General features: G+C 35.6%; 5 protein-coding genes, 2 long non-coding RNA genes and 1 other non-coding gene across 16 annotated transcripts; 3 read left to right on the top strand and 5 right to left on the bottom strand.

Annotated features, from left to right (window-relative positions):
* The first annotated feature begins 8,482 nt into the window (after window positions 1-8,482).
* On the top strand, window positions 8,483-9,852 carry LOC115987110 (ethylene-responsive transcription factor CRF5-like). The gene has a single exon (XM_031110576.1). It carries the CDS (start codon window positions 8,691-8,693, stop codon window positions 9,687-9,689), a length of 999 nt encoding a protein of 332 aa, XP_030966436.1. The 5' UTR covers window positions 8,483-8,690; the 3' UTR covers window positions 9,690-9,852.
* A 13,500-nt stretch (window positions 9,853-23,352) lies between these two features.
* LOC115986299 (mitochondrial carrier protein MTM1-like) lies at window positions 23,353-34,739 on the top strand. Of its 3 annotated transcripts, none has more exons than XR_004090630.1 (10): window positions 23,353-23,807; window positions 24,083-24,163; window positions 24,342-24,470; window positions 25,179-25,238; window positions 25,367-25,537; window positions 25,964-26,063; window positions 32,487-32,578; window positions 32,691-32,872; window positions 33,903-33,961; window positions 34,143-34,170. XR_004090630.1 is itself a non-coding variant. In XM_031109153.1 (10 exons), the coding sequence occupies exons 1-10, from the start codon at window positions 23,601-23,603 to the stop codon at window positions 34,273-34,275; spliced, it is 1,182 nt and encodes a 393-aa protein (XP_030965013.1). In that variant the 5' UTR covers window positions 23,354-23,600; the 3' UTR covers window positions 34,276-34,739. The 3 variants fall into 3 exon arrangements, 2 of the variants coding, with proteins under 2 accessions (XP_030965013.1, XP_030965014.1); XM_031109153.1 differs by having other exon boundaries at window positions 23,354-23,807; window positions 32,691-32,840; window positions 34,143-34,739; XM_031109154.1 differs by lacking the exons at window positions 23,353-23,807; window positions 24,083-24,163 and having other exon boundaries at window positions 24,348-24,470; window positions 25,163-25,238; window positions 32,691-32,840; window positions 34,143-34,739.
* A 296-nt stretch (window positions 34,740-35,035) lies between these two features.
* LOC115986821 (arabinogalactan protein 41-like) lies at window positions 35,036-36,022 on the bottom strand. The gene is made up of 2 exons (XM_031110154.1): window positions 35,677-36,022; window positions 35,036-35,296 (listed from the first exon to the last, which is right to left on the bottom strand). The coding sequence occupies exons 1-2, from the start codon at window positions 35,810-35,812 to the stop codon at window positions 35,196-35,198; spliced, it is 237 nt and encodes a 78-aa protein (XP_030966014.1). The 5' UTR covers window positions 35,813-36,022; the 3' UTR covers window positions 35,036-35,195.
* Window positions 36,023-38,396: 2,374 nt separating this feature from the next.
* On the bottom strand, window positions 38,397-45,485 carry LOC115986820 (tubulin gamma-1 chain). 2 transcript variants are annotated; one of them, XM_031110151.1, is made up of 12 exons: window positions 45,122-45,484; window positions 43,704-43,904; window positions 43,043-43,154; window positions 42,237-42,637; window positions 41,897-41,950; window positions 41,712-41,816; window positions 41,081-41,155; window positions 40,935-40,979; window positions 40,580-40,708; window positions 40,117-40,221; window positions 39,962-40,038; window positions 38,397-38,708 (listed from the first exon to the last, which is right to left on the bottom strand). In XM_031110151.1, the coding sequence occupies exons 1-11, from the start codon at window positions 45,248-45,250 to the stop codon at window positions 39,979-39,981; spliced, it is 1,416 nt and encodes a 471-aa protein (XP_030966011.1). In that variant the 5' UTR covers window positions 45,251-45,484; the 3' UTR covers window positions 38,397-38,708; window positions 39,962-39,978. The 2 variants fall into 2 exon arrangements, with proteins under 2 accessions (XP_030966011.1, XP_030966012.1); XM_031110152.1 differs by lacking the exon at window positions 38,397-38,708 and adding an exon at window positions 39,092-39,575 and having other exon boundaries at window positions 45,122-45,485.
* A 7,656-nt stretch (window positions 45,486-53,141) lies between these two features.
* Window positions 53,142-60,097, top strand: LOC115983743. 4 transcript variants are annotated; one of them, XR_004090178.1, is made up of 4 exons: window positions 53,142-53,373; window positions 53,515-53,593; window positions 54,494-54,604; window positions 58,131-60,097. It is a non-coding gene; the product is annotated as an uncharacterized LOC115983743 (long non-coding RNA). The 4 variants fall into 4 exon arrangements; XR_004090180.1 differs by having other exon boundaries at window positions 53,142-53,593; window positions 58,174-60,097; XR_004090177.1 differs by having other exon boundaries at window positions 53,142-53,593.
* An 8,297-nt stretch (window positions 60,098-68,394) lies between these two features.
* Window positions 68,395-75,018, bottom strand: LOC115987154 (CMP-sialic acid transporter 1-like). Of its 3 annotated transcripts, none has more exons than XM_031110633.1 (9): window positions 74,784-75,018; window positions 74,515-74,563; window positions 73,864-74,078; window positions 73,311-73,389; window positions 72,000-72,169; window positions 70,921-71,107; window positions 70,617-70,694; window positions 70,096-70,276; window positions 68,395-68,709 (listed from the first exon to the last, which is right to left on the bottom strand). In XM_031110633.1, the coding sequence occupies exons 3-8, from the start codon at window positions 74,019-74,021 to the stop codon at window positions 70,130-70,132; spliced, it is 819 nt and encodes a 272-aa protein (XP_030966493.1). In that variant the 5' UTR covers window positions 74,022-74,078; window positions 74,515-74,563; window positions 74,784-75,018; the 3' UTR covers window positions 68,395-68,709; window positions 70,096-70,129. The 3 variants fall into 3 exon arrangements, with proteins under 3 accessions (XP_030966493.1, XP_030966492.1, XP_030966494.1); XM_031110632.1 differs by having other exon boundaries at window positions 74,515-74,598; window positions 74,784-75,017; XM_031110634.1 differs by having other exon boundaries at window positions 74,558-74,598; window positions 74,784-74,829.
* A 21,654-nt stretch (window positions 75,019-96,672) lies between these two features.
* Window positions 96,673-96,808, bottom strand: LOC115988224. The gene has a single exon (XR_004091399.1). It is a non-coding gene; the product is annotated as a small nucleolar RNA snoR145 (small nucleolar RNA).
* Window positions 96,809-126,291: 29,483 nt separating this feature from the next.
* On the bottom strand, window positions 126,292-127,054 carry LOC115986333. The gene is made up of 3 exons (XR_004090694.1): window positions 126,803-127,054; window positions 126,544-126,645; window positions 126,292-126,461 (listed from the first exon to the last, which is right to left on the bottom strand). It is a non-coding gene; the product is annotated as an uncharacterized LOC115986333 (long non-coding RNA).
* Window positions 127,055-144,179: the final 17,125 nt, after the last annotated feature.

Here is a 144,179-nt window from a genome sequence, read left to right as displayed (position 1 = left end):
TGTGATTTTTTTTTTTTAATTTGGCTAGTTGGGTTATGTGTAGAAATTTTGGGGCTTCACCCATGCTTGGTGTTATTATGTTCTTGTAGACCAATATGTGTGTGTTTAAACCTTCATTGAAGGTGCTTTGGGTATATAGGTGATTATAAATAGAATGTAATGTGATGGTATTGTGCTATATCAATGTGCAGTTATCAATGTGATGGTATTGTTATAGTGTAAATAGAATGCAATGTGATGGTTTGGATGTTATATGTTTGTGGCTGATTTTATTTATGGTGTAATCAATAGCATACTTGTTTACATACCTCTTAGACTACAATGTTTGTGATTTTGTTAGATGAAGGAAAAAACCAAAGCCGCAATTCTTGCCTCAGTTGCATCTGTCCTCCTTGTGGGGGTTGCATTGTTAAAGAAATTACGACGTAGACGTAGAGAACTGCCTAGGGCGCCTTATGTTAACCATGCCGCTGAGAGAGAGGAATACATAAATAGTGTTTTGCATGGAAGTGAGAGACATTGTGTGAATCAACTTAGGATGAAGCCTATAGCTTTCCACCACTTATGTCACATCCTCATTGAGGGGGAGCACGTACATCCGACTGTTCACATGTCTGTTACGGAGCAAGTGTTCATTTTCTTGCACATTATTGGTCATAATGTGAGGTTTCGTGTAATGGGTAGTCGGATCTATAGATCAACTGAGACTGTTCATAGATACTTCAAGGTTGTCCTTAGGGGGGTCCTGAAATTATATAGAGCTCTAATAAGACTGCGTAGCGAAGATACACCTCCAGAGATAAAGAATAGCAAAAGGTTTTACCCATATTTTAAGGTAAATATTGCGACTTGTGTTTTTTTGTAAATTGTGAAGATTTATGTAATTTTAAACCATTATGTCTGTCGAAAATTAGGATTGTGTTGGAGCAATAGATGGTACACATGTTCATGCATCTGTGCCACCTGAAATACAAGGAAGATTTCGTGGTCGCAAAGATGGAACCACGCAAAATGTGTTAGCTGCCATTAGTTTTGACTTAAAGTTCACTTATGTGTTGGCTGGATGGGAAGGTAGTGCACATGATTCACGTGTATTAAATGATGCATTTGCTAGGACAGGGGGATTTTCAATTCCTGATGGTATTACACGATTACTTCACCCTTTTGGTTTGTTAGTTTAATAAATATTATGTGTTTTCCTAAACATAGTAGTGATTTGGTTTTTTTTTTAATATATGTAGGTAAATTTTATCTTGGTGATGCTGGGTATGGTAATAAAAATGGAATATTGTCACCGTATCGGAGTGTACGATATCACTTGAAAGAGTTTAGCGATCGTCCTCCTGAGAATGCGCAAGAATTGTTCAACCTCCGACACTCTTCATTGAGAACTACCATTGAGCGAGGGTTTGGAGTGGTGAAAAAACGTTTTCGAGTGTTGGATGCAGAACCATATTGGTCTTTCCCAACCCAAGTGAAAGTAGTGTTAGCGTGTTGTGTGGTTCATAATCACATTATGGGGGTTGAACCAAATGATCATATTATGGAAGATGCAATGAACCAAGTAGAGTTTAGTGACCACCAACAAGAAACACAATCCCGTCGGGAGTCCGTCGAAGATAGTAGATTATGGAATGCTAAAAGAGATGAGATATGCCAAGCCATGTGGTCTGATTATATCAGGAGTGGAGAGTAGTACTTTATTTAGATTTCTATGATTGTAATGTGTTTTTTCTTTTTGTTTTTTTGTAAAGACAATGTATGTAATATAGACTTTTGGTGATGTAATGAAAAAGTATTTTTAGCATTACATTGTTATTTGATGGTATTACATTGTCATTTCCATAGTTAGCATGTTCCATTCTGTTGTGCACATTCATAAGCGTGGTTGTATGTGTGTTTGATTTGTTATTCATGTTCCAAGCGTAATTACTAAATGCTACTCTCACTATACTATTTTCATATGTAGTAATGTCAAAGGGCAAAGAAAAATTTAGCGGCAGTAAGCAATTTAGGTGGCTGCCACCTATGCATGAGATGATGCTAAAGATACTTACAGAGGAGGCTGGAAAGGGCAATAAGCCCTCTAATACTTTTAGGGCCGGCTCCTTTGCTCTTGTAGCGAAGGAGATAACGGCCCATTTCGAGGTTGAGTGCCACCCTGTATTTGTGGAGAACCGGATGCGGACTCTAAGGTCCATGTAGGGAACTATTCAAGCTCTTAGAAAGAAGAGTGGATTCGGTTGGGACGAAAATCTGAAAATGATAACTTGTGACGCTAAAACATACCAAGAAGAAGTTATGGTATGGCTTCCAACTATATTTTCTTAATATAGATAATAATATATGTTTTTGCCTTTTATATGAAATTTATAGTGTCATTCTTTTTAGGATTCCATTGCTTTTATAAGGTTTTCCAAACATGACTTTCATGTCACCTTACCTATGTATTATATCTATATATATCTATGCGTTTTCATCTATCTATATGTGTATATGTGTCTGAGCTACAATTTTCTTTGGTTCTCGGTTTGGTTGCTAATAAAATGTTGGGAAAGTAAAGAAAATATTGATACTTTCTTTTTAAGGTGATTTTTTTAATGGGTTTTTTTCAGCTATGACTTGGGAATAATAGGAAATTAAGGACCCACTGTTTTCTTTGATCTTTCTATTTGGTTGCTAGGAAGAAGTGAATGAAAGAAAACAAAGTTTTTAACCAAAAGATTTGTGCTTGCTGTTCTAATTTTTTTTTCTTTTTTTTTTTAATTGGGCTCTCTTAGCAGTGAAGTGTGCATAATAGTAACATAATGTATTGACTTGTTTCATCCTTATTTGAGAGTTTTTTTGCATTACTTGTTTGATTACTGAGAAAATGTAGCAAAAAGTATGGAGTATTTGCTTTAATTGTTATTGCATAGTCTTTTATATTGAATTTATGAGTGAAGTTATTATTGCATTGTCATATACGTTCTTTTCTCCCTTACTGGCACATCGGAAGCATGCCGAGTATCTGAACAAAAAAATTGAGTTTTACGATGAATTAGCGATTGTGGTGGGGAAGGACACAGCCACAGGTGGCTTTTCTAAGTCCTATGTGGATATCGAAAATGAGCCAGATAATGGGGATAATGGGGATAGTGCAAAGTTTGTTGCAGATAATGTGGAGGAATGTGTGGTTGAAAAGGGGAAGAACGCAAATGAATCATCCACCACTGGGTCGGGAATTTCCAAGTCCCGCAAAAGAGGGCGTGCAGCTTCTAATGCTGATGATAGTGTGCTAACTGATCTGTCTGATCAGCTGAAGGAAATAGCTGTCGCTCTGAAAGAAATTAATCGGGGCCCGGTAAATTACACAACTTTGTATAATGAGGTAATGGCTATGATGGCGGATGGATATAGCGAAGATATGCTCGCTACTGCCTTCGACCATCTTTGTGAGAATGAGAAGATAGCACGTGGATTTTTAGCCAAGAATGCTAGGTTGAGGAAGCTGTGGTTAGATGGTTATTTTTTCTCACAAATTTGATTTGCTTATTTCATGTTGACTGTGATGGTAGATTTAGGAATTAACTTTTGTTGTAGTATTAATATTGACCTATCAATGTATTATATATGTACTCTTTTGTATTATTGGGACGATACAATTGCCCAAATTATGTATTTGTACTGTTCAGATACCACAAATATGGTGAACGATTGATGTGGCTGTTTTTATATAAATATTATGGGTATATTCGAATGATTATGTTTGATGTTGAACCAAATGACCATAATTTTTGTATTGTTACAGATATGTATAGGGAATGCAGGTTCTTGAATTTTATCTATAAGAGCAAAATATAGCTTCAAACTAGTTATTTAAGCTCTAGCTCCAACTCGATTAACACCATGGTTTTGGTGAATTGGAGACTTATGATAGTTATGGTGATGTTGGTGCCTATCTTCTTTGCGTTTATTGGGCTTAGGATTATGCTTCGGCTCAGCTACTTTTTCCTTAATAGCATTGATCTTCTCCAATTCCTCCAAAACTTCATTCATGGATGTACGATTTTTTGGGTCAGATTCTAGATCATTTTCCGTAAAATGATCCAAACTATTTTTCGTAAAGTATTTTCCGAACCAAACATGGGAAAATGTTTTCCGTAAAGTATTTTCCGTAAAATATTTGGACGAACCAAACACCGGAATTAATTTTCCGTAAAACGATTTCCGTAAAATATTTGGACGAATCAAACACCGGAATTGATTTTCCGTAAAACGATTTTCGAGACAGCCAAACACCCGAATTCATTTTCCTTTTCCGGAAATTAGCATTTCCGGAAAATATGTATTTTCCGGAAAACGTTTTCCAGCAACCAAACACAGCCTAAGTGTAAGTTTAGTCTTTTATTTCTTTCCTTTCTTTTTCTTTTTTTTTTCCTTTTTTTGGTCTTTTTTGCTCTTCGGCCCTCTTGGTGGGCCATAGGGTGTTGCTTCTTATTGGTCATTCTTCCTTATGAGTTTTTGGGTACGAATTTGTAAAAACAAACATCAACAATATTTAAAATTAAATAAAAATATATTATATTTTTTTGTTGAATTTTCTGTTACATAGCACAGTGCTCTTGCATGAATGAACATTCTCATTAATGCAACCAAAAAAAATCGTCTCTACCCTATTAACTGTAGTGCACATGAGGCAATTATACAACTTTTACGTCACTAATCTATCACTCGCATGTATAAATGTAGTAAGCATAGATAGCTTTATTTAGATGATGACCATCAAATCTACAATTGTAGATATGATCGAATTATTAATTTATTTTAACTCACCGTTTTCATCATTCGATGTGATAATGTTGTACTAGTTTAGATTCAACTTAATTTGATGTTTGCGTTTTGTAATCTGCGTTTTTCTCTTTTTCTTTTTTTTTTTTTTTTGTTCAGCTCACAATTGTTGACAAGTCAATTGTGAACAGTGCACCAGTGCACTTTTTACAGGTCCCATAAATTACACTTTTTAGCAACTTTTTCATTAAAAATGGGTTCCACAGTACTATTTACACATTTAAAAATTATTTCGCTACAGTGTTTTCAGTTTCAGTTTTCAGTTTCAGGAAAAATAAGCTCAATCCAAACGACCCGTTATCTAGATTCATTCCTTCCCTCTCTCCTAAATCCATCCATTGAGATTGAGAGACTCAAACTACTGCGGATCAGGATCATCGGTGATGATGATATTGTACTTCTCAAAAGCTAGATAAAAAATTTCTAAAAAATTTATTGGTACGTAATACGTATACTTGGACTGCAAGTTTATTAATTCTAATTCCGACCAAACTAAAGAATTTCCGATAAATGTTAACTCAGTCACATAATCACTAGCTCACTACATAATTTTTTTTTTTTTTTTTTTTTTTTTTACCGTAAAAGGCATAAGATAGCGTTATTGTATATGGTAACTAGTATTTGGGATATGGAATTGATATTTGCCTATTTGGTACTAGGTATAACTAAAATAGTTGACTTAGAAAAAATTATTAAAAAAAAAAACAAAAATGGTTTATTTATTTTAAAGTGTTTTAATGGTAACTTGTTATTTATATTCATGAATGATAAAACTTAGATACAATATCTTAGTACCTTAGGTGTTGATCATTAGATTCCTCTTCTTAAAATTCAGCCATGTAACTACTTAACTAAAAAATACACTTTCATTCTACATAACAGAATTTTAAAAGATGAATTTAAAAAATAGCATCTAAATAAAGTGCTTTATCTTTTTAACATTGCAATAATATTAATTAACAAAAATATTTTTAATGAAACAAATTCTAGAAGTCAAAAGGAAAAAAAAAATGACAATAATGAAATTTTATTTAGCATTGGATTAGGAAAAATATATTGTTCCCAACTTTCCATGCCATGATATTCCTAGATTAATGACTGATTTGAAATAGAAACAAAAATGAAAGAAGGTCACGTGATGAGAATGAAAAACAGTGACAGAAACAGATGACCAATGAGAGGTCTTTTCGTTGCCTACCTACCTTATCAACGAATGTCTTGCGCTTGCTCTTGCTTCACCCTCAAGCCACTACACTGTGTTGTCCAACTCATTTAAAACCGTAGTCTCCGTTAAATATTCTATCCTTTTTTAGCTTCTAAGGGTCCGTTTGGATACAGCTAAAAACTGAAAACTGAAACTGAAAACTGAAAAACACTGTAGCGAAATAATTTTTAAATGTGTGAATAGTATCGTGGGACCCATTTTTAATGAAAAAGTTGCTGAAAAGTGAAATTTGTGGGTCCGTGAACAGTACACGATGTGCTGTGATTGGTCCAAAAAAATTTGAAAAGTCAAAGTTTGCGGCTACTGTTCATTGAACAGTGCATGAACAGTTTGAAAAAAAAAAAAAAAAAATGAAAAACGCAGACGCAGGATTGGGCGAAAACGTCCAATCCAAACGCACTCTAAATTATCACACTCCACTAATTAAAATTTTTAATTTATTTTTAAAAAATACACATAATTTTTCAATCGTAAATGATTCAAATGGTAAGTTATACTAATTAGTGTAATATCATATAATAATAAAAAAAATTACTTATAAAAAAAAGTAGTTCTCAGAAAACAAAAACAAAATATTCTAAGTACAACTGGTCTAACATAATTTTATTAGTTTTTTTTTGTTTTTTTAATTCTTTTATTTCCTTTTTGTTATCATATTCATTCAAGAGCAGCATTATTACAATAAATTTTATGTGTTTATTTTTTAAATTAAAAAAATAGAAATTAAAACTTTTATTTATTACAATATAGATGCACCAATTACTACATCAGTTTATACTTTTTTTTTATAAATAAAATTTGTATTTTCAGAAAGAGTATATTACTTTTTAGCATTTTTCGACCAATGATTAATACAAATCTAGGGGACATCACATTTTCTACTTAAGCCATTTAGAAGGAATTGTGATCATAATTGTTTTTTTCCTTGATAATGCCATTAGACAATGATTGTTTAAATTTCAAATAAAATATTATATGAAGTGAGGTCAATGTATCTAAGTATATAAAGTTATATACCATCATTAAATTAATTGAAAAGTTTTTACCTTTAACTAAGAAAAAAAACCCTTTTCACTAAAAAAAATATTTTTTTAAAATTAGAATTATATTATTAACACTTAAAAGGATGCGAAAGAGTTTATTTTTCTTATTTGCAAATCCTCATCTTGTGGGTTCCATGAGCTGGATTCCTTATCTTTGAGTACATATCTAAAATTACGAAAACAAGTGAATTATAAAGTTGAAATTTATAGAAAGTGAATCAATTATATTTTTGTCTAAAAATCCACATTAAAGAAATCTGAAATTCAAATAATTTCTTAACATTTAAAAAAAATTTTTTTTTTTAAGAAAGGTCTCAAAAAGGCTGAATGCTTGATTGACAAGAAAAAAAAAAAATTGACGCTTTGATAGAAGCAATTAATTAATAAAAAATTAGAGTGGAGATAATCAATGCTAATTAGTAATTTAGTATAACGCAAATCCAATTTAATTTAAAATAATGGAGTTTTAAACAACAGTCAAAGTTAACCACTGACACGTCTGTCACCATATGCTATCATATCACCATTCACAAACAGAAGTGGTCCCCTCTCACGTGACCCGTATCTCAGAGGCAAAAAATTGTTTGCCTGTGAAATTCAATTTGTCACCATATTAAAAAAAAAAAAAAAAAAAAAAAATCAAATCAAATCAAATTGTCACACAAAGTTGTTTCTTGGGGACCAAGGTCAATCGAAGGGCCACACAGTTTTTCTAGGCTACGTGGCCGAATCACAACGCTATATTCAAAATGCGGCGAGTCGTCACTCGACATTGGAATCTCTGCCTATTTATAATTTATTTTGATTTGAACGACAAAATAAGTGTAAAATTTCAAAATTCTGTACGTTTAAATAATAAATACTAGTCTTTTCTTCAAAAAAATAAAACTGACTACAAATTATTTTCACATTGTTTTATAATAACATTATTTGATAGTCATGACTCATGTTAAGGAGGGGAAGGATCATTTTTAATAAGTTTTTTAGGATATACAATAACCATCAATTTTAAACAATTATTTATGAAAAATTAAAAGATGTGTCAAAAAGAGTTAGTTACTCTCTCATTTTTCTATAAGAAATTTTTTTAAATAGTTTACTAATGTAATGTTAATATACCTTTATTAACAAATTATTTTAAAAAAAAATTGACATCACTTTTATAAAAAATATAAAAAGTACTAAAAAAATTTAAATTTCTTAAACATATATTTCTTAATCAATACCATTAAAATATTTGTTAACAAAGCGTGAAATTAAACATATTCTTAAAGTTACAATATATATATATATATAATGATTTTAATTTTTAAATTAAAATTTAAAAGCAAAACATAAAAATATATATATAAAAAATAAAAACAAAAAAGAAGAGTAATTAGGATTCTGCTATAAAACAGGGATTCTTTAGCCTTTTGAGTTTTGACTCATCTCTTTCTCTGCAACTCCAAACCTCTTCTCTACCTTCTCAAACCTCAGATCCTTTATTTTTGGGTCATCCTCGTCTGAAAAAACAAAAACCTCTTTCTGTTTTCACATCTTAGAATGCAAAAGACTGTCAAAAACACACATCCAATCTCTGCAATTCAACCATGAATGATTCTGTGAAGTACACAGAACACAGGAAAGTCACTAATAAGCTGGTGAAATCTTTGGGTACACAGTTTCCTGTACCCAATGCCGAGAAACCCAAAATCGTTCGGATCTCAGTCACAGACGCTGACGCCACAGACTCTTCAGGCAGTGAAGACGAAAAAGAAGCATCAGTTCATCGACACAGAGTGAAGAGACTGGTTAACGAGATCAGAATCGAAGATTTCTCACATTATGTTTCAAGCAGAGCTGGGCAGCCCCAGCCCCAGCCTCAGCCCAAAACAAAACAAGCCTCCTTGGCTGTGAAGAAGTTTCGAGGCGTTCGTCTAAGGCCATGGGGGAGATGGGCAGCAGAGATCAGAGACCCACATCGAAAAGTTCGAGTTTGGTTGGGTACATATGATACAGCTGAAGAGGCTGCCTTGGTTTATGACAAAGCTGCTATTCGAATCAAAGGTCCAGACGCACTCACCAATTTTCTCAAACCTCCAGAACAGGTGGTTGTTGTGTCTGGTGATTATGATTCTGGGCAAGAGAGCAATCAAATAATGAGTGTCTCTCCGGTAAGTAGTAGTAGTTGTTGTAAAACCCAACAAAAACCAGAAATTGATGTTGGGAATTGTGGTGCTACTTTTTATGATTGTGATAATTCTGGGAAAGACTCACAGTCTCAGTCTCAGTCTCAGTCTCATAGTGTTTATTCTCCCACCTCTGTTCTCAGATTTCAACCTGTTGAACTTGGGACAGAGGCAGAGAGTGATTGGAAACCAGTGACTGAAGAAATGGATTTTCGGTGTTTTGATGATTACTATTTCGATTCTCAAACTCTGCAACCACCACCGCCCCCACCACCACCGATGTTTTTGGAGGATGATATGAGGGTACAGGAGACATATATTAAAGAAGAAGATTTGTGTGATATTTCTGTTGATGTTTTAGATGCTGATTTTGGGTCTTGTAAATGGGATGTGGAAGATTACTTTCGAGATCCTTGCTAAGTTAAAAAAGAGCATTGTGGGTTTGTGTGCTTGTGATTGTGCTTTTGTGTTACTTTACTTATTAGTGGTAAATTAAAGGGTGGAAAACCAAGTTTTGTTTAGTGCTTAAATTTTATAAAACGGTGGTAAATTTTATTAGTGTGGCCTTTTTCTTTTTGCTTCATTTTGTGGCTTTGTGCAAACTCCATAAACCAAAAATTGTGAGTACTATGCAATCAATGGAAATGGGCAATGGCCTTTTGTGTCTTTTTTGTTTTTATTTTCTGTATGACTCACAACTTGTTTGCGTTGATGAGATATTTTTCCGGTGTGGGATACAGTGGCTCGGGGCTCAAAAGGTAAGCCCACTTGTTAAAAAAGTAGTTTCAATCGCATGTTCAATGGTTGGGCAGCTTAGGCACTTGAGAACCATACGCTCTATCTGCGTTTTGTTAGCCACTCTTTTAGAGGTCAGACGTCCTTATCCAAACCATGTTCCTAATACTATGTTGTATGATTTTTTATTATTATTTTGTTTTAATCGTTTCCGCCAATTTGCCAACTACTAAAAGACAAAGATTTATTCATGTACGGTGACCCATAAGCATGGCTCCCTTTCTTTTATATATATATATATATATATATATAGAAACTTGATTCACAAGCATTTCGAAGACAACATGCTCAGTGTGGATAGCATTATCACTACCTCGCAACAATTTCAAGAGCCAATAACATAAACAAAAAAAAAGTACGATTGGGATTGAGTCATTCACTGATTACAATTACATTATAAATTATATAAGTTTTGCTGGTGAAAACCTAACACTTGGGACATTGTGATTTATTATGTTTTTAGCTAACTTATTTGTATTATGCATTTTTTTTTTTTTTTGTCTCACTTTATATAAATAAGTTGGAACCAAATAAATTGGTCAAATACACACTTTAATGGGCTTGGCCTCTCTGAAAAATAAAAAGTTTGCCCATGCTTTGAAATGTTTCAAAAATTTTTGAGAATCGAACTGTTTCAAAGTTGAAAGACAATGTTATTAGAGAAATTATTATTTATTCATTTGGAAATTTGTAGTTTTGGTAGCTTATTTGTTTAGTGTTTATTAAGAGATATAATTTTTGATAGCTTTTATATTTAAATTTGTCACAAAAAGTTAAAAGTTAGCATATTTCCAAAGAAGTTAGTTTTGCTATTTTTTAAAAAAACATAGAGAAAAGGGCAAAAAAACTAAAAGCTAAAAAATTTTGGCCAAATGGACACTATGTATGAGTTGAATAGGATTTATACAAAATGAGACAAATACTCCCTAACAAATATTGAGATATCGTGACATACCAACTTGCTAGCTTTTATTAAGAGATATAATTTTTGATAGCTTTTATATTTAAATTTGTCACAAAAAGTTAGAGGTTAACATATTTTTAAAGAAGTTAGTTTTGCTATTTTTTTTTAAAAAAAAAATAGAGAAAAGGGCAAAAATACTAAAAGCTAAAAAATTTCGGCCAAATGGACACTATGTATGAGTTGAATAGGATTTATAAAGTGAGACAAAGGATCCGTTTGGATTGAGCTTATTGTTGCTGAAACTGAAAACTGAAAACTGAAAACACTGTAGCAAAATAATTTTTAAATGTGTGAAAAGTACCGTGGGACCTATTTTTAATATTTTTTAATGCGTGAACAGTATTACTACAGTACATAAACAGTACTGCTACAGTGCAAAACAGTAATTTTTGTGCACCAAAGTCAACATATGCGGGCAAAAGAAGAAAAAAAAAAAAAAAAAAAAAAAAAAAAAACAAAGAAAACATAGAACGGAAACGTAGACACAGGAAAACACAGTAGCCAAACGCCCTCAAATACTGCTTAACAAATATTGAGATATGTGACATTAAACTTACTAGAATCTTATCAACTTTTCTATTTCTTTTTTTGGGTGGAAATAATTATAAATAAGATAAATTGTAAAATATTATCCTAAAGTTTGTAATTACTTAAATTTTATACTCTAACGTGTGAAAAATTATTATATCTTACAACTGAAATTTGGGACCTATGATGTGAACTATTAGTGTCACCAACGTGGAAGGAGAGAAACATACCCTCAATTGGCGGTGTCATAGTACCACCTACCAAGTTGAAGTCTTGAAAGTTGGAAAAAATGAAATAATAAAAAAAAGCAAGAACCTCAGGATGAAAGCAAACGCCACGTCACAGCAAGGATTTTGTGTACTACAAATGAAACATGGTGAGCCCCCACAGATATCAAGTCAAATTGACCCATTGAGATAGGATAGGTAGTATCTGACGAGGCCCAATTGCAGGCTGTCTGTCTGGTGCTGCAGCTTGCTCTCTTTGTCTCTCTGCTCTTCCCCAGACTCTAGAAAACAATAAATAAAAATATTCTAACAATAAGTCTTTTTCTTTTACATAAAATTAATTAATTATAAATAAAAAAAAATAAAAATAAAAAAAACACACATAAATAAATCTTGGAAAAGGGTGGGTGATATATGCACCGCACTGCAATGCAATTACTAGAGACTAGGACCACGGCTTTTTTTCAAGAAATTCCAAGACAGAGACAATGCTATTTGCCAGCTTTGCTTTCAGGTGAAAATCCCGGCGTGCTTCATGAATCTCCGTCCACTGATATGGATGTCTTTTCCTCTCTGGTCAAATTTTACTACAAAAAGTGTTTTAGCTATATTTATTGGTACATGTATCTGTATCTGTATCTCTCTCTCTATGACTCTATGTCCTCTTGTAAGAGTAAGAACGTGGAAAAAGAGGTTTTCACATCAGACCCACTTGCATGCCTGTCCATTGTTCAGTATCGAATCAAACATCAAACCCCACTTCAATCTTCAAAGTTCAAAGCCAGTTAAAATAAAAAAAAATTAACTTACAACCCCATTCATTAATGACAAGTGCAGCATCAACCACTATCGGAGTTCAATTGAAAAAGACCGTTTAGATCTTTGTCTTTTTTGATGTTGACATTTTTTAAGACAATGACAAAATAATAACTTCTAATATGAGAGGTCATGTTTCTGTTTCGTCTACATCAGCGGTAAATATAAATGGATCACTTAATTTTAACTCAAGTCTATTCTAAAATGCATTTGAATGTGAAATCCAATGTGATTTTGAGTTTTCACACTCTGTGCAGAATGTTTTCTCAAGAGAAAATTTGCTTTACATGATTGTGGTTATAAGTGAAAGTGGAAACTTCTCAACATATGATGTCAACAACCATTTTATCTCTTAAAAGTGAAAACGACTTATTTTTATTGTTTGTGACATGACTGTCATTTCTTCTTCAATGTTATTTGCTGGATTTGAAAATTACAGCTCAAATCCGAACACTATAAGCACATTCAATTTTTAGGAGTCAATTATTTGCAATCAAACTTTATCATATGATTTTAATTATTTTATGTTTTGGAACCAACCATTTGTTCAAAATATCAAAGATAATGCAATTTACAATTGTTGGCTAGCTCATTTCAATTACTTTTGGTAGAAATGTGGATGTTAAAACAGATTTTTAGTTATGATTTTTATCTTTATCTTCATTTAAAAAAAAAAATTTATGAGGTAAAAAAAAGTTGTATTATGAAAGAATTTTAACTTATAGTGCATGTTTCATAATAATTGCTTATTAACAAAAGGTCTAAAATACCAATTAATTTTTGGTATAAATAAAAATTAAATCTAAAATCTCTTTTCAATAACAAACTAACTATTTTTAATTAAACCTTAATAAGAAAATTGTAAATATCGCTATAATAATTTAATCACTCTTGCCGCATACCATAACCATAGGATGTAAGAGTTACTATTTAGCAATTTACCAACTTTAAATATCACTATAATCCTCCATAACCAATTCTATATCCTTAATTTCCTCCAAAAAAAAAAAAAAAAACTCCTCTCTCTCTCTCTCTCTCTCTCTCTCTCTCTCTCTCTCTCTCTCTCTCTCTCTCTCTCTCTCTCTCTCTCTCTATATATATATATATATTAATAGCCAAAGTTTAGAGAAAATCCAATTAAATTTTGATTGGATTTTCAATTCTACGTCACTTGTTTCATTTAATTTTGTGCCAAGTGTATTATTTAATGTAAAAATCAAATAGTTCAAATCCAATTAGATTTTAGTTGGAGTCCAATTTTCTGTCGTGTGTCCATCTTTTTTTTTTTTTTTGACAAGTGAATTATTAGATATAAAAACTGAAGAGTCTAAGTTCAATTAAATTATAAATTATATATATATATAATAAGAAACCGTTACATATTTTAGAAATGTATGATTCAAAAAAAGCGTAAGCTAATACCGTAAATAATTTGAACATCTTCTTAAAAAAATATATAATTTAAATTGTGATTATAATTGTTTCTAATTATACCCATACTACATATTACTGCAGATATTCCCATCTCGAATCAATATAATCAAATTGCTGGAGGCTCATCAATGTTTCTCTAAAATCCTATTGAACCTAATCAAAAGTCTACACCAACAGATCATCATATCAGTTATCAAATTCAAAGTTACTGTAAGAAATCATATCAACGCCACCTTATAAAGCCGCTATCTAGGGTCAAAACTTGAGGCTAAGTATTTAATGGTTCGATTCTCAAAAAAAAAAAAAAAAAAAGTATTTAATGGTTCAAACTTCAAAGTGTACAAGACTACAAGGTCTTCTCTATAGCCAATATCTAAGATTGGCTATGAGCTGTTTACAATATGCAAATCCATCAAACTGATAATGGATGGTGTCAATATAAAATAAAATCGAAAGTCAATATTATAAAAAAAAGTTATTTTTAGAATAACGATATGTAACATCCTGAAGCTTTAAAAACTTATGTTACATAATACTTTAGAATAATGAAATGTAAAATATTGAAACTTTAAAATCTTATGTATATATATATATATATATATATACATAGTCATTAAACTGTCCAATGCACAAAATAATTAGTAATAAAAATTAGTTTATATATACATTCACTTTTATTATTGGTACAATCATTTGAAACTAATCAAATTCTATAATTTGTACAAAGAACTATTGAAATATTATTTAAATAAATCCTGATTTCTTTGTCTTCTTCTATTGGATACATATTTTTTATTTGTAGCTTAAGATTTTGCTAGTCAGAAATTGTTTCAATCACCATATCATTGTATTACAAATTATAGATTATAAATGATATATTTTATACTTCACGCTTAAAAAACAGAAGAGTTTACCATATAATAATTGTATGGGTAGGTAGAGCTTCAGTTTGAAGTTTTTGCTTGACTTTTTTTTTTCTTCAAAATATATAGTATTTTAAAATGCTTAGAGATGAGTTTTTAGTGTTACTTCGACAATCCTCCAACACACTCAATACAAAAGACATTAAAATTTAATAAAAGAAAGAGAATTGTCGGGTCTGTGTTTATAGCGCGCAAATGATGATTTTTGTTTATAGGTGATTTTACAAACGAGTTGAGTTGATATGTAATAAAAATATTGCTCATCCAAATAATAATAAAAAATAATGTTTTTCCAACCGAAACTTCTAACAAACAAAAGATGAGAAAAAAAAAAAAAAAAAAAGTAAGAAATTAAGCAAGTAGGCTACATTCTGTTGATTTATGTGTGAATGAGTGGCCCTACCTATCTTAAAAACTGTTCAACCAAATTAAGTGAGTGAGTGAGGAAATGATGACAACAAGCCAAGATTTCAGAGGAATTTAGGCTCCGTTTGTTTCGACTTCAAACGGAATTCAGAAATTCTTTTCCGGAAAATAGCGTGTTTGGTAGGTTAGGAAAATTCGGTCAAACTGAAAATATTTTCAGTTTGACCGTAAAATAAGGCTTCTGAGGCGGAAAACGATTTCAGTCGTTATTTTCACTTCAAATGAATTCCGTGGCTTGCAAAACGCAGAGAGAGGGAGAGAAAAAACAGAACACAACACGCGAGATTGTCACACCCAGTGCTCCGATCCGGCGAACGATCCGGCGAACGAGCGATCGAACCTCACAACCAGAGCGCCGCGAAGATCGCGCCGTCGCGAGATCGCCTTCGACCGAGATCGCGATCGACGGCGCGATCTCGCGATCTCGCGACGCGTCGATCGCGATCTCGTGCCGTCGCGAGATCGCGATCTCGCGACGCGTCGATCGCGCCGTCGATCGCGAACCCAGATTCGTCGTCCCTGATCGCCGCAGTCGCAGCACCAATTCGTCGTCCCCGATCGCGATTTGACCGGAATATGATTTTTTTTTTTTTCTGGGTTTTATTTGTGTTTTGGTGTTCTGTATGATTTTGATTTTTGGTGTTGTTGGGGAGGTGGTGTTGCCGGAGTGTGCTGCCGTGAGTTTGGCGGAGTTTGTAGGAAAATAACATTTTCAACCATACAATCAAACACCAGAAAATATTTTTCACAACATTTTCCATAATGCAACCAAACACTTACAAATATTTTCCTTTCCGGAAAATAACATTTCCGGAAAATAAATATTTTCCGGAAAATTACTTACATGAAACAAACACAGCCTTAATTGTGGTGATCAATTAATATACAATAATAATGAATTGAATAAATCTGACCTATATTAGTATCTATGGGGCACAGTGCATTGCGGCCGCCAGCTATTCATATGTGTACGTTTTTTTTTTTGGTAGGAATATATGTACAATCGTAGTAGTAGTTGTCTACTAATCATGATGGGACTGGCCTGGCCTCCAGACCCAGTGCAAGCGGCCTTGTGTTGTCCCTATATATAGCCTATAGCCTATACTACATTATCTTTAATCTCTAATCGATCGATTTCATATTTTGCTGTAAAACCTGTAAATGTTGTTAAACACTGTTTCGCATGTGATTTCAAACCACAATTTTCAGTATTTAAATACTAAAAATTGTGGTTATAAAAAAAATCCGGAAATGTTTTCGTTTTCTTCGTTTGTTGTTTTAATATCAACCAAAAGTTTCACTTTTACTATCCTTTCCATAATTTTTTTTTTCTTTTTTACTATATATTACAAGTTCACAGTACTCACAATATTAGCATTGTGAAACCATGATTTTAAAGTGAGAAGGAGAGAGAGAGAGGGAAGTATATCATGCATTTAAGTATTTACTATATAGCAAGTAAACAGCATTGTGAGAGGAAATGCTGGCTCCAATCTATATTCGTATATGTCAAAAAAGAAACTAGGGTCCTGTTTTTTTTTTTGAAACCAAACTAGGGTCCTGTTTGGTATGACAACTCAAACATATATTTTCAGTTTTTAAACAATATTACACGTATTTTCACATATTTTTTCACTCACACGTATTTCAAAACAAGTTTTTAAATAAAAAAACACATGTTTTTAAGTACATGTACCAAACACCCCCTAAAGATTTTGCAGATGCATTGATCTACATCCAATGGGGTTTTCAGTGTCATTTTAAGGGACTAAAAAAAATGAAAGAAAGTTATATTTGTCAAAGTAGTTCAAGACTCATTGAAAGCGTAAAATTCTTTGATAAATTGTCTTGATATCGTGTTAGAGATAAGTACCTTTATATATATAAAAAAAAAATGTTTGAAATAAGGAATCAAATTCAACTTTTATTGAGAACAATATTGAGTGTAAATATACACATACAATATTATAAAACTAATCTTTCATTAACATAATAATGAGTTTCACTAATTAAAATAATTAATAAATCAACCATTCATGTTAAAGGATAAAGTATCATATCAATGAGTACCTAATAATTTTTCTAAATAGCCAAAATCCTTCTATTTTAGTATAAATTTGGATCTAAATGTTCCTCCCCATTTATTGAAAAAAAAAAAAAAAAAAAAACCCATACACACTCATTGCATGGTTTTGTGATGGGTGCTTTGTGGTTTATATAATTCTTCCAATTTTTTAAACATTTGTAATTGGTTAAATGCCGAATCCAATTGTTAGTTAGGTTATGTTTGGTTCAATGGAAGAGAAGAGAAAACGAAAAGGGAAGGGAAAGGAAAAAGAGAGGGGAAAGAAAGTTATTCCTCAACTGTGTTTGGATAGAAAGAGAGAGAAAAGAAAAATGTGAGGTATTTTACACTTTTATTCTTTTAATTCATAAAAACCTTTTTCCTCCCATTCTTCCTAGCTAGTAGCTACTTCCTGTTTTCATTTCTAACCAAACAAAGGAAGGTCATTCCTTTCTTTTCTTTTTCTTCCATCTTCCATCAAACCAAACAAAGCCTTAAGAATTAAGATACTAGTGCATTTAAGAAATGTTTATTCTAGAAATAATGTGGGACAAGCTGATACACAAAGTTTTGGACAGAAAAGACAGGAAGCATGACTCACCAACAAATCAGATAAGATTAAAAATACTGAAAAGTGGAAAGAGTTTGAAGCAATAATAAGAAGAATATGTTTATTCCAACGTACGCACAAGTGCACAACACAAAATAACAAGGCAGGCTACTTTTCTTTATTTACTTTTTTGACTCCCTTTATAATGTGAATGGCATGTGGCTTTGCCCTCAAAGTTATACTTATTGGGTTTGAGCCCACCCAACCATTCCCTTGTTTATTCTATGCTTTTCAGGCTCAAGTGGGCCATGTAAATTTTTTCGGTAATTAAGGATTTTCTAATTATGGCAAATGAGCCCAAGAAAAACCTATTAATTTTCATGGAATTGATAGCTTTACATTATGTTTATGTACTTATCACCTAGTATTATTGTGAACCCAAACAGGTGGGGTCCGTAAGGCCCATTTCACCTACCAACAGATAACAGAAGCAGAGACATCGATCTCATCAATCTAAAGGGGTCTACGTTTAGATATTTTTCTTTTTTATTTAAAAGACTAAATTGCAATTTACACCCTTATAATATGAGATGGTTTTGATTTTTTTTTTTCTTCTAAAGTTTTAAAATTTGGATCTGTAACCCTAAAGTTATGCATTGTTTGGATTTAAGTCATTCTGTCAATGCACAATGATAGGTATTTATTAAGTATGAATTAAGATCAAAACAATGTCGCTCTTTTCAATCAAAATTACATCGTTCTAAACCCAATTAAAGCTATGTAATATATTATCATGAAGTTTGTTGCTTGTCCATGAATGCTCAGGCACTTCCATTATGATAAGTTATCGATCTAATGGGTCTACATTTAGATATGTTTCTTTTATTTAAAATCTATGATTGAGAAAAAAAAAAAAAAAAGAATCTTGAAGCTTGTTGCTCATCCATGAATGCTTAGGCAGATACATGAGATAATCAATAGGATTTTAACACTTATCTTATTAAATCCTAGAGGTGGTTTTAACCTTAAAATTGTGTTTGGTTGGGGTGAAAAGAGGGAAGATAAAAAATAAAAAGAAAAATAAAAAAGAAAAGAAAGAAAAATAGAAGAGAAAATGAGATTTTCTTTGGTTGGAGAGAAAATAGGGAGAAGGGAAGATGGTGAGGTGGAGGAGTTATTACGTGGGCCCACCATTCATTTTCTTTTCAAACTAGAGAAAAAAGTAAGAGAGAAAATGGATCATAAACATAAGAATTATCCTTGTTATCCCATTATTTCAAATTACGATAAGAGCAAAATAGGTTTTTTTTTTTTTTGGGGGGTTCTACTTTTCTATCCTCTTTACCAAACACACCAAATAGAAAATTAAAACATTATTTATCCTCTCAACAATTTCCATTCTCCCACTTCTCCATCCTCTCAACCAAACTATAAGTAATTCTCAAATTTAAGGAAAGCCAACTTGTTTGTTTCACATTTCAAAAACAAAGTTGAAATGGTGCAAAGATCATAAATTGTTATCTATGTATGCCCACTGAAACTAAATTGATAGTGCTTTGATCCTAAAAGTGTCCAATCATATGTATGCACATGTCAAATGATTCAAAATAGTGTCTAAGAGATATAGGAGTTATATGATGTAACTTTTAAAGTGATAGTCTTAATCAAGCCGTTTTGATGTATGATAAAAGTGACTATGTGTTAGTTTTTCTAAATCACCTCTCATATCTGTTTGTAACTTGCACATTAATTTGTATCACTCACTACACACATATTCTTTACTACAATTGGTACACTGCAAGATGGTAGTAGGTTAGGCCTTTCATAGATACATATACGGAAGTATGTTGTAATATTGAGCTAAATTGAAAATTCCTTGAAATTGTGTGTCAAATCATGTTCTTTCATTAGAAGTTATGTCCATGTTTTTTTTGGACAATTATTGAACAAGGCTTAATGTCAACAAATTCTCTAATAGATTGTCTTCTTGTATTTAAACCAACAGGACGTGGTCCTATTGCTTTTTTAATTTTCCTAGTTGTGTGAACAAGGCTTCTACCCCTTACCTGTTCAAATTCAGCTTTTTTGCTACCTTTCCTTTTGTCATTTTTCCCAAGTGAGCTGATTCCATCTCTGCCAAGTTGAAAGTTTTCCCAACTACTTCCCTTCGTGGTTCTTCTTTCTGAGTTCCCCGAGGTACCAGTCCTTTGTTCATAAATTGTTAGTTCCCAAGTTCTCTGATTCCTTTTTGTATCATTGGATGGCTAATAAGGACGTATCTGTTCTTCGTTTTTTGTGTTTCTGGGCACTTCTTTTGACCTGTCTTAATCCCATCCTAGTTTTGCTACATGTCCTGAGAACCTCGAGCTCCTAGCAGTCCCTGGGTATCCTGGCCTAGATCTTTTTATTGGACTCCCTTTTGATTTTCTGATTTTTGGCAGGTTGGGCTTCTTCCTTTCTTCCCTTCGTGGGTCTTGGGGTTAAATCTTTTTTAATAGATTTAGGCCTACCATCCTTTTTTCCTTGTTGTGAGCTCAAACCTTTTATTATTATTTTTTTCCATGGAGTTTAACTTACTGTGCCACTCAGGGCCTTGGTATAGCATTATAACCTTTTAGACCTCAACACATTGATATGATTCAATGTGATTAAAAAAGAAAAAAGAACCATCAAATGTGACTAGTTATGGTCATATGTGCTGTGATTTTGGTATATTAAAAGATGTCAATTAGTTGAGTTACAAGTTTCTTGGTTCTAATATAATATTTTGGTGATTAGTCATAGCAGATTAACTAGCAGAGGTGCCATACCCTTTAAAAAAAAGTATTTTGAATTTTTTTTCTTCAATTATATATATATATAGTATGTAGTAGTGGGGTTTGCATTGCTAAATGGATTTATGCATACGGCAGGCCGAGCTGTAGCCCAAAATCGAATTAGGGCCGAAAGGGGTTGACTAACTCAAGCCCAGAATAGGAGTATATTTTGGTGAGAGCCCATAGTCCAACATTAGATCAGCGGGAAGCCTGGACTCTGGAATTATTATTATTATTATTATTATTGAGTAAAAGTTTAGAAATTAGTTGGAACTAACCACTTGAAAGTGTAACAAAAATAAAAAATTCAGACCACGCAAACAATTGAATAATTTTAGTAGCACGAAACTTTCACACCTATTTTGCCACAAACGACTGTGCCATGGTGTACTATAACTGAGAATATGTATTATTATATGACCCATCATTTTTTTTTCTCTATTAATTACAATTTATCATATAAAACGGTTATATTAAAATGTAGGCGAAAAGCAAATTTTAGTCCCCACATTTTCAGGCGATTCCCATTTTAGTCCCTACATTTTATTTTTACCGCTTTTGGTCCCTATCTTGAAAAACGCTTCCCATTTTTGTCCCTGCCGTTACATCAGAAACGGAAAAGGCTGACGTCGCAAACGACATGAATAAATAATATTAAATTAATGTCCACGTGGCTTAAATTAATAATAAAAAATGTTTTTTGGCATTAAAAAAATGCCACATCAGCATTTAAATTAAAAAAAATTAATTTATTAATTTTAACTAAATAAAAAAAATTAAAAATTAAAAATCATATGAATTGAAATCTAAGTGTGTTTTGAACAAGAACAATAAGAACACAAACTCAGATCCAAGAACACAAACCCAGAAATTAAAAAAAAAAAAAAAAACATAGATCTGTTTTCATCTTTAATAAGAACACTAAAGGCCACAAACCCATATTTTAAATATAAGAACACATGCCCAAATTTTCTAGTATTTTCTTACCATTTCTTGTAAACCAAACACAAAAACACAAACCGATCTCCAGCAAGAACACAAACACAAACCCAGCAGTAGATCTCTCTTGTCAGCCAAACACAAAAACACAAACCGGTCTCAAGCAAGAACACAAACACAAACCCAGCAGTAGATCTCTCTTGTCAACCAAACACAAAAAAGAAAACACATACCCAAAAATCAGCAAGAAAACAAACACAAATACAAACACAAACCCATCAATCCATCTTCAGCAACAACCCAACAATCCAAACACAAAATCACAACGATCCGCGATTTGAAACCCAACAATCCAAAACTAAACTCAGACCAATGATCCAAAATCTTCAAACCCACCACATCCACATCCACAAGCTTTAATCCTTCACCAATCTTCAAACCAATCACAACCATCCGATCTTCTACTTTTGTTTCACCGTGAGGAACCCAGGCCGAAGCTCCTCAAGCTTTAATCCTTCACCATTGATCACCACAGCCACGAACGGCAATGGATCCTTTCTAGGTTTGGTTTATGGTTTTCAAATCCAAACACCATACAACAATGGCCGAGGGTTTAGATCAATCTAAAGAGAGAGAGAGAGAGAAAGAGCCAAGGGTTTGTGTGAGAAGAGAACTTGAGATAAGAAAAGACGAGATCTGAAAACCATGGCCATGAAGGTGATGATTGGGTCTTGATCAGAAGAGAGAGGGGCTTTGAGGAGGCCATGGGTCTTGATCTGAGAGAGAGAGACTTTAAATTTGGTTTGTGTTTGAATCGGGTGAGATAGTATGGGGCTCTTCAACATAATATTTGCTTTGTTTATTTTTTCCATTTGGGGCTATCCAGTGCTTGAAGAACATGAATTCATGTTCTATTCAGAGTTCTTTGTATTCTTCCCAAAAAAGAGAAAAAAAAAATGATAATTTTTTGGGTTTCAAATTTTTTAAGTTTAAAATCCACTCAGATCTTAATTAATGTGATTTTTTGTTTTTAATTTTTTTATTTAGTTAAAATTAATAAATTAATTTTTTTAATTTAAATGCTGACGTGACATTTTTTAATGCAAAAAAACATTTTTTTATTATTAATTTAAGCCACATGGACATTAATTTAATATTATTTATTCATAAAGTTTGCCACATCAGCCTTTTCCGTTTCTGATGTAACCGCAGGGACCAAAATAAAAAGCATTTTTCAGGATAGGGACTAAAAGTGGTAAAAATAAAATGTAAGGATTAAAACGGGAATCGCCTGAAAATGTAGGGATTAAAATGTGCTTACTAAAAAAATTATATAATATATTTACAAACTATTGTTCACTAATTCTTATTAAACTTATTAACAATAAAAACATCATTTTTTACAGGTTCCTCTATTGATTTTTTGTTCATCAAAAAAATCAATAAAGGAATCTGTAAATTGACACACGCTACTAGAGTGGTCACTGGTGGTAGAAGTAGACGTCAGGGCACACGCAAATTGTTTGGCGCCGTTGCACGCCACGAATCACAATCAGCAAATTATTAATAATATTGGAATTTCCCACGCAAAATTATGAAAAGAAAAATGGAAGGAAGGAAAGAAAGCCCTAGAAAGTAGGAATTTCCCTCCTTTCATTTTCATCAATTACAAACCAAGCAATCTCCTTTCATTTCTCTTCCTCCTCCTATAAAAACTCTCTTCTCTCACCTTGTTACATTTTTCAACAACACCAGAATTAAAAACACATAATAATAATCCCAACAGTAACACAACAACAATGAACAAACAACAGTTTTGAATTTCAAAAAAAATTAGAGAAAAAGGGGATGGTGGGGTCAAGGCCGAGTCTACCTTCATGGTTAACTGCAGCAACTACAAGGGTTGATTTTGAAGGGAACGTTTCATCCATGTCTTCTTCTTCTTCTTCTTCTTCTGTTTCTGATATGAATTTGGGGTTTGGAGAGAGGGCTTTCTCTGCCGCTGGCGCCGCTGCCTTCTCCGCTGTTCTCGTTAACCCTCTCGATATCGCCAAGGTGGAACAATATGCTTTACAATCACTTTCTTATATATCTCTCTCTCTCTAATTTTCTGCCATTTATTTGATTGATAGATACAAATACAATGGAATGGGGAGGGAGAATTTTAACCTTAGAAAAAACCACCCACCAAAATGTGCTAGTAGAGTGGAGACAATTGTTTTAACTTGGACCTCTTGCTCTGATATCATATTAAATTGAGCTATTAGGAAGGAATTTAATCATTATTCTAATACTTGAGGTTTCGTTTCATTTTTGATGTGTATGTCCAGACAAGGTTGCAAGCACAGGCTGCGGGAGTTCCCTATCACTATCAGGGACCATGTCATATGGCATGTTTTTACACAAACACGGTATGCTTACACCTTGTTTTGTGATTCTTTACTTCCAACTTATTACTGTTTGGTTGTATTGTTTAAATAACACAACACTTAAACAACGTTACCAAATGGACATTGTTACTACTGTTTGTGCAAGAAAGAAAACTTTAATGTAGGTTATGTTGAATGCTTATTGTCTTTTATGTTTTAGATGCTTCCTGATTTGAGATCGACTACATCATCCGCGCGTGCAGTTCTTGGCTCTGAACCACCAGTATGCCCTTCAGATTGTAGCCGGTATACGGGAACACTGGATGTTTTATACAAAGTCATACGTCAGGTTAGTAGACATACATATATGAGTGTATGGCAAAATTTGTTTCATAACCCAAGTTTCAAAATATTTTTGATGCTTAGCAGCTGGCCTCTTGCAATGTCATTATACTTTCTAAAATGATAGAAGCAAATAAATAAGCTAGCATTCTTTTGTTTTTCAAGGAGGAAACTTCTGTATATCTACCCTTAAAAATCGTTTCTTTCAATCGAGTTGTGAATTGAATATTTTCTGAATCACTGTCCTGTTTCTTAATAATGCTTTACACTCAGGATTCAGGATCCCTATTATTGATATAGTGATGCAGGATTAGGTTTTTGAGGACTCATTGCTTAAAAGTAGAAGGGAAAAAGGGGATTATGAAGTTTATTGCATTTTTAGGGATAGTTTTAACATTTACTGCCTGAATTTATCTCCTTTTACAAGTTTGTAGCCTTTCTGTAGCTTCGTGAGTATTGCATGCCAAATAAGTTTAGGATGTCAATCAATACGAAAATTGTATTTAAACCAAGTTCATTAGCGTCAGCGTAGCATATGCATGACACTTGCAATCAGAGGCTTCTTATAAATGCTGTTAAGTTGCTCTGTCCATGTCTTGCAGATGCACCTGCTGTTATGTGCAGCTTAAAGATGTATTTGTTTTTATGTTATCAACTTTGTGTTTGGTCTGCAAATCACTTATCTCTAGAGGCTTCAAGGAGTGAATTTGTGCAGGAAGGCTTTACTAGGCTGTGGAGAGGCACAAATGCAAGCTTAGTGTTGGCTGTGCCAACTGTAAGTCTCTCTTAGCTTGGAATTTGTTTTATAGTTTCTTCTCAGGATTGATCCAAGCATAACCTATTGTTTGTATCTTTTGTTGTTAGCTGTCTTGATGAAAGTTGTTATTATTAATTGACAACCAGGTTGGCATCTACTTGCCTTGTTATGATATATTCCGTAATTCAATGGAAGAATTTACGACTCAGAATGCTCCAAACTTGACTCCATATGTCCCATTAGTTGCGGGGTCTGTTTCACGGTCATTAGCTTGTGTTTCTTGTTACCCTGTTGAACTGGCAAGGACCCGCATGCAGGTCAGTAGTGTTGTATTTGTGTAATACTGAGCTTTTCATCCAAACCAAGAACTTGGTTTTAGTATTCCTTGTACATTTAATAAATTTATAGGATATTTGACTTTGAAAAAACAGAAATGGAAAAGAGAGAACAGGAAAGGAAAGGAGTAACTTCATTTGTATTGGATTGCTTACACTGTGCTTATTTGAGAGAACATATTTTCATTGGTATATTAGGTTTATAAAAATAAGCTAGGCAAAAAGTACAATTGTACTTGAAAAATTAAAGCTTTAAAAAGTTGTACATGAGCTAAATGGAAATTAGCTCTGTCAACAAGAACTACTTGTATGGAGAATTTGTGCTACATATGTGCAGGGAACTACTGTAATGGAGAATTGTTTCTGATTGATGTTCTTCATTCTGGTTTTCTTGTCTTTTTAATATAGGCTTTTAAAGAAGCCCAAATTGGGGTGAAGCCTCCAGGAGTGTGGAAGACATTGCTTGAGGTCATCAACCCACTCAAGAGCACAAACCTTCTTCAAAATTGTGAGTGTGTACTTCTGATATGATTTGTCTAGGTTTTAGTGAGTTGTGTCTCTCATATCCTCTTAGATATGTGGATTTGTAGTTGATGTTTTAGGCAAGATGATGTGGTGATCTTGTAGTTGAGTTGTAAATAATGGAAGATCAGGATTAGGTGACAAGAACAGAGAGAAGAATGAAAGAAGAGATATTAGAAAATAAGTTCAGGAATTAGGACTCTAGTAATTAGTCTTTTGCATGGATCCTTAGTATATAACATGATTACATCATTAAGTTAATATAACAAGACAACAAAAAATCCTTAGTCCCAAATCTATGGGGTTAGATATGGACCCTCAACAAGCTTATCATGGTTTCACATGTATTCTTATCCACCTTCTATGTTCACCCTTCCTCATTGGTAATGCTAACAATCCCCTTGAAGTTGGAGTATATAGATAAGCATGCCTAGCTTGGAAGACAATTGTTGAAAGAAAATGCATGCTAAGAACTTCAGAAGAATAACAACCAGTTGATCATTTGAGTGAACATAGAGATTGACAATTTGTTTCCTCTTCAATAAATCTTGACTGATGGTCAGATTTCTACGTGCTTGGTGTGCTCATGGAAAATAGGATTGTTATCTTGTGGCCTATTTGTCACAAGTTGTAATATTTGTTTTATGGGTAATAAATATATCTTATTAAAAAAAGAAGCAGATGTACAAAAGAAGAATATAAGGAGGACACAAGTCATATTACTCTCAAATAGCACATAAGGTCTATTCAGATCCAAAGAGCCATCCCATAGCAACAAAATCTTTACTCATCCAATATTCGTAAGTTGGATCTCCCATATTAGGGGGATTACCTGTCAAATGTTTTAATTTTCATTTTTCTCACAGAAGCTTTCACACCATGTTCCCAAGCTAGACAGTTAAACTATTCAACTTCTTGTGATAATTGTTTTAAGCATACCCTCATCCTCAAGAAATGTTGGTTTTTCCTTAGCCATGGCTTCTGCAGTCATATCGAACACAATAAACACAAATTGGGACAAGAACCCAATCCAACACAACCAAGCTGATTCAAACCAGAATTAGAAAGGGAAAAAAAATGCATCTAACAAAGGGAAAAACTTTAAAAAAAAAAAAAAAAAAAAAAAAAAAAGCTGAAAAAACTTAAAGGTGCGACACACTCATAAGCTTTTTTTTTTTTTTTTGATAAGTAAGAATGTTATATATACGAATGGCTACTCTATGCATAAAAAACATAGAGCAAACCCAGAAAGTACAAGGAGAAAACAACGAAAAAGCAAAAAAGAAAACCAAACCACAAATTAATTACAAAGAGAGAGAGAGATAATGAAAGAAGGGAGAGAATCACTAGTCGTGAGTCCCCAAGCCCGAGACCAATCAAAAAGAGTCCCACTGAAAGAAGCCAGCATCTGATCACCGGAGCTAATCAAATCCTCAAAAGTCCGCCGATTCCGTTCCTTCCAAATACACCAAAAGATGCACAACGGAACTAAATTCCATATCTGAGACGAGTGTTTCCCCAACCAATTCCACCAGCCAAAAAGCAAGTCTGGGATCGAACTAGGTACAACCCAAGACAAGCCAAAAGTTATAAAGACAAAGCTCCATAATCGATAAGCCATCTCACAATGAAGAAGTAAATGATCTACCGACTCTCCACAATGTCTACACATAATGCACCAGTCCACAAAATGCACCAGTCTCCTCAATCTTAGGTTATCACCCGTTAGGATCTTATTCCAAGCTACACACCAAACAAAAAAGGAAACTCGCCTAGGGGCCTTTACTTTCCAAATAGCTTTCCACGGAAAAACAATTGAAGGAGAATTCCTTAATTTGTTATAATATGACCGGATATCAAAATCCCCATTAACCTTCAACTTCCACCTCATCCGGTCTCCCACATCCATAGGAGGAGTATTAGCTCCCAACATACAAAGAAAATGTAGCCCTTCCTCCATCTCCCAATCATTAAATTCTCGAGTAAAACGAACATCCCAAGTTCGTCTATCCTCCTCCCCTTGCCTTGACAAGGAGGCTTCAACAGATATCTCCTTATCAATAGCAATACCATACAACCTTGGGAAGGCCAAGTGAAAAGGTTGACCCCCACACCACCCATCCTGCCAAAACCTCACTCTATTCCCCAACCCAACAACAAATTGACAGTTCTTACTAAAATCCTCCCAACCCATGCGAATGCCTCTCCACAAACCACACCCATGAACTCCCCTACCCAGTTTTGAGGTCCACCCCCCCCACTCTTCCCCATATTTTGAAGCCACCACCCTCCTCCATAGCCGATCCTCTTCCTTCCCAAACCGCCACAACCATTTCCCCAATAAGGCCTTATTGAAAGTAGTAAGTTTCCTTATCCCCAAGCCACCATTAGCTATAGGCGCACAAACTTTGTCCCATCCTACCAGATGAGTTCTGCTACCACCCCAAAGAAAATCCCTTTGTAGTTTTTCAATTCTATTAGCCACATGAGTAGGAATTGTGAAAAGCGATAGAAAATAGGTAGGAAGACTAGATAATGTACTCTTGAGTAACATCAACCGACCCCCCTTAGACAAATACAGCTTCTTCCACCCAGCTAATCTCCGCTCAAATTTTTCCAGAATAGGATTCCAAATTGAAGGGGAATTATGTGAAGCCCCTAAAGGCATGCCAAGATAAGTCATAGGTAACTTACCGACTTTACAACCCAAAATTTCAGCAAGGGCATGCACATCATCAACCACCCCTATTGGAACCATTTCACTCTTATGCACATTAACCTTCAAACCTGTTACCGCCTGCAAACTAAGTAACAACAACCGAATATGAAGGATTTGCTCCACATCCGCATCACAAAATAGGATAGTATCGCCTGCAAACAGTAGATGTGTAACACATTCCCCACCACCCCTCCTACCTTCAACTTTAAAGCCACGAATCAAACCGGCTTCCTCCACTCTTCTCAACATCCTACTAAACACCTCCATCATAATCAAAAACAGCATAGGAGATAGCGGATCCCCTTGTCTTAAACCTCTTGAACTACCAAAGAAATCAGCTGGAGACCCGTTAATCAAAACAGAGAACTGAACTGTGGATATACAAGTACGGATCCATTTACACCACTTCACTCCAAAGCCCATTCTATGCAACAAATTCAACAAAGTCTCCCAATTCACATGATCGTAGGCTTTCTCAATATCAAGTTTACAAATGACTCCAGGAACCCTACTCTTCCCTCGACTATCCACACACTCATTGGCAATAAGAACCGAATCAAGAATTTGTCTCCCACCCACAAAGCTATTCTGAGACTCAGAGATCAACTGATCTAATACCACTCTCAATCGATTTGCCAAAACCTTAGACAAGATTTTATACACACTCCCCACCAAGCTAATAGGTCGAAAATCTCTAATATTAGAAGCATCATTCTTTTTAGGAATTAATGCAATGAAGGTAGCATTAAGGGATTTTTCAAACTTACAATGTTGAAAAAACTCTTCAAAGACTGCTAAGACGTCTTTCTCCACTACTCTCCAACAGAGATGATAAAAAGCGATAGTAAAACCATCCGGACCTGGAGCTTTGTCCCCTTCCAAATCACGTACAACTTGAAGTATCTCCTCCCTCTCAAACTTCCTTTCAAGCCAAACCCTCTCCACATCCCCAATACGATCAAATTCCAAACCCTCCACAAAAGGCCTCCAACTCTCAGTCTCCTTGTACAAAGTTTTATAAAATTGTACTACCTAATTAGACACCTCGGATTCCTCCTCAAAAACCACCCCATCCACCTCCAAGCTCCTTAGATGATTAAACCTTCTATGAGAATTAGCCATTTTGTGAAAAAACTTGGTGTTATTATCCCCTTCCTTGATACATAACATCCTAGATTTTTGTCTCCAGGAAATCTCTTCCAAAGAAAGAAGATGTTCCACCTGGGACCTCAAAGCTACCCTATGGCCTTTCTCCCCATCAGTGAGACCAAAATCCCCCTCCTTGGCGTCTAATTTTTTTAGTTCCTCCAATAATTGTTTCTTCTGACGCTCTACATTACCAAACTCTCGGCGATTCCATTGCACAATATCCTCTTTCAGAGCCTTCAATTTTTTTGCAAGCACAAAACTAGGAGTACCCACAAAAGAATGTCGATTCCACCAGAACTGAACTCTATCCACAAACCCCTCCGTCTTTAACCACATATTTTCAAATCTGAACGGACTTTTCCCCCTTGCCATTCCCCCTGCCTCCAAAAGAATTGGACTATGATCTGAGATAGGACGTGGTAAAATCCTTTGAAGAACATCAGGGAAGTGGTCCTCCCAATCTGGAGTGACCAATGCTCTATCAATCCTAGACATCGCTGGTTGATCGGTGCCACTGGACCATGTGTATCTACCTCCGTCTAAAGGCAAATCTACCAAGTTAAGATCCTCAATAAATTCAGAAAATTTTTCCATAGCCAATGTCAAACGTGCCTCACCCCTACGCTCACTAGGAAAGCGAACAATGTTAAAATCGCCAAAGCAACACCATGGTAACCTCCAATACTGCTGAATACCCACCAACTCATCCCACATGTGACCCCTCTCAACATTCTCATTTGGGCCATAAACCCCTGAGCATGCCCAAATAAAACCGTCCTCCACCCCTTGCCACTTAACCGAAACTGAGTAAATGCCGACCATAACCTCTACCTTCTCCAAAACCCTTTTATCCCACATAAGCAAGATACCACCAGCAGTCCGATCAGCCTCCAAAACAGCCCAATCCACATATGGATAACCCCACAAACTACAAACCAACTGTCTATTCATGCTAGCAATTTTCGTCTCTTGTAAACAAACAACATCGCACTTCCACTCCCGCAACAAATTTTTCACTACAAGTCGTTTCTGAGGATCATTTAAACCTCTAACATTCCACGAAATCATTTTTATCTTCATAGACACTAAACTATCCCCAACTAATGACACCAACACAAAACCACCCTTTATCTCCTCTCATAATTCACCGAACATATCAAGTTTTGCAACTCTCTACGTCCCTTGTTTTTGGACTTAGCCAGTTTTTTACTACCCATTTCTCTCCTGTGTAACACATTGGCTGCTTCCATCTTTGTTTCTAGCCTCTGTAAGAGAGCAATGCACAACTTCTCATGACGATTCGTTGACAACCCAACCAATTTACTGAACCCAGGAATTCTGTGCTTCACCCAACTAGAAATATCTAACTTATTCTCAATACTCAATACCTCAATGCCCTCCTCCAACTCTACTAGCTTTGTTGACACACCCGGATCAATGATTTGCAGAGGTAAACAATTTGACACTTCAGTTTCACCAAACCCCACAGAAAAATCAACTGCATCCTCCACAAGTATGACCTCCCTAGGAAGACTTAAAAGTTCCTTAGTAGAGAAAGTATTAACTTCCTGACCCGATACTCCAAAACCCATTAACCCAGCTCGCAAAAACTCCAGAAACTGATCGGGAAAAGAAAGTCCGATCAATCTCGGCACAAATTCGAGAGTTACCAGCCTCTTACCTTCAGAAATCGACCCATCCGACAGCTTATTATGTCCCAAAACACTATTCCGGTCAGAACTGAGCTTGAAACCCATTTTCAGAGGAATCTCGGTGCGCCCCGACACTTCCACCGGTGAAACCCAATGCTGATTAACCAGAATAATAACTAGCATCACCAAACAACCAATAGCCAACATAAAGACCTAAAAAAGCAACAAACATCACAGAATTCTTATTTGTGTGGAAGACTGAGTAACTCAAATCCATAGAATTGAGAAAAAACTTCATAAAATAAACAAATAACCAACATCTAGGTCCCCCTAAAAAGTCCATTTGGTCCATATGGAAGTGATCCTGTCAATATCAGTAGCAAATCCCCAAAAAGTGCAGATTGAGAGAAGAGAGCTGAAATTTGGGGAAAAGAAGAAATGAAGGGTAAAGGACTCACATAATATGGCTTCAAAAAATTTCGAAATAAATTGCCACAATAGAATTGGTTGTCTGTACTGGTGCTGATGGCATCATATGAATGTTGAAGTTAGCATGCCCCTGTTATCTAACAATGACCTCCAGATTGTTGTAATGGTTTTAGGGTTGGATAAGATTACTTTGGTGCCAAGTTGATTTGTAAAGTATGGAAGATTTGGGTTAGTTGAGAAGAAAGAGAGAAAAGAGATTGGAAAATAGGTTTAGGGCTCAATTTAATCCCTCAATTGTAGCATATCTTATATTTGAGTGATATGACAATTACTAAAATAGCTAGTGCTAATGCTAACAATGGTAATCCATGAAAATTAAAATTTTCATTGGATACTCAGAAGTCCTATTTGTATATTTCTTTCTTGGGTTTTATCAGATATATGATTCTCATTTTAACAGTGCAAAACTATCGTGTATTGTGGACCGGACTTGGAGCACAACTTGCACGTGATGTTCCTTTCTCTGCAATCTGCTGGTCAACTCTCGAGCCGGTGAGATATCATCTTTTCGAACATTTCAATGGATGCAGTATGATTTCTTATCGTGTGTTGCTCCTGCACATATGTCCAACTTGGTGCCACTTTCTCTTGCTGCTTTGTGCAGATCCGAAGAAGAATTCTTGGACTGGTGGGTGATGAAGCCAGTGCACCCTGCATCCTTGGAACAAACTTTTCTGCTGGTTTTGTTGCAGGAATCCTTGCAGCTGCTGCTACATGTCCGCTAGATGTGGCAAGAACCCGTCGGCAGATAGAGGTTTATTCCCGACCCCCATCCTAGTGAACAAGGTTTCTCTCCAAACTAGTTTGAAGAGAAACTCTTCAAACTCCTTCTATTTCTTTTTATTGGATGTGAAATTGAAAATCTAACCGTTAAACTACATAACTCGTCAAATTTCGTTCAAATTGGATGTTATTTACTATTTGATCAATAAACTTATTTTTTATACATAATATTAGACTACAAAAACTTGAAATTTAAATATTTGATTGATGACGTATCTATTGATCTTCTTAAGATTTTGCAAACATGGAGGACATAATAAGAGCATGTAATCCAACGGTTAGATATTCAAATTTCACATTCAATAAAAAGATATTTGAGGAGTTTGAAGGGTTTGGAGAGAAACCTTTTCCCATCCTAGTGCTCTTTACTCTTTTCTACTCTTTCAACAAAGTAAAGAGACGAATATAAAACAAACCTGGCCACCAAATAAAAGTGCATTTTAAATTAGATAAAGAGTGAAGAGAGTCAAGATAAAAGAACCAATAAAAAATGTTGTCAAATTCTTCTTCCATTTGTGGGTTTGAATATGCATAAATGACATGTACAGGGAATGGATCCAAAACATTTGGCAGGTCAAAAATATGAAATATGGTCCAATGTATGGCAATGAGCTTCTATTAACAAAAAGTTTTCTTATGCTATAATATGGTATGCAAGTTTTCTTAGAGGAGGAAATCCTATCATCTCTCATATACTCAACATAATGCAAGTAAGATCCTGCCATCGTGCTTTACGAAAAAAGGGTTACCTTAAACTTCCATGCATTTTCTAGTGACTGAGAACAAAAGTGGAAGCATTAGAAACAGATAGTTGGCAACCTTCTGACTAGTAAATGCAAAATTACCTGATGCGAATTTACAATGAAATTTCTTTCATTCAATTACATGTGATATCTTTTCCCCCTCTCTGTCCTCTTTTACAAGTGAAATATTTGTTCACTACAGAAACAAAATAACTGGAATCCTGGCATAAATTATAAGTTGGCTCCTTCTATGATTTGGCTGTTAATATGGTTTTCTTTTGTAAATTTAGAAAGATCCTGTGAGGGCATTAAAGATGAGGACAAGGGAAACTTTGGTGGAAATTTGGAGGTATGTAGCAGTCTTTGGTATCAGATACAAACTGTACGATTCCATATCACTATTGCATCCAAAATTTTAACCGTAGGATGATCCCATTTAGAACATGTTTAATTCCTATATTAAAATTCATATTTTGGTCTTCCAAATTGCTAGCATACGATACAAGCCTTAAAATTTTTGCTTGGATCAGGGATGGTGGAATGAGGGGACTATTTACCGGAATTGGTCCCCGTATTGCTCGTGCTGGCCCCTCTGTTGGCATTGTTGTCTCCTTTTATGAAGTTGTAAAGTATGCTTTACACCAGAGATACCTAACTCAATGATCAGGAGCCACTCCCTCAGCCTTTGGGATGACTAACATGGATGGTGCATTCCTTTTACAAAGCTAACTGTTCTTTGCACATGGATGATCACATCAATGTTTGAAAGGAATAAACAGAGTTACACCAGGTCCACTTACCAAGATATTTCCAATAAACAGAGTTAGACAAGGTCCTACTTGACGTTGATGTGCCTGCCATTGCAGGATGTTTGCGCTTGAGATCCAACAAATAATGCTTATGCAAAAATAAATTTCTTTTTCTGAAGTCTGAAGTACCAAGATCACAATACTTTTTTTCATTTCTTTTACATTTCAAAAGCTTGTTTTCAGCATTGTAACAGAATCTCTCTTCAATTGCAATTGCAAGTACCACAGATTCTTTAAGGCAATTTCTTTAGTACCACATCTTTAAGATGTTACTATGCAAAATATAAAGGTAGTGGCTAGAAAATGTGCAGTTTACAAGATTTATATTGCACGCATGAGAAAGTGTGAGCGGGGTTTACCCTCTATGCAACGAAGTGCATGTCTGCTTGTGGCCCGGATACTAGCACAAAGTGATAAAACAGAAACTAAATAAATTGAAGACTGCTTTATAGGAATGTAAATTATTTGTCTCATAATTTGGTGTGTTGGGCTGCTCAGTGGTTACTGGGATGGATTTATTTAGATCTCTTCTTTACTTTTTTTGGGTTATTTATAATAGAGATGGATTGGGACCGTCTTCAGTTGAATATATTCTGGGGGCAAAAAAAAAATCATTCACCAAAATAATAATGCCATTCAATTAATTTGCCAAAACAAACGAACGCCACCAACAATCAATGAAAAAGAGAGGAAAATTATCCCCAATATCATATGTCTATGCTATGCACAAAGCAATTTCCTATCATCTAAAAATCTTATATTTCCTTCCTAGAGCTAGAAGCCGTAGGAAGAGGCATCAAGAGGATGGATGAGGTATGTGAGCACCAGCGCCAGAAGCATCAGCACGTATGCAATCCCTTGGTCAATTGCAGTACCTGAATACAACAACAATGTCCACATGAATGAATCACATTTTTCAACGCATATATAATAATAATAATAATATAGCGCTTATTTGCTTGAATCACACTCACACGCACAAAGAAATTCAATTTTGGGTTCTTAGATAGTAATGTAGGTAACAAAAATTTCTAATCTGTAAGATTTCGTCAGTAAAATTACATTAGAAATGAAATTTGAACAAACAATGTAAACAAGATACAACACCCAAATAACTAAACGAGAAAGAAATTAAAAAAAAAGGAAAACAATGCGTAGGTAAGGAACACTTTGAATATCCAAAAAGAAAAAAAGAGCAAACTTTTCGGATCTACAGAAGGCAATGAAAGAAAGAAGGAAGTGTATATAATAATACCATCGCTGGTGGGAGCAGGAGCAGGAGCAGGAGCTGGAGATTGAGCCTCAACCACAATGGCAAATAGTAGAGCAAATATGAGCACTACCCCAATAACACCACCACTTGATGATGAAGAACCAAAACACACTGCCATTTTAATTGAGACACAGACACAGACACAGAGAGATATGAAAAAGAGAACGAGAACGAGAACGAGAACGAGAATGATCTTGTGAATTGTGAGGGCGTGTGGGAGAAAGTTTAGTTAATATATAAATATAAATAGAGGGTCTTGATATTCAACCTTGGAGAGGAATCCGGCTGGCCACAATGTTGTATAATCAATATTGTATTACGTTAAATAATTACTAATTTTTTTGACTCTGGGTCTACCTTTCCATTTCTTTTTTTTTTTCTTTTTTTTTTACAATTTTCAAGGCCATGTGATGGTTTTGTCTTATTTCAATTTTTTATTTATTATATTTTTGGGTACAGTATAGATCCACTCTGTCTGCTTCTATAATTGGAGTGGGACCTACCATTTGTATTGTACCCCAACAAATTTTAACGGCTAAAATGTTTGATATCTTATTTTTATTTTTTCAAAATTTTAATTATTTATTTATAATTGTTGGGACACTGCAAAACTGTGATAAATCATCCAACTGACCAATATTCAAACTTGAATTTTAGCGAAATTCTTATTAGAAATTAATGTAATCCACTTCATTTTTTTCATTTGAAAAATTAATAGTAAGATATCCAAACATTTTGTTTGGATTCCCTCTTGCACGGCTACTTTTCAGCCTTGCTGGCATTCAAATTTTAAATTGAGTTTAATTTTGCAAATTAATTAAACAATCATGACAATAACTCATTTAAATTATAAAATTTGGGAATTTACTATGTAGTATTTTGGATTAAGGTTGTTCCTCTTTTTTTATTTTTATTTTTTTTAAAGCTCATATTTGAAGCAAATTTTCAAAAGTTTACTATGAATGTCCCAATTTTTCTTATTATAAGTTTTTGTGATACTTCATGAAAATAGCCACGGTTATATTTAAACTTAAGCTAATTATTATTGTATATGTTAAGTTATATACTTTCATACATACATACACCAATTTGCAAAATGGGAAAAAAAAAAAAAAAATTTAAGCACAATTTCTCATCTTTTCATAACATGATTTCAATAATATATTTCATTCTCATACGCACAGTAACTATATATACATATATTAAAAAAAAGGGGTTATGGAATCTCATTTTACTCCTACCGAATATATTTTTCCTTTGAGCCTGTGCCTGTGGCATTTTCTAGCTCCGGTGAGAGGGAAACAAGTTGGCATTCTAGCCAGGGGATTTGCATAGTTTTCATCTACAATACAATAACAGCAAGTTAAACAGCTTGTAGGTGTAGGGCCTGCCTATCTTTGATGTCTTTACTCTTTACTTATTGCCATTGTCACTTTCCGGCGTTTGCTCTCTCTCTCTCTCTCTCTGTGCTACCATAATCACTCGTTAGTTGGGTGAATTTTAAAATTCAAATTCAAATTCAAAGTCAAAGAAACGTTAAAGAAGAAGACACTGCCAAGTTGGCATCTGCCGCATCTCTTTACAGCTTCATGTTATCATATATTAAGTACAACTGGATTTTTAGACCATTTTGGCTACAAACCAACTTTGGGTTGGTTTGTAAGGAATAATCAAGGGAAAGAAAATTACACTTCTCTTTCGGTTTCACAAATCATACTACTACATTTTCTTATTATTTGACTGTAACTTCAAATTATATGTCAAGTAACCTTCGACTTTTTTTTTTTTTTTTTTTTTTTTTGTGGGTCCACATACAAGACAACCACAAAGTGGTTAAAGATCCGGTTATCCACAATATTTAGCAAATTAATAGCCAATATTTAATTAATATTTTCCATATCAGACGGTTGTTAATCCAATCATGGGCACCACACAACATGCCATGATGATATACGCACATGCTATAGTGAAGGTCTGCCACATGGGTCGGTAGCATCCATATATTTTCTAAAAAAGAGCTTCATAAGTTCATATACTTTCCACAAACAAAAATCAGTAATGCATCTAACACAAAGCATCTACCAAACGCTTAGAATAGTCAAGCCAGAGGTGATTCCGCCGCAAATGCATTGTCTAGATTCCCAAGATCCCAACAACAAAACCAACATAATTATTCCCGCAAAACTTTTTTTTTTGATAGGTAGATTACAAACATTTCATTTTCTACCATTCCTATTGTTGAGTTGTTTCCCTTTTTTTTTTTTAAGATAAAACAGATAGAAAATAAATTGAAAGCTTTTATCCTTTTCATTTAAAATAAAAATAAGAACTTCACAAAAACCTGATAAAAATGTATATAAAATAAGAATTCCTAAACAAGAAATAGATTAAATTGCAAACTATACCCTTAAAGTTTGGGAGTGAATTTTACATCTATACCCACATAAACTTGCCATGCATGTGTTAGTTTGTTCAATAAAATAAAACCACATCATTTTTGTAGCCCAAAAAAATTAAATAATTAAAAACAATGTGGCATCATTTTATTAGATGAACTAAGCACATATGACAAACTTATGTGGCACTTAATAAAAAATATGTATGGAGGAGCAATTGATGCTAACAAAATAAAATTTCATGAGGTAAAATCCAAATTATGAAATTTTAGGATATAATATATAAACACCTTCAAACTTTTTAGGTGTAGTTTGCAATTAAGCCAAAATAGTATATAGAGGGAGGGGGTTGGAGGGGTTCCAACTCGGATGGCCATGCACCACATGAGGTTTTAGAACCGTTCCGGTATCTCACTTGATCAACATGATTATTCCAGCAAACTTGATATACTGAAATTTTGTACTATCACGTTTAATAGCAAGTAGAATAATGGAAGATTGACACACAAAAAATCATCAAATTACAAACCATAAAATTCACAATGCAGGCGGAAATTAATATACACAAGCATTCATAAAACACTCTCTCCCAACGTTTTTTCACCCAGCACTCTTAACCTGCATTAAAAATGTAAGTAAAGCCAGTCACCTTAACTGCAAGAAGAAAAGGCAAACTGGATGACTATTAACTATATAAATGTTACCATGGGACACAATGCTACACCATAGGCAAAAGGGTCAAAAATAAATAATTTCTAGTAAAGATAACTGTTAAATGCTACTTTTATGTGCTTTCAAATATAATTTACAATGAATCAAACAAATTCAGACATTTCTACCCTCTTTTGGCTGTGTTAGTTTCAACACCCTAGAATAGGAGCAGAATCTCCAAGAGGAGCATGTTCAAAATTTAAACATCCTGGAGATATAGAGCTGATCCTTTCCCCCCCCCCCCCCCCCCACCCCCCCCCCCCTTCCCTTCTCTCTCTCTCTCTCTCTCTCTCCCCTCTCAGACACCAGTGAAGAAAAATGTTGCTCTATGAAATGGGATAACATACAAATCTAGTGCCCAAAAGGAGAATCCTACGCATCATGTTTTGGATGATTATGTTATTGAATTAAAAAGGCAATCTTTTATTTAGTTCAGTTGTTACAACATGTGAGGAGGGGGGTTTCGATCCTAGTTCTCATAAAAGAGACCAGGCAGTGCCTAGGCTCTTAGCCTTAATTCAACAAAAAATCTCACTGCTGACCACACCATTGAGTTTTACTTCAACACTGAGGAATTCATTGCATAGATGATGGCACAACCTATCTTAGAAGGCAAAAAGGTAACTTTAATAATTTCATTAGCAAGAATAAAATATCAGTTCCTGCAGACTTTTTGCTTACGATAAGTTTGGGGGGGGAGGGTTCAACCTAGGTTCTCCATGTGAGAACTGGGAATGCTACTGAGCTACAAGCTCTTGGCTAGTTCCTGCTGACCTGTTTCCATCAAATTATCAATGTTTTCCGCTAGAGAGAGCATGTTAATTGAATTATGTGGACAGCTGGGCATAATGAATAGCACTTCAAAATCAAATAAACAAGAAGATTAGATATGCACAATGGCGCAGTACAAAGAGCAGAAAACAGAATCCCTAGGAATGATCACGAAGAGATCCCCCATGAAGCCTATTTATGAGGCAATTGGCAAATTCAAAAACACACTGGTGTAAGGATGTTCTACATAGGGGTTGAATATCACATAAGCCCTTAGATTCATCGATGTGATGAAATGTGACTATTGGAATAGGCAGCCACCAACCGTTGACACAGCGCTGACCTCTAAAAACCAAGCAATCTTTTAGGAATTCTAGAAAATAGCTTACTTGATATGTTCACACAGCTAATTTGGATCCACGGTTCCAGAAGCATTGCCTTCTCCAGTTAGAATGTGGTCTGGGTCCTGCATGAAAAAAATACACTTATTAGGAAATTGCAAAACAAATTAAATAAGGGAGAAGTAAAGCAAGTAGGCATCTACCTCCATTCCCCATTTTATGTAATCTGGGGACTCACAGGCCTTGTATTCATCAACCAAACTCTCAATTATGTCTCTTGATTCATCAAATTCTGAAAGGTCATTGTCCTGTACAAGTTTTAGATTATATTAAAATAAGACAAATATAATCCCAGAACACAATAAAGCTGGAACAGCCCCAAAAGAGTATCTTATCTATCACCAATATTACTCTTTAGTCACAAAGGTCTTATGGTAAAGAGTAATATGCATATACTCGACGTAGGTAGCTGATCGGAAATGTAGATATGATATGCCTCTGAAATACACTAATATTTTTTCATAAAATTTATAAATTCTGTCCAACATTGCAATTTGCAAATAAGGGAAGTAAAAAACACAGATGATTTCAACAGGTGCAGTGCCCATGACTTGAAAAATTAGATCTGCAATGAAACTATTAAACTTTATAATCATGAAAACTCACGGCAAACATTGGGAACTTCCGGTAATTATCAAGAAAAGCTTGCTTCTTTCTCAACTTCTCATACTGACTCAAACACTTGCTGAAAAGGTGCCGGATGCTAGTATGGCTTGCTAACATAAGACCACTGACCTAACAAATGCAGAATACACCAAATTTATTGCCCGTTTGCTCAACTCTTTATTCTAATAAATAACACGTTAGTTCATAAGTAAAACGGACAAGTAGATTACCCAAAACTATTTCGTCAACAAAATTTGATTAAGAAAATTTGTATTCTCTGAAATAAACTTTAAAGAACAGAATATCAACAGAAAAAGTAACAAAAGGAACTTGAAGATAAGACATGGAGTCCTACCCTATGAGCAGTTTGAACATATGGGGACTTTCTAGACAGAGCAACCTACAAAAAAAGAGACAAAAGTGTTGTATAATTCCAGATAATAAAATTACAAAAGAATAGAGTGAAGCTCAGGAGTAATTGCTTTTGCTATGGAAAGCCACCTGAATGCTTGCAGGGCCCCACTCAATAAAGTTAACAAGCTTTCTTTCACGTATCCTCTGCAAACTTTCATGAACCTGATCACAGAGAAGGCAAATATCAAGATGCAGCAGCGTTGAAAAACTTTGCAAAAGAAAAAAAGAAGCCATATAGAGATTCCTGATAGCTCAACAGTGTATAATAGAAAAATTTTATTCCAAGAATACTACCAAAGATTTGAATGTAAGCGAAACTAATTGAAGGTAATGATTTTTTTTTTTTTTCTTTTTTTGATAAACGGTGATGTATGAGTCTATTACATATGGCTCCCAAAAAGATATCTGAATTTGCAGACACGTGAACTAGTCTTAATAATATAATAATTTCAATTTTTTGATTGGGAGTTACAAACGCACCCGATGAGGCTTGAACACATGACCTCACCCTAGAACTTATAAGGGCTGCTGGTTGAGCTAGAGCCTAGAGCTCATTGGCAATATACTAATTTCAATTTTTTATGGCCAAAAGTTAAAAGAAACTGAGATTGAAGTACAGTCTGTCACATAATAACATTGAGCTAGTCTATCCATACAATCAATTGTATAGGAATTTGTAAGAAAATATCCTGACACTTTTAAGTTGCTCAAATATTACCTGAGTAGGGTCCACTTCCCCTTGGATGATATTCAATATTGATATATACTTTGCTTGACTAGCTTCTTTTGTTCGAGCATATGAGGAAACCATAATATTCTTTGTCTGCAGAGTGCAAAAGAGATCTATTTCAAAGGAATGCTATATTGTGCATGAATGGGAGAACTAAAAGCAAAGAATCTTGCCTGCAGAAGTCTTCTCATGACATCAAGTACAGTGGTTTTACGAATCACATTAGCCTGCCAAGAAAAGATATATTTGTGTTAGACTTTACTGAAATACTTCTTTATAAGCATAACTTGCCTAATACAAAATTTATGAGACAGCAAACAATCAGAGAGAGAAAGAGAGAGGTGAAAAATATAGTAGATTCCTGACTTGCTCAACTTAATGAGGTCAAAATGTTTAAATAGAAATTTCAAAGTAATAAAGATTCATAATTATTTTTACACAACTGCCATAATTCTGAACATAATTTTCTGCAGAGATGCTATGAAATAAAGAACATTCATATCTGAATATTACCTGGCGCTCCACTGTGAGAGGTGTATATCCTGTCATTAGAAAATGGCATCTTGGGGTAGGAATTAAAGAAGCAAGAAGGCCAACCAAGTCATTGTTCATGTAACCTGGATATCGCAGAGTGGTTGTACTGGCAGACATTACAGTGGAGACCAGAGAATTTGTTTGAGCAAATGTAGGATTTGATAAATGAAGACGTTCCACAGCAATTCTATTCAATGCAGTGTTATCAAGAACAACAACGCAATCAGCATTTAATGTAAGTCGCTTAAGTGTCAAAAGTGAGTTGTAGGGCTGGACCACCACATCACTCGTCTCCATCTGGTTTGGAAATACACTATATGTCTGAACCAGTTTTTTGCTGTAGCGATCATTTAGAGTTTCCAACAGATATGAACCCATACCTGCACCATTTTAAGTGAGAGCACACAATAAATACACAAGTAAGGAAGCACTTCAAGCATTCATGCATGTGCAACTGTGCAAATACTACAAAATACAAAAGGTAAGTAAAAGATACCCATCATTGGGTTAAAATTTAATGATAATAATTGTGCTTGAGGTTCTCATAATTCCATTTTTTATTCATCTTTAAACTGCTAAGAGCAATCTGAATTTAGTCCAACACCCAGCACAAAGCACTTCTAATCAGCTCTAATTTCCATTGAAATAATGCCAAAGAGTAAATGTAAGATTTACTTTAATTACTCAGCAATGCTGTAAAAAGATAAGTGCTGTCCCCAAATATACAAAATATTTTAAAACCTTGGTTTTAGAGGTGAACGGTAAAGACATAGAGTAGTAAGAACCTGAGCCTGTTCCTCCAGCAATAGAGTGACATAAAACAAAACCCTCAAGACTATCACTTCCATCTGCTTCTCTATCAATCATGTCCATTATATCCTCTTCAACACCCTTCCCCTGATCATAAATTAACCATATGACTGATATAAAAAGCAGATAAAATATGCCCTAAACAAGCAAGAGAGATCTGAAAAATAATTTAAGCTTTTAAAGTATAAACTGGATTACACATCATGACCTTTCTTGCAAAAGCCAACAAATAATGAATCTCTGAATGATTGAAGCATGAGTGATTAACTGAAATGGTTACTATTTACACTCAAATTGGAAGTATGAACATGTGAAACAATACTTTAACAGCAAGAAACTTGTAGTGTATAGAAATATTTTCAGTTTTCTTTTATGGATATTGCAATGGTTCTATTTGCAATAATGCTATGTATTATTTTGAATTTATAATTCTTCCATTTTACTAGATGAAACAACAAATTAGACGAAAAAGACTACTAAATTGCTTTCACCCATCTTATAGCTGAATTTGAACCATAGATATCACAAATGCATTAACCTGCAAATATAGCAATGACCCCAAATGAAAAGCTTTGGGTACACATAAAACCCTTAAAGCATTGACTCAGAATCTACAGAGAAAATCAAGCAACAGACCTGATGATAACCACTGGCCCAATTATTTCCTGCACCACCTCCATGATCTGAAACAAAGATATTCTCATGATTGTAGAGATTTCGATATTCACTATTCTGGATGCCGTTAATCACTCTAGGCTCGAGGTCGATCAGCAATGCTCGTGGGATGTAGTGCTGATCATCAGCTTGATAGAAAAACACATCTTTCCTGTCACCTCCCTACACCATTTCAAACTCGATAATTCTATATTTGGAATAACGATGAAAAAGGTATAACTTGCTAAGAAGCTCACTGAAAAAGATTGTAAGTTTCCTAGTGACCCTCACAATAACTAATTTGACATTAGATTGCTATGAAAGACTAGAAAAAAATGAAAAAAGAAGATAAATTGTGAATCAAATTTTCATTATTAGGCATCCAAGTATGCAAATTTGAACCAAATACACACAGTACAACAACCAAACCTTTGTCCCAAAATTTTGGGATTGGCTATGAATCCCCATCAAAACATATATATGTGTGTGTGCGCGCGCGCGCGTGTGTGTGTGTGCGCGCGCGCGTGTGTGTGTGTGTGCATGTGTGTGTGTGTGTGTGTGTGTGTTTGCATGCGTGCGTGCGTTAAGTTTGTGAGAGTCGATTGAATCAATACAATCTTCATTACCTTTTTTTCGTTTTTGTTTGTCTCCCTTCCTTTGGGGGTAACAAGTTATATCAACAAAGAATTAATGAACAACTCTTGAAGTGCCCTTGTGGTGTTGCTGAATTACATGATACATCACAATTCTCTTTAATTATGTACCCAACATTATACTCAGTAATTGAATTGATACCTGAAATTTCTCCTATTATTTCCTCAAGCGCAGCATCATTTTTTAGTATTGATGTATGAGAAACCCCACGAATTTTGATCACCTTAAGGATTTGATTTTTGTCACTGAACCATAGTGATTCAAGTGCTAACAAGCTCAGCATGTTCACTGTCCCATCTCCATCCCCATAGACAAACTCTGGTTGTTCATCCAAAACCATTTTCTACTAATGATATTTTAAGTTTCATCTAATTTTTTTTGGTCCCCTGGACTTAAATCAACTCACCCTTCCTTGTTAACTAGGAAGCAAGGACACTTCATTTAGAGTGCCGTGTCGTATCCGTGTGTAACAGTGCCGTCATTTTATGTTATAATTTTTCATAAATTCACCGTGTCGTACCCATTCCAGTGTCAGTGTCAGTGTCCGTGTCCGTGTCCGTGCTTCTTAATGGCTCTCCTGTCTAAATCTAGTAATGTGCAGTGGCTAACAACAATTAAAAGTAAAGAACAACGATCGCCATTGGCATAAGCATGAAACCCTAACAAAAACACTACATACTTCCACAACACACACTCGTTTTTTTTTACATGAAAGTGAAAGTGAGAAAAGAGAAGGAGGGGGGGACCTGAGTAGCGAAATCTTCGAGAATGCCATCCTTGCTGATGCCATGTTCGAGGCAGAGCTGCTTCCAGAACTCCATCCCGATCTGGTTCCCACATTGTCCCACCTGGAGCGTGATGATCTCCCGAGGCATTTTCCTTCACTTTCTCGGAAAACTTAGGGTTTGCCGCGCGAGGAAGATGTTTCAAAATGAGAGGGAAATTAACAAGAGGAAATAATAATCCACTTCCACTTCCACTTCCACAGAGAGTCTTGAGTCTAAATAGGAACTGTGAATTTTTTGCTAAAAAGAAACTTTTTAGTAGTACTGTAGTGTTTGAATTAAGCCTGAGCCGGCCATTTTTGGTGAATGGAGAATGCTGAAGTGTGCGCTATGTGCAGTGGGCTTTTTTGGTTAAATCGGACTGGGCTGGGCTGCTTCCTTCGGTACTAAGCCTAAATATTCCGAGTAAGGGAGTTGAGATCGGTCCAACTGCAATATTATTTGATCCGATTTGTGCGTCAATTATATCTCGTTTTTCAGGAGCACGCTTACGGCGAGCAGAATTGTTTCAGATGAGTCGTGGTAGGCAAATATGATAATAATAAGATAAAATAAAGTACTTTGACTTCTTTATTAAGGTAAACGGATGATCCCTACTTAAGAAAAAATAATCACAGTTTAACAACAATTATTTTATAAGAAAAGTAAGGGAAACAAGTGGGTAGTATATGAGTTGATTAAAAAAGGAAAGAAATCAGATTAAATCTGATCCGCAGGACCAAAACCAGAGAGGAAAGAATGCCTCTTCTCAAAGTGAATAATGTCCCAGGGAGATCCTGTCATGGAAATTAATCACTTTGAGAGAAGCGGACTTGAATGGTTGGTGCACAAGAGAACTCTTTATTTCCGGCAGAGAGCAGGACTTTGAGAGAGAGAGAGGGAATCAACTTATTGGTGCATGTCTGCCGCTCTAACTCTCTATCTTTTTCTTTCCTTCTCTTCTAATATTCCCCTTTCTTATCTTTTTTCTTACTACTTCTTTTTCTTAATACTTGTTTTCTATTTCCTAATTTTCAAATTCCTAATATCGTGGTGCTTGTGTCGTCTCCCTTCCTGTACACGGCAAGGGCCTCTTTATAGTGCCTATCATGACCGGATTTTACTATTTTAGCCCTTAACCACCTTTTTCTGGTCTGGGTGTACTTGCCGACTACCATTGGTCCGTCTGTGTGCCACTCCCCATCGCTAGACAAAAGAAAACTATTTTGTTTGTTTGTCTGCCGTGGCACCCTTTCTTGCTATGGTGTGGGTGTCTTCTCTCTCTCTATTCCTCATGGCATGCACCTAGTGGTTCCAATTCAGTTTTGCTTCTTTTGGGTGGTATATCATCCCAGCAGGACACTTCCCCCAAAAGAGCTCGAGCAGGAACCTCAAAATAGGTTTTTCCCCTCTTCGCACCGCCAAACCATGCCCTCTTACCTCTGACTCATGACCTCATCGTGTCCTGTATTGACTGGGTATAGGCTGGTGAGGTCTAGGCTTGCGTGTGCCTCTCTTCCATGTATGTCCAAAATTTGTCTGCTGCTTATGCGTTTGCCGTGGTTGGTCTGCACAGTCTGCTGTTTGTTTTTTTACTATTTTCTGGTTTCCCTTTCCTTTATGGCTTGCCCCATTTAGGGGCTGGGCCTTGCTCGATGATGGGCTTTGCTTTTCTTCAGCCCACCCTTTTTCCTGCTACCATCTCCTACCATACCACTCTATCATTCATGTTGTGACGTTGTTTGCCTCAATCCTGCTGTGCCTCTTTGGGCCTGCCGTTTATTCTTCTCCCAATGGCCTAGTATGGCCATTGGTTTTTTCATTACATCACTAGCGAGCTCTCGTGTCCCATTTGTTTTCCCTTGGGCATCCCGAGCCCATTTGTTTTCATTGGGTTTCCTCGGCCCTTTTCTTAACTTTGCATTCTCATGGGCTTTTACTGAGTTCTTTAGGCTTCCTCGGACCAATTACATCATCCCTCATCCTTGGGGTTCATGGGTTTGCTATCAACCCCTTACTTTCTTTGAGCCTACCGTAGCCTATTCTCACTTTTCCACATCATATACTGCCCATGGTTTGTTTTTTTTCTCTTTCCGGGCTCCTTTAAGCCCATTTTCCCTCTCAAGGCCCATTTGTTTATCTCATGGGTCTGTGATCCATTATTCTTGCCGCTTGGGCTTAATGGGTTTTCTATCCATTTGCCAACTCTTTTCTGTTCGTGTTGCTGGGCTTCTCCTTTCCACTTGGGCTTCCAAAATGGCCATTAACATTATGCTACGTGTAGGTTAATATTTTGGTAATGTTGTTTTAGTGTTATTTAAGCATTGTGAAAATACCCGTAGGTAAAAAGATGTTGTGAAAATACGTGTTGTGTTCTTTAAACAACACGACCAAACACCCCTTAAGTTATTTTGGGCTAATATACATTCTACTTGTTGGGCCTTGGCTGTGTCTCTCATGCAAAATTTGAGAGAGTCCATTTCTTGGTTTCTATGCAAGGTTCTTGTGTGCTCAACGCATGGTTAAGTATGCGTACGCACCCCAAACCCAAATTTGGGAAAATCTTGTCTTTATCAATCTATTTGTTTTTCTACATGTTGTTTGATTCTATTTGACTCTGTTTAGGTCATTTAATTATGTTTATTGTTTTCCATGTTTGTTTTAGTATCTTGCCATGATTGTTTTGTAATATTTTTCCTTTTGTGTTTATTTAATTGTTAGTTTTCATTTTTAATATACTCTGTTTGATTGTGTTTTATTTGTTTTCTTTTATATTGTGATGCAATCTTTAGCATGTTGTGTGTGTTATTTTTAATTAAGTGCATAATGTATGTTTAGGTTAAAGATTAGGGCTCTTTTAATAACTTCTTTATTTAAACGTGGCTTAGCAACACATAATGGAGGCTAGTCCACAAGTCAGGCAGTCTTGAGTGTATAACACTGTTGATGGCTGTTGATGGCCATTTCGGAAGCCCAAGTGGAAGGGAGAAGCCCAGCAACACGGACAGAAAGTAGTTGGCAAATGGATAGAAAACCCATTAAGCTCAAGCGGCAGGAATAATGGATTATAGGCCCATGAGATAAACAAATGGGTCTTGAAGAGGGAAATGGGCTTAAAGGAGCCTGGAAAGAGAGAAAAAGCAAACCATGGGTAGTATATGATGTGGAAAAGTGAGAATGGGCCGCGCCAGACCCAAAGTAATGAAAACAAAGAAAGTAAGGGGTTGATGGCAAGCCCATGAACCCCAAGGATAAGGAATAATGTAATTGGGCCAAGGAAGTCCAAAGAATTCAGTAAAAGCCCATGGTAATGCGAAGTTAGGAAAAGGGCTGAGGAAGCCCAAGGAAAGCAAACGGGCCCAAGACGCCCAAAGGAAAACAAATGGGACATAGGAGCCCGCTAGTAATGTAACATAAGAACCAATGGTCTTGCTGGGCTATTAGGGGAAGAATAAACGACAGGCCTAAAGGGGCCCAGCCAGATTGAAACAAAACAATTTCGCAGTAGGAATGATAGAGTGGAATGGTAGGAGATAGTAGCAAGAAGAAGGGTGGGCTGAAGAAAAAGCAAAGCCCACCATCAAGCAAGGCCTAGCCCCGAATAGGGCAAGCCCTAAAGGAAAGGGAAACCAGAAAATAGTTAAGAACGGACGGCAGACTGTGCAGACCAACCACGGCAGACGCATGAGCAGCTGGTAGATTTTGGACATACATGAAAGAGAGGCACGTGCAAGGCCCAAATCTCGCCAGCCTGTACCCAGCCAATACAGGACACAGTGAGGTCATGGGTCAGAGGTAAGAGGGCATGGTTTGGCGGTGGGGAGAGGGGAAAACCTATTTTGAGGTTCTTGTTAGGACTCTTTTGGGGGAAGTGTCCTGCTGGGATGACATACCACCCAAAAGGGCAAAACTAAGCTGGAACCACCAGGTGCATGCCATGAGGGATAGGAAGAGAGAAGACATTTACACCGTAACATGAAAGGGTACCACGACAGACAAACAAATAAAATGGCTTTCTTTTGTCTAGCGATGGGGAGTAGTACACAGTTGGACCAGTGGTGGTCGACAGGTACACCTAGACCAGACAAAGGTGGTTAAGGGCTAAAATAGTAAAATCCAGTCACGGCAGACACTATAAAGAGGCCCTTGCCATGTACAGGAACCACAACAATAGTAAGCATCACGGTACTGAAAACTTGAAAGTCAGGAAATAGAAACAAGGATTAAGAAAGAAAAAAGATAAGAAAAAGGGGAATATTAGAAAAAGGAAAGAAAAAGATAAAAGGTTAGAACGGCAGGCATGCACCAATAGGTTGATTCCCTCTCTCCCTCTCAAAATCTTGCTCTTAGCCGGAAACGAAAGGTGATCCTGTGTACCAACCATTCAGGTCCACTTCTCTCAAAGTGATTAATTTACACGGCAGGATCTCCTTGAGAGATTATTCACTTTGAGAAGAAGTGTTCTTCCCTCTCTAGTTCTGATTCTGCGGATCAGACTTGATCTAATTTATTTACTCTCTCAATCAACTCATATATTACCCACTTGTTCCTCTTTACTTTTCTTATAAAATTATTATTGCTAAAACTGTGATTATCTTTTTTTCTTAAGTAAGGTTTATCTGTTCACCTTAATACAGATCTCAAGATATTTGATTTTGTTATTATTATTATATCTGTCTGCTGCAATTCATTTGAAATAATTCTGTCCGCCGTAAGCGTGCTCCTAGCAGACGAGGTATAGTTTGTGCATAAGTCGGACCAAGTTGAGTTGCAGTTGGACCGGTCTCAACTCCCATACCTAAAATACTCGGGCCCAATACTGTAGGAGGCAGCCCAACACAATTTAACCAAAAAAGGCCCACCACAATGGCCATTTTGGAAGCCCAAGTGGAAAGAAGAAGCCTAGCAACATGGACAGAAAAGAGTTGGCAAATGGATAGAAAACCCATTAAGCCTAAGCGGCAAGAATAATGAATCACAAGCCCATGAGATAAACAAATGGGTCTTGAGAGGGTAGATGGGCTTAAAGGAGCTCGGAAAAAGAGAAAAAGCAAATCATGGGTAGTATATGATGTGGAAAAGTGAGAATGGGCCACGGCAGGCTCAAAGTAATGAAAGCAAATAAAGTAAGGGGTTGATGGTAAGCCCATGAACCCTAAGGATGAAAGATAATGTAATTTGGTCGGGGAATCCCAAAGAACTCAGTAAAAGCTTATGGGAATGCAAAGTTAAGAAAAGGGTTGAAGAAGCCCAAGAAAAGCAAATGGGCCAGGGACGCCCAAGTGAAAACAAATGGGATACAGGAGCCCGCTAGTAATATAATAAAAGAATCAATAGCCGTACTGGGCCATTAGGAAAAGAATAAACGGCAGGCCCAAAGAGGCCTAGTGGGATTGAGGCAAACAATTTCGCAACAGGAATGATAGAGTGGTATGGCAGAAGATGGTAGCAAGAAAAAGGGTGGGCTGAAGAAAGGCAAAACCCACCCTCATGCAAGGCCCAGCCCCTAAGTGGGGCAAGCCATAAAGGAAATGGGAACTAGAAAATAGTCAAAAAATGGACGGCAGACTATGCAGGCCAACCACGGTAAATGCATGAGCAGCAGGCAGGTTTTGGACATACATGGAAGAGAGGCACGCGCAAGGCCCAGACCTCACCAGCCTATACCCAGCCAATAAAAGATACGGTGAGGTCATGGGTCAGAGGTAAGAGGGCATGATTTAGCAGTGAGCAGAGGGGAAAAACCTATTTTGAGGTTCCTGCTCAGGTTTTTTTGGGGAAAGTGTCCCGCTGGGATGACATACCACCCAAAAGAAGCAAAACTGAGTCGGAACCACTAGGTGCATGCCATGAGGGATAGGGAGAGAGAAGGCACCCACATCATAGCAAGGAAGGGTGTCACGGCAGAAAAACAAACAAAATAGTTTTCTTTTGTTTGGCGTTGGGAATGGCACACAGACAGACCAGTAATGGTTGGCAAGTACACCCAGACCAGACAAAGGTGGTTAAGGGCTAACATAGTAAAACCCGGTCACGGCAGACACTATAAAGAGACCCTTGCCGTGAACAGGGAAAAACAACACACACCACTATATTAGAAATTCGAAAATTAGGAAATAGAAAACAAGTATTAAGAAAAAGAGGAAGAAAGAAAAAAAGATAAGAAAGGGGAATATTAGAGGAGAAGGAAAGAAAAAGATAGAGAGTTAGAGCGGTAGGCATGCACCAATAGGTTGATTCTCTCTCTCCCTCTCAAAGTCATGCCCTCTGTTAGAAACAAAGAGTTCTCTTGTGCACCAGCCATTCAAGTTCGCTTCCCTCAAAGTGATTAATTTTCACGGTAAGATCTCCCTGGGAGGTTATTCACTTTGAGAAGAGGCGTTCTTCCCTCTCTGGTTTTGGTCCTGCAGATCAGACTTAATCTGATTTCTTTCCTTTTTTAATTAACCCATATACTACCAATTTGTTTCCCTTACTTTCCTTATAAAAATAATTTTTGTTAAACTGTGATTATCTTTTCTTAAGTAGGGATTATCTATTTACTTTAATAAAGAAGTCAAAATATTTTCTTTTATCTTATTATTATCATATATGTTTGCCACGACTTATCTGAAACAGTTCTGCCTGCCGTAAGCGTGCTCCTGGCAGACGAGGCATAGTTTGCGCACAAGCCGGACCAAATTGAGTTGCAGTTAGATCGGTCTCAACTCCCTTACTCAGAATATTTGAGCCTAGTATCGCAGGAGACATCCCAACCCGATTTAACCAAAAAGGCCCACTACAAACACCTTCCTAAGTCATACCCAAATTCTGGACCCATAATTTGGTATGTAGACCTATGCATGTAAGTAAGTGGTCCAAAAGGCTTAGTATGATTCCTAGACCTAATCTAGGAGAAGACTCTATTTTCACCCTCCACCAGGTCACTCCAAGGCCAAAGCGTACTTTCCATGAGGAAACCCACTCGTTCGTGGGTGCTTGCACCCACACCCCCAAATTTTAGGGGTGTAGTTTTCACATCAGCTTTTTTAGTGTTTTTTCATGTTTTGATTAGCATTAATCAAGAAAATACAATTTTGAGAGAGAGAGAGAGAGAGAGAGAGAGAGAGAGAGAGAGAGAGAGAGAGAGAGAGAGAGAGAGAGAGAGAGAGAGAGAGAGAGAGAGAGAGAGAGAGAGAGAGCATTGTTCTTTTACATAAATCTACTGTATTTGTGCGTAGTGTCATATTTTTGTTCATAACTGGTCCTAAACCTAAAAAGAGTATAGTTGTTGTTGTAGATAGATGACTTCATAAATTTAGTGACTTTATTATGAATGGATTCACTTTATTGAATTATTTTCTTGCATGTTTTGATAGAACACAAATCTCATGTCTCACTTTTGTGTTCCACTTCCACTCATTATGGTATGCCATATGTTTAATTTGATTATTATTATTATTTTTCCCATTTGAAACTATGATTATTTTATAAGTTACGTTAAATGAATACAAGTTAAGTTGTGATTAGTGGAGTATATGGTAGAATACAAAAAATGTGATTGAGAATTTGTATTTGTGGTGTCATAAAATAAAGGTGGAAAAAAAATGCATTCTATATTACCTTTGTTTTACTTGATCACTTCAGCCTTCTTTTTATTGTATTATAAAGTTTTAGGCTCTTATCACTACAAGAAATTTGTACTATTGCGGCATCTTACAGTGGTAGGACATAAAACCGCCACAATATATATGTTTTAGCAGCATTAACTTAGATATAGCAGCGCTCCAAAATTCCGCCGCAATAAATATATCATTTTGCGCAAATACTATAGTGGTGGTATAGAAAATTGCCGCAATATGTAAGTTATAGCGGCATTGCGATGACCACTGCAATAGGTACTCCTTTTTGCGGCGTTTTTTCTTAGTTATAGCGGTGGGTAAGACTGCTGCAATAGACCTTTAAATTTCTCTGCCCCAAAATTTCCCTCTGTTTTTTTCGCCTTCCTAGTTATTAGGTTTTCACATTCTCAAAATAACATTCCTTCTCACTCTCTCCAAACTCTCACTTCAGCCAAGCTTCCGTTGTCAACTCCATCTCCGTTGCTGCTACTTCGCGTCCTTACTGCCACTCTTTTCAAGTCCAGCTCCAACCCCGGCCCAGGCTTCGCACTCGCATTCTCTCTCACTGAAGGTTTTAATCCAAGCTTTCAGTTTTGAAATTTGGTTCGCCGGAGCCTAACCTGCTCATTTATGGTAAGTTTCATTCCAATGCTAGTTTCATTCTTTGCATTTTATCTTTCTTAACTTTCCTTCTTGGTGCTTCTTCTTCATCAAATCGATCTATAAGTTTTATTTTATTTTATTTTTGTTGATTAATGAGTGCCATTGTGCAAGGAATGTTCTTCTGGAGCTCCATGTAGAACCTTCCTAAAGCTAAAGCCTTGCCATATTAAACCCCTTATTTCCATTCCAGGTACAAAATCTCTTTTATTTTGTTCTTCTGTTTTGGTTTTTCTTTAAAATGTTTAATCTATATAGTATAAGCTACTGAAGTGAGTTATTTATTATTATATATTATGTGTTGTTGGCATGTATTATGTTTCTGTTTTATGAGAGCACATTATGACATTTGCTTCAAGACTTTATTTTTTTTAACTAAGACATCAATGAGTTCTTTGATGTAGATGGGGATTTGATTACAAAAAGAGTTAACTTGTTGAGCTAACTAATGTTCACACCTGACTTTGTATGTAAACATTAGTGCTACTACAAGTGATAGCTGTGTTTGATGTCAATCATTAGGGCTACTACTACTCTTTCCTTTGATGCTTTAAATCATACATTTTAAAAAATTATTTGCCAAAAAATAGCAATGTTGTAAAATTAATTTGCAAATATATATAATAGTTTGGAGTTTTGGACTAGGCATGATTCATTAGTCAACATATTGGCTAGATGTGAGTTCAAGTGTACTTGTCTTTAGAAAAAATGAGTTCCACTGTTTTAAAGGGAACTCGTCTTTAGGAAAGATGAATTCCACTTAAAACATGAAAATGGCCATGTTCCATTATCCATGACAGCATAGTGGGTGAAGCTTGTCTCTTGGAGAGACGAGTTCGGTGCTTGAATTCGTCTTTTCAAAAGACAAGTTTAACAAAAGGCTATTTTGCAGCGACTTTAAGTTTAAAACAATGTTACTTTACTGAATAATTTTTAAAATAGCATTATTGATTAACAAAAAGTCCTATAATTGTGCTATGCGTTGGTTGAAACTTGAAAGTATGTGATATAAGATGGTATTAACTAATTGGCACATTACTAATTGTTGTATATATTCTAAAAATTTTCATATGTTTATTGGATAACCGTTCAGACTTGTAACACTGGTTAATCTTCGCCGCCAAGGACCACCGCTCCCACTACCCCTTCTTTTCACGGCATTCTCCCTAACAGTGACAAAGACAACAACCCCCAAACTTTCCAGGTAAGTTTTTATTTTTTTTTATTTTTATTTTTATTTTTTTTTAATTTATTTTAATTGAAAAAAAAGACATTGTTTTAAAGCTAATTATTTCATTAAATCTGTTAAAAAAAAGTTTTTGTTTGTGATTATTTTTAAAGTTTGAATGTTTGTCTTGATGATCGTTCCCTTAGCTGAGTTATAGCTTATGTGTAGGAAATCTTTCTGAATATTCTGTGACCTAATTCTTTATTGAAGCCCTACCATGCTACCAATATAAGTCTGAGTTCTGCTCCAAGGTATACCTACTCTAGTGGCCACTTTACCTGCTCTCAAACCCCTTAATTTGATTGAGGTATTTGGAAAGATTATCCTCCCTAAAATCATGGAGTTGTTGGTTACTTAGAGTTAGAATTGCTTAAATTTTGAATTACTTAAAAGAGTCAGAATTGCTTAAATTTTGAATTACTTAAAAGAGTCAGAATTGCTTAAATTTTGAATTGCTATGTGTTGAGGGTTCTTTCTACGTTTCTTTTTCTAAGAAGGAAGTCGGGTCTGGCGCTCCGCATAATGGGCTTCAAAGTACCATTTTGCCGTTGTCAGTTTGTGCACAAATGTTGAGTCCAAGTCCAAGGGGAAGACGTTGCAAAGTGGGCTTATCCTCTGTTTCTGCCGCAGAAGGAACTTTTGTCCAATTTCTGCCTCAAAAGGAACTTTTCTCCAGTTTCTACCGCAGGACTGACTTTTCTACTATGCAGCAAACTTTCTGCTATGCAGTAAAGCCTTCTGCCGTGCAGTAAAGCCTTCTGCCGTAAAGCCTTCTACTGTGCAATAAAGTTGTCTGCTGTGCATTAAAGCTATCTGCTGTGCTTTAAAGCCTTCTGCCGTGCAGTAAAGCCTTTTGCAATGTGAATGACTACTCTTCGTTTTTACTGCAGAAATATTTTTCTACTTCCTACACATAAACAAATCTAAAACCCAAAGAAAATACCCATCAAACAAATATTAGTTTAAATAGATTAACATATTCTCAAATATATACATACATATATGAGTATATATACTTATACGTATTCACATATACATATATAAAATATATTTTGCAGAAAATGAGGAACAAGATATATGTATATATATTTATGGTAGGATAATGATTAGTTTGTGTCAAAAGTAAAACACGTAATAACAAATAAAGAAGAAAGCTTCAACAGAAAAACTTTAGCTAGTATAATAGCTAACTCGGTAAATATAGTGAAAAGGTGCTACAACAGAATAACTAGTACAAAAAGTAAAGATACCACAGCAGGACAATAGATGCAGCAAACGTGATAAAAACGTGCTTCGGTAGAATGATTAAATACAGCAGATATAATTTACAATGAGAGAAATCAAATATATTTGCAATCAAAATCAAGTATTGAATTTTCTCATAGGATAAGTAAACCAAGAAAGAACCCAAACCCTAACTTGAACAACCTTGTCATAGGCTTTTGCCATCAAAGTTGTGCATTTTGGAGAATAAGCCTAAATGGCTACTAGCTATTACTTTTGGAGACATCAAAGAGTGGGTTTGCTAAGATGGAGGGAAAATATGGTAGGGATGCATGCTCCTATTCTTACCGTATTTTTCTCTCTTTGTTTTATCACTTTCTTTCTTTCTCTCCATTTTTTTTTACTCTTAGTTTCTTATTACTCTCCTGCCGTGGGTTATTTCCCCTTTTTGGTCTTTCCTTTTCCTGGGTCCATTTCTCTGGGTTCTTACTACTCTCTTACCATGAGTTTTCTCCCTTAAGTGCCTCCCTCCATTGAGTCTCCCTCTTTCGGTGTTTTTCTTTCTTCTGTGTTTTTCCTTCCCCCATTTTTCTGCCATGGTTACCTCTCTTTTATAGTGAATTGATTCAATGAGATTTCTCCCTTTTACCCTTAGGGCTTCACCAATTATTTTTGGTTTGTTGTGGGCATCCCTTTAGGACTACCCACCAAGCCATTGGTTGCCCCAGCCACTGCCATTGCTCAGAATACGTCAGTTGCACCATTACTCATTTCATGACCAAATTTCCTTTTGTTTGTTCTTGCTATATACCTATACCTTTAGGTGACTAACCAATAAGGATTGGACTACCTCACTACCTAGCTCTATGGCATGCATCAGATGGTTCTTACCATTTATTACTTCTTTTGGGTAAGATACCATCTCAGCAAGGTATATTCCCAAAAGAAGTCATGGCAGGAAACCAAATATAGACTCTCTTTTCCCCCCATCACCAAACCACACCCTTTGAATCCCCTTGACCGTGGGCATACCTCCCTTGTATTAGCTGGGTACAGGTTGATGGTGTTTCGGCCCTTCTGTGCTTGCTCCACTATTTTCTGTGTTTTTCTCCCACACCGTTTTTGTCGTAGTAGATTAGCTTTGTTTTATTCTATTGTGTGGCTCTGTTTTATTTCTTCATGCGTTTCCTGCTGTGTTTTGTCATTTCCTTTAGTTTGACTTTTCCTTCACGCAATTCCTGCTACTGACACTTCCTGTTGTTCCTTGTTTCCTTTCATTGTACTTTTTCATTTTAGTTTTCACGCCTATCTTTTATACAAAAGGATTTGGGCCTTTGTGGGCCAAATAATGTTAACTGGAACAAAAGGGTCTTGGGCCCAATTTATCTTCATCTGCCGAAGACATTTTGCCAGAGAATTGTATTTTGTGGCAAAGCTGTATTCTGTGGCAGATTTGTATTCTGCTGCAGATTGCTTTCCCTTGCATTTATTTTTTTGAACCTCTCTTGCTCTTTGTCTTCTTGGTGGGCCTTTGGGCCTTGCTTTTCATTGGGCTTTCCTCCGTATAAGCTTTTGGGTACGGATTCAAAAAATGGGCATCAACACTATGCACCTGTTCTTTTTGTAGCTGCATGACAGTTTGTTTTTGGACAAAACTTCTTGATTATCGCTTAAAAAAAGCATTTCACCTCACAGAATAGTATAGTGAAACCATTATTGTTGTTTTGCTTTTTAGTTGCTTAATGTTGAAACCATTATTGTTATTGGCAGTATAATGAAACCATTATTGTTGGCTGTTTGTTTTATTTGTATTATTATCATTATTTATTTATTTATTTTGGTTGATTTGCTTTTTAATTGCTTAATTGTGATAGAAAGATCATTGTAGTCACCAAACTTGATTTTACAATTAGTACTTTGCTCTTGAATTGAATTAGGAGTTAGATTGTAATTCCTAGGAGTGAAGACCACTATAAGTAAAAATGATATATATGTTCACACTGGTTAACTTACGTTTTTTGATAATTAAAAATGTAAGTTCTGACCATATTAGAGATTGATTCTTCTTGAATTAAATCCAAGTCCCAATATATATATATATATATATATATATATATCAAGTTCTCATTTTGACTTGAGAACTTGATCCCTGCTTACTTGTTCTTTTGGTAAGAAACCAAGTGTTATACTTTGATGCATTTTTTAAATCTCTCAGTTCATCATTTAACTTAAGAGAGTAATTTTAACGTCATCGAAGTATGATTTTTTATTTTGTTAGGGAAGCTCAGAATCCTACTTGTACACTCCTTTTTTACTTCTAGGTTGAAAAGACCTTTGCTCAACATGTGATATATCCCAATGACTACAATTGGCTGCAATGATATGCTTCTCCTCTTGTGCTGTTGTTGTTACTCTTTAGGTATTGCTTCTTAATCACATGATTGTAAACAGTGGTCTTAACTGTTTTATGAATTGATTTCTGCTATTCCACATGTAAAAATAGTGTCACAACCATGGCACTTCCAAACATTTGATTTATGCTCCTCAAGATTTATGCTCCTCAACTGCTCTTTTCCTTTTATCTACTTCCAAATTCAATGATGTATATCGTTCAGCTTTTCCTGACTTACATATATATATACCAAGCACACATTTCAGTACCACTTTATTAACTGGTTAAAAAAAGGGATAATTAAGGTTAATTGACCTTCTATCTCTATAAATTAATTGTGTAGTCGAAATCTAACTTAGCCATATCTCGGCCTGCCACAGTTTTCTTTTGAAAACTGTCAAATAAAGTGAGTAGATTGTTATAAAAAAACAATTATTTATGGTTTTTAAGAAAAAAATAAAATAAAACAAACCCCTAGGGTACTTGTATACAAGAACCTTCCAAGAAGTTTCTTTCCACTTACTTTTTCCATTTTCCAAACCCACCCACGTGACCTACTCTATTTATTTCCTCATATCACCTAATTCTTGACTATTCTTTCTTCTCATCTCATTTTCAAGACTTATTTTAGGAGCACACTTTTATCATTCTTTTCCACGACTATATATATATATTTTTTTATGTGGTAGACTATAACTAATTGTTTATTATTTTTACATGAAATCAATTCCTAGAATTTTTGCATTTCTACCGTGTGTCTGTTAGTGGCTATATGCTCTCTTCAGTCTTCTCTTCTCCTATTTTTATCTTCTTATGTTTTTTTTTGTTTTTTGTTTTTTATTTTTATCTCACCCCGACTTTGCTTCATCTTGTTCTCTTTTTCCCCCATCTCGTGTTAAGATCAAATGTTTTAAGGCAGGGGTTTTGCTTTTAAGGGAAACAAAATAGCCCAAAATGCACACCCGGCCAAAATGATTCAGAATGGACCCGAATTCTATTCGATGTGGAATAAGGGGATTTCTCATTTTAGTTTGCATTCCAGTACAAGATTTTTCGCTGGTTCCGAACAGAACGGAACAAAATTCAAAACATTGATCATACTGCTTTTGTTGTATATTTTTATTTTGTTTTTGTTTTTTTGGTTTTGTCGCTTTCATTTCATAATTGACCAAGTCATTGGATGTTCTGCAGTCTGCACATAGACCTTCCCTCCCCATTCCCAAATAAAAAACACTTTGAAAGAAAAAAATCGAAAGCAACCACAAGAAAAGAAGAAAGATAAAAAAAACAAAAGAAAGGTGGGCTTTACCAAATACCAACCAAATTACTAACCACCACCAGTTTCAATTCAGTAGCTTTCATTTCAATGCTTTCTGCTTTCACTGGGCCAGATAAGTGGAAGTCCCAAAGGGAGATTAATTTATGAATAGTAACTATAATAATCATAATAATACAATTACGCGACACCTTTCATCACCTTCTCTTTCCTATCATTCTACATTATTGGTATAGGCACAAAAAAAAGTTCCACTCCAATTGCAAAACACCTATAACAATATACATACTAGTTCTAACTGAAAAATTGGGATAAATCTTCAAATATCACTATTATCAAACTTTTCATAGTCCATACATAAATAATATAAAAAATCCCACATCAAACCCCAAGACATTCCCACCAGACTACTAGCTGGTACAGACCAAAACATAGGACACAATATTATTTATGGATTAAAGATTGCTATTTTCATGTATGCTTTTGCTACTTCCCCATAAATTCAATCTTTGTCTAATGTAATAATGTAAATCACAGAAGACAAAAGAAAAAAAAAAAATTCAAAGGTAGATAACAAGTCATCAGTCACAACTCACAACCCCTAAAAATGAAAAATTCTATTGAGGCCACAAGAAGGATCCCATGGCAAACTTTCTCTTATGGTCAACATCTCCAATGGTTGGTAGCCCATACTCTCTAAGCAAACAATCAAGCTTCCACTCCGGCATGGTCTCATAGTCAGCTTGAGTGTACCTAGGATAGTGCAGTGGCATCTGAAAGTGCCCACACCACTCCCTCCTCGTGTGTTGCTCTCCTCCGTTTTCAGAGTAGGGTCTACTACTCATTGATTCCATTCCTCCACTCATGTTTCTAAAATCACTATATATATAGAGAGAGAGAGATTGAGAGAGTTTTGCTTTTTACTAGTAGTTGTGGCAAACTGGTCTGGCCTCTCTTTTAGTATTTATAGAGAGTTTTGTGTTGGGAATATTCTTCAAGCATATATAGCGGGTAATGTTATTGCAATTTACTATTGACAGTTGTAATAATAGGTTTTTGATTTTCAAGAAAATGTAGAATCATGTGGGGAAGGTTTTGGCGTTTGAATCAATATTACAGTTTTACCAGAAATTAAAAGTATTGTTGCTTTAAGAAATAGAAATAATCATATTGACTTACCCAAAAAAAAAAAAAAAAAAAGAGAAAAGAAATAATCATATTGTTATGCAAAGTCAACATTGAGTTGGTTCACTTCACCATGTTTAATGTGATACTTGTCCACCATTACCTAGAGAGAGAGAAAAAAAAAAAAAAAAAACCTTTTTCCAGCATCAGATATTTTCTCGCCGGAAATTGTCGAAGCTATGGCAGCAGCTAGAGCTATCTCCTTTGCACAGGGACTTGGCTTCACCTCCTTCATATTAGAGGGGGACTCGGTGAATGTTATAAAAACAATGAAGTCTGATGATGAATCCCTTTCTCCATATGGTCATATCCTAAGCTCGGCAAAGTCCATGGTAGTTACAGGCAGTAGCATCAAGTACTCGCATGTGGGTCGAAATGGAAATACTGTAGCACACAACCTAGCTAAACATGCTAGACATGTTAGAGGTTTTTCGGTGTGGACGGAGGATGTTCCTCCCCACCTTTCTCATGTAATTTTTGCCGACCACGGCTGATTTGTTTTTAATAAAGTTTCAAGGTCTTGTTTCTAAAAAAAAAAAAAAAAAAAAAAAACTTCTCCAAGGCATTTTAATAAGTTCCAACTTTTCTACCAAAGTCCTACATACACAACCGGTGGCTCTGGATTAAGATTTTTTAGAGTTATATCAAATAGATTTTTTTAAATCAACAATTCTTTTATAATTTAAGAGCATAGATTTTGCCATATTAACATTCTACTAAAAATATTTTTAAAATAATAAAATAATATTACAAAAAAAAAAAAAAAAAAACTCAAAAACCAAGACTAATATCGTTAACGCGTTTGCATTTGCAGAGGGGGAAAATAAAAATCACCCCCTTCCCTCCCGATGGAGATCTGCCAATTTGGTTTCCACCTCCAACAAAATTATAGACGATTTTTTTTTTTTCTTCAGCAACTTGCATATGTGCTTTGTGCTCAACCCCTCACTTAAAAAGTTCCAATTTTTAATGTCAACTGTAATCTCTTTCCCCCTAAATTCTAGATTCTTTCTTTCTTTGGTTTTGAAACCCTTTTCTTTTGATTTCTTTTAAATTCAGCTGTTTGTTTCTCATTTTAAGATTTTCTAGTTTGGAAAATGAAATCAACCTACCACATTAAATTCGTTTGTTCTCTTGGGACCAAACAGGGGGATGGGTTTGTAACATTTGTTCCTATTAATTTTATTTTTACCGTACTGAACAAAACAATCTCAATGGATCTGAATCATCTGATAAAGAGTGGTGACTTTGATTGGGATAAAATTAACTTTCTTTGATTATGGGTTCATCTTTTATATATATATATATATATATATATATCTTGTGTGATAAATATCTTAAAGAGAGATTTGTTAAAAGAAGTTGACTCGGATGTTTTTTTTTTGGAGATTGTATTCTTCAACAATGTAAATTTTCTGAGATGGAGTTTGGTGGTTGATATATTTTTTCCCCCTTTGGAAAGGTTAACGTGAGAATCTAATTGTTTTATTTGCATTATTTTATTATTTTAAGAAAATTTTAAGTGGAATGCACAGAATCTAGACCCTAAATCATATAAAGAATGTTAAAGATTTGTAGAAATTTATTTGGTAAAATACTCTAAGAATTTTAGAAGATCTAAATCCCTGTGATCTTGTCCATACTTAAATAGAGTGAAAGTGAATAGACCTACTAGTTATTTTTTTAAATCTAGGTCTTTCAATTAACAAAACCTGCTTTGTGTCCCCAGACTAATTTTTACCTGTATTGGCATTCCCCATCATTTAATTATTAAGACCTTCAAACTATTAAACCTCACACAGTCCAAATTTACAAGACCTTTGGAAGTTGAAATACATAAAATAAAAGAGAACTGCATGCATTAGCAAATTTCAAGTTCAGAGCATGTAGCAACTTGTGAAATGCAAATGCTACCATAATCAAGCAGATCCCATGGCCAACAATTGTACTATTCGATGGTCCAAAAAACAAAGAGTGATCGTAGTATTAATTTTAGAAAAGATCCAGAAAAATTATTTCTTATTAATTTTAAAAGATTTCTAAAAAAGTACAACTTAAAATAAAGATAATGTTAGAAAAACATGTAGATTATACAAGATCATTAGAGTTTAAATATATATATATATATATAATATGTATATATTATAAAATTTTATAGGGAGGTTAAAAAAAAATCCATTTAATTATTAATTTATTTAAGAAGTAAAAGAGGGAAGGGGTGCAAATTGCAACAGTGAGGCAAGCCATGCCTCTCATTGGCCTTCGATTCAAGAAGCTTATCAAATAAACAATAAAAGATCAAAAGTTGTGCGGTATCTTACGCCATTCTGCTAGTGATTAAACTCATTGACTTATTATTTTTATTTTTTATTTTTCAGTGTGATTTGAGAAAATCTAAGTGCAATTTTTTAAAGTAAAATAATATTAATATTTTTAATTAAATTCAATCATATAACAAGATCGTTGACATTTGATATTATTTGTACTCTAGAATCCAAAATATGCGTTAGAATATATAATGTACTTTATCTCTGAGAAACATATAACAAGATCGTTGACATTTGACAAAGAATTCAAACTATTATTATGAAATCTACCATGAAGGATCATTCTCTGCAATAGCTCTTTTATGGCCTAAAATATATAGGAAAAAAAGACTGAAAAGAAAACATACAACTTGTTTTAGCATTTTCTAATTGGATACTGGTACTGGAACCTTCATTTTTAGGTGAACAAACTAAATTAGATGTACATTAAATTGTTCCTATACTATCGTGAAGGATTGCCTATCATTTCTGAACCGATTAAAATAAGGTTTTCAATGTTGATGTAACCCTTTACCACTATACTATGTCTATTAAATGCAACCATACGAGTGTGTTCATTCAATATTTCTTGTCCACACAATCACTTTGTGGAGTAGGAGGCATGGCAACCAATTTCTACATCAATCAGAGAAAGCATTCATTATGTTCGAAACTATACATTCTAACAGTCATCTTCGTTATCAATATATACCCATACCCAAATTACAAGTGATGATGAATGAATTGCATAACCAGAAAGAAATGTAGACCACATATGGCATGACTTCTTGTATCATAGCTGTCGGTGGGTGGTGAAGGAAACAACCAGCATTAGATGCCATAGCCCCACACAAAATCCAGTGCGATCCTACAACTTTCATTACTTCTTTTTTGGTGGGGAAGGGAGGGATCCATCAATTTACTTGCAATGTATTTCCATTTCCCATGTACTTGGGTAAAATTTGTATGTTGTTTATGTTGAAACTCTAAAGCTTTGGTAATTTTGGGTTCAAGTGATAGTTTAGTGATAATGATATCTTGTCATCTATTTAAGGCTTAAACCCCGACTCCTCCCTTTTCTATTATCCACTTATCTAAAAAAAACAAAGTTTGCAACAACTTTGGATGTTCAAATTTCCAAAAAAGAATGCGAAAAACAATTTAGTTTTGATGACATCACTCTACTCAGTGGCAGAACCATGAATTTTTTCTAAGGGGACCAAATTTTAAGAAGTGCTTGACGAATTTCATTGTATTAATTTACGGGATATATCATATCGATTGTCATAATCCAGATTCTTGTTCTAAGAAAACAATATTTATTTTTAGGTTGACGACTTTGGCCCTTTCACTTAACCCAAAAAAAAAAAAAAAGAAAAAAAAGAAAAGAAAAAGAAAGCGATGACCCTTTCTAAATTTTATAAACTAGTTATAGAACAAATGGAAAAAGAAAAAGAAAAATTGTGTGAAAAGTTAGTGTAAACTACTATTTAGATATGATAGATAAAACCAAACAATTATAAGCAATTTTTTTCTCTTTTATCTCAAAACCAAATATTAATACATCAATATATAATAAACAAACAAGATTATCATTCATATATATATAAACTATTTTAAAAAAAATATTATATGACATTCATTCCTAACAATACTGTTATTTGTTCGCTCAATTACAAGGTTATATATTTTATTATATAAAGTTAATATAGAGATGTAAACGGATTTATTATTAATTTTTTTAAGTAAGTTAGGAAAGAAGCCACTAATTGAAAGTTAGCAAACTTTTTTAAGACTTGGAAAAATGATATGACGGTACAATTGTACCAGACACAGCATTGAGCACACAGTAATAATTTTTGACATTACATGGTAAACTAAAACTAATTTAGTTAGTTGGTTGGTTCTAAAGAATCTAAACTAATGTCTAAATTCAGTTCGTTTTAGTATTTATTCTTTAGTAGAAGCTAAATGGTCTCTCAAATGTAATGTTTTTGGCTCTTTTAATGTAGATAAATGCCCCTATTATTTTGAGTCTGATATTAGGAACGAAGCTTGTTCCTTTGTATAGCTTTGGTTTTTTCCTTCGTTAGTAAAGTATTTTCTTGCATAAAAAAAAGCGAGAGAGAGAGAGAGAGACTTTTTTTTTTTTTTTTTTCTTTTTTCGGTAGTGTTGATCTATGAAATGTGTTTTGTAGGGTTTGGAAGGTCATGAGGCTAAGAAATGGGCCATCTGATGGGTATTTTTTTTAATTTTTTTTTTACCAATTTAATTGTTGGGTTTTTCTAGATTACTTCAAAGTTTTGATGGACCAATTGTAAATATTTAGGACCTAAATTTTACATTTTGATAGGTCAAATTCTTAAAAAAAAAAAAATTCAAGCAAACCAAATTCTAACTAAAATTTGAGTGGAGCCCGCAAGTAAATTTTTGTTGAGTTAGTGGTTTTATTGCATATTCATGCTAGAGTTAACAAAAAAAATTTTAAAAACAAGGGGAGCCACGACTCCAATGTGACTCTGCTACTGAGGATGTGTTTAAATATCGCTTATTTTGCTAAAAATTGAAAACTGAAAACACTGTAACAAAATAATTTTTAAATATGTAAGTAGTGTCATGAGACCCATTTTTAATGAAAATTTTGTTGAAAAAAGAAGTTTGTGGGTCCCGTGAACAAAAAAAAAATTTATTGAGTTAGTGGTTTTATTGCATATTCATGCTAGAGTTAACAAATTTTTTTTTAAAAACAAGGGGAGCCACGACTCCAATGTGACTCTGCTACTGAGGGTGTGTTTAAATATCGCTTATTTTGCTAAAAATTGAAAACTGAAAACACTGTAACAAAATAATTTTTAAATGTGTAAGTAGTGTGGGACCCATTTTTAATGAAAATTTTGTTGAAAAAAGAAGTTTGTGGGTCTCGTGAACAATGCACGGAATCCACTGGAAAGCACTGAAATGCGCTTCTCAATGAAAAAAAAAAGCATGAAACACTGGACGCCAGATGTGGACGTGTATCCAAATGTACACTAACTCTACTATCACAGTAGCAGAAACTTCTGCTACCAACTTTTAATTAGGGATCAATGAATTTATTAAACAAAAATATGAGAATATCATAAAAAGAAACCCCACTATTGAGTGTTCGTTTGAGAACAACTTATCTAGTCTATTGCTAAATTTTTTTTACTGAAAGTGTTATAAAAGTATACTTGTACCTTAATTTAAAAAAAAAAAAAAAAAGTGAGGTTTTTAAAAGTTGTATATAAAAGTTAAAAGCTAAAACTCCTGAGTATGTCAAACATTCAAGGTAGGTAGAGTCTAATTACATTCAAATTACTAATATCTTCTACTCTTCTATTGTAATAAAAACAATATAAAGTGTGAGTTTGGATAGCGCGTTTTGCGTGTTTCAATGCGGTTGCATTTTTTTGTGTGGGTCCCGTGCGTTGTTCACGGGACCTGTAAGTACGGATTTCAGCAAATTTTTTTTTTTTTAAATTGAATTCCATGGCACTATTCAAATATTAAAAAATTATTTTGTTACGGTGTTTTTAATTTTTAGTTTTCAGTTTTCAACAATAAGCGGTATTCAAATAGACCCAAAGTGAGTAATTGTGAAGCAGACTAAAAGTCAAGCAACTTAAAACATTAAACATAGCACCATCACTTGTACACAACCTGAACCACCGAAACCATAATTAGCCCCTTTTGTGGCTACCACGTCACAACCACAACCACCACTTCCTTGTCAACCTGCATGGCATGGGCCACAACAAGCCCGACAGTATTCCAGACATCATAACGAGTGATGCATTACTCATAGTCATAGCACATGCAAAGGCATCTAAACTTTTATTTTTATTTATGGGAAATGCTAATAGATGCCCTTAAGGCAATCGTTAATAATCTATTTAAAGAAAGTTTTTATGAGAAAAGAAAAAAAAAACAATTAATGTTTTGACAGTTTTTTTTTTTTTTTTCATGAAAGTGGAGTCAAAACTTTCCAAAAATGGATTATTAATCATTGACCTAAGGGCCCTCGTTAACATGACCATTTATTTATTTATGAGTCAAGTTAATGGATATCTTTATGGGCAATTGTTAATAAACCATATTAGAAAATGTTTTAATATTATATTTATGGGAAATATAAAGAACTATTAGAAAATTTAATCAATTTATTATTTTCCTATAAAATATTTTTAAAAATAGTTTTTAAACGGATACCCAACATTTCCCTATTTATATATGTTTCTTTTTTGTTTTTTCTTTTTCTTTTGTGAAAGAGGTGAAAGAGTGCAATTTAGACCCCAATCACATGACTGGATAGTTGTGCCCGACTTATTTAATATATAGTTAATTTTATTATTTATTTTTTTTGAAAAATACATTTCATTTGGGAACCTATTTAAAGACCCTACAATTAAGAATTGGTATGCTTTGCTTGACTAGTAAAAGTTTCAGTTAACGGGATGTGCTAGGGCATCTGTTAACTTTTCTCCTAATTTTATTAGGGTTCGAATTTTCTCTAATGGATTGGTGCTGATTCCAGACAATAAGCAACCATTGATTTTGATTCCTAGATTTCTTTGAAGAGTTTTTTGTTGCATCAACTTGTCAGGGAAAAAAAATCAGTTTTTAATTTTTAATTTTAATTTTTTGTTATATATATATATATATATATTTTTTTTGATATTAGTAAAAAGAAAAAGAAAAAAAAGAACAGGTTTACGAAAATAAAAAACACATAGTTCGAGCCAAAAAAGTATGAATTAACTCCTCGCTAGAGGAAACTAATCCATCATAACTGATTGGGTACAATGAAGGAAAAACTCAATGAAAAATACCCATTCCCAATCCTATCAAGGTGACCTACATCATTGAAACAGTTTGGGAAGGGAAAAAGTGTAATACTGACCACAGAGCACAATTTGATGATTACATAATGAGATGTGAGTCATGCAGTTAAGGATGAGACGATGATTTTGAACAGGTTTGGGACAGCGCTCATTGATACCTCAAAAAGGAGCTTGTTTTCAGTAGGTCACTCCTTAGATTTGGCATTCACCTTAGTCTGAAACTATGAACAGATCACTAAGCCCAAGTTTGTGAGGTGCTTCGAACCTGCATTTAGTTCTCAACCTTTAGGTAGTATACCACTGATAGCTCCACCATAACCCAAACCCAAACCTGGTAATGTACTAGTTAGTAGAGATAACACAGGAAAAATGGGGTAGCAAACCCCACAAACTAATTTCTCAGATCCGATCCGATGCTTTCAGTACCAGGGTTTTCATCATGCTGCTGCCAAATGTGACAATAAAGTCATTATTGATGGAGATCATGCAGATGACGAAAATGACCTTAAAGAAAAAAATCTGAGCCTAAGATGACATTCAGGACATAATATTGAAGTTGTATTACTTCCAAGTAGAACACCAAGGGTGTAGTCTCCATATACCAAAGTGGATTTAGTTAATTGTTTATTAGAAAATCCTAAAGGGGCAACAAAAGAAAAGAACTTAAGCATCATAAGCCCAATAGAACTTAAAAGGGACATCAAATGAAAATTCCATTCTCCATGTAGCCTAACATGTACCCAATAGTTCTATCAATAGATCTACATGCATGTGTCTCTTTGAGGTCATGCTTGGTTATACTTCTAGGATGCCTTCAGATATTCTCCCGACGTGACTGCATATTAAGAGTATTTGAGTTAGCAGGAGCATTTGCAGGACATGTTATTGCATCATGAGATCCGCAAACAAATTTAAGCAAGTGATAATCAATATAAAAGTCAAGCTTATTCATGCTATATGGAATTTGAATTAGAAGAGTATATAATGGTTCCAATTAGGCCCAAGTGGGTTCCCTCCAAAACCACTAGGAAACTGCAAGATTTTAGTACCAGACCATTCAAAGTGGTGAAGCAGGTCATACCGAATGCTTATGTCATTGATGTTTCATCTTATAGAGGTCTAGCAGTTATCCTGGATGACCTTTTTTATGAGCCTTCCCATGACTTAATTGTGAACCTTATACCTAATCCAGCACCAATAAACCTTCCATCAAAATGTAAAGAACACATTAATACTATTTTGGATGAACAGATTATTTTCACCAGGGACAGAAGTGATCAACGCTACAGTCGCTACTAGTTCGTTGGAAGAGATGACCAAATTTAGATTGCACTTGTATCACCAGAGAGGAGCCATAACAACTAGACCTTGAACTCTTGGAGAGATACTAAAACCACCAAAGAGCAACACTTGACAGAGTTGAGTTTCTCCCACTTTGAGGTAGTTGGCACATACACCAGATGCAGGTCCCTAATCACATGGCTAAACAATGGATGCCCGCTGTTAGTTAGGCCCAATTGACTTAATAAATCCTGTTTAATTTGGAATTTTAATGTTATTGGATTTTATGTAATTACTTAAATTTTAATTTTATTGGATTTCATGTAATCACTTAAAGAGTTATTTCCTTTCTTACTTGGTTAACAAAGTATCATTACCCTTCCCTGCTTGGTTAGCAAGTTAGTTCCTTTCCTGATGAAATTTGGGAGTCCTATTTAAAGGCCCCAAAACTTAGTATTGGTTTCTTCAGCTGATTAATAAAAAGAACTGTTGGAATTTTCTCCAAAGGCTTGACGTTGACTTCAGGCAGCCCTAGATGCTAACTCCAATGTTTTATTTTCTTTTCCCCGCTTGATGCTGGTTCTAAACAATCTTAAGGTTTTGATTCTCAGGCTTATCCATCCCTCTTTTTTATTTTTTTATTTATATTTTTTCTGTTTCATTGTCCCTACAAATTTCTTTTAGAATGTTGTGCTATATCACACTACATGCAAAGAACTTTAAAATGATATGCTCAGATACATTGAATGCTTTTCTTAAAAGTAAAGCTCAATCAAGACTATAAGAAATACAGAAGACCTGTTACATGTTAATGGACATTTGTTAGGATTCCCTCCATCTAAATCTTCTAAACTCAGACATCTTTATAGGCAATGTAAATCAGTAAAAGACAAAACTGATATATATATATATATATATATTCCTTTCAAGAAAGAGATACCAGAGAATGTTGCACTTCACTTAGAGATAAATTATCACGATGAATCTGTTCTTCGATCAACATAAACTTCAAGAAGACTTTCTGAATGTTCATTTAGCATCTTCGGCAATTCGATTAGCATACTTGGAGGGGCAAAATACATGTGTAGTGACATCATGCAAACAACAATACCCAAGAAAAGCTGCAGCAGCACAAGAAAAAAAAAACGTTATTATTTGGCAATTGCCAGATGAAATGGGAAGTGAATATGACATAAGGAGCACCAGATAAACAGTCAAGTTTTACAAGGATCTTGTTATCCATGAATGGCGAAGATATGAATTGAAACTTCTAACCAATTATATGTTTTCATAGCATTTAAGGGCATAAACTAGTCCTAAAGAATGGCAAAACATTGATTTAAAAATTTCTATAGAACATAAAACAATTTCAATCCAGTTATAGTACTCAAATGCTTACCACGAAATAAGAAAATTATAGAAAATGCAGAAGAAACCAATTTCATAGGCATGGAATCTTACCTGCAACGTTGGCCTGAAATCAAAGAGGAATAGAGACAGAACCATCGTCAGTGGCATTGCCATTGATGTGGAATACACCTAAAGCAAAAGCAAAAGCAAAAGCAAAAATAAAACAACAATTAAGAGGAATGCAAGAGAACAATGAGTTGTTTTATCCCAAGTACCCAAATAAAAATACCATACATTCCTAGTTATCACAAGTAAATATATCAATGAGACAAGTGCAAGCCAAATGGGCACTCAATATAAACTTATGGAGAAACAGACAAAAGCACAGAAACTGCAAACAGGTGAAAGGAGTCACCTTTACAATACTGTCGGCATATTTCATTAACCAAGAAACCAAAAGTCCTGTTGAACCTAGATTTAACACTACCAGCCAGGTTGTGAAACTGTATCCGTTGAAAAGGCGTTGCCACCATGGCCCTTTCTCAAATTCATTTCTGAAATCATCCAAGAGAAGCCGTGCCATATTGAAAATAGCCCCAAATCTGGAAAAATATGTACCATTCTGAATTATTTCTAGCCCAAAGCTTCTAATAACTACAGGCATTTTGCTCATGATAATCACCTTTCACAAACTTGAAAGTCGTAACATTTTAGTTGACAAGTGACCATGTAACATAATCTGATGTTTCCAAAACAAGTATATTTAATTTTCTGCAAGGGAAAATAATAGTTTTATTATTTTCTGCAATTTTAGAAATTGGCATCAGAATGCCACACTATGTATCCCTAGGTAGATTATGGCTATTCCTCTTATTCAAATTCTTAAATGAGGATTTACCTAACTAGATAGAAATGGAGCTCTTTTTACAAGTAGGTGCCAAGGGTGTTTTGCAGGGAGCATCTGTATTACCCATTGTTGTTTTGAAAAACATCTTGCAAACATCACCTGATCATTTAAATTGACACCTAAGGAAAACTCATGCAGAAATATAGGTGGAGTACTTATGAGGACACTGCTAAATCTTAATATTGTTGTAAAGATCAAATACAAATCCAATCTTTTAGGTACAAACTTAATAAGCCACAAGGACCACACAATTCCAGTTTTTCAATCTATGTCAATCTATGGACAATGTAAGCTGTTCTGCCTGAAGGTTTTTAATTGTTCTCTATACTTTTTATCAATATTATTAAGTAATTATTTACAATTAGTAACATCCACCTGGAGTAAAAAAAATGCAAAATAAATAACCAACTTTCAAGAATTTTGTGCAACTAATCACATAGGCAACAAAGGAGGCAGGTAAAATCTACTTACAAAAAAGAACTTTCAAGAATCCATCATTAAAATACGTGCATAGTTTTGGTTATATATATACTCTGTTCTCTTAAAACCGAGAGTTTATCAGCAGTATGTAAAGAAAGGCCACCTACGTGTATAATTGTACATTCTGCCAGTATAAAGTATCATCATTCTTCTTCATCAAAAACTCTGTGTATATGCCAGCTAATGCTGAAAGACAAGCAGACAGAATTCCGAACATGTATCCCTGAATTGGTGCTGAGAAAAGGGAGTCACATGAAGCCTCTCCACAGCCTTTGACCTTGATTAAGAGAATGCAAAAAGTTCTTTCTGAAGGCAATATTCACATGTAGGGGATAACATACACTAAATTATTTAAAAAGTGAGATAGCAGTCAAAGTAAACAAGTGCAAATATATAGGAATTGCTAAAGAGAAATCACAGCATAGCTCAAGATCAGGTCTGATTGGTCCAAAACTATGCTATAACAGCTGCATGTAGAGTATTCTATGTATCAACAAACATCGTGATCCATACCAAACAAACTCGATACTGGTATTGATAGATTGCTATGCATCAATCAGTAGTCAGATTAGATATTATATCACATTCTCAATTATAAAAGCCTACATTCCCCAAAAGGAAAAAATAAAATTGAAAGGCAAAAATTTATTTTAAGCATTGTTTATCACAGTTGCAAAGTATACCTTTATTTATTGCACTATATGAGCTTGTTCCCAATTACTAGGCATCTCTGTATGCTTCTCACAAACTCTTATTTGGAATTCAGGTATCATGTGGTACATTTAGGGCATGTTTGGCACACTAAATTAGGATTACAATAGGAATGGTATTCTTTATTATGGGAAAATGTGTTGTAATGGAATAACTAAATGTATTGATATGTTTGGTTGTGAATTGTAACATTAGAATAAAACTTATGATCTATTTTAGGAAATATCCTACTCATACAATTATATTTTCTAAAAAATAATATTTTTTGAATCTGAGAGAGATGACTTTGGAAATAATATTATAGGCATGGAAACATAACACTTTCCAATTTCATAACTTGGTTACAAGGTGATATACAAGAGTTGATTGACACCTTGGTGAATTGAAGTCATCAATTCTCTTTTAGTTCTTATTACAATTTCATAACAGTCAAAATGTTTCTCAATATAAACACTATTGATTGTAGAGCTACAATTAGATGGTCAGATCAACTACTGTAATAGGATAGCTGCTTTGCAAAAACAATAATGACTGCAGGTATGCAGGTAACATGTGAAATAGAAATTTCAAGCATAATAATATTCATGGACACCTTGAGCATCTATAATATATAGTTTAAGACAAAATCAATAAGAGGCAGATCAGATTAAAGGCAATTACAATATAAACCAGAAAATTAAGGATACACACAAATGATTTAGCAGCACCTGGCTCATAGTTGTTCCAACGGCCAATAGAACAATCGCCATCCATTGCAAATTAGAAAGCTTTCTCCTCAAGAATAGCCTATAACAGGAAATAAAAATATTTGCTAATTTGTGAAATTAGATCAACCTCAGAAAGAAAAAAACTACAATAAATTTGAAGTAGGTGAAAAACCATTTTGGGGATCACTGTAAATTTGGTCCCTATATTTTGGTAGCAATCAATTTGTTCCTATTATTTTCAATTTGCAATCAATTTCTGTTAGTGAGTTGACAGTAGAGACCATATTGACATTGTAAAGTTGTGAATTTGAGCTTTCAGACTACAAGTTGAAAATAACAGGGACTCTGCCAAATTGACTACAAGTTGAAGATAATAGGGACTAAATTGACTGTTATCAAAATGTAAGAATCAAATTGATAGCGATCCCATAATGTAGGGACTAGAAATGGTAATTTTGCCTTTAAAGTAAATCTCAATGATCAATAAATGAAGACAATTTGAATAGCAAAAATAGTTGATGAGTTGTAGCTCCTTAAAAGACTAGAGAAGCACCTGAACAATATTCCAGTTGTGACAATCTTGAGATTTCCCATGATTTGATATGTGGATGCATCCACATATGCTAGGGTAGCAAACTGAACATTGTTGTGGATCAGGTATATGATTGAAGGAATAGGGAACAAACGGACACTCTTCCAATCTGTAGTCATCTTTGGAGGTGGTGACTTCTGGATCTCTTTCCAAAGAAGAAAACTCGATACTAGAAGCTGAAATATTAACAGGCAATGAATTAGTTTGACAGTGTAGACAAAACGTTTCTAGTCTGAAAATCGACGGAAAATATGTAACAAATTTTTATTATTTATTGTGAAGATGGATTACAATCTAGGAAGCACGGACGAGAGTACGGGTACGACACGGCAACACAAGCAATTTCTGAAAATTTACAACATGACACAATAGGTACAACAGCCCAAATGAAATGTCCGTCTGTGCTTCTAGTTCTAGATTACATTCACTATGATAATCCTATACAAAAGTATTTATTTCTCCGATTCTTCTCTTTGACAGTAATTTCAATTCAAGGGTTTAGAGAGAATTTTCATTCTTCGCATTCTTTTAGAGTGAAGTATTTCAATTTGATTCTACTCTACAGTCTACAGAAGACCAAGGCAAGCACAGACAGTGAAAAAAAGTAAGTACCTTAAAAACTTCGGCCAGAAAGGGAACAGTTGCGTAGTCATACCTATATCTGCCATTAGTCATTGAAAGCGTCGTCAAAATTCCCTGTGGAACAAAGAAGATATTTATATTTTGGTGCTGTAATCTGTAATCTGTAATCTCAAAATTTGGTTGGTTATGGGAAAAGTTGCTCATTTTTGGAGTCAACACTCATACAAATATATAAAAAACAATCCATGTTAAATCAGTAAGAATGAATAAAGACATTTGCTAATAAGAGAAGAGAAGACCTGAGAGCTGGTCAGAATGGTCAGCAGAGACGCCACCAGATACCACTGCATATTTGCTCCGATTCCGAGACCAGATACAAGACTTCTGTGAGGGTGATCACCCAAAACCAAAGCGCTGCGTTTTTGCCTTGTTCACCATCGTTGGTTCCTTTTCCTCATTAGTGTTTTTATTTTTTTATTTTGATTGAACAAGCAGACTTGGTTGTAGGTCGTTGATACCCATTTTCGTGATACCTTTTTTTTTTTTAATTTTGGCAAAGCCAAATTCATTGTATAATATTTTTTATTTATTTATATTAAGCATGACCCAAGCCAGTCTAACATATTAGAAGGGAATCCAGGGAGTGTGGTTTGAAGGGTATAGGTCAGTTTCTTTTTGTTCTTTTGCATGAGCCTAGCCCATGTGTAATACGAAGTGGGCAAGGGACATTGGTATCACTTCAGCCTTATGGAGAAGGTCTTGTACCTAAAATTTTCACTTAGAAAAGGCTCCATGCTCTGGTTGATTGTGCTCCTAATTTTCGGCCCAACTCCATTTTCCACACAAAAACATAGCTGGCACTAAAACTAGGCAGTCTAGCCCATTGTAGCCAACATTTGTAGGTGCTAAGACCCTGCAACGACCAAAAGTAGTAGCTATTTAGAGCAAATAACTTTATTTCCCAAATCATGCTAATAGCATGTCAAACTTTTCCCTAAACAAAAGCAACTCAAGGCAAGACATCAAATTAGTGTCATAGGGAATAAAAACCTCTTCTACTACCTAAAAACCAGTCATTAGTGTAGACATCGTATTTTGTACCCGTTAATAAATTTTAGTCCCTGGCCCTAATGATGAGCTTGACATATGTCAACCAAAGGTAATTAAAGAATTCACAATAATTTGGAAGTAATTACAACTCAAAAGTGCTCAAATCGCTTTGAAATCAATATTGAAAAATGACCTTTGCTCACTGTTTTGACCATAAATTTTGATCCACAAAGAAGTTTTGGGTGAAGTTTGTTTCATTGGAAATTAGACATCCTGGACTTCAATTTGAGCACAAATTTTTCCTAATTTGGACTTATATTGAGTGATTTATGACTATTTGAAGTTGGGCTAACTAGGCACTCCGATTTTCTGGGTTTAAAACTTCCTTTTAAGGGCCCAAAACATCATTATTTGATGTGGGCCGGCCCATAGACCTTTGAGAACATCTAGAGATCAATAAAAAACCCTAAAAATCCTAATTTTAACTTATAAATACTCACCTTATGTCTCCAATCAAAACCCTAGCTAGAGAGAGTGATTTTTTGGCCTCCATCTTCTTTAAAACCTTTTTTCTCTTTTCAAAACCCGAGGATAGCACCTTAGAATGCTCTTTACAAAATTAAAACCTCTCTTTAGTTAGTTCTAAGGTAGAAACTATTTTCCAAAATTGATTTCTCAAAAACCTTTTTCAATTAAAGTTTGTTCTTGAGTTGTGATTACCTAAATTATTGTATTCTTTTAAGTATTCTTGTCCTATCAATCTAATGTCTGTGTTGTGGCACTAAGGGGTCTGTTAAACAAACTCTAAACTCATAATCTAAAGCAAGGTGAGTTTTCTTTCCATGAACTCTTTCTTTGTTTAATAAAATTCACATGAGTTTCTTAACATAGTTTTTATATTAGTTTTATTTGATTTGTTTGATGTTCATGACTATGTTTGATATGTATTAATCTGATTCTAGGTTGTTTATAATATGTTCTTCTTGTTCTTATATTGTTGCAATTCCTAGGTTAGTTTAACATGTTTATTGATTTAATGTAGTTTAGTTTAATTGTTTGTTTTGTTTCATGTTTTGTTGTTTATGTTGATGTTTTATGTTTTTGTTTTAGGTTAGTTTAGTTTTTTAGGGTTTCTAACACGCTTGTTTGATCTCACATGTTATATGTTTGTTTAATTAAATCTCTAAAAATGTAGTTTTTTTTCTAAATCTGTATTAAAGGCTGCGTACGCATACTTGAGTATGCACACTCACCTTGAATCCAGAATAGGGTAAAATCTTGTATTTATTATCTTTGATCATTTTCCATATGTTATTTGATTTTGTTTGACTCTGTTTTAAGTTAATTATTTAGGTTTAATTGCTTTCCATGTTTGTTTGAATCTTTTGCCATGTTTAGCTTATTTTATAACCTTTCCTTATGTGTATGTTTTAATTGTTTTCTTCTTCCTTTTAGTATAATATGATTGACTTGTGTTTTATTTGTTTCCTTTTATATTGTGGTGTGATATTTAATTATTGGTGTCTTATTATTTTCCACGTTGTTTGAGTATTTTTTTGCCACGTTTAGTTTATTTGATTTTCTTTCCTTGTGTGTTTTATTTAATTGTCAACTTGCCATGTTTGTTTTATTTTGTTTGTTTGTGTTTGGTTTGTTTCCTTTTATATTGTGATATGTTTCTAACATGTTATGTGCTTTCCTTAAGTGCATGATGTATGTTTAGGACAAGGATTATGGCTCTCTTAATAAACTCTTTAATTAAATATGGTTTAGCAACACATAATGGAGGCCAGCCCACAAGCCGAGTGGTCTTGGGTGCCTAACACCTTCCCAAGTCGTACCCAAACTCTGGACCCATAATTTGGTACATGGACCCATGTGTGTAAGTGATTGGCTCAAAAGGCCCAATATGGTTCCAAGATCTAATCTAGGTAGCGACTCCATTAATCCATAGTGGTGACTCCATTGGGGAAAACATGAAGTTTAACTCTAACGTGTTGTTAGGCCATAATTAAATAAAGATTTTATTAATTGAGCCCAATCCTATTTTATTTTGTTTGCATACATTTCATTTGGTTCTTTTGTCCCTTTTACCTCGGTTAGTGATGAGTAGGAAGATGGAAGGCTCTACTAGGGCCCAAATCTTCTGGAGTTCATCCCACCAACTCACAATCAGTGCCATTGCCTATGATGGGCTTTGAGTATGTTAATGGTTTGCCACCAATCCACAAAGGTCCACTTAGGCCCTCGATTGGAATCATGGCCCAAAATTCCCCTTAGGTTCTTTAGAAATGTTCATTTGTGGAGTCAAGCCCAAATTTCAAATGAATGATGAACAAAAGCTAATGGTGTTTCAACAAGAGAGAAATCAAAGTGCCAATAATAAAAATGCAAAACATACACTTAGAACATCAAATCTGAAACTTTTACCCATTAGACAGCATGAAGAGAAAATTGAGAGAGGGAAAGTTCCTATGTACTAGTATTTCCACCCGCCAAGTTCCTTTGTACTAGTATTTAATTTGTGTTTCTTTTAGTCCAACTTATATGTATTATTGTGTTTTATTTATTTATTTATCAAAATGTGTTATTTATCCATACACACAACAAAGTTTGTAACTTTTTGTTATTTAAGTTGCAATGTTTTGGTGGGCATGCATGCTAGGTGCTTGAGAGAATGATTAAACATGTATACCGCAATTAGCATGCTCTATTTCTGTTTTGTTAAAAAATAAAAACTCTATGGGCATTGTGTGGTATGGCATTTTTAAATTTCATTCAATTAATATAGACCTTGAAAGAGATAGTGAACCCCATCTTTTGTTTTCATTTTAAAGTGGTTCCTGTCTAATCTGTAGGATGTTTTGGTCTCCAAGTCAAGAATATTTCATTTGGGTCTTATTCTTTTTTATTTTTGACTTTTAAATATAATGAAACTGATTTATATTTCAAATTATTTTTTTTTTCAAAAAATTATAAAATTGGATGAAAAATATGATTAGATTCAAGTTCAGAAAATATTTTTGATGCTTAAAGTTTGTGTGTTGATCTATTGTACTTTATTAGTTTTTAGTGAGACTGTTTGAAAATTCTTGAAAAAAAAAGGTTTTCTTTCTAGGAATTTTCAATTTATTTTATTCTCAGGAAAGTTCCTTCTTAGTTCTGAACACAGTAATTCAATTCCTAACCTTTGATGACCACTGATAATAGTTTTTCAATCTGGAAGAAATGGGAATAAAGCTTTAGTATGGTTATGTTACTCAATTCAAGTAAGGGAAAAAGGGAGATGCTATCTTGCAGCTTGTTCATTAGTGTTCCGGGTCATTTACAAAAAAATAAGTGCTTTAAATACTCCTCACTTGAGAATTAACAGCTGCATGTACTCCTTCCAATTGATTTCAAGGGGAGATGACTACCTTCTTATCCCTTGCCTTTCAGTCTCAAATTAATCTATAATAAAAAGCCCCATTAAAAATTGGAGGACCACCACTTTCGGTGGTTCTTCATTCACGCTAGTGTAGTGATTGTTAAGACTTTTTTTTTTCTTTTCTTTTTTTGGAGTTATTGTCATTGTTTTTCCTTTTACTTTTCCCTTCTTGTTTAAAGTGTTTTTACTTTTCACCTATCTACTTAGGCATAATAAAATGATATGCAAATAGTCCTTGATAATTTTGCTTTGTGATACTAATTATTGTGATGAATCGCAAACTAATATCAACATTCACCAGTTTCTTACTGGGTATACAGAAGGTCGGTTTGATTGTTGTTCGTGGCCATTGATACTGAAGCTAAAAGAATGGCCTCCATCTACTTCATTTGAACACTTGCCACGTCATGGTGATGAGTTTATTTGTTGCATGCCGTTTAAGGAATATACACATCCACACAAGGGTATTTTAAGCATTGCTTTCCAGTTGCCCAAAAAATCAAATATGGGTCCTAAGACTAATATTGCATATGGAGTTGCTCAGGAGCTTGGCCATGGAGACTCTATCACTAAGCTTCACTGTAACATGTCTGATGCGGTATGTTTGGTCTTGTTTGATGTGCATTGATAATAGTTTAATTTTGCATATTTATATCATTATTGGAAAGTATTATTATACTTATTTTGAGTTAATTCATGCATTTTATATTTGATTTTGGAATAATGCTGAATAATCAATTTTGTGCTTAATTGAATTTTATTGCATGAATTTGTCTTTTGTAGGAGAATGGAATTAAATAAGTGGATTTTTGCAAAAAAGAAAGCTAATGGACTTTACTTTTACAAGGGCCATGATGAAGTTAAAGAAGGCCAACCCAATTTAAGTCCAATTGGAGCAAGGAATCAAAGGAAATTTGCACCAAATCCAAGTCCAATTTGGATTAGGATTCCAACCTACACATCAGTTAGTATTTTTAGCATAACTTTCGACTCAGACGTCCAATCGAGATGATTCAAGTTGTGCTGGAAATTTAACTTCAAGGGCTACAACTTTGTAGTACCAAAAGTTCTAATTTTGAGGTTAAATGGGCCAAAATCGTCGGTTAATTATAGCCTAAAAATCTGGGATTTTCTCCAAACGGGAATTCAAACTTGTAATAGGATTCCTTGACCTATTTAAAGGCTTTTTAGGGCTAAATTCAAGGAGGCTAGCGTGACAGCTGGGGTTAGAACATATAGGTCGCGGCTACCTCTTTGGTTTTCTTCCATGATAGTTAGTTTTAAATAATTTGTCTAATTTAATGTTTAGTATTTCATTCTTGTGTTTTATTTCTATTATTAGGAGTAGCTAAATTTATAATTGAGTTTGAGGATGAAACCTTGTTAAGGATTATTAGTATTATTTACGTGATTTGATTTTTCCCACAATATTTGTTCTTTAATGATTTAAATTGTTCTTACTTCATATCAATTGACTAAATATGAGATTCTAGATATGAGTTCAATCATGTTTTTCTCATGATTTAGGATTTGTCTTAATTAGTTGAATGCTTGGTTTATTATTTCTTGATTTTAAAATTGGATATCTCTTGTGATTTGTTTGGCTATGAATACAATTGATGATTTGATTTTATACCTAGGAAGCGAAGAAGAGCATGCTTTAGATATTTAAATAGAAGTTTTAATGATAATATTTTCCATGGTAGCAAGATTGATTTCTAGATTATCATATAGTGGTTGGGAAAAATTAATGATCGTAAATATATGCTGATATGAATTAAAAAGGCAGATTCCAAAACCTTAATTCCTTTCTCTAGATTGTTTACATCTCTTTACTTCTTTACATTATATCTTTTGCTTAGTTTATTTAATTTCAAGGCAACCTATTTTTATTAAATTAGATTAGGATTAATTTGGTTAAAATTTGATTAATATTCCTACGTTCATTCAAGTCCCTGTGGGTTTGACCTCGTTCTTGTCAAGCTATACTTCGGTATGGTTTGTACACTTGCGAGTACTTTAAAATTTCACAACATTGTTGAAGCTCTTGCTAATCAATTGGTTCTATTTGTCAAAGGAAAATTTTTGTTTGGTTGAAGTACTGCATGAAAATGTCTATATGAGTTTGTATAGGTTAAAGGAAGTATATGTGAGGGCTAGATGAGTTTGGTAAGGGTTGGCATTTGGTAAACACTGCATGGCCGTTAATTACTGCTCATCACACATTTTACAAAAAATCTCTAGTACCTTCATGTTGACATAAAGCGATGGCTCACATTTTCTCCTTTGAAAGCCATTTTGACGAAAGCAGTCGTCAATCTTACTACAATTGGACATTGAGATCTTGTGTGGGAGGGATAGAGCTATTGGTGTTGGTGCAAAATATATGGACGATGCAGTTGAAGTTATGACTGAGGAAGGAGAAAAGTGATGAATTCTCCTATTGCAGAACACATCAACATTTTGTATCAATAAGTAATGCAATTGAGCCTTGGCAAAGAAAAAAGAGTAGAAATGATCCACTTCGAAACAATTTTTTAGTTTGAGATTTTGAATGTTGTTAAAAAAAAAAAATGTATTTTGGGTACTCTCTCTAAAATATTTTAGTTGGCAAGAGTTGATTTTTTTAGTTGGCTATGGTGGAAGATGTTTAGTCATTATATTGTCAATTGGTGTATCAATGGCCTCTATATTTTGAATTTTGTGTAAAAAACACATATATTGGATACTTTATCGTCTCTCTTGATATAGAACTTTTTAGTCGTTAAGAACTTTGAAAAAAAAAATTTAGTTTGAGTTTTAAATGTTGTGACAAAACTCATGCATTTTGGTTCTCTCTTTATGTTGATATAGAACATTTTAGTTGTCAATAGTTGGCAAAAAAAAAAAAAAAAAAAAAAATTAGTTGGCTAAGATGATAGATCTTTAGTCATCATCTTTTCAATTGGATTATCAATGGATTTTTCATTACCTCACGTATTTATTAAAAAATGTTACTAAAATTAAAATGTAGAAAGTTTAAGAAAAATAATAATTGGAAAATTTATTTTATTGATCTTAAATCCAAATCTAAATTTAGGTATAAAAACAATGGAATTTCAAATTCTTCATTGTATAAAAAGACCCAAACGAGGAATTTAAAAATCAATGGCTTTTTAAATCTATTAATTTTAAAATCAATGGGTTTCAAATCAAGCAAATAGACCTGTTGTGTAACATTTTTATTGTCATTTTGGTCTTGCAAATAGAGGTTTTAGGGGCTATTTTGTTCAATTTTAGATTTCAAGGGTTCTTCGGTCATTTTTTAGGTTTTAGGGGTATTTCAGTAATTTTAAGGTTTTGGGGGGCATTACAGTCATTTTTTAGATTCTAAGTGTATTTCAGTCATTTTTTAGGTTACGGGGCCATTTCGATCATTTTTAAGGTTTTAGTGTCATTTAGTTATTTTTTTGGTTTTAAGGGTGTTCTAGTAATTTTAAAGGGTTTCAAATGTATTTTGGTCATTTTCAAGTGTTAGGGGGTTGTTGGTCACTGTTTTAGGCTTTGAGGGTATTTTGGTCATTTTTAGGTTTTAGGGGTATTTTAGTAATTTTTAGGTTTTAGGGGCAGTACGGTCATTTTTTATATTCTAAGGGTATTTTAGTCATTTTCTAGGTTTCAAGGTCATTTTCTAGGTTCTAAGGGTATTTCGGTAATTTGAGAGGGACTTAGGGGTATTTTGGTCAATTTTTAGGTTTCAAGGGTATGTCCTTTATAAAGTTTTCGGGGTCATTTCAATTATTTTTTAGGTACTAAGGGTATTTTAGTCATTTTTAAGTTTCTAAGGGTATTTTTGATATTCTCTAGGTATAGGGGCATTACTGTCATTTTCTTTTTATTCAAGGGTATTTTGAGAATTTTTTAGGTTTCTTGATTATTTCGATCATTTTTTTTAATGTTTTGGGGTAATTTCGATCATTTTTTAGATTCTAAGGGTATTTTGATAATTTTTTTTAGGTTCTAAAGATATTTTGTTCATTTTTTAGGTTCAAAGGGTATTTTGGTAATTGTTGAGGTTTTCGAGGGTATTTTCACCATTTTCAAGTTTTATGAGGTATTTTGGTTATTTTATAAGTTTCAAGGGTATTTCAAAATTTTTTAAGGTTTCATAGTCATTTCGGTCATTTTTGGGACTTTGTGGGTATTTTGGTCATTTTTTAGATTTAAGGTGCATTATGGTCGTTTTTTAGGTTCTAAGGGCATTACAGTCACTTTTTAAGTTACAAGATAATTTCAGTAATTTTTTAGGTTTCATAGTCATTTAGGTCATTTTTTAGTATCTAAGAGTATTTCGATTATTATTTAGGTTTAAAGCGTATTTTAGTTATTTTTTAGCTTTTAGGGTTATTTTGGGGTAATTTTGAGAGTTTCGGGGTAATTTTGGTCATTTTTAAGTGTTAGGATGCGTTTTGGTAATTTTAGTATATTTAAGGGTATTTCTAAAATTTTTGAGGTTCCAAGAATATTTTTGTTATATATATTCATCGATTATTAGGTAATTTGGTGAGGTTGGATTGGGTTGACTACACTCATTTGTAATGTTGGTTCTACTTAATGTGACGATAGTGATGGTGTCTAAAAATGAGCCAACTCCATATTCGTCCATAGTGGTCGTCTAGAGAAGGAATAACAGAAAACGAGCTACTCGTCCTTAACATGCTCGTCCATAGAGGTTTTTGGACGAGTTCGTCGCGTCCACTCTACAGCTTTTGGACGACCTTCCGTCCATCATTGCTTATGACGAGCTCAATGACGGTTATAGAAAAAAGGAGCATAAAATATAACCTCCATGGCAGTTATGGAGGTGTACTCTAAACTTTCCGGACTCCGTAAAGGTAGGGGAAGTTATTCAATAGATAACCGTTACCTGAACCTATAAAAACATGAATCTCCGACAAACAAAGGTAAGTTTTTCCAGACACAATCCTCATAAGTTTGGAATTCCCTATTTCGGAATAAAAGACTAACTTTATCATCAGAGGGTTTGTGGCCGGTCGACCCCGGTCTCCTCTGATCTTTCGTTTCTTCTTTTTCAGGCCCTTAAAATCATCAAAATCTGTGCCATCCAGCCTACTAATTTTCTAAGAATTATCAGTTGGCATCGTCTGTGGGAAGATTTGTTAGACTTTATTGAGTTTTTACAATTCCTTTCTTTGACAAAAAGGTTGCAATGGTTCGGACTAGATCGAGAGCTACCAGTCTAGGCCATCAAGAAAGTAGGGATGCTTCCAGCCATCCTCATTGCAATCGTCAATCTGCACCTGCCTTGCAACCATCATCTGTTCATGTGCAATCCATGGCAGCCGCTATGGCAGAGATAACTCGCCAGAACCAAGAACTGACAAGGGAGATTCATCTTAGGAGGCAACGACATGAGGCATATGGGGAAGAACAAGACCAGAGCCAAGGAGATGGAAGAAGTGTTGTGCCTGAAAGTCAATCAAGGAGCACCACATCAAGAAGGGTGCCACACTTGGAGAGAGATCGACCAGATGAGGAAGGTTATATATGAGATGAGGGAGAACATGAGAAGAACAAATCCTGTAGAGGATCTAGTTCACCGTACAGATTCCCCTTTCACAGCTTCCATCAATGGTCACCCTTTGCCTCCAAAATTCAAGATGCCTTCCTTGGATTCGTATGATGGAGCGCGTGACCCATTTGATCACATTGTTACTTTTAAGACTACAATGTGCCTTTAGGGTGTCCCTGATGAAATTATGTGTAGAGCCTTTCCTACCACCCTCAAAGGTTTAGCACGAGTGTGGTTCAGTAAAATACCCCCGAATTCAGTAAGTTCTTTCGAAGAGTTGAGCAAGTTGTTCGTTAATAACTTCATTGAGGGACAGAGACACAAGCGTTCTTCATCCAGCCTGTTGACCATAGAACAGGGGGAGAATGAAAGCCTGCAGTCTTTTATCACTCGTTTCAATAGGGAAGCCTTGACGGTGGATAAGGTGGATTATAAGCTAGTACTGGCAGCCTTTCACAACGGGGTTAATTCTGATTTATTCATCCACAAGCTTTATGAGAAGGAGCCCTAATCCATGGCTGAACTCGTCCATTCAGCCCATAACTTTATGAATGTAGAAGACGCGGTCATAGCCAAGAAGAGGAAGAGAGTTGAAAGAATGGATGCAAATCCCATACGCCACTCCGAGTAAGTTCCTCGTCCAAAAAAGGGACGGACGGAAGATAAAAAGGACCGGGATGGTAAGAGGGCTGGTCCTTTAGCACGGAGTCAACAATACATGCCATTGAACACACCGCTTGAATAGGTCCTTATACAAATCAAGGACGATCCTTCCTTGAAATGACCAGAGAAAATGAAGGGAGATCCCAATAAGCGCAATAGAAACAAGTATTGCTGCTTCCATAGAGACCATGGGCATGACACGGACAAATGTTATGATTTAAAATAGCAGATTGAAAATCTTATAAGACAAGGAAAGTTGAGAAATTTCCTTGGACGAGAGCATAAGGATGAGAAGTTGAAAGGGAAGGTAGAAGAGTCGTCGTGCCCCTCGCTAGGAGAGATTAGAGTTATTATAGGAGGAAGCTCAGCTAGTCAGTCGTCCAAGTCCAGGAAGACATATCTGAAAGTAGTGCAAAATGTTCAACTCTCTGGACGATCTCCAAGGACGATGACCACGGACGAGCAAACGATCACATTCACGGACGCGGACGCTGAAAGAGTTCACCACCCCCATGATGATGCCATTTGTTATTACTTTGCTAATTGCCGATTATACAACTTGAAGGGTGTTGGTGGATAACGGAAGTTCAGCAGATATTTTATATTACCTTGCCTTTTAGCAAATGAGGCTTGGACGAGACCAACTTCATCCAGTAAACTCACCCTTGGTAGGATTTGGTGGAATGAAGGTGCAGCCTGTAGGCACTATCACATTACCTGTCGTGGTGAGGGCATACCCAAAACAGGTAGCCAGGGATGTGAATTTCTTGGTGGTAGATTGTTCATCCTCCTACAATGCCATAATTGGAAGATCAACTTTGAATAGTTGGAAAGTAGTTACGTCTACTTACCACCTATCAGTCAAATTTCCAACGGAGCATGGGATAGGACAAGTTCAGGGAGATCAGCTAGTAGCAAGAGAGTGCTACCTGGCCATGTTGGCCATGGACAAGCAAGTTCAGATGATGAATATTGAAGAAAAGAGAATGGTGGTTGAGCCCATTGAAGTATTGGAAGATATTTCTTTAGACGAGAAAAACCCTGAGAGGTGCACTAGGGTTGGAGCAGATTTAGAAGAGATGATTAAGAAGGACCTCGTCTGTTTCTTGAAGAAAAGTATTGATGTATTTGCTTGGAGTCATGAGGACATGCCGGGTATAGACCCTAGCGTCATTACCCACTGTCTAAATGTGTTTCCTTCCTCTAAGCTTGTACGACAGAAGAAAATGGTGTTTGCTCCTAAGAGAGACAATGCTATCAAAGAAGAAGTGCAGAAGTTGATCGTAGCGAAGTTCATTTGAGAAGTTTATTATCCAGACTGGTTGGCCAATGTAGTAATGGTCAAGAAGGCAAACGGTAAGTGGAGAATGTGTGTAGACTTCATCAATCTGAAAAAGGCTTGTCCTAAGGACAGCTACTCGTTACCTCGCATTGACCAGTTGGTAGATTCCATTGCGGTACACAAGCTGCTTAGCTTTATGGATGTTTTCTCCGAATACAATTAGATAAGGATGGACGACACAGATCAAGAAAAGACATCCTTTGTCACAAGCCAAGGCATATTTTGTTATAAGGTGATGCCCTTCGGTTTAAAGAAAGCTGGGGCAACATATCAGATGTTAGTTAACCACATGTTTTGTCCACAAATTAGGCAAAATGTAGAAGTCTACGTCGATGACATGTTGGTGAAAAGTCAGGACGAGGAAAAGCATCTGGACAACCTGCAGGAAAAGTTTGATACACTCAGGCAGTATAACATGAGGTTGAACCTCAGCAAGTGTGCTTTCGGAGTGTCATCCGGGAAATTCCTGGGGTTCATGGTTTCACATAGAGGGATTGAAGCAAATCCAGACAAGATCCAGGCGATACTGAACATGGAACCTCCACAGAATATCAAAGAAGTCCAGTCTCTTATCGGACGAGTCGCTACCCTCAACAGGTTTTTCTCTAAAGCTACTGATAAATGTTTGCCATTTTTTAAGGTACTGAAAAAGGCATTTGAGTGGACGGATGAGTGTCAAAAAGCCTTCCAGGACTTGAAAATCTATCTTACTATGGCTTATTTACTAAGTCCATCCGTGCTGGGAAAGGAGTTGTATTTGTACTTGGAAGTTACTCCACATGCCGTTAGTTCAGCATTGATAAGTGAGGAAAGAAGAGTGCAAAAGCCCGTGTACAATACAAGCAGAGCACTAAGGGGAGCGGAAGGACGATATCCGCTAATAGAGAAGCTGGCTTTTGCATTGATAATGGCTTCCAGGAAGCTAAGGCATTACTTCCAAGCTCATGTCATCAATGTTATGACCAATCATTCATTCAAGAAAGCAATAAACAAGCTAGAAGCTATAGGACGACTGATCCAATGGGCTGTCGAGCTTAGTGAATTTGATATCAAATATCAACCAAGGCAAGCAATAAAAGCTCAAGTCCCAGCAGATTTTATTGCAAAATTCACTTCGAGTTATGAAGACTTAAGCAAGGTAGAGAATAGAAAGAAATGGATCGTCCATGTGGATGGATCATTTACACAACATGCCGGAGGAATAGGAGTTGTTTTATTATCCCGGAGGGAGATAAACTGAATCACAAGGTTCGTCTGCAGTATCAAACGACCAACAATAAAGCTGAGTATGAAGCCCTTATTAAAGGGTTGGAGTTGGCTAAATCTATAGAAGCGGAATCAATACTCATCCTGGGAGACTCTCAGCTAGTCATAGGCCAAGTAAATGGGACATGTGAAGCCAAAGAAGAAAGAATGAAGAAGTACCTTAATAAGGTGGTACACCTTATAAAGAACTTTAAGGAAACTGATTTCATTCAGATCCCAAGACAAGAAAATATGGAAGCAGATACTTTAGCAAAAGAAGCCTTAACAAGCGAAGTAATGGACGAGTTTGATGAAATTCAATACCTGCCCAGCATAGACTTTCCACAGGTGCATCAGATAGAGGGTGAAGAAAATTGTATGACTCCAATAATATCATACTTAAAGGATGGAAAGCTTCCAGAAGGAAAAGATGAGGCCAGGAAGCTCAGAGTCAGATCAACCAGATACGTCCTCATGAACGAGGTGCTATACAAAAGGTGTTTTTCACAACCTTATCTGAGGTGTTTAGCTCCGGATGAGGCCAACTATGTATTGAGGAAGGTTCATGAAGTAGCATGTGGCAACCACTCAGGAGCCAGATCAATTGTTCGTAAAGTCGTCCGCGCAAGCTACTACTGGCCAAACATGCAAGCTGATGCCAAGGTATATGTCAAGGTCTGTGATCAATGCCAACGATTTAGTAATGTCTCCAGACAACCATCAGAATATCTCACCCCAATGATGGCCCCATGGCCTTTTGTACAATGGGGGCTAGACATCTTAGGTCTCTTTCCACTTAGGACGAGGCAGATGAAATTTCTGGTGGTAGGTATTGATTATTTCACCAAGTGAGTAGAGGCAGAACCCTTAGCAAGTATCACGCAATAAAATGTCAAGAGTTTCGTTTGGAAGAACATTGTATACAGGTTTGGGGTGCCCAGAGTATTAGTGTCTAACAACGGACGACAATTTGACATTGCACTTTTCAAGGACTTTTGTGAACATTTTGGAATTCAAAATTATTATTCCTTGCGCGCCCATCCCCAAGCAAACGGCCAGGCTGAAGTTGCAAACCGATTCTTGTTGAAAATCATCAAGACTCGGTTTGAGGGGGCAAAGAGAGTATGACCAGATGAGCTACCAGGTGTTTTATAGGCGTACAGAACGACGATGAGAACCCCTACAGGGGAAACTCCTTTCAAGCTAGCCTATGGAAGTGAAGCAGTCATACCTGCAGAAGTGCACATGGCCAACCACAGGGTGACGATGTATCAGAATAAGGATAACGAGGAGCAACTCCGTTTAAGCCTCGATCTAATAGACGAGCTAAGGACGGACGCGGAACATAGGACGACAAGGTATAAAAACCTAATGGCTAGGCAGTATGATGCAATGGCGAAGCCGAGGCAATTCAACATAGGAGACCTCGTCCTTAAAAAGGTTTTTTTGACAACCAAGAACCCGGCTCATGGGAAACTGGGGCCTAATTGGGAAGGACCCTATAGAGTTATCAACTATAAAAGGCAAGGATCCTACTACTTGAAGGTCTTGGACAGGAGAAAATTGGATCATCCTTGGAATGTTGAGCACCTGAGAAGGTATTATCAGTAAAAGTGCTAGCCTGGACGAGTGTTACTATGGACGAGCTTGGAGCCTGTTTGTAACTTATGTTCTACTTATGTTTAATAATGCTGCTACTTTATTATTTATGTTGTGGTTATGAACAAAGTTATGGATTTGTTTGTACTTGTTAAACTCTCTGGAAGGCATTTGCTTCTAAGTATATGCCTCGTTTGTGAACAATATTTATAACATATGCATAATGTTGTGTGAATCTTAGTTTCTATGCTATTTTTCATTCAAATTAGTTCACAAGACGGCTGAAAAGCCTAAGACGAGAAAATTCTCTGGATGCGGAGATGTAACGTCAATAAGCTTTCCTAAGGGCAAAGCAGAGCAAGGCATGCTCGTCCAAGTAATGGGCAAGGTAAAACCTTAGCTTCCCTGAGCAAAAAAAGCAAGTCTAGAGGATGTTCGTCCGTACAATGGACGAGGTAAAGCATAATGCATGTCCAACCCATGGACGAGGAAATGCATAAGCAAGTGTTTAACTTATTGATTAAGACGCCTAATAAAACAATCCAATTTATGGACGAGTGAAAAGTTGTGTCTTATCTTCATTAAAGGTGAAAACCAGCTAAGTTTAAGGACGAGTAATGCTGATAATCATCATTTCACCAAGACGAGTTATACTAGCGAAATTCAAAGTATGACAAGAAAATGTATACGTATATACTTAAACAAGAAGGAATTACTTCTATGGACGAGTAAAAATTTGAAACAAAATAACATCACAAAGAACTCTCGTCCATACAATAATAGAAAAGAAAGTCAAGCAATTGTTTAAGGGTGGACAACTAATGTCCAAACACCCTTACGAAAGTAAAGCCAACTGTTGATAGCTCATCCTAAAACTATGGACAAGCTTAGTGTACTTGAATTACATTAAAAGGTCCCAAGACCAAGGACCAAACAAAACTTAAAAAAAATATATATAAGAATACAACGGTAACCAAAATATTAAAAGCTCATCTTCAGGTAGGAGGAGCGTCGGTGTTTTGGTCGTCCTGATGTGGCTAAGTGGTAGCGTCGTCCTTTATATTGACGTCTTCTGAACTCGTCTGGAGGAGGGAGCTTGTAGGAGCACCACTAAGATTGAGCTTGATAGAACTGAAGTCAATGTCAAGGAAGTTCTCTACGGTGTCCATCCTGAAGTCCTCAAACCTAGCTGCATAGTTGGTATCCAGTAAGTCCGTAAACTACTTGGACACCTTAAACTCCACAACTGCGTCTTCCTTGGCTTTCTTAAGAAGAGCACTCAACTCGTCATTCCTCTTTTGCAAGTGGTCAAGACAAGTGTCCTTCTCCACAACATCAGTCTTCAGCTTTTAAATTTGGTTTTGCAGCTCCTTTGCCTCTTCCTTGGCCTTAGCAGTTATCTCAACCCACCATTTACTCTCGTCTTTCACCTCTTTGATCCTCCTCTCCAGTAAGACCCTCGTCTTGTCCAAATCAGTTGCTTGCTTAGACGCGACAATGAACTTAGACATTGCCTGAGTCAAAGTTTTGTTAGAGCAAAAATACGTCTACCTTGCTAACAGGACGAGACCAAAAAAAAAAAAAAAAAGAGGGAAAAGAAAAAGCTTGCATACCTTGAAAAGGTCATGAATGCCAGAATGCTCAAAGTCCTTCAAAGACATGTTGTAGTAAGCTGTCACGTCTGCATCTGTCACAACCATCCCAAACCTTTCTCAAGCTAGATCCTCATTCCTAATAAGGTTTTGAGGTACCTGTTGGGAAGGTTGAGACGAGGAAGGCGCCTTGGTTGTGGACGGGACCTACATAGGAGGATCCTTGAGCTCTGGATCATCAAGGATCTGAACATCCTCAAGCTCATGGATAGAGATGGACGGAGTGGACTGGACGTTCTTAGGCGTAGATGACCTATGCTTAGCTTTTTTCTCCTTGCGCCTGCTTGGGAGGTTCCCCAAGTTAACCCTTAAGGACAAGCTCTTTCTTTTGTCACCTGCTAATGGATGAGGTTGGGACGGTACCTCCTGCCCAGCTGCCTCGTTCACCACTTCTTTACCTTTGTTCTCCTTCATTGTAGCCATTCCTGAAAAGAAAGATGTCAAAAAAAAAAAAAAAAAAAAAAAAAGAGAGAGGGAGGGATGACAAGAAAACTTACGTCTATGGACGGTGAGCTCGTGTGCGATGGCTTCAGTGGACGGCTTAGGACCTAAGCCCCAGATGGCAAGACGTTAGAGAATTACCAGAGAATGAAAAGTCCTGTTAGTGTATAGACGAGCCTTCTGAATTCGCTCAATATAAAACCTGCTTAAATGAGGTCGTCTAGCACCTATAAAAAAAAAGAGAGAAGGAAAATTATTAGGTAACTACCTATAAGAATAAATATAATAAATAACAAAGTCACAGCTATAAGCATACCTTCAGGACGAAGGTTCTCTAACTCTCCTATGTAGGGAGGAAATGGGTCTTGGGCAACCTCAATGGGCGTCCAGCCCAAAAACCTGAGATGAAGAAGAACTCTGCCTTCCAGTTCCTATCTGAGGTAACTATGGACTTAATTAATCTATAATCTTTCCTTCTAACTGTAAATTGATAGAAGCCAAGGGATTGATTAATTTCGAAGGGCTTATAACAGTAGAGGAACTCGTCCACGATAAAAGGATGGTTCCCCTCAAACACCTCCCTCCACAAAACTTGCATAGAGACGATTAACCTCCATGCATTGGGATTGAATTGACAGACACCTAAACCTAACTTAGTAAGTAGTTCTCTAACAAAAGCATTTAAAGGTAACCTAAGTCCACCTAAAAGATAGGCTTCATAGATACCTATCCCAAAATGTGGTTGACAGCACCACTCCCCTCGAACCGCTAACCTAGGTTTAAGGTCGTCTGGGATTTGATACCATTTCTTAAGTAAATCCAATCTCCTATTGTCCGTCTTGGAAGCTACTCCTATAGCACAGCTATACATTACCTCAACCTCGTCTTGAACTGTGGACGAGGGAGCACTCGTACCAACCTTGGATCCGGACTCAGTCCTCGTCCTAAGTCCTTCCTGGAGAACCTCTAAAGGCACCCCAGGAACACCGGATGCGTACTCGTCCGTGGTGTTTCCTCCACTACTACTATTGCTATTACTACAATCACTAGAGCCACTAAAACTACTAGGATCATGGTATTTGTCTATGGCCTTATCCATGCTATTGCTAGATGAGGAAAGAACGGTCTCAAACATTTTAAAGAAAACTTAAAATCTGAGGACGAGAATTAAAAAAGTACTTGAATCTAGATGAGGGAACTAAGGACGAGAGGACACTTCTAGATGAGGCGTTAAGACGAGGAAGCTCAAGGAAGGAAATTTCAGAAATGTGAAAGGTACCAGAGGAATTCTACTATTTATAGGCCGTAAGCTTAGGTATTTGAAATGACGCAACCAATCAAAAACTGACACGTGGCATGCTCCTAAAAAAAAAACTAGATGCGACTGGTTACCAATGAGATTGTGACACATGGCACACCTAATTGCTGGCATTAAATACACATTATGAGAACAACATTAAACTTATCCTAGAGACGACCCATGGACAAGGGGGCAACTGATGGTGTCTAAAAATGAGCCAACTCCATATTCATCCATAGTGGTCGTTTAGAGAAGGAATAACAGAAAATGAGTTACTCGTCCTTGACATGCTCGTCCATAGAGGTTTTTGGATGAGTTCGTCACGTCTACTCTACAGCTTTTGGACGACCTTTCGTCCATCATTGCTTATGACGAGCTCAACGACGGTTATAGAAAAAAGAAGCATAAAATATAACCTCCATGGCAGTTATGGAGGTGTACTCTAAACTTTCCGGACTCCGTAAAGGTAGGGGAAGTTATTCAATAAATAACCGTTTTCTGAACCTATAAAAACAGGAATCTCCGACAAACAAAGGTAAGTTTTTCCAGACACAATCCCCATAAGTTTGGAATTCTCTATTTCAGAATAAAAGACTAACTTTATCATCGGAGGGTTTATGGCTGGTCAACCCCGATCTCCTTTGATCTTTCGTTTCTTCTTTTTCAGGCCCTCAAAATCATCAAAATCCTTGCCATCCAGCCTACTGACTTTCTAAGAATTATCAGATAGAACTATCAAATGTGAGTGAAAAATAAGGGAAACATTGAATGTGACAAAGGTATGGTCAAATGTGATGTTGGTACTACCTAATGTGATGATGAAATTGTCAAATATGAGAAAAAAAATAAGAGTACAACCAAATGTGGTAAAAGTATAGTCATATGTGATGTTGGTACTACTTAATGTAACAATGAAACCATCAAATGTGAGAAAAAAAATAAAGGAACTACCGAATGTGACAAAAGTACAATTATATGTGATGTTGGTACTGCCTAATGTGACAATGGAATTATCAAATGTGATTAAAAAAAATTTAAAGTATCACCAAATGTGAGAAAAGTATGGTCAAATATGATATTGATATTGCTTAATTTGACAATGAAACCATCAAATATGTGAAAAAAAAAAAAAAGAAAAAAAAAAAGGAAACCACCAAATGTGACAAAAGAATTATTACATGTGATGTTGGAACTGTACAATGTGAGGATAAAACCTTCAAATGTGAGAAAAAAAATAAGGGAACCACCAAATGTGACAAAAGAACTGTCACACATGATGTTGGTACTGCACAATATAAGGATGAAACTGTCAAATATGAGAAAAAAAATAAGGGTACCATCAAATGTGACAAAAAAGGTCACATGTGATGTTGGAACTGCACAATGTGAGGATGAAACCGTCAAATGTAAGAAAAAATAAGGGAATTATCAAATGTAACAAAAGAACCGTTACATGTAATGTTAGAACTATTGCACAATATGAGAATGAGACCGTCAAATGTGATGTTTTGGTAATCTAGTATAGCAAATTTACTACTAGTAGGTACCATACCTCCAAAAAAAGGAGTACAGTAAAATTACCTGGCTTATATATATATGGGGGAAATAATTTGGCTCAACCTAATTGGCTGCTCTTTCCTAATCATAGTAGGTTCTTGAAGGGTATAGTAGGTGACTACAACAGCTGAGACTAGCTAATTAGAATCCATTGTCTTTTAGGAAGAAAAATATGTAAGGCAAAATACTTGGACCACAGACAGCATGAGCATAAGACCTTATCTTGGATGAAAACTTCATGTACAAGACCTCATCCTAATCCATGACCATGAGGTGCTACTGGTATCCCTTGCCCACTTTGTAGTATGCATGAGTTAAGCTCATGCAAAAAATCTGAAATGAACCGACTCATACCCTCCAAACCACATTTTCTCAATTTCTTCTATATATCAAATGGGTTTGGGCCATGGTTAAAAAATAAAATAAAATAAAATACATGGATTAGGCTCACAAGAAAGTTGAGCTCGGCCAAATCAGGCTTGTAGATGTAGTGAAAAAGACAATGAACAGCGGCCTAATCCACCACTAAACCCACCATTACCAAGGCCTCAGGTTGCCTTGCTTCCTTTAAATACGTGAGTGACTTGGTGATACTTTTTCTTCCTTGTAAAAATGTCTTAATTAAGCTCATTGTGGATGTCAACTAATAGAGAAAAAAATTTGTGTGAAATTTTTTTTTTGATTTTTATCTTCACAAAATTGTATAATGTCGAAAGGCTTTAATGAGTATGCAAGTTGTTGAATATATTCTACGGCCTACAAAGTCTTAGAACTAGGGATGGCAAAATAGGCTCGACTCGCAGGTACCCGGTCCGACCCGACCTTAATGGGGCGGGTTTTACCCGATCCGTGAAGCAAATGGGGCGGGTTTGGGTTTTAACAAAAAAACCCGAAATGGGTTCAGGTATTATGCAAACCCGACCCGGACCCGACCCGTATACATATATAATATTTTTTTAAAAAAAATTTAAAACCCCTTACCCTAGATATAAATATACTTTAAACTCTGTAACACCTAGTCTCACACGTCGCCTCTCCTTCTTCATCTCTCAGCTCTCTCACTCACACGGCCACAAGCAGTAAAGCCCAGCTCTTTGACTCATATGCTGCTCTTCATCTCTCAGCTCTCTCATTCACACGGCCACAAGCAGTAAAGCCCAGCTCTCTAACTCTCTCATCGTTCTTCGTTTCGTTCTCGCCGATCTCGCACAGCCCTGAGCCCTCTCATCCTCCTCACCCATCTCGCACCGATTCCTTGCCAGTCAACCACCCCTTCACGGCCTCGCTCAGCTTCACTCTCACAGCCTCGCTCCACCTCTCTCTATTATTATTATTATTTTTTTTTTCTGGGTCCTCGTTGATCTCGCACAGCCCTGAGCCCTCTCATCCTCCTCACCCATCTCGCACCGATTCCTTGCCAGTTAGCCACCCCCTCACGGCCTCACTCAGCCGCCCCCCTCACAGCCTCGCTCTACCTTTTTTCTTTTTTCTTTTTTTCTTTTTTTTTCGGGGTTCAATTCGTCCATGTGAGTTTGTGTTTATGTTTATGATCTCTGTGATTGTGCTTATGTTAGCATTTGTGGTTGTGTTAGGTTTGTGATTTTGAAAGGAAAAATTATAAATATGAAAGTTGTGTTTGTGATCTGTGTTTATGTTTGTGTATGGGATTTTGGGTCAGAAAATGATAAATTTGAGATTTGTGCGTTTGTAATTTGTGTTTCTAATGTTGGGACGAGTATGATGGGATGGGCCCGTGAGGCCCGACGAGGCAGGTTTGGGGTGAAAAAAATAACCCATTTATAAAACAGGCCGGTTTCAGGTCACGGAGGCAGACCCATGGGTTGGATTTGGGTATAGAAAAACCCGCCCCGTTACCATTCCTACTTAGAACTCACAAAGTCATCTCCATATTCTACGGCCTTGACGGCAGAGTATGCGTGTTGCAGGTTTAAATATCATTTGTAAATAAATTTTCCCCTGGTCTGAAATGCTGCTGAGCGCTGTCATTCATATTTACATGTATATGTTTGATGCCTCACAATGACAAAATTTAGTGCAAGCAAACCTCTAGCAACACTTTCTTTTCCTTGTAAAATTTTTTTAATGCTAGAAATGTGTGTAACAAAGTTGATTTTGAATCTGATCATTTCCAAAATCATTTCCTTCACATACGTACACAGTAAGTATTTATATCTGAATTAGGACACAAAATCATTTTCCTTTTGCTGCAAAAGTAGCCATACCAATCCAGAAAACTCAAGAGAGTAAAAATTAAAAACATTATCAGAATCTCTAAATGTTTTTTCCCCCAAAAATGAAATGAAGAGAAAGATAAAATATTTGAATGTAGCCGAGGGTTCAGAATGGTCCAAAACAAAAGCTTTTTGGGCATCCTACGATTCGGCATATAACTGTGCGAAGGAATTAGTATTTGTGTTAGAGAGAGATTTACCCCTCTCTGCTGGGACCTTCGCATAATAATAATAATAATAATACATTTCAATTGTAATGTATGAAAATTAGATCTAAAAATAAAACCGAGCCCATAACAGAAAAAAATAAAATATTGGGCTCGGCGATCTGCTTTCAATACAATTTTCGAAGGCAAACTTGGATAAGAGTGCATCGATTTTGTATGGCGCTCCCTCCATAGGTCCCTCGGTAATTTTAAAAAGCAAAAAATTAAATTAAGTTAAATTGAAGATGCTCAGTGAATACGAACCAGAATATAATTCATCTTGCTTGATGCTTTATGATTATAACAAATCAACCAGCAAGCAATCGATTTGTATTACTCTTCATCGCATCTATTGCAACAAAACAAAGAGAGCATTTGCAGAACCCTAATTTCTAAGACCCTGTAGTGTAGATGTGTTTGTAGTTGTGAAGATGGCTGACTATATATATAGCGATACAATGGAGCTCTGATGCACCTAAACCGTAGGATGAAGTCACGAGTTTTTTTTTTCAGATCTAATGGTCTACCGTTGCACGAAAAAGAGTAATTTGTTTTAAATATAAATTTAGGGTTAAAACAAAAATTTATAATATACTCCATTTGCCCACTACCTCGCATTTGGCTCACCAAAATCTGTAATGACCCATGTGCCCAGAGGTATCGGATTGTTTTTGTAATTCTAGTTTTATTAATTTGTTTACTTTCCCTTTTCCTACTTAAAAATGAAAAAAGTGATTTAACAATGGTTCATTAAGGGGTGTTTTTAAGTCATTTGTTAATAGATCATTTAAAAAAAAAAATTAATATCACTTTTATAAAAAAATATAAAAAGTTGTCATAAAATCAATTACCCTTTTTTTTTTCTAATAAAAAATTTCTATTTTTTTTTTCTAAATCAATACTCTTAGAGCATTTGTTAACTTATCCCTTTAACAATTAAAGACATTCAATAAAACAAGACGAGAAGTTTTATTGTTTATTGTTAATCCTGGGTCATATGCTATTATATTTGTAAAATACATCTTATTTAAATCTAAAAAGCTTGGTCTAGTGATTTACAAGACTCATATATGAGGTCTTGAGTTCATCTCCTATCGAGCCTTAAGAGCCTTATAACTCAACAAGTTGGCAATTCTTGATGTCTCCAATGGAGACATTTAGGGTTGTGAGGGCAATTTTTTTGTTCACCTCGGGAAGCCAAGACCGAGACTCGACTTTGGGCTTAAAATATGGCCCAAAGGCTATCGGTAAAGTGTGAAAGACTCATTTTGCTCAAGGTATGAGTTGTATCCAACAAAGATTATAATAAAGCCCAAAAATACCCCTTGCAAAGATAAGTTAGCACAAAGGATGGCCCATTACAAAAAGTGCTTAAATAATAGTTCAGCGGTAAATAGGAGAAACTTCCAGTGTAGATGTTTGGAAAATTAATAAATGTATCCGCATAGTAAAAAATTATGCATTTCTTCCATATTCGGTTCATATAAAAGTGGGCCCATTATAACAAGTACACAAGTGGAAAATGGTCTAGCAATGAATATGACAGACCTCTAGCGGTAACATCTGATTAGTTAATAAATATGTTTACATGATAAAAATCATATATTTTCCTTATTATTATTAAGTCAACATGAGGGAAAACTTTTATAGTATCCAAGACATTATGGCCTTCATTATAATAGCAATAAACAAGGATTAAAGGCTTCATAATTACAAGTAAAAGAGGAAAAAATATGATGGAATAAAGGCATAGAAAAAGTGTCCATCTAGTGTAGCCAATGTTTAAACAAGATTTCTATGTGCCATATTATGCCCATAATGATGAATATGTGTGTATAGTAAGTGGTGGGAGTGACTTTATGGAAAGTATGAGTGAATATATGGAAATATGAAAGATGAAGTGGTGTTTGGCTATTTTCGGGAATGGTGTAAAGAGGAGTTGTTTATGACTATTTTAAGGTGTTGGGATTTTTTGAGGAGATGAAATGGGATGTTTATGGGTAAGTGTACATGGATATTTATGGATCAAAAGCTGATTTATGAACTAAAGGACTGATTTATAAGTTGAAAATAACATGATGGGTGAGGAATTTTATAAGGAGATCTTGTCTCTTTGATGAATTGACGGTAGTTTCTTTTATAGTGAAGCTTAAGGGATTGATTAGCAAAATTTAGAAGGGACCAGGTTTGACAGCAACAAAATCTCAGAATATTTCCTCTGAGATTTAATCCAAAATGGTGAGACTTGCTTTTAGAGTGCTTTGCTTATTTGGGTAATGAAGTTGGAGGCTGAGATACTCCTAATCTAGGCATTAAATGCTGGGACTTGGAGATTAATTTCATCCAATAGGATTAGAGCAAGTACGAGGACTAGAGATCTTGCTTGCTGCAATTAGAATTAGAGCTCAAGAGGGTTGGTTGACACTCCAAGCCAGGTGTCAACCATTGATGCCTCTGCTGGAACTTTTGCTGGACACACCCTTATGCCCTCTAAACCACTTTTCCCAAAATTTTCCCTTTAAGGATTCATGGGCTTAGTTCATGTATCAATTACATACATTTTTAGTAATAAAATAAACTATTTAGTTGAGGATTTCATGAGCTTGGAGGTTATGGCTTCCTTGAGTTGTGACCAAAACTTGGAGAAGAAGGGTATTTATTACCCATTAGCTTTTAGGTGTCAGCCTAGCCTCTAGTACTATTCATGTCAGAATTAGAAGTGGCAGAGAGGCTGATGGGATAGATGGCCAGCTCCTAGTTTGGTTTGGAAGCTTGGTTTCTTCTTGGGGTGATCTCCAGTGGAAGGCAGAACTGAAGGGAGTTATCTAATTGGGTCAATTTGCACGCTTGAGCTGTTTTGGCTGAGATTTCATGTTGGGCTTGGCTATGAGGGCTGAGTATTTTGGTGGGCCTCTAACTTGGTAGTTCTCTCCAATTGGGCCTATCCTTTTACTTTCTCTTTGTGAGTCCTACAAAATAGACAGAGCTACCATACATTGTTATGGATTTTTATTCCACATGGGTTTTAGTTGTTAGTAAAAATGAAATGTATTCATGAGCTTTAATAAATATTTGTTATAGGTTTTAGGTATTAATTTCCATACGTTTTAAATAATAAGTTGTATAGTTTCTCATAATTTTTGACATGGATTATTTTGTAAATGATATTTTCTTTAGAGCTTTTAAATAATGACCTCCAATGTTTCTTGTGAATATTATTTACCATGGGTTTTAAATAGAGGCAATATCCATGGGTTTCAAATAAAATATGGTAACAACCACTATAGTTGAATTATGTGATATTCTCATGGGTTTTTCTATAGATAATTATAATATGCTTGTAAGGTGAATAATTATTGTAGGGATCTGGTTTAAACTCCTAGCCTAAAAGGTATATGGACTTAGGCTCAAAAAGCCCAAAATAATAAATTTGTAGAGAATGAGTTGGAAAATTGGGCTTTAATGAATTAAGCAACAAATAAACAGATCTTGATAACAAAGAAAGGAAGATAATAAATTTACACTAAGGAAAAATATCCTTGGCAATGTCCGAGGAGACTGATTCCTATAAATTGCTCTTGAAACTCTATTACAATTTTGATTCCTAATTGCTATAATATTTCTCTTCTTTTTTTCGATCCCCTTCTCATAGAGGGTCTTTTATATTATATAACTCCCTTTGGGCCATCTTGACCATACACTTGTTGATTATTTGAGCCTTACTTAAGTGTTTGTCCCATTAGACACCCTTTTTGGCTTTCTGTGAGTTGTGGTAGCCAAGACAACACTGTTCAGGGGTCTTCTCCATATAAATGCAGCCAGAAAGTTAGCTGCAGAGCATTTAATGTGGTGGTAGCAGCTTTCCTTTAGATATTTCTGAGCTCCCAGCCTTCTGGTACACTCGAGATACACGTCCCTACCACTGGAGCCTCCTAGAAGGTTACCTTGAACCTTTAGGATACACATTTGAGTCGTGCTTAACCTATCCGAGAAGACATTTCTCCTCGGACCACCCTTCCGTTTGTATCTTACTCATTAGATTCCAAGCTTGATCCATCCAACATCATTCATTTGTTCTCGGGTCACTCTACTCTCGGCCAAGGCCCAAGGCCCAATATACCATTTGGGCCTTTAACCCTACAATTACCATGAGTTTTGAAAATAAATATTATGAATTTTTTGATATAAAATAAATAGTGACCATGGGTTCTTATATAAATTTCATAGGTTTATAATATGGCATGAAATAAATAAATGTCATGGGTTTAAGATAAATAATCATAATTCTCCATGGGCTTTATTATTAGCAACACAAATTCAAAATTCTTCATGGGCTTTATATATATTTGCCATGGATTTTGGAAAAATGAATAGTGTTACGTAACATAAATGGTTACCATGGGTTTTATATGATAGATTTCATGGGCTTGTAATATTATAGAAATAGGTTTAAGAACTTAAAACATTATTCATCATTGGACTTTAAGTGAAATACTTATGATATAGTATTTTGCCAAATATTGATAACCTTAGACTTTTGACTAAATAGTGCCAAGTAGCTAGTTAGGGCTTTTAATAGTGCCAACATAAAATGAGGTTTTGATATTGCTAATGAAAATTGGGCTTTTAAAATATTGCCATGTATAAGTATTCTTGGGTTTTAAATAGAATAGGATGTGTGCATTGGGCTCATAGTGCCGGTTTTGGGTTTAACTAAATAATGATAATAAAATTTGATAAGATATGAGTTTTTGGGCTTTTGTGATGGTTTATATCATGACCCAATTTAGATAATGAGATAGGAAATATTTTTGGGCCAATGGGATGAGAAATATTCATGGAGGCCAAATAATTTATGGGTGATATATTGGTATTTTTTGGTGAATAAATAAATGTGATTAAATAGGATTGGGGCAAGTGGCATGAGTAAAAAAAATTGTACCTCAACATTTATGGTCCGTTTGGTTGGAGGGGTGGAAAAGTGAAAGAATAGAAAATGATGGGAGGATGGAAAAGTGGAAGGATAGAAAAGATTTTAATTTCTCTTATATTTGTTTGGTTAGGAGTGGAAAAGTGGAGGGATGAAAAAAGTGATTTGTATAAATTTACTTATACATCCTTGTTAAAAAAATGATGGTCAATTAAAACAAAAAAGTGACCAAAAAAAAAAAAAAAGCAACCACCCAATTTATTGAAAAATAAAAATCATGTTCCAAAAAAAAATCATGTCTAGTTAAACCAAAAAAAAAAAAAGAAGAAGAAGAAAAATAAAACAACTATACACCCATAGCAAAAAAAGAAAAAAAGAAAAAAAAGAAAGAAAAAAGAAAAAAAAGAGGCAACATCTTGGAAAGAAAAGAAAAGAAAAAAGAAAAAAAAGGGCAACGTGCCCACCCACAGCCCAGGAAATCAAAAAATGAAAAAAAAAAAGCAACGTCTAGTTGTCCAGGAAAGAAAAGAAAAAAAGAAAAAAGAAAAGAAAGAGGCAATGTGCCCAGCACACACACACCAAAAAGAAGAAGAAGAAGAAGAAGAAGAAGAAGAAAGGAATTAGACATGGGCATTTTTGTCCATTAACCAGCCTCATTTTCTCTCTTTAGTTTTCTTTTCATTTTGAGGAGAAAACTTTTTGGTGAGCCCGAGGAGAAAATACCTGGGCCCCATAATTTATTTTCCTGCCTCCCCACCTAACCAAACATACTCAAAAAGTTTTTTTTTTCCCCATTTTCTCTCCAAAGTTTTTCATCCACCCTATTTCACCTCTAAACAAACACACCTTTAGCCCCCCAAGTATATGTGATCAGCTTGCCTTTGGTCACACATACAATGAATGAGTCCACAAACTTGTGTTGCATGGGTTGAAAGAGAGAGATGGTGAGCTTGAAAGAGAGAGCTTTTTCCTCTTTTTCTAAGAGTGAGAGAACCCTTTTATCTCCTCCCTAACTTCTATCATCCTCTTTTTTTGATACAATTCTTTTTTATTGAGCTTTTCTTTTACATTTATAGTTGATAGAGATAATTTTGTTGTTGGTGGAACTAAAGTTGCTGGCAAGGAGGTTAAAGAGATTGAGCCTCTTTTGCCACTACATGATCTATGGTGTTGTTATTTCCATTATTTCAGCAGTAATTGAGAAGGATAATCCAATTAGTGCACCTCTGAAGTAGGTGCTAAGAAGAGATATTCTAGTCATGAAATTGCATGGGCTCGAGCCGTTGCTGATGTTTTGTATCCAATGGTAAGAGCTTCTGTCAACCCCAATTTTATTTATGGGTCTTTGTGAGCCCATTAATGACTAGCCTAATTGAATAAGCTGAGAAATTGATAATAAAGCGTTTTACTGACCACATCATAAGGCCAATATCTTTGGTGATGTGATATTGTTCCATTGTCAGATTATATATCATGATCAGATATGCCACTGGGATCTAGAGATGCTGAATTTAATAGTTGTCTGGTTCATGGAGGACATATCTAGATGAGTAGATGTAGACATCGTATTTTGTACCCCTTACAACTCGGGTCCCCATTCCCCAATGATGCTCAAACTCTGTTAAGGTACATTTTTTTTTTTTTACACCTAATTTTATTAAAGTACCACCTATTTATTTTCAAACACCATTGATAAGTTATTGAGCTTTCAAAAATATTTTTTGCCCTATTATTATGTTAACCACAAATGTTTCATATTTTATTATCTAAATTAGGTCATGATATAAACTATCACAAAAAAGCTCAAAAACTAATATCTTATCTAATTTCATTATCATTATTTTACTAAACCCAAAACCAGCCCTACAAGCCCATTGCCAACTTGGCAAAATACTATATCATAAGTATTTCACTTAAAGTCCAATGATTAACAATGTTTTAAGAACATTACTACAATATTACAAGCCTATGAAATCTATCTTATAAAACCCATGGTAACCATTTAGGTTACGTGATGCTATTCATTTTTCCAAAACTCATGGCAAACATATATCAAACCCATGGAGAATTATGAATTTGTGTTACTAATATAAAAACCCACGGAAAGTTATGATTTATCTTAAACCCATAATATTTATTTATTTCATACCATATTATAAACCCATGGTAACTATTTATGTTATGAAATACTATATCATAAGTATTTCACTTAAAGTCCAATGATTAACAATGTTTTAAGAACATTACTACAATATTACAAGCCTATGAAATCTATCTTATAAAACCCATGGTAACCATTTAGGTTACGTGATGCTATTCATTTTTCCAAAACTCATGGCAAACATATATCAAACCCATGGAGAATTATGAATTTGTGTTACTAATATAAAAACCCACGGAAAGTTATGATTTATCTTAAACCCATAATATTTATTTATTTCATACCATATTATAAACCCATGGTAACTATTTATGTTATGTAAACATGGTTGTCAAAATCGTGATCTGGATTGTAAAATCGCATAATTTTACGATCCCACCTCATCAAAAAGTTTAAAATCGTAGTAAGATTGCGAAAATGGTAGGATCATATGTAGGATCGTGTAGGATCGCATAGGATCGTAGGATTGTATGGGATCCTACCGATCCTACCATTTGGCTTGATTTTTTTTTTTTTTTAAGTGGGATTCATTTGGGTAAGATAATCCACCTAAACCCACAAGCCCAACAGGTTATCAGAAGCCCAATAATAAATTGAAGTCCCAAATTTACCCCTATGTCAACATAAAATCTCAAAAAAACCTATAGTACTTAAGTTTAACGTTTTAAAAAACAAAGCCTAAAATATTTAGATGATGAAATGGGATATGACAATGACAGTGATTAGATTAGAAGAACCTTAGAATGTGAATTCTCTTTTGGATTTCATATTTGTGATTAGCTAGTTTACCGTAAATTAAGATCTTTCGGATTACATATTGTAAATTTGTGGTTAGCTAGTTTTTATATGCTAACTAGCCTAACTTATTTTGGATTTGGAACTTAGAATTTGGAAAACATTTTCCATATGTGTAGATAATATTTTGGTACTTAGTTGCTAATTAAACATGTACTAAACTTTTTAGACACATTATGTCAAAAGTTAAATATATTTTGTTTCGTTAGAATGACATAAGCATAATGTAGTGTGTGCTAATTACATTTTATGATGCAATTTTTTTTTTAATGGATGGATTCATATTTTAAGTGATCATATAACATACAAAGTCACCATCAATAGGTTTTTTGCTTAAAATCTGAAAATAGGTAGGATCTTACGATCCACAATCCGATCCTACGATCCATAATCCTATCTACCTCCCACGATCTTACGTAGGATCTCGATTTTGACAACCTTGTACGTAACACTATTCATTTTTCCAAAACTCATGGCAAACATATATCAAGGCTAAGGAGAATTATGAATTTGTGTTACTAATATAAAAGCACATGGAAAGTTATGATTATTTATTTTAGACCTATGACATTTATTTATTTCAACCATAATATAAACTCATGGAATTTATATGATAAGAACCCATGGTCACTATTTATATCACAATATTAATAATATTTATTTCCAAAACTCATGGTAATTATTCACCATACAAGCCCATTATGATTATCTATAGAAAAACCCATGAGAATATCACATTATTCCACTATATTGGTTGAAACCCATGAATATTGTCTCTATTTAAAACCCATGATAAATATTATTCTCAAGAAATATTGGAGGTCATTATTTAAAAGTCCCAAAGAAAATATCATTTACAAAATAATCCATGGCAAAAGTTATGAGAAACTATTCAAATTATTATTTAAAGCCCATGGAAATTAATACCTAAAATCTATCATAAATATTTATTAGAGCTCATGAATACATTTCAATTTTAATAACAACTAAAGCCCACATGGAATAAAAATCCATGGCAATATATAGTAGTTTTGTCCATTTTGTAGGGCTTGCAATGAGAAAGCAAAAGGATAGGCCCAAGTGAGAGAACCACCAAGTCATAGGCCCACTAAAGTACTCAGCCCTTATGGCCAAGCCCAACATGAAGTCTCAGCCAAAATAGCCCATGTGTGCAAACTGACCTAGCTAGAGAACTCCATTCAGTTCTGCCTTCTGCTAGAGGTCACCTCAAGAAGCAACTAATCTCCCAAACCAGATTAGGAGCTAGCCACTTGTCCTAGCAACCTCTCTGCCACTACCAATCATGATCTTAACAACACTAGAGGCTGGGCTGACACCTAAAAGCTAATGGGCAATAAATACCCTTCTTCTCCAAGTTTTGACCAAGATCTCTAAGCTCATGAAATCCTCAACTAAATAGTTTATTTTATTACTAAAAATTTATGTAATAGATTTATGAACCAAGCCTATGAATCCTAAAGGGGAAAATTTGGGAATATGTGGTTTGGAGGGCATAAAGGGATTTTCAGCAAAATCCTCTAAAGTGGGCTTAAACTTTGACACTTGGCTTGCGGTGTTGAATCCTACTTCTTAGGGTCCAAATCTTAGTTGCAGCACTAGGATTCCTTTTTAATGTTAGGATTAGTGCCCTTAAATCCTATTGTTTGATGCTATATGTAATATTATGTAGGACATTATGTATGACTTTATATTGTAATTAATAAAGCTGTTTTATTATTATCTGAAATAATGGTAACATGAATATTCAAATATTATCATATAGTTCATGAGATGCATAGTATGTGGTTTATGTGAAAAGTCATAGAAGATATAAATCACAAGTTCTTTGTAAACTTAGAATATAGTTCGTAGTCAGTGATAAAATTGGGCGTTTCATCTGTGAAGACTATAATATATCAACTAAGATGATTTGTCTTGATCATGGAAGTGGTGACTTCTAGTTGATATGTTGATATGTTTTAAGAGTTAAGGCATATTGAACTGGATCGCTGTGAAATTTATTATTCTCGTAACGACTGTCAATTGAATAATAAATCTCACAATTTATATTAACATGAACTCTTAATTCTGAGAGAATAATGGACCTAATCGTGGAATGTAGGTTGTTTTTATATATCAGGAGTGAGATCTAAAGTAACAATCAAAATCTCAGTATGTTGGGTAGCCACATTTAGTGTTGATGGAACATGTGTTCTTAAGATGGAATTCATAGTCTCTTAACGGAGATACAAAATATTCCCTTGAGATAAGTTTGATGGGATTATTATTCAGAGAGTTAGGCCTAACCACTTTGGTAAGAAATTACTAAAGTATATATTTATGAAATTGAATATCATAATATATGATGAATAACTTAAAAGGATTAAACCGGGTACTTAAGGATTAAGATGTAGTAATCTACAAAGTGGTAGTCTACATTTATGACTTTGTATTACTACGAATATTTTATGAAGGGGTTGCATGTACAATAAAGTCTTGGGATATAATTTATAGATAAGACCTAAAGTGCAACTATATTTATATAGTGGTATTAAATATAGTTAATGGTAACTTTGGACTTGTCAAGAGTTGACAGAAAAGCCCAAGGCCCATTGGAGCTAGTGTCTTATTGGTTTCTTTTGGTCCCACTACAAGCCACATACTAGAGCCCAATTGGAAAGGCCTAAAAGGCTAGCCCAATTAGATAGTCAGTTATTAAGAGAGAAACATACAGATTTTTAAAACGAACAACTTGCATGAAATGGTGTATGTGAGTGTTGGACACTCTCTAATTCTCTCTTGAACAAATTCACATTACTGATTGAGAGACCACACATCTTGGGCGTTAGTGGAATTGGAGTGAAGATTAAAAGTATTCCCAAGAGTTTACAATCTTTGTTTTGAAATTCACCATACCATGGTACACTCTCTTGTTCTTGTATTCTGAAAATTACATAGTACTTGTTATCAATTTCGAATGAAGTAGATTCGTTAATTTTCTGCTGTGCACATGCATTTTTCCATCAAATGGTATCAGAGCGGTCTTCAATTTCGAATTGTATAACATGTTTTGTGAATTTTGGAATTAGAAATTATAGTTTCATGTTGTTAGAAGATTACACATTTAATTTTCTGCATGGTTGTTGAAACTATGATTTGATAAAAACTGATATTGGTGTTATGATGTTGTTTAAATTTGAATTTAAGTATGTTAAATTGATCTTTAAGGCTATAGCATCAATGAAATTCGGTTTTGATATCATTCTCTGACTATCATGTTCGTATGTTAGTTGTTTGTTCAAGAAAAATCATAGAAAACTGCCCTAGAAATTTTTTGGAAATTCGAGTTTCATGAGTTTCGATCGATCGAAAATCACTTTCGATCAATCGAGTGAAACAGTGATCAGACTTTTAAATAGATTGATTTTCGATTGCTAGTCGATTGATCGAATTTGTTTTTCGATTGATCGAACAAGTCAAGTGGTCAAGTTCGAATTTTTTAATTTTATTCGATTGATTGAAGGGCACATTTGATCAATTGAAAGAAGGAAAATCAGAAATTTTTCTAAGTGTTTTCACATGTTTAAAGAGCAAGGCTATGTGTAATTAGATTATGCATGTTTTATAATTAAAAACCTTTCCTTTAAAACATCTAGTGGGAGAGAGATACAAGGGTTGGATCTTATGGCCTCCATTGTTGGTTTATTGTAGTGTGATTAAGCACCTCGCCTTGGCGTATATGCCTACCCTTCGGAGGGTGTTTAATTCATGGTACTACAGGTTAAACTTCTTAATGATGGATGATATGTGTTTTTACATTAAGAACGACTACGCTTCCGTGGAGTTACTTAATGACTCACATAGAATTCAGTCAATTGTGTACACTAGACTAAGTTTAATGTTAACCTCCCTTCGGAGCTATGTCATTATTACTTAGAGGCTGAAAGAAAAGTGGAAAATTATTTTTGTTTGGTAAGAGTTACCATGATAGCATTAATAATGAGAATGATTCTCGCATGATCATAGTGATTGGTATGACCTTGCTTCCGAGGAATATTAATTGCGGGATTGGGTTGTCGTTGCATATATTATATTATGGTTTTATTAAGGTTCCATACTATATGTTTATATGCTAAATTGATAATGTCTAGTTTACTTATTATATTCATGTTTATTGTTTTCAGATTTGAACATGGCATCATTTAGCCTACTTTTAACTATTCTTAATCAAAACAAACTGATTGGATCCAACTATGTTGACTGGAAAAGAAATTTGGACATTGTTCTTACTGCTGAAGAGCATAAATATGTGCTTACTAAACCATGTCCTAGCTTTCCTTCATTAGATGCTCCTCTTGAGGAAAAACAACAATATGATCGTTGGCAGAAATCTAATGAGATGACCAAGTGCTATATCTTAGCATCTATTTCAAATATTCTATAGCATAAAATGTAAGATGTGAAACTAGTTTCATAAATTATGCTAAGTCTGAAGGAGATGTTTGGTGAGCAAGACCGTTCTGCAAGGCAAGAGACCATGAGGCAAATTTATAATACCAAAATGGCTGAAGGTAGTTCAGTAAGGGAGCATTGTCTTACAATGATCTCTAATCTGAATACATTGGAAGTTTTAGGTGCCGATATTGATGGAGAATCCTAAGTGGATATGATACTCCAGTCACTACTAGAATCATTCAAGGAATTCAAACTTAACTATAATATGAACAAAAAGATTTATACATTGTCTGAATTAATGAATGAATTGGTAGCGGTAGAAGGCATTCTTGGTACTTCCAATGTTGAAGCCAATATTAGTGAAGCTTCTACTTCTCAACCTAAGTTGAAAGGCAAGGGTAAGAAAAAGAAGAAGAAGAAGAAGAAGAAAAGGAAGAAGGACTTCACCAAGCAAGAGGGTAAACAAATTGCCTTAGGGGTTGTTGACAAAGGAAAGAAGATCAAAGGAAAGTGTTTCCATTGTGATGAGAAAGGACATTGGAAGAGGAATTGTCCAATATTTTAGGCTGCCAAGAATAAGGGTATGAATAATACATTCCTTCTTTAAATATGTTTGGTACAGAATTTCACGAATTCCTAGTGTGTGGATTCAGGTTGTACTAATCATATCTGCAATTCCTTGCAGGGGTTCCAAGAGACCAGAAAGCTTAAAGAAGGGGAGTTGTTTCTTACTTTGGCTGATGGGAGTAGGATTCCAATTGTATTTATTGGTGTTTATAATTTATGTTTTGAATCTAGAGTTCTAATATTGGAACACTGTTTGTATGTACCTAATATTCGTAGGAATTTAATTTCTGCTACTTACTTAGGTAAACATGGATATTGTGTTATCCTAAAAGACAATATTGTAATAAAGAAGGATAAAGTGTTTATCTGTTCTGGTAATATTGTGGATGGTCTTTATATTTTAACTCCTGATAAGCATGAATTATATCATTCTGAATTAGATAATAACTCTCATGTGAAATCATTAAAGAGAAAATTTCCTTCTACTAGTGATGCATATCTTTGGCACTTGCATTTGAATCATATTAATTCAAATAGGATTCAAAGACTGATCAAAGAAGGACTTTTAGAGCCCATGGAATTTGATGAATTTCCAATTTTTGAATCTTGTTTGGAAGAAAAAATGACCAAACAACCTTTTAATGCAAAAGGTAGAAGAGCTCAAGATTTGCTAGAACTAGTGCATTCTGATGTATGTGGTCCTATGTCAACCCAAGCAAAAGGAGGTTATGAGTATTTCATCACTTTTACCGATGATTACTTAAGATATGATTATGTGTACATAATGAAACGGAAGTCTGAAGCCTTTGAAAAGTTCAAAGAGTTGAGGGTTGAAGTTGAGAATCAATTAGGTAAACGCATAAAAGCCATTCGATCTGATCGTGATGGTGATTACCTTCTTGGAGATTTCAAGGATTACTTAATTGAAAATGGGATAGTATCCCAATTGGCTACACCTGGAACTCCCTAACAGAATGGTGTAGTAGAAAAAAGGAATAGGACTCTTTTAGAAATGGTTAGGTCCATGATGAGTTACTTAACTTTACCGATTTCCTTTAGGGGTTATGCCTTAAATACAGCAATACGTCTTTTGAATTTAGTTCCATCAAAATTTGTTCCCAAAACTCCCATGCAATTGTGGAGTGGGCATAAGCCTAGTATGAAATATCTCCACATTTGGGGTTGTCCTGCACATGTGTTAAAAGGGAAGCCTGATAAATTGGAACCAAAATCAAAGGTATGTTTGCTTATAGGTTATCCAAAAGAAACTAAGGGTTATTTATTTTATAGTCATAAAGATAACAAAGTTTTTGTTAGTACAAATGCTAAATTCTTGGAAAATGACCATATGAATAATTTTACTCCTAGAAGTAGAGTTGTTTTGGCTGAAATGAATGAACCTGTAAGAAAACAACCAATGGATGAAACTAGGGATGATGTGGCTGTATTAGATACACCACAAGATACTACTTATGAGATGTCTAGTACACAGGTGCCTCGTTGTAGTGGGAGAATTGTTTGGCCTCCTATAAGATTCATAGGTTTGGGAGAAACTTATGAAGCTATTTTAGAAGAGGCTGAATCGGATCCTTACACTTATGAAGAGGCAATGAATGATATAGATGCACATAATTGGGTCAAAGTTATGAAATCTGAATTAGATTCTATGTATTCCAATCAAGTTTGGGATCTTGTAAAGGCGCCTAACGGCATTAAACTTGTTGGTTGCAAAAGGGTTTACAAGAGGAAGAGAGGGATAGATGAAAAGGTTGAAACCTTTAAAGCAAGGCTAGTGGCAAAAGGGTATACATAAAAAGAAGGAATTGATTATGAAGAAACCTTTTCACCAGTAGCAATGCTTAAATCTATCAAAATTCTCTTATCTATTATTGCTCATTATGATTATGAGATTTGGCAAATGGATGTCAAGATTGCATTTCTTAATGGCAATCTTGAAGCGGAAATCTATTTGATGCAACCAGAAGGTTTCATAGCAAAGAACCAAGAGCATATGGTATGCAAGTTGAAAAGGTCCATTTATGGACTTAAGCAAGCATCTGGCCATGGAACATCAGATTTTGATCAAGCAATCAAATCATTTGGTTTTGAACAAAATCTTGATGAACCATGCGTGTACAAAAGACATTAAGATAAAGTAGTAATGTTCCTAGTGTTTTATGTTGATGATATTCTACTTATTGGAAATGATGTAGGGGTAATGTCATCGGTAAAGGTTTGGTTATTAGGCCAATTTGATATGAAGGACTTGGATGAGGCTAACTTTATTCTAGGGATCAAGCTTTGGCGAGATCGCAAGAATAAGATGTTAGGCTTATCACAAGCTGGATATATAGATAAGGTTCTAAAACAGTTTAGCATGCGAAACTCCAAGAAAGGATTACTTCCTTTCAGACATGGAGTTCCTCTGTCTAATGACCAAAGGCCTAAGACTCAAGAGGAAGTAGATATGATTAGACAAGTTCCTTATGCTTCTGTAGTGGGAAGTCTCATGTATGCCATGTTTTATACTAGACTAGATATCTGTTATTCAGTTGGCATGGTCAGTCGATATCAATCAAATCCAGGACCAAAACATTTGCAAGCTGTAAAGCATATTCTCAAGTATTTTCAGAGAACAAGAGATTATATGCTTGTTTACCGTTGTAAGGATTTGATTCCCATTGGCTATACAGATTCAGATTTTCAATCGAATCTAGATTTCAAAAAATCCACTTTAGGATGTGTTTTTACCTTGGGAGGTAGAGCTATTAGTTGGAGGAGTATTAAGCAATCTTATATTACAGACTCCACCATGGAGGCAGAATATGTTGCTGCTTGTGAAGCAGCAAAAGAAGCTGTCTGGCTTAAGAAATTCCTTTCTGACCTTGGTGTAATGAAATGGAGCAAGTTCCAATCACATTGATTTGTGACAATAGTAGAGCAGTTGCACAATCTAAAGATCCAAGGAATCACAAGAAAGGAAAGCACATTGAGGGAAGTACCACAGCATTAGAGATATTATTGCTCGTGGAGATGTGGTGGTAGCAAAGATTGAAAGTGCAAATAATCTAGCAGATCCCTTTACCAAAGTCTTACCTCAAAGGACATTTGAGTTACATTTGGGGGGAATGGGAGTTAGATTAGTGCACAATAGTCTTTAGGGCAAGTGGGAGATTGTTAGGATTAGTGCCCTTAAATCCTATTGTTTAATACTATATGTAATATTATGTATGATATGTTGTATGACTTAATATTGTAATTAATTAAGCTGTTTTATTATTATCTGAAATAATGGTAACATGAATATTCGGACATTATCATATAGTCCATGATGCATAGTATATGGTTTATGTAAAAAGTCACAGAAGATATAAAACAAGTTCTTTATAAACTCAGAATATAGTTTGTAGTCGGTGATGAAATTGGGCGTTTCATTTGCGAAGACTATAACATATCAACTAAGATGATTTGTCTTGATCATGGAAGTGGTGACTTCTAGTTGATATGTTGATATGTTTTAAGAGTTAAGACATATTGAACTGGACCGCTGTGAGATTTATTATTCTCATAATGACTGTCAATTGAATAATAAATTTCACGACTTATATTAACATGAACTCTTAATCCTGAGAGAATAATGGACCTGATCATGGAATGTAGGTTGTTTTTATATATCAGGAGTGAGATCAAAACCTCAGTATGTTGGACAGTCACATTTAGTGTTAATGGAACATGTATGCTCAAGATGGAATTCATAGTCTCTTAACGGAGATACAAAATATTCCCTTGAGATAAGTTTGATGAGTTTGTTATTTAGAGAGTTAGGCCTAACCACTTTGGTAAGAAATTACTAAAGTATTTATTTATGAAATTGGATTTCATAAATATATGATGAATAATTTTAACCGGGTACTCAAGGATTAAGATGTAATAATCTACAAAGTGGTAGTCTACATTTATGACTTTGTATTACTACGAATATTTTATGAAGGGGTTGCATGTACAATAAAGTCTTGGGGTATAATTTTAAATAAGACTCAGAGTGCAACTATATTTATATAGTGATATTAAATATAATTAATGGTAACTTTGGACTTGTCAAGAGTTGACAGAAAAGCCCAAGGCCCATTGGAGCTAGTGTCTTATTGGTCCCTTTTGGTCCATTCCAAGCCACATACTATAGCCCAATTGGAAAGGTCCAAAAGGCTAGCCCAATTAGATAATCAATTATTAAGAGAGAAACATACATATTTTTAAAACGAACAACTTGCATGAAATGGTGTATGTGAGTGTTGGACACTCTCTAATTCTCTCTTGAACAAATTCACATTACTGATTGAGAGACCACACATCTTGGGCGTTAGTGGAATTGGAGTGAAGATTAAAAGTATTCCCAAGAGTTTACAATCTTTGTTTTGAAATTCACCACACCAAGGTACACTCTCTTGTTCTTGTATTCTGAAAATTACATAGTGCATGTTATCAATTTCGAATGAAGTAGATCCATTAATTTTTCACTGCGCACATGCATTTTTCCATCACTTAATACCTACCTTGATCCCATTGGCTAAACACAATTTTAGAAATCTTAGCATTTAATGTAAGATAACCCCAAATACTCACCATGTGTCATATTACCCAAAGTAGCAAAGCAACCCCAAAAGCAAATCTCCCATTTATGGCCAAATCCTAGGATAATTAAGTCTACTATTCTACCCCCTGATCAATCCTACGTTTTTGGACTTTGTTAATTAATACCTCCCTAAACACCACTATAAAAGGATAAGCACACCAGCCCACAAAATAGACACCAACTCCTTTGAAATTTCTGATTTTCCTGTTACTTTGCTTAGTTTAGCTCTCCCCAAGCTCATAAATCATTCCCCTTTGCCCACATTCACTTAGCTTTAGACAGTCCCTTTCATTTTTTGCATATTCACAGCCCATAAATGCTTTCTAATCAGTCACAAACAACTCTTTACCCATTAAAACCTTAGCCTCAGCATTAACTCCATCACACCACCACAAGCTTAAATGCCCACTCACTCAAAATAGCCTAGACTACCCCATTCATGCCCTACACATATATTCCCCAAGAATCTTAGTTCAACATTTGCTGCACTAAGCTAGAATCTCTCTTTCCCTTCATTCCATCTTATTTTTTTCCTTCTTTTATTTGTAATTATGAAACCTTTAATCCTTATTTATTAATTATTATTATAAAAGCTATAATGTTTTGGATACTATGGAAGTTTTCATTTATGGAAAACATATGATTTTTACCATGTAAACACACTTATTAACTTGTCAGACGTCTACCGCTAGAGGTCTATCATATTCACTATTGAACCATTTTTTCTCTTGTGTACTTGTTATAACGGGCCCACTTTTATATTAACCAACTATGGAAAAAATGCATAATTTTTACTATGAAAATACATTTACTGATTTTCCAAACATTTGCCGCTAGACATTTTTCTTATTTACTGCTAGACTATTATTTAAGCACTTATTGTGGTGGGCCATTCTTTATGCAAGCTTATCTTTGCAGGAGGTATTTTGGGGCCTTATTATAATATTTGTCGGATGCAACCCAAACTTTGAGCAAAATGGGCCTTTTACACTTCACCAATTGCCTTTGGATCATATTCCAAGCCTAAAGTCGAGTCTTGATCTTGACTCCCCTAACATCAAATGGGCGATGAAAAAATGCCCCCAACAAACTCTAAGGCCCAAGGCCAGTTTAGAGCCCAATCTGATATTAAATTGACTTGAGGAGTATTAAAATGGAAAATATAACCTTTTGAAATGAGCAAAAATCTATTTTTGGAAATAAAATAACCAAAGTAGTTCTTAGCCTGTATACGTGGGTCATGGCTTGCGTACACTAGCTAAAGCATGTGTACACAGGCATGTTCTTGTGTACACAACTAGGGTTTCAGAAGCATATGAAAAGCAAGTTTTTTGCAATAATAGCTGAGATTTGGAATGAATCTTACATCATCTGGGAGCCGTTCCAAATCCCATTTTTTCAACTATAAAAGGCTTTACATGGTACATTTTCAAAACACACAGAAATCCCATGGGAAAAACTTAAAATTCACTAGAAATAGTGAATCAAAAGGGAGTTTTTCACAAAACATCCTCAAGTCTCCTTTTATTTGATTGGGGCCTTTTCTAGCCCTAATCTTTTGAGTTTAAGATTACTAATCACTCTTTCATTGAATTGTGATAGATTTGACTAAGGAAAATGGTAAAAAATCAAGCTTAGGAGCTTTTGCTTTAAGGTAAGCTTTAAACCCCCCCCCCCCCTTTTTTTTTCTTTTCTACCTTAATATTTGTTTTAATTTGCTTCTTTTGTTTAGTTTATGTTGTCTGGGTTAATTTTAGGTTTACCTTATATCTTTAAGCATGATAGGTTGTTAGATTGTATGTTTTAAGTTTCTACTCTACTTTTCTGTTAATTAGGGTTTTTGGGTAAGGATTTGCGTATGCATAATCTAGCTTGCACATACAGGCTGAATTCATGCGTACGCAGACCTGTTCTAGCATGCATGATGCCGTTACCCAGAAAACTGTAAATTTTTGTTTTTGTTTTTGTTTTGATTTTGCCTTCACATGTTTGTCTACATAACCTCATTTTCACATGTTTTTAAGCCTCATAAAATGTTTGCTCACCTTTTTAACATGCTTGTTTGTTATTGTAAGATTGAATTTATTCAAGTATGTGTTGGCTTTATTCCATACTAAATTTGCTTGTAATTCAAAATTTAGAAACCCTATATTTAGGTGGGAATAATGTAAGGGGTATGTGTGAGAGAGCGTGAAGAATTGATCAAGTGTGTGCATCAAGAGGCAACTAGTGACTAGATCTTATGACTGACTCACGAGTGGTGACTCGCCAGAATGTGTCACACGTGTGGAGCATGCAGGAAGCTGAAGGGTTAGGACAGCTGGATCACAACAAGACAAAAAGTATAGTTTGGCCTTTCTGTTATCTGGCAATTGGAACTCATGACTCATCCCAATTACGAGTGACTCGTTAGTGCACCCTGTTTTGCTAAAAAATGACTTTTCACATTCCTTCTCATACCCTAGTATAAATACCCTTATACCCACAAAATGTAGAGAGCTTCCAAAGAGAATTTTGGGAGAAAAACCCTAGAGAACAATAAGATTGATTCATCCACAATCTTATACATTTGATTCTTTAAGTTCCTCTACTCTCACCCTCTCTATTGTCTTAACCATAAGAGGATCTTAAGCCAAATCCTTACTTCACCATATTCAAAGTAATGAGAAGGTTCTTGGTGTTTGGGAAGCAATTCAAGAGAGAACCAATTCATTTTGGTTGATGCAATGGGCTAATTGCAGGATTCAGTAAGCTAGAGAAGACAAGGTTAGTCGTAACCCTATTGGAGCAAGAAACTTGGAGGGCTTAGGCTTGGAGAGTCTATTACAATTGACCCTAACTAATTTTCTAGTGGATCATTTTACTGCTTGGAGGGTGGCGGAGAGGTTTTTCACCAAGTTCTTCGGTTTCCTCTTCGATAACACATATCGGTTTTATCTTATATTTGCTTCTCTCTATCCCTTACTCTTTGCTTTTAATTACTGCTGAGTTATGATTAAATTATGGCTTAGAGTAGTTTGCATATTTGGGTATTGCTTATATTTATCATTCCGCACATACATTGTTTGAATATAAGCTTATTTTGGAATATTTGAATTTAGGGGTCTAAACATTCGCAAGTGTTTTATAAACTAAGTGAGCTTTGGGGGAAGATGGAAGGCTCCATTCGGGCCCAAATTTTCCGAAGTTCATCCTAGCAACTTATAATTGGTGTCATTGCCTATCATGGGCTTTGAGTATGTAAAGTTGTGATTTACAAATATGTATTTTGTTGGCTTTTATTCCGTGCCAAATTTGATTGTAATTTTATTCAATCTTGTGTACCCTATATTTGTTGTGGGTTGTGATTGTAAGGGTTGTGTGTTAGAGAGAGAGAGAGTGTGAAGACTCAAGCAAGTGAAGCCAGAAGACTTCTTGTAGGTGTCATACGACTAAGCTTCCCACGAAGTAAAGCATGTGCCTTGCACATGACTGGAATGCGAAGAGTCTGTACAGATGGAGACAGCTGTGTCTCGCGAGTATTTTGCGAGTAAGGTCTTTTCGTGAGACACCCGCGAGACATTCTGTTCTGCCAGTCTATACTGCCTGATACACACTTTCTGTACCCTCGTTATACATACCCATATTATCCACAAATGGGATAGAGAGCTTTTGAGAGAAAACCCTAGCTAAAACACTTGAGAGTTAGAAATTGTTATACTAACAATTCTCTACACATTTGTTTATGGGATTTCCTCATCTCCTACCTCTCCATTTCCATACCATTGAGAGGTCAATAGCCCAAACACTTACCACACCTTTTGAGAGTGTCCAGTGAGGTTTTGGTGCTGTTGGGAAACATTGGAAGAAGCCAAGGATGGTAGATGCAACATGGAGCTTGTTGTGGGATCTAGAGAGCTAGACAAGACACGGTTCCGATAAGCCTTGTTGGAGTAGGAGCTTGGAGGGCTTAGGTACAGAGGGTAGATTAGGCTTGGAGGGTCTCTTGCTTATCCATGTATCCTAACTAATTGTCTAGTGGATCGATTACCGCTTGGAGGGCGGCGGAGAGGTTTTTCACCAAGTTCTTCGGTTTCCTCTTCGATAACAAGTCTTGGTGTTATTTGTGTTTACATCTCTCTTCCCTACTCTTGTTCATTTTATTTTACTGCTGTGTTGCTTTAAATATGGATTAGAGTAGCTCTCTTGCTTGTTTGCTTGCTTTTACACTATTCCGTACTTAGTATTAAGTTAGTGTAAAATCAACCAAGCTGTAATTTGAATTGGGGTCTAAACAAGCTCTTGTGTTTTCACACATTTCGAGTTTTCAGAGTACGTTAAAGGTTTGCTACCAATCCACTATGGGGTCCATTTAGGCCCTCAGTTGGAATCATTGCCCACCTTGTTGTAAGTGACCTACTTATCTATCCCTTTAGCCTTAGGGAGCCTACCTACACTAGAGAGATCCTAGATCCTATCATGAAGGGTACCCTTTATATATCTCTTGTTTGTTCAACCATATATCATGTGTTCATCTAATTCTGAAGGACAAATAAAAGATATAAAAATGAAAGGGATGACCCTAAAGTTATGGTATACCCTAAGATGTTGTGGGACAAAAGAAAAGAAGTTCTCACATATAAGAGGCTTGTCCCTAAATCCAAAGGTATATATTAACTTGAAAGGTTCATAAGACCATAGCCTAATTGCTATCATAGGCCCAAGTTGGAAAAGCCCTTTTAAAAAAAAGGACTTTGAAGCCAAAATGAAACTCCCTAATCTTGGGTCTCTTTGTTGTATTGATGAGAATTTCATAGACTTTGAAAGGAAGGCTACAAAATATTCTAGCTAGAAGGCTATTTCATGGAAAAAATGATGAAATAATAAAGAAATGAAAATCCCAAAGGTGATGAATGCATTGTAGGCCCAAGTTTGAGACAAATGGTTGAAAATTCCTAAGTACATTCTAATGAAAGCCCATGAGAGTAAGATGAGAGTTTTGTTGTAAATGGACCAAAAGCCCAATGAAACAAGGGGCAAGGATCCATGAGAGGAAAGGGAGTGATATTGTGATTGGGCCTTCATTAAAATGAACTTAAGAATTTTGTAAGAACATCTAAAGTTAAAAATAAATCTCTAATTGGGACTTGAATGTCATAAAAATGGGGCTTTCTTTCAGGCATCATTGCACCATCAAAGTCAAGATAACACGTCCCCACTCCCATTTGGATTAGAGAGAAAGTAAGGCGCTTGATCAAGACTCAAGTGACCAAGGAGGGTTTAGGATTCCTTGAAGGCTACAATGGAATCAAGAAAAACCATGTCACTCTCAACAGGAATTTCATGAAAGAAGAAGGAGACTTCCCTTATTGTGGCTTCCTCGAACCTTAGGTAGGTAAAGATGGAAGGGTATATCTAGGCTGGAAGATTTTCTTTAATGAAAAACTCACTTTTAAGGAGAAGCCTACCATGGTGATCAAAGAAGTGCAAGAAGAGGTCGATTGGGTGAACTACATGGATGCTGAAGCAATGAAGGCCATGATGAAGATGAGTGGGGACGTGTTTGCCATCGCCAATGAAGAACCAAGTGATCCTTCCAAGCTCATCATGCCTACTATAGGGCCTATTAATAATTGGACTTGGGCTGGGTTTTTTGAGAACATGGGGAAAAGTTTTATAATGCAAGTTCCAATGTACTTTTCAATATTTTCAATAAGATGAATTCTGACTTGACTTACTTTGATGTGTCCCATAACATTGAAATTCTGCACTTAAATGATTCAAATGAACTTGAAAATGAAATTAATAAACAATTGGGAAAGAAAATTGAACCTGTGGAACCAACTCTTGAAACTATAAATTTGAGAAATGATGAAAATCCACGCTTAATTAAAATTGGTTCAACTCTAAATGAAAAAGAAATGAAAGATCTTCAAGAACTCCTCATGGAATTTCAAGAGGTGTTTGCATGGTCCTATGAAGATATGCTTGGAATTGACCTTGAGATAACTTAACATCACATTGATACCCATGACCACATGGTGCCTATCAAGCAAAAATTGAAAAGAACGAGGACCGAATGGCTCTTAAAGATCAAAGAAGAAGTCACTAAGCAACTAAAGGTAAGGTTCATCAAACCTGTAAACCAAGCCGAATGGATAGCCAATGTTGTGCCCATACCTAAGAAGGATGGAAAGGTGAGGATGTGTGTGGATTTTAGAGACTTGAATAAGGCATGCCCTAAGGATGACTTTTCCCTCCCTCACATTGATGTCTTAGTAGATAACACGGTGAGAAGTGCTTTGATGTCCCTCATGGATGGTTTTTCGGGATACAACCAAATCAAGATGGCTCTTAAAGATATGCCGTTTGGCCTCAAGAATGCTGGGGTAACTTATCAAAGGATGGCTACGGCCTTGCTACATGATATGATGCATAATGAGGTAGAGATGTATGTTGATGATATGATAGTGAAATCTAAGGATAGAGGAAGTTCTTCGAGAGGATTAAAGAATACATACGGAGGTTGAACCCACAAAAGTGCACCTTCGGAGTAACCGCTGGAAAATTGTTAAGATTCCTAGTGAGTGATAGTGGGATAGAGGTTAACCTATCCCAGATCAAAACCATATTGGAGATGCCTCCACCCAAAAGTGAGAAAGAGATTAAGGGTTTCTTGGGTTGACTACAATACATTAAATGATTCATTGCCAAGCTCACCTCCACTTGTGAGCCCATCTTTAAACTTTTAAGGAAGAATGAGCCACACACATGGAACGATGAATGCCCAAAAGCTTTTGAACTTATCAAGGATTATTTCCTCCACCCACCTATCCTAGTGCCTCCACAACATGGAAAACCCTTACTCTTATACCTTCCCATCATAAGGGATGCGATTGGAAGTATGCTTGCATAGGAAGATAATGAGAAGAATGAAAAAGCCATATACTACTTGAGTAAGAGATTCCATGATTACAAGACTAAGTACACTCCCATAGAAAAGTCATGCTTCGTACTTGTCTGGGCCATACAGAAATTGAGAGATGTCGTTTTACCCTTCCAAATGTAGGTACTAGCAAGAATGGATCCATTGAAGTACCTCTTTGAGAAGCCCGCTTTGAGTGGAAGATTGTCAAGATGGTTGATCTTATTGGCAAAATTCGATTTGAAGTATGTGGCTAGGAAAAATATTAAGGGAAGTGTCATGTTAGATTTTTTGTCGAGAATCCCATAGAAGGGGAAGATGGTAAAGTGGATTTTCTGGATGAAGACATTTTGGATGTTGAGTTAGGGACATGGAAGATGTACTTTGATGGAGTCATAAATCAATATGGGAATGGGATAGGAATACTCTTGATCACCCACGAGGGATCTCACATACCTTTGACAATCAAATTGAACTTTGAAGTGACTAACAACATGGCTGAATATGAGGCTTGCATTGCTGGAATGGAAGCTCTTCAAGAATTGGGAGTAAAAGAGGCCAAAGTCTTTAGGGATTCTACTTTGGTTACAGCCCAAGCGCAAAAGTTTTGGAAAGTGAATGAAGAACACTTGAAGCTTTATCAACAATACCTTGAGGATTTGACCAGGACTTTTTACAGAATTGAGTACACAATCATTCCTAGAGATCAAAATCAATTTGCGAATGCGTTAGCTATTTTAGCCTCCATGGTTGAAATACCTAAAGGAGTATGAACACAACCTTTGGAGATTGAACAAAGTTACGAGGAAGTGCATAAAAGGAAGACCAAAGCTTCAATAATGGCCATAAAGGAAGAGGAAGTTCCATGGTATTATGACATCAGGTAGTTCTTAGAACTAAGGGTGTATTTGGATAATAACGACAAGAAAGAACGTCATTCCATAAGGATGAGACAACCCAATACATCCTATGTGGAGGACAACTCTATAGAAGGTCCTATGATGGTGTACACCTTCGTTGCTTGAAAAGAGAAGAAGCAGAAAGGGTAATGGAAGAAGTTCATCAAGATATTTATGGCCCTCACATAATGGAAGGATGTTAGCCAAGAAGATCCTAAGGATGGGGTACTACTAGAGTACAATGGAGATCGATTGTGTGGACTATGTGAAAAGTTTCCATGATTGTCAGACACACACCAGCTTGAACCATGTATTGCCTAGCAAGTTCTATAGCATGACTTCTCCATGGCCGTTCTCAGTTTGGGGAATAGATGTGATTGGAAGGATAGTTCCCAAGGCTTCAAATGGGCATGAATACATTTTAGTGGTAATTGACTACTTTACCAAGTGGATGGAAGCAGCCTTCTACTTCGTATTGAAGGCTAGGCATGTTGCTCGATTCTTGGAAAACAACATCATATGTCAGTTTGGGGTGCCTCGAGAGATCATTTCTGATAATGGTTCCCACTTTGAAAGTGAAGTTCGAAGGGTCATGGAAGAATATGACGTTGAGCATCACAAGTCTTCACCATATCGACCACAAGCTAACAGGGCCGTAGAAGCAGCTAATAAGAATGTGAAGAATATCCTAGCCAAGATGGTGGTGATGTACAAAGATTAGGTTGAGAAGCTTCCATTTGCCCTATAGGGTTATAGAACTTCTATCTGAGCATCGACTGGGGAAACACCTTACTCATTGGTTTATGGTAGTGAGGTAGTGCTTCCTATTAAGGTGGAGAAACAATCTTTGAGCGTATTAGTAAAATCTAAGGTCCTAGAGGAGGATTGGGCTAAGGCGAGATATGAACAATTGGCTTTGATAGATGAAAAGAGAGCTAGGGCATAATATCATGCACAAGGATACCAAAAAAGGGTTGCTAGAGCATTCAACAAAAAAGTAAAACCGAGAAACCTTAAAGAAGGAGACTTGGTCCTAAAGGTGCTTAAAGATGAGACTTTTGATCTAAGAGGAAAAATGAAGCCTAGGTGGTCTAGGCCGTTCATCATTAAGAAGATCATGTTCGGAGGTGCTACAAGAATCATAGATTTGGATAGGGAAGAGATACTTCACCCTATTAACATTGATAGACTCCATAAATACCACATATAAAGAAAAGAAAAAAAAAGCCTGCTAGGTTGAAAACTCGAAAGGACGGCCTAGACAAAAGTTAAGGCAAAAGAACCTCGCTAGATTGAAAACTCGAAAGGGCAGTCTGGGCAAAAGTTAGGGGAGAAGACCATGGACATAGTGAAAATTCGTCAAAGGATGTCATGGGCTAAAGTTACATGGCAAAGGAAAAAGAAAAGAAAAGAAAAGAATGAATAAATGAGATGACAACAAGCAAAGATAATAAAAAGGAAAATTCTTTCATTGCTTAAACTAAAAGATAGTAAGTTTGCTTTCATAGGGTATTCGGAACATTCCAATCCTTTATTAAATTCAAAAACAAAAGCATAAGAATCATAAAAGTACAGAAAAGTAAAACATGGGGCACATTAAGGTCGTTACTTAGTCCTCCTTATCTTCTTGCTAGTCTTCATGTGAGCCTTTTATCCTTCAAAATCCACATCATGTCATCCTTCAACCATTGCTTGTAACTTGCAGTGGGGTAGGTGTATTTGGAAGGAATGATGTCTTTTGTCACCCTACGGTGTGGCCAAGCTTCAATAATCCTGCCCAAGATCCCATTGGTGAACATTGTAGTGTGGAAGGCACCTTCATCACTAGGAGCTCCTTAATGCTCTCCAAATTGCCTTAAGATACGAGAAGTGGAGTAGTAAGAGTAAGAATGAGGCCCAACTAAAGTCACATAATGGTCCTTGTAGCAACTATGAACCATGCTTAAGATATGCCACCATTCCACGATCTACTGAATGTTGGTCTCCTTAAGGTGGCCCATGAGCTCCATGTACACTTCAAAGCCCAAGACATCTCAAAGCCAGCGATCCTTAAGATGCTTAGGAAGATAGGTGTTGGGGGGTACAGTAGGAGGATAAAGCAATTGAAGTCTCTCTTGTAGCCATATCTGAAAAAAGAAGAGAAGAGAGGAAGTAAAGAAAAAAAAAAGGGAGAGAAGAAAAGAAGAAAAGAAAAAACTGGGGAGCATGAGTGAGAAAAAATAAAAATAATGAAAGACGATATAAGGTGCCTCGGTGGGTTGAAAACCAAAAGGCAATCCATGCAAAATTAGAGGAATCCCACTAGGTTGAGAACCTAGGCAAAAGTTAGGGATTATACCTGAAGAAGAAGAGGACTTCTTGCAAAGAAGCTTGCTTCCTTCCTTTGAAAGGCATCCAAACCATTGAGAGTTTCCGCCAAGATCAGGCTTACCAGATTGCCCTTCTTTAGCTCATAAGCTACCATACACATTCGAAGGTCTACACAATATGACTGTTGAACCAAGAAATACATTACAAGGGCACATAAGCAAAAGGCACGAAGATAGTATGATCATGGCCTCTCACCCTCAAGAAGGCTCGAACCTGAAAAGTAGTTAAAGACCAACCTAAGTTTGAGTTTGTCAAATACACATCACCTATTGGCTGTGCTTTCAGGGACACCCAACACCACTCGCAGCAAGGAAGGAAGATCCCCACCCATGGTAGGAAAGATAAGATCATCAATCTTTGGTTCACCTATGATAGCAGCGAATTCCTTAATAGTAGGGCATAGTTCTATTCCATTGAAGTGGAATACATGCTAGAAAGGAACCCAATAGTTGGCAACAGCATGGTGAAGAGGCTCATCCACCCTAATTTAATAGTAAGGGAAGATGCAAGGAAGGCCATAAGGAGCAATAGTTGAAATCGGGACCTAGCTTCCTAATCCAAGTGGAGACATCAATAGGAGAGTTTTCTGCCATTGCAAGACCTCAAAAAAGTGTTCTCTGGGTTGGAAATACATTAGTGAGGGTTTTGGACCCAAATGACTAATTTTATACCTAAGTAAGTCGGCTATGGTTTTTTTGATTCGCGGCCCACGTGTGTAGAGTCAACCCTGCATACGCAAAGTCAAAGCTGCTTATGCAGGCTCATCTCCATGTACGCAAGGCGTTTGGCAGAAGCCCATGTTCCCATGTTTTGAGCACAGTTTTTCCAGTCCCAAGAATTCCTAGGGTCCCTGTGACCTAAAAAAATCATTCAAGACATATCCTAAGCAAGATTGCAAGCATCAAAGAAGCAAAGATTGTATAGAAACATACAATTTATCATTGTACTTGTAAATTAAGTGCTAAGTTCCAATCAAAAGCATGAATGTAAAAAGATATTCTTAATACAATCCTTTGTCTTAAACTTAATCCAAAAGTTTATCAAGTGAAATGAAAAAAATTAAAAGCAAAAGGAAAAAAAAACTATGTTGTGTGTATATGCTATGACTGCAGGTAATCAACAGTGTTGCCTCTTCCTTGGTTGGTAGCTAGGGGTTGCCTTCTAGTCCTCCTCTTAGCCACCATCATCAACATCATCATCACCACCACCAGGGTGGGCCGCTCCTCCAGGTCCATATAGATCCCTCAAGTAGTTGGCCACCTCCAACTTGAGATTCCCAGCCAACCACACCAACTCCTTATGCTCTTAAATAATGGGTTGCAATTTAAAAGAAGAAAGATTAGTGAATGAAACAAGAAAAGAAATGGCAAAGAAGAAAGAACAAAAATGAAGAAAGGACTCACTGCTCAAGTGTTGGGAGGGAAAGGATAGCCCATGACATTGGGATTACAAGGCATGACATGCTCTCGAGCAAAGCCATCCAGACTGTAGGCATAGACCATCCAAGGGATGTATGGAGGATCAATGGGCTCACTGGCAGCAGGTCCCCCTTATTACAATTCCTTGCATTAGTAGTCATGACAAGCAAAGAAAAAAAGAGAAGAAGAACAAAAGTTTGAGCATATACCTAAACAGTAAGAGAAGGCATGAGATGAGTGATGTTGAACTCATCATAATCCAACCCCTCAAGAAGTTGCTCGACATAAGAAGTACCACTCCCCTATGAGTTGTACTCAACATTGGTCATGGAGTGTAGGGCAAGCATGAACTTAGGAGGGTCCCTCGGAATCTGTGGGTCATTCATACCCATTAACTGGCGCCGTACCCTCTCTGCCAAGTATAGCGCCCTCACACCCGCTCCTTCAAAAGGTTGAGTAATCTTTGAAGCGATGAAAGTGGTAGGCTCCAAGTCTTGAGAAGCAGGAAGGGGCTGGCCGGCCCATGGGGTCCAGTTAACCTATAAAGACATGAGGTTAGAAGAAATACATCCTAAGAAGAATGCATAAAAAATCTTGAGAAACTAGAACTACTGAACTTACCTCATCAGAAGTCAACCCAGCAAGGTGGGCCCTCACTTGGTGGAAGTTGTTCAAAACTAGGTCGGTGCCCGAAGTTATAAGGCCATACCTAACCACCCATCACTACAAAAAGAAGCACAAACCACAAGTTGGATGCAAGATAACACTTTGCAACATGGCAGATGCAATATAATAGATGCAAGATGACAATTTTCAAGGCAATATTGTTTGCAAGACTACGAGCTACAAGTGAAGGTAAAAGACTAAAAAGAGATCTGACCTCAAGGAGCTTCCAAGGCCCTACAAGTTACTTCAAAGTGCCCCGGTTGAGAGTGTTGAGGATGAAGTAAAGGTAAATAGACATGCTTGCCCCCAGTTGGCCCTCCGTGCCTAACCAAAATCCTGGAAGAGGGTTAGCCACCTCAAAGACACCGTTTGCCCACCATTGGCAAAGAGGTAGGTCCCCATCAAGTGGAGAAGGAAAGCCTTAGCCATGCAGACACATTCCTTAGTGGAGTACTTCCTCCCTAACATGTTGATGCCTAGCTGCACATCCAACACGCCATCCAAACTAATGATGGACCTCTCGAAACCAAGACCAGTCATGCAATAAAAGTCATAGGGAGTCGTTGGGAAATTTAGAGAAGTTTCAAATCTAGTACAAAACCTTTATCCCTAGACTCTACAATCCCCATAGATGAACTCACAGCAAAAACCTTCTATTGCTTTAGAACCTCTGAACTCTTCAATAAATGAACACCACCCTTTGATGCATGAATCCTAGTACGTGACTAACCAATTGCGCGGATCCCAGTACACGACTTAATCACCAACTAGAAGAAGATTGTTGGTTGCAAAGTTCATCACTTCATCAACAATAAAGATTAAGAAGCACTTGGTTATAAAACCCTAAGGCGCAAAAGACACAGTGGCTTCTTTCAGAGAGAATAAGGCATCAGTCACCTTTTGCATATGTTCTCCTTGTATTCTCTTATGTGACGGCGTCTAAAATAAGCCTTATATAGGTCTAGGGTTGTGAGAAAAGAAATCTTACATAAATACAAATACTTAGGTCGAAAATCAGATCTGGAAATCTGAATTCCTGTAACCTTGATCGATTGGGAGGTGTCGAGGGGAAAGAAGCTTTCTCGATTGATCCACCAGCTATTGAGAAGGTGTCGAGATTGCGATAACAATCAACTGAAGAGCTCGATAGATAGCCTAGCTGTTGAGAGGTGTCGAGCAACTGTCGAGCTATCTGTCCGTAGGTGTCGAGTTATATGTCCCGCTTTAATGAATAGCTTTTCTTCACTTGTTTCTTGGTCCAATCTTCATGGCTTTAATACTAGACTTAAACAATATGTTTCTTTAAGTATTAAACACATCCTAGGTCTACCCAAATACAAGTAAAGTGTGCGTTTTGTCAAAGGATTAGCCAATTACATAAAAGAATGACATATGTTCTTAACAAGTGAAACACATATGTTCTAATAGGAGTCACAATCATCTTTCGCTCGGCGATGTGAAAGGTGTGGGTAGTGTCCCATCACCTTTCAATGAGGCACTGTACTAAGGTAGCACTCGCAGACTTCTTCGAAAGGAGACTAGTGATAGGCTCAAAGCCCGCCTCTCGGACATAGCCTCTAGTTTTAGGGATGAGCAAGTTGAACGATTCTACAACCTTATTTGTGCTTCCCCTGCCAACATAAGGGGTTGATGACTGCAAAAAATAAAATGTTGTTAAATTCATGATTCGAGTGAAATTAAAGAAATATGGTGTTTTGGTGTGAGAGTGAAGATAAATAGGATGATACAGTGATAATCGAATGCGAAAATGACAAGAATGTGTTTTAGAATTGCATATGGAAGTGAAACGGTTGAAAGAGGAGTAAAAATAGGCAGAGCGGGGCTTCTGCCAAATGTCTCACATACGTGGGTCAAAGCCCACACATGCAGAAAAGACCTCACGTATGCAGGTCCATTCCCATGTACGCAAAACCTCAAGAACACACCTACGTACGCATGAATACAATCTACATATGCAGGCTCAAGCCCACGCACGCAAGAACACAGATAGAAGCAGTTCTTCAACATTTTCAAGAAAAAATAATCTAGAATCAATCCTAAACATGTTCCTACCCCTCCTAAGACATTAGGTTTTCATTTAAACCCATCCCACAACAAAACCTAAGCATTTACATGGCAAAAAGCACATTCAAACCAAAGATCAGAGAGGAACTTGAAAATGAGAAAAAAATGAAAAGCTTATAGATTCGCCCATAGGAATGTGATTCTTTAGCTGGTATGTCAATGGTGGAGGTCCTACCTACCTCGTGACTCCACTCCAATGGGTGAGACAAAAGGCATCAGCAGATAGGACGTGAAAGGATTTCCTGGCATTGGTACCATTGAGGGAGATGATGAGAGAAAGAGAGAAAATAAGGAAATGAGGAAGTTGGAGAGAATGGGAGAATCAGAAACTATGAGAAAAAGAAAGAGGAGAGGGAGGTTTTTGTAGAGAGAAAAGAGAGAGGAGTTGTGAAGAAGATGAAGAGATGAGGAAAATAAAGAGAATGAAGGAAAAAAAAAAAAGGAAACAGTTGGTAACCGTTGGAGAAAATAAAAAGGCAGGAACGCACCTGATGGCTAAACTATGAGTAGTTTAGGCCTTACCACTAAACTACATGTAGTTTAGTCATGAATAGTTAAAAAAAAAAAAAAAGTTTTTTCAAAAAAGGGAAGGATATCTCAAGACTTCCACAAATTATCAAAATCAAAAAAGATTTTCCCTAGTGAATCAAGCACATTTTTCCCAGTGGATCAAGCACCTCAAGAACCTTCCCCCAACAGGTCAAGCATGCTAAATATCATCCCCAATAAGGAATCAGAAGACACTTCCCCAATATTTCAAGCATTCCAAGCAAAGTATCCCCAGTGAAGGAAGCAGAAGATTCTTCCTACAGTGAATCAAACCTACCGAACATCATTCTCAGTAAGGAAGTAGAAGACTCTTCCTCAATATGTCAAGCATCTAAAGCAAATCCCCAGCAAGGAAGCAGAAGATTCTTCCCCTGTGAGTCCCATACAAAAATCCCTAGCAAGAAAGTAGAAGATTCTTCCTTAAAATCCTCTATAAACCATGAAGGAAGCAGGAGATTCTTCCCTAGTGGACCCCAAATCCTCAGTACGTTTCTCATCTCCAAGCAAGTCATAAGAGGTAGAAGATTCCTCCCCATGCACCTTCATTCCTCAGTGAGTTCTTCTCCATCCCTAGTGGATCCTACTCATGCACATACCCTTTGGGAATTGAACATGCAGGCACGGCAGAAAAAGGTAGAGATAGTGATAGAGAAAGAGGCCAAGGCCAACCTGGGGCAAGAGCCTCACCAGAAAAGGTAGAGAAAGAAGTGAAAAAGACAAGAGGAACAAGTCACCCGGATAAGTTTGAAGCAAGAGCCTCGGATGGACACCACAGAGTCTATATCCTTTTTGTTTTTTGTTGGGTTAGCTTGTGAGAGCACCCTTGTTTGTTTTCTTTTTCTTTATTAGTGACTTTGGAATACTGAGTCAGTCGCCATTTGCTTGCAAGTGGCAAAACAAGTTCTAGGATAGTGAACTTGTCGTTGCTTGTTTCCCGAGCAACAAAGGTGGGACTTCAGATATACGAATCCCACGTAGCTCTTCGGAGTTACACCCCACCTCATATATGCGCAATATGTGTTGTGTGCGTAGGTAGGGCCCGAGCCATACATCGAAACAATATGTTTTGTCTCTTATTCTTTTGATTCCATTAGCAAAACTCACGAATCAAAAGAAGGGCATCTGTAGCCACCGCATTTTATACCCCTTATGACTCGGGGCCCCGTTCCGCAATGATGCTTAAACTCTAAGGCCTAAGGCCAGTTTAGAGCCTAATCAGATATTAAATTGGCTTGAGGAGTATTAAAATGGAAAATATAACCTTTTGAAATGAGCAAAAATTTATTTTTGGAAATAAAATGACCAAAGTAGCCCTCAACTTGCGTACATGGGTCGTGGCCTGCATACGCGAGCTAAAGCATACGTATGCAGGCACGTTCTTGCGTACGCAACTACAGTTTCAGAAGCATATGAAAGGCAAGTTTTCTGCAATAATGACTGAGGTTTGGAATGAATCACACATCGTCTGGGAGCCTTTCCAAATCCCATTTTTTCAACAATAAAAGGCCTTACATGGTGCATTTTTAAAACACACAGAAATTTCACGGGAAAAACCTAAGATTCACTAGAAAATAGTGAATCAAAAGGAAGTTTTTCACAAAACACCCTCAAGTCTCTTTAGTCTCTTTTTATTTGATTAGGACCTTTTCTGGTCCCCAATCTTTTGAGTTTAAGATTACTAATCACTCTTTCATTGAATTATGATAGATTTGATTGAGGGAAATGATAAAAAATCAAGCCTAGGAACTTTTGCTTTAAGGTAAGCTTTAAAACCCTTTCTTTTTTTTTCTTTTCTGCCTTAATCTTTGTTTTAATCTACTTCTTTTTTTTAGTTTATGTTTGCTTATGTTTATCTAGGTTAGTTTTAGGTTTTCCTTATATCTTTAAGCATGATAGGTTATTAGATTGTATGTTTCAAGTTTCTACTCTGTTTCTGTGTTGATTAGGGTTTCTAGGTAAGGATCTGTGCATGCATGAACTAACCTACGCACGCAGGCTGAACTCATGCATATGCAGACCTGTTCTAGCGTGCATGATGTCATTAATAAGAAAACCCTAATTTTTGTTTGTTTTGATTCTGCCTTCACATGTTTGTCTACATAGCCTCCTTTTCACATGTTTTTAAGCCTCATAAAATATTTGCTCACCTTTTTAACATGCTTGTTTGTTTTCATATGTCTAGATTAGGGTTTAGTCTAGGGTTTCTTCATTTTAATGCCATCCATCCACATGTTGCTGAGAGGTAAGTAAAAGGGTAAGTCATGCATTAGAAATGCTCATGCATTTGTGTTAGGTTTTCTTAGATGTATGGTTAGGGTTTCTATTATGTTAACTTTTTGTATTTGATATGTTTTGCTTGATGATATGCTTGCTGCCATGTTTTGTTTTAGATAAGGTTTTTCATATGTTCGATGTATGATTAGGGTTTCTTTTGTTTGGCTTTCTTTTGTTTGGGTAGATGGATAAGTATGATTGTTTAGGGTTATAGATGCCATGTTAGTGTGTGTGTGTGAGTCTAGAATACAAGTATTAAGATGGTTTTTAATAGGATTAAGACATAGGACACAACAATGGGAGGCCAACCTTAGGGTTAGGCGATCTTGGGTGCCTAACACCTTCCCAAGAGCATACCTAAACTCTGAACCCAAACTTTGGTAGTAAGATCAAAAGGTCCTTTCTCGTAAGGACTATATTCATAGTTCCTAGACCATATAACTAGGTGGCGACTCCAATTGACCCTAACTTTCCCTTGCGCCCATAGTGGATTAAGAGGATAATACTATGGTGGAAGCCCTTATGTCTGATCTAGTGATAATTCTAGCTGTGATAAATCTAGACCCTTAACCTAGTTGATACTTTTATAAACCTAATTATTGGTTCCATAGGTCTAACTATTGTCACTGCTTGTCCAATTGTTATAATGAAGCAGTACAGAAGGAATACTATTGTTGGTAGGATGCAGATTTATGCACTTGTGAAAGAGGTATCTCCAAAATCTCTTTATCTTCATACATCCTTTCTTTCTTTTTTCTTTTCTTCCTTGTCTACATTCATGGGCTTGCCTTTTTTTGTACTTATGATTCCAATAGCTTTGAGATAGTGACAAGACATAGCTAGATAAATGTGATGAGGGGTTTGAGGATACATATACAGACTTTGGTAGTTTTCTGCCCCTTACCTATTTCTCGTCATGTATATCTAATGCTGATGTATTTTCACTTCAGTTTTTACTATTGAGAACATAATAGCAATTCACAAGAGCCTAGTTGATTTTGTTACAGCTGGAGAGACTACTTCTGAAAAGTCCCAACTATGATTCTCCCATATATTCATGATGTTCCCTAGAGTAAAGGATCTCTAAGCATGATCTTAAATTGCTCATACTGCTAGAAGGAATTGTGACTTGATAAAGTTCAGCTACTCTTTTGTTGTTATCGCTAGATATTTGACTAGGGTATTTTACTTTACAGCGATGCATGAAAATTTTCTAATCTCGCTCTTAAGAATATTGATCTTCAAGAGTGCTTGAAGGCATTGTAAAGAAACATTCTGGCTTCATGGTTGGATGCAAGATTGGTGCTACCATAAGAGGACTCTTATTCCACGTGTAGGTTGCTATATCATATTTGTTGTGTCGCCGAATCATGTATTGTTTGTGATGATGAAGATAGCTGATCCGAGGAGAATATTTCATCAATGATGGTTGAACTTTATCCTTTGATCAAATGGATGAGATCATGTGGTGTTTGTTATCCAATGGTGGTTCTTCTCCAGCAGAGACCTTTGGCAATGGCTTTGTTGGAGTAGATCTTTATATTTTGTTATGTGTATTTTTCCAAAAATTTTCTTTGGTGATATATTGTGATATAATGTAATGTAATATGTGAAGTATGTTGTAAGCTTATACAGCCGTAAATGTTGTATTCTATGTGATGTTTTGAAAATTATTCTAGTCATATATGTTGTGTTTTATGAAATTACTTGAAACTAGTTCAACCTTATAAGCTATATTTAATTTAGCCATAATATTTTTTTTGTCAAGATATTTTGATTACTACTCTTGGGTTCAAAAAATCAAAGTATGGTCATGGAGGCAATATCTATTTTTGAAATCACTTTCTAAATGCAAGACCATCTTATTTTGAAGAGATCCAACCATAGAGGTTGTTATCAAATTTGAATATGTATAAGTTTGAAGTATGAAACATGTTTTGATCATTGAAAGATTGATACACTTAAGCCAAAATATGGCAAATGGAAGTCATACATTTTATTTTGTGATAATTACTTGTTGGAATCATGATATTTTATTTTGGAGATATCAAGTTGTAAAAGGTCATCATTGCAAGTAAGATTGAAATATAAATATAGATGTAAGAAAAATATCTTAAAATATTCATAGTTTTGAAATAAGCATAAGATACTCATAGTTTAGAGCAAAGACATTGCTTACTCTCTATTTCTGAAGTAGTTTGTAGGAAATATGATGATTGAGTTAAGTATGATATAACCCCAGCCATTTGCCATTGATAGGTTCCGTGAGATTTTTGCCTTTCACTGTGATTAGACAATAGTAATTGCAATCATAAACTTCTCTAACAAGATAAAGGTCTTTGGATGTCGAGATGTTGGATTGATTGGGCCTTTTAGATCCAAGTCCCCAAGTGTAAGATAGTTGATGTTGATAGAGCTTAAGATTCCAAGGGTTCCAATGATATGATGATTATAGCAATATGATGCATGGGCTCACCATGGCCTTAAATATACGTGGGGCTACCGTGGCTTTGATGGTGATTATAAAGCTTCTTTGAGGGATGATAGCCAATTTGTTTGATCCAATAGATGATTAAAAAAAAAAAAAAAAAATTCTTTTGGTGATTGGAACAAGATTAATGATTCCAGCTACAAGGAGTTATTGAATTTCTTGGATGATTCGAGCTTTTATATTGGGATATAAAATTCTCAGGGGTTTTATGCCTACAAAATCGACAAAGCCCAATGTTTAAGAATCATGATGATGATTGAAATAAATAATATGTTTTGTATTATAATTTTGAATAATGGTGGCAATAATGTTTGAGATAAAGTAATATGTATTTAGTGTGATAGCTTTGATTGAATGATGTACATGATATAAAATTAAAGTAGGAGACGACCCTTGTGATATTTGCACTAGGGCAATAAGTTGGTATGGATCAGTTATATATATATTAGATACTTCTATAGTTTTAGAGCTAGAAGGTCCGAAATTCCTTTTAAATTTAGGTGCATCCTCCTTCTTTATGGTCCCATTATTTATTGCATCCTCAATCTGAGTACCAGCAGCTATTAAAGCTTTAAAATATGGAAAGTATTAAGAAAACAAATATTTATTGTATACAAGTAACAAGTTTTTTACAACCATGGTTAATTGCTCTTATTCATTCGGCCTATTCATCATCTGTGCAGCTTTGGACCTCCATTTGGTAATGAAGGCGGAAAAGGACTCCTTCAGCTCTTGTTTAGTGGTCTCCAAGTCTCTTCTTGTCACGTCCACCTCTATATTGTACTTGTATTGGTTATGGAACTCCCTACAAATGTCTTCCCAGTTTCTAGCTCTATTATCTTCCATGTTGAGGAACCACCTAAGGGCAGCCCTAGTCAAGGTGTTTTGGAACATTTGTACCAACATTTCTTTAGTAGCTCCCAGAGGCTACATAGCCCTCATGTACATCTTTAGGTGGGATTTGGGGTAGCCGGTGCCATTGAACTTGTCCAAGATTGGCATCTTGAACTTTGGGGGCAATCTTACATCTAGGAATAGAGAAAGCGATTGATAATCCATGAGGTCTTCTATCCTACGCACCCATTTGATCATCTCCTTCATCTTACTTATCTTCTCATTAATCTTCTTCTCACTCTTCAAGATAGGGGAAGTCTGATCAGTCTTGTTTTCCTCTTGGCTACCTTTCAAATTCTGAAACTGCTATACCATGAGGTTCATGTATTCCTTCAACTAAATTTGGCTTGCCACCATAGTGTTTAGTAGCTCTTGAGTGCTCATTTTCTCTTCGGTGTTTTGGTGCTCTTCTCCCTTTGCCATGGTGACAGAGTCTTTAGATTTCTTATGGCTGGCTATCTTGCAAGTCGAACACGGGGTTGAAGTGTTGTAACTGTGGGGTGCCTTCTATACTCAAGGGCTTTAGTACCGTGATAGGCTTGGAATTGGAACTGCTAGCTTGGCTGTCGTTCTTGGATTCTCTTTGGAGTCTTCCCTTTGATCTTGACCAAATTCTCCCCAAAAAAAAGGCTTGGTTAGGTCAAACAAAGCTAGGTCCCTATCTATGTCAATCTATCAACCAAACACACACACACATAGGATGTAATGCAATTTTAACATAGATCGGCCTAAGGACAGGTTCTAAGTCATTACATTGTAGGGTGGGTTTGTTGTTGTATTGTTTCCCATAGCTAGGACGTTACACCTCCCAACTTATAATATAATGAACATTATATTGGTCCAAATGACATGGTCTATCCTTTTTAGTCAATAGGAAATGATCCAGTGAGCTATGAGTTCGTGAGTTCACCACTAGGTACCTGAATCTAATGAAGACCGGTGATCCATGGTTACTACCACCATATGTTGAGATAGGTGCATGTATATTTTTTGTTTGATGGCACATACTATGACAATTAGGGAAAGCTTTTAACAATCAAGACGGCAATTTCATATAAAATATCATACAAAAAATACACAAACATAAGCAATACTAGACAAAAAAAAAAAAAAAAAAAAAAAAAAAAACACATCATACAAATACAAGGGTATTTAATTGGTTATTTAAAGTCAATTGTGAAGCTTAGCCCTCAATATCCCCAGTGGAGTCGCCACTATGATGGACTGGGGTTAAAAACCTATTGGGTACTCTTAAAAAAGGGTGTAGGCATCGAGACCTTCCCTTTTCAGGATCATATGGAGTCGCCATTTATTTTATAAGAAAAATAAGAAAACTATACAAATTACAACATATCTTGAATAATAATCTTCTCATTAATTGGAAACCATTACATCTTGATAGAAAGAACTTTACATTGCTTTGTTTTCTATTTACAATCTAGTAAAGAAATTCAAGACTTTGCTTCCTAGTTACATTCTACCTAAAATAAAATAAGACACTAAATCTACCAACCTAAGATTCTAAGATTCGGAAACTAGGTTATATGATGGGAAGGTGTTAGGCACCCACCCTGCCCAAATAGAGTCTGGTCTTCTAAACTTTAAAAGACCAATAAATACCCATATTTAGAATGTCAAATGATGTACAGCAAATGCCATGTCGATCCTAGACCTAGGGTTAGAATGATACTTAAGAACCTTAGACTTGTAATTTTATTTTGTGTAAAAAATTAAAAGGTTTTATGAGAATGTTTAGTGAAAAAATCAAATCTAAGTTTCCATAAAAAAGAAAAAGAATGAATTTTTAATAAAAAATTCAGATCCAGTTTGGAATTTTTTTAAAAAAAAAAAAAAAATGTAAGAAAACATTTTTTTTTTAATGAAAATACAAGTTTTAATGAAAAATGCAGATTTGGTTTGTTTGTTTGTTTTTTTTTTTTTTTTTTAATAGGTTAGATTTTTATTCTGAAAAAATACAGAGCAAATTTTATCTTAAAAAAATAGATTATATTTTATCAAAAAATATAGATTGGATTTTTTTTTTTTGAAAACTGCAAAATAGATTTTATAAAAAAAAAAATACAAATCAGATTTTTTATTTAAAAACATACCATATTTCATACACAAAATACAGATTAGATTTTATTTTTGAAAATCATGGAGAAAAATACAGATCTAGTTTTAGATTGAAAAAACATGGAGAAAAATATAGATTTGATTTTAGTTTTGAAAAACATGGAGAAAAATGCAAATCTGATTTTAGTTTTGAAAAAAAAAAATTGGAGAAAAAACCAGATCTGATTTTAGTTTTGAAAAACATGGAGAAAAATGTAGATCTGATTTTAGTTTTGAAAAAAAAAAGAAAAAAAAAAAAAGAGAGGAGAAAAATGCAGATCTGATTTTAGTTTTGAAAAACATGGAGAAAAATGCAGATTCTAATTTTAGTTTTGAAAAACATGGAGAAAAATTCGAATATGATTTTAGTTATTAAAGAAACATGGATTCTCTTGCAGATCTAAAATCTTAAGAAGAAATTTAACCCTAGATCTAGACGTTTTCATTAACAACTCATGTGAATTTTTCAAAAGCAAGAAATAAAGCATGCAATAACATATGACCAACATGGTTATTTAAACACAAAAAGCAACATCACATTCATGGAAAATAAAGCATAGATAAGAACATGTTTTTGAAAATAAATGAAATCATGTTATGGAAAGTAAAGTTAGAATCATACCTGCATGAATGTATTCCACAAGTAGAGAACTATCCGAGAGATCAAAGAGAATGAATTTCTAAGGATTTAAGTGAAGCCTCTTAACAAAAAAGAAATTCCTAAAGCAAATCTTCTAGAATTTCTTTAATGTAAGGGGAGAGAGGAGTCAAAAAAAGGAGGTCTTGATTTCTGATTTTAGTTCCCTATAGAGGTTTGGTGCTTAGAAAATAAGCTAGGTTGGATTAGATATGAATTAGGTTCTTATTCCTAAAAATTCAAAATGGATGAGTTTTATCTTGATCAGAACATTTTCGAGCCAAGCCTTGAAGCTATGCCAATCGGCACTTGCCATGTTGTAGACACCACATTTTGTACCCGTTATGACTTGGGCCCTCGTTCCCCAATGATGCTCAAACTCTAAGGCCCAAGGCCAGTTTAGAGCCCAATCAGATATTAAATTGATTTGAGGAGTGTTAAAATGGAAAATACCACTTTTTTAATTGTACAAAAATATATTTTGGAAATAAATGACCAAAGTGGCCCTTGGCCCACATACGTGGGCAGCAACCTGCAAACGTGGGCCAAAGCATGCGTATGCAGGCATAATCTAGTGTACAAGCTAGGGTTTCAGGGATATGGAAAAGGCAAGTTTTCTGTAATAATGACTAAGGTTTGGAATGAGTCCCACATTGTCTGGGAGCCATTCCAAACCACATTTTATAAAAAGCCTTACATGGTACCATTTTCAAGACACATAGAAATCCCACAGAAAAAACCTAAGATTCACTAGAAAATAGTGAATCAAAAGGGAATTTTTCACAAAACACCCTCAAGTCATTTTTATTTGATTGAGACATTTTCTGGCCCCAATCCTTTGAGTTTAAAGTTTCTAATCACTATTTTATTGAATTGTGATAAATTTGACTGAAGGGAACGGTAAAAAATCAAGCCTAGGAGCTTTTGCTTTAAGGTATTCCTTCTTGCTTCCTTTTTCCTTTTTCCTTTTCTGTCTTTCTTTTTAGTTTTAATCCTGTTTCTTTGCGTAGTTTAGGTTTTCATATGTTTGCCTAGGTTAGTTTTATAGTTCTGTTGTGTTTTAGGCATGCTAGATAGTTAGAATTAGGGTTTTTTGTTTGTGCTCTATTTTTGATTTCGGGTTTTTGGGTTAGGGTTCCTGAATAAGTCCCACGCATGCATGTCATGAGCATGCATACGCAGGTTAAATCCTACGTACGCAGGCAATTGCCCAGAAACCCTAATCTAGATTCCTTATGTTGTTTGTTTGGTTTGTTTCACATGCTTTGCCTTTTTTTAAAGCCTTTTCATATGATCATATGTATTTGTGCCTCTGCCTCACATGCTTTTTTGTCTTTCAACATGCTTAGATTAGGTTTTTATATTTAATGCCATGAACATGCATTCACATGCTCATACATAATGTCATAGGTGCTGAATTGATGAAAGGTAATTGAAGGTAAGTCATGCATAGGTATGAACATGTATTTGATGGTGTATTGTTGAATGCTTTGCTTTATGTCTTTCAATACCAATTATATGCTTTACATGATCTTGTGATTGATGATATGATTGTTGTCATGTTTGGGGCAGTTACCTGATCTTGTGATTGATGATATGATTGTTGTCATGTTTGTCTTTCAACATGCTTAGATTAGGTTTTTATATTTAATGCCATGAACATGCATTCACATGCTCATACATAATGTCATAGGTGCTGAATTGATGAAAGGTAATTGAAGGTAAGTCATGCATAGGTATGAACATGTATTTGATGGTGTATTGTTGAATGCTTTGCTTTATGTCTTTCAATACCAATTATATGCTTTACATGATCTTGTGATTGATGATATGATTGTTGTCATGTTTGGGGCAGTTACCTTGTGTAAATGTATGATAGGTTTTTCACATGTTAGATGAATGCTAGGGTTTTTTATGTGTGTTTGGCTCTCTTTTGCTTTGCGGATAGATAAGTGTGTTTGTTTAGGGATAAAAATGTCATGTTGTATGTTAGATGCATGTTAGTGTGTGTGTGAGTCTAGAATATGAGTATTGAATTAGTTTTTAATAGGGTTAAGATTAAGACACAATGACGGGAGGCCAACCTTAGGGCTGGGCGATCTTGGGTGCCTAACACCTGCCTAAGCTCTAAACCCAAACTTTGGTAGTAAGATCAAAGGTCCTTCCTCGAAAAGGATGCTATATATATGGTTACTGGTGGATCACACATCTACACTACTCCTCAGTGAGTTTCTCATCCCCAAGCAAGTCATGAGAGGCAGAAGATTCCCCCCTATGCACATCTACTCCTCAGTGAGTTTTAACCATCCCTAATGGATCCAACAATCAAGACTACTTGTGCACATATCCTTCGAAAGTTGAACATGAAGGCACGGTAGGAAAGGGTAGAGATAGTGATAGAGAAAGAGACCAAGGTCAACCTGAGGCAAAAGCTTCACTAGAAAAGGTAGAGAAAGAAGTGAAGAAGACAAGAGGAACAAGTCACCTAGAAAAGTTTGAGGCAAGAGCCCTGAATGGACACCATAGAGACTATATCCTTTTGTTGTTTGTTGGGTTTGCTTGTAAGAGCACCCTTGTTTGTTTACTTTTTTTCTTTTTAAAGTGACTCTAGGATAGTGAGTCACTTACCATTTGCTTGCCAGTGGCAAAACAGGTTCTAGGATAGTAAACCTGTCATTGCTTGTTTCCCAAGAAACAAAGGTGGGACTTCAGACATATGAACCCTACACAACTCTTCAGAGTAGCACCCCGCCAAATGTATGCGTGATGTGTGTCGTGTGTGTGGGTTGGGCTCGAGTCATATGCCAAAACAAAATGTTTTGTCTCTTATTCTTTTGATTCCATTAGTGAAGCTCATGAATCAAAAGAGGGGCATCTGTAGACATTGCATTTTGTACCCCTTACGACTCGGGCCCTTGTTCCCCAATGATGCTCGAACTTCAAGGCTCAAGGCTAGTTTAGAGCCCACTCAGATATCAGATTGACTTAAGGAGAGTTAAAATGGAAAATATCACTTTTTTAAATGCATAAAAACCTATTTTTGGAAATAAAAAGACCAAAGTGGCCGTTGGCCCATGTATGTGGGCAGAAGCTTGCGTAAGTAGGTACAAGCATGTGTACGCAGGCACAATCCTGTGTACGTAGCTAGGGTTTCAGAAGCATGGAAAAGGCAAGTTTTTTGCAATAATAGTTGAGATTTGGAATGAATCCCACATCGTTTGGGAGCCGTTCCAAACCCCTTTTTTTCAACTATAAAAATCCTTACACGGTACATTTATAAGACACACAAAAATCTCACGGGGAAAAACCTAAGATTCACTAGAAAATAGTGAATTAAAGGGGAGTTTTTCACAAAACATCCTCAAGTCATTTTTATTTGATTGGGACCTTTTTGGCCCCAATCATTTGAGTTTAAAGTTTCTAATCATTGTTTTATTGAATTGTGATAGATTTGACTGAGGGGAATGGTCGAAAATCAAGCCTGGGAGCTTTTGCTTTAAGGTATTTTTTCTTGCTTCCTTTTCCCTTTTCTGTTTTTCTTTTTAGTTTTAATCCTATTTCTTTTCATAGTTTAGTCTTTTATATGTTTGCTTAGGCCAGTTTTATGGTTCTGTTGCGTTCTAAGCATGCTAGATAGTTAGAATTAGGTGTGCTCTGTTTTCTGTTTCGGGTTTCTAAGTTAGGGTTCTTGAACAAGTCCCACACACACATGTCATGAGCATGCGTTAGAAATGTTCATGCATTGGTGATATGATAAATATGCCTGTTTGATGTGTGATTTCATACCTAAATATATTGGGAAACATGTGATGAATCTTTGTCTGCCCACCATGCTTATTTCACTACCTTGGTATGATATGATAGAGCATGCTTAGATGTATTAGGGTTTATGATGTGATGAATGCCTTGATGCCATGATTAGATGAATGCTAGGGTTTCTTACGTGTGTTTGGCTCTCTTTTGCTTTGTGGGTAGATAAGTATGCTTGTTTAGGGATAAAGATGCTATGTTGTGTGTTAAATGCATGATTAGTGTGTGTGACTTTAGAATTCAAGTATTGAATTAGTTTTTAATAGGGTTAAGACATAAGACATTATGATGGGAGACCAACCTTAGGGTTGGGCGATCTTGGGTGCCTAACACCTTCCCAAGAGCGTACCTAAACTCCAAACCCATACTTTGGTAGTAAGATCAAAGGTCCTTCCATGAAAGGATGCTATATATATGGTTCCTAGACTATTGCAAAAACTAGGTGGCGACTCCCCTCTTGTGTCCACAATGGCGACTCCACTGGGATGGTGAGTTTAATTCCTATGTGTCTTGTTTCTTAAACCTTTATAAAAATTATCTCAATACTTATTTTCACACACATCACTTGTTCTCTTTTGTCCCTTAACCTTGGTTGGTGATGAGTGGGAAGATGGAAGGCTCCATTCGGGCCCGAATTTTTTGAAGTTCATCCCACCAGCTCATAATCGGTACCATTGCCTATAATGGGCTTTGAGTACCTTAAAGGTTTGCTACCAATTCACTATAGGGTTCACTTGGGCCCTCGGTTGGAATCATAGTGTAACGATCCAAGGAAAAGTGCTAGCCACATCTGCGCTATACCTCAAAAGGACTAGTTGCAATTGAGACTCCTTGTAGTTGTTAATAAAGCCCAGATCTACCCAGTGAATACCTGATGTGGGACTCATCACACACCTACACACATCATATAATCAATCATATTGGGGCATCACAATCTCCCCTACTTAAATCCCTAACGTCCTCATTAGGGCCCACTTTGTGGGGTAGTATCTTCGAGCCCACACGGGGTTACCGGGCTGGCTCTGATACCATATGTAGTTGTCATGCCCTGAACTCAACTCTAAAGATAAGCACGTGACAACCGCCGCATGCTTATAAGGTAAGTACCCTACAAGTGTGCAAGGCCTTCTTAGCAACTAAAATTTATCCTCAAAAATTAAATCAAATATATCCAAAATACCTCAACAATTTCTTTATGAATAGATCTCCAATAATTTAATAAGAACAAAATCCAAACCTCATGTACATAATGCCAATTGGCCTATAAATATAAAACTATTAGAAGACCATCCAATCCCAAAATCACTAAGCTTCTTTTCTTGCTCACAACACAACATCAAAACTCCTAAAACTTGCTTTTCTTCACAATTTGAAACTGGAGGGGGAAAAAAAGGGGTGAGCTGACAACTCAATAAGTAACCAACATACTAATAAGTTCTATAAAGCAATAGATCTATAAAGTAATAAGATGTAATATGAGTTTTCAAAAGTTTTAGTATACTATGGGTTTTCAAAAATAACTAAAGAAGTTTCATAGTCTTAAAATAATAAGTTGCAAATAGATCACATATTTTAATCTTACAAATATATAATAGATGGTTTAGAAAGTAGTCAGTTTTCCATATATCAAAAGCTATAACTTACAATAGGTTCCAAAAATACATAAGCAGTTTAAGTGACTCAAAATAGTTCAAATACTCAAACATTTCCAAAATCACATATGTAGTTTTAAGGACTTAAAACGGTTCAAATATTCAAATGTAATTCATATTCTTAACAATCTTATGACTATGACCATGTTATATCCTCGTGACTGGGCATCAGATTACCAATGAATAACCCCCATTGGTTGGGTATCAGAATACCAATGAATAACCCCTATTGGTTGGGTATTAGACTGCCAATGAATAACCCCCATTGGTTTGGGTATCAAAGTACCAATGAATAATCTCCATTGACTGGGTATCAAAATCAATTCATAGTCAGATTGTCTATATTCATATATATGAAATCATAGTTTCTAACAAAAATATATCTTATTCAAGTATGTATATAGAAATCATATACTCAGTATTAAAATATATTTGTAATAATCATTTACTTGAAATCAGTAATACAATAGAAATAAAAATTTGAACAATTATGAAAAATTTTCAATAATTAAAATACGCAAAATAAAACCAATTAGGATAAGGTTACTTACCTCCAAAAGCCATATCAAAAGGAACTTCTCCTTAACACTTCCTCTAAAATCCTTAGATATCACCTAAACAATTTTTCAAATATCATTTACTTAATAATATAATATTTTTAAAATAAAACTTATATGAATACCCGGCCAGAAGAGAGACTCTTAAAAATATTCAGTAATTTCCCACTCCACGTATTCATAATATATATATTTCCTCCACTTTCTGCCACTAACAGTATCTAGGGATAAAGCCTATAGATACACCATATGTATAGCCATATAGGGTCAAAAGTACACCACCTAATCTTCCATTCGTGTGCTCATATATATATATATATATATATTATTCCCCATTCACCCCTAGTTCTCTTTGAGATGAGGAAAAAACTAGGAAAAAGGTACTATATTCTATATCATACAAATTCAAGCCTACACAGACACCATTACCTTTTGCGATTTGCCAAAACCCCAATTTGGTAAATCTATGCAAAAACTGGACCTAAGAACCTTCTTTTACACTTAACACAACACCGAGCACAGAGAAA

This window comes from Quercus lobata, chromosome 4 (assembly GCF_001633185.2).
Source record: "Quercus lobata isolate SW786 chromosome 4, ValleyOak3.0 Primary Assembly, whole genome shotgun sequence".
NCBI lineage: Eukaryota > Viridiplantae > Streptophyta > Magnoliopsida > Fagales > Fagaceae > Quercus > Quercus lobata.
This window is presented reverse-complemented; position numbering and strand designations above follow the sequence as displayed.

What these genes read in the sequence shown, in the direction of transcription:
- LOC115987154 (XM_031110632.1), bottom strand. Translation starts at nt 74,834, where the DNA reads ATGCAGTGGTATCTGGTGGCGTCTCTGCTGACCATTCTGACCAGCTCT. An exon ending in CCATTCTGACCAGCTCTCAG is followed by an intron (nt 74,599 to 74,783) that starts GTCTTCTCTTCT and finishes TTTGTTCCACAG; the next exon opens with GGAATTTTGACGACGCTTTC. An exon ending in ATGCCGACAGTATTGTAAAG is followed by an intron (nt 70,695 to 70,920) that starts GTGACTCCTTTC and finishes CTTTTGCTTTAG; the next exon opens with GTGTATTCCACATCAATGGC.
- LOC115987110 (XM_031110576.1), top strand. Translation starts at nt 8,691, where the DNA reads ATGAATGATTCTGTGAAGTACACAGAACACAGGAAAGTCACTAATAAG.
- LOC115986820 (XM_031110152.1), bottom strand. Translation starts at nt 45,250, where the DNA reads ATGCCTCGGGAGATCATCACGCTCCAGGTGGGACAATGTGGGAACCAG. An exon ending in TGCTGGAGGAACAGGCTCAG is followed by an intron (nt 42,638 to 43,042) that starts GTTCTTACTACT and finishes AAAATGGTGCAG; the next exon opens with GTATGGGTTCATATCTGTTG. An exon ending in ATGTTCAAACTGCTCATAGG is followed by an intron (nt 40,709 to 40,934) that starts GTAGGACTCCAT and finishes TGCATTTGTTAG; the next exon opens with GTCAGTGGTCTTATGTTAGC.
- LOC115986299 (XM_031109153.1), top strand. Translation starts at nt 23,601, where the DNA reads ATGGTGGGGTCAAGGCCGAGTCTACCTTCATGGTTAACTGCAGCAACT. An exon ending in CATGTTTTTACACAAACACG is followed by an intron (nt 24,164 to 24,341) that starts GTATGCTTACAC and finishes TTTATGTTTTAG; the next exon opens with ATGCTTCCTGATTTGAGATC. An exon ending in GCTGGTCAACTCTCGAGCCG is followed by an intron (nt 32,579 to 32,690) that starts GTGAGATATCAT and finishes TGCTTTGTGCAG; the next exon opens with ATCCGAAGAAGAATTCTTGG.
- LOC115986821 (XM_031110154.1), bottom strand. Translation starts at nt 35,812, where the DNA reads ATGGCAGTGTGTTTTGGTTCTTCATCATCAAGTGGTGGTGTTATTGGG. An exon ending in TCCTGCTCCCACCAGCGATG is followed by an intron (nt 35,297 to 35,676) that starts GTATTATTATAT and finishes TGTTGTATTCAG; the next exon opens with GTACTGCAATTGACCAAGGG.